This window comes from Pantherophis guttatus, chromosome 5 (assembly GCF_059756535.1).
Source record: "Pantherophis guttatus breed Tessera chromosome 5, ASM5975653v1, whole genome shotgun sequence".
In the NCBI taxonomy this organism is placed as follows: domain Eukaryota; kingdom Metazoa; phylum Chordata; class Lepidosauria; order Squamata; family Colubridae; genus Pantherophis; species Pantherophis guttatus.
Window position 1 is genome coordinate 46,921,578 of NC_142067.1, and position 144,179 is coordinate 47,065,756.

Sequence of the window (144,179 nt, forward strand, 5' to 3'; positions counted from 1 at the left end):
TAATGAGTGAGAGCATCTATTCAAGGTATGTGTGAAAGTAGGTCTGAAATGACATTATTTCTACTGGAAAATGTGCCCTAGCACAGAGTCATACTCAGTAATGACAAAACAATGATTACCCAATCTTAGGAACAAAAAATGCCTCTCTTTTGTTGGAAATTTATTTCTATTCCAAATCAGATATGGTTGTGCATTCAAACCAGGGATGCTAGAAGAAAAACCTAAGGCCATTATGGAGAGGAATGTGGAGCAAAACCAAGAACTGGGAGGGTTTTTGTCTTTTATTTTGCTCTAGTGGGAATAAGGTAACCTTAGATGTATATGAACATGTAATAGGTAGTTTTCTTAGTACTGATAATGGTGGAGCAGAGATTTGACAATTCTTTCCTGGTAATGGACAATTTGACCAATCTCTTAAAGAAATGAACAAATCATCAGATATTTTTTACTTATAATAGGAAGCCTTAGAGGAGGGGGTGGGTGGGTAGAGGGTAGTTTACAATCATTTAAAAATCTGCCATCTTTAACCTCCCAGAAAGAGCTTCAATAACAACAACAACAACAACAACAACAGGGGATGCATGTAATATGATACTCAGCTGTAATAATTGATTGAACTCAGCTAGAACTTGATAACTTGGATCAAAAGACAAAAAAAAACTAATGGCAATGCACCATGCTCTGCACCCAAAAAGTGATATTGATCTGTTGTACTTGCCTACATCTCAGGGTGGCATAGGACTCTTACAGATCAAACAAACTGTGGAAGAGGAAAAACATGGCCTAAATGACTACATAAAAAAACAAAAGAGTCTCTGCTGAAAGAGGTTAACAAGGGAAAATGCTTGAAAATAGCAAGATTGAAAGCAGAATATCGAAAGAAACAATTGGGCATCAAGTTTCTAACTGGAAAAAGAAGCCTATGCACAATCAATACCTGAAGGACATTGAAGGGAAGGTAGGTACAAAGCTAACATGGAGACGGCTGAAGATCAGGGGTGCTGAAGAAAGAAACTGAAGGCTTCATTTTGGCTGCCCAAGAACAAGCCCCGCAGACAATTCCATGAAAGCAAAAATTCAACATATCAGTAACACCACCACATGCTGCTTATGCAATGAGAAAGATGAAACAGTGGATCACCTTATCAATAGCTGCAGCAAAATCTCACAAACTGATTATCTACAATGTCATGATTGAGTTGCCAAAATCATACATTGGAAGCTTTGCCAGACACTTAGTTCCAAATGCAGCAAAAATTACTGGGGATACCAAATTGACAAAAGTTCTTGAAAATGAACAGGTCAAGATCTTGCAATACCAGGTGATGCATGAATTGAAGAGAAACAACTAGAAAAAAATAAAGAAATACCACGATCTGCAAATTGAAGTTGAACGATTGTGGAGGAAGTAATCAATGGTTGTACCAATAGTAATAGAAGCCCTTGGAGCACTACCAAAGGTATTGCCTAACATGGCTGGCTCAGGAATTCTGGGAATTGAAGTCCACAAATCATAAAAGGGCCATAATTGCCCACCCCTGGCCTAGATACATGGAAATTTTAAACTTATCAGACCGGAATATTATTACTTTGAAAAGCACCATCTTATATACTCAGATATTACCTTAACAGCTCTTAGGTTTTGGGTTAGAACTTGAACTGTTAAGTTTTTACCAGTCCCAGACAGTAAATTGAATTGAAGATTAAATCAACAACAACAACAACAACAACAACAACAACAACAACAACAACAATAATAATAATAATAATAATAATAATAATAATAATAATAATAATAAACCACTGCACTGAGACTGCTTAGTAACTGCCTCCTAGGGCTCTAGTGCATGACCTTCACAAAGGCAATAAAGACAAAGTATGTGGCTATCCAAGGGCAAACATTTGCTCTTGCATTGTTGGCATTTCCAAAGTGGGAGCCTTAGAATCATTAGGCTAAAAGCCAAATGCTTGAAACTGGAGGATAAAATGTCCTGACAAGCAATTCTAAGGAGTTCTGAAAACGAGAGGCTGAAACAAGATTTTTTTTAAAAAAAATAAAAATGAAAACTACAGAGAATTAATAAAGCAGAAAGAAAATCAGTTTATGAGCCAATGCACTAGTGCAGTGGAAATGGAAAATAAGCTGAAGGGGGTTGGCAGGAGCTGTATTTAATTGTGTAGCATTTGTGAAGCATGATGGGCTCCCAGAATAACCATAATTCTGAAGTTGCACTGTCTCAATTTAAGTTCTCACTGTACATTCATAAAAGGTGAACATACATGAAATTAGAGTTAAACTATAAACTAGTTAAAAGATAGATTTGTTAAATGCCTACCATGTCTTTCAATTGCTTATGGATCTAATTCACAACTCTCTTCAAACTACCTTGACTCTGATAGTATTTTGAATATCTGGTGGAGAAATTTATTCTTTTTCAATCAAACACTAAAAAGCAAGCTTTCTCTGCAACTCCTCTCTAGTACTAGATAGTTTTACCTCTGAAATAAACTTTTATTGAACCATCTTAGAATCTTTTCACTATACACAATGTGATTTTTTTTTCCTTCTCAAAGCACAAATACACTACATAAAATTAGTGGGGATGGCAAGTGCAAAGGGTCTGCTTACATTCACACTGCTAGTCCTTTGAGCAAAGCCAGGAGGACTAAATTTTGAAATGCATACCCTTTCCCTTGGGCAAACATGATCTAATACTTGATCTTTTAAAGAGCTGTATCCAAAACCTAAAACTGATAGCACTAAAACACATGGCATGGACACATATGCTTCCAATTCTATTAGTCAAGAAATACGGTTGTGTCCTCTACTTGCAGTTCCTGTTCTGTGCTTTCCAAGTACAGATAGAGCGTTCTGTTCTTTAGACAAATATTTTGTATGATACTTCAAAAAGCTACGCAGACATGCATCTAAACAAGAAATCCTTCTGTCCTCTGAAATAGCATAATTTGAATGAACTTTTAGTGAAGCTTTCCCCAAACTAGAATCTTTCAGATTTATTGTGACTACCGTTCCTGGAATTTCAGGCCAGCATATTGGCCAGGAGATATAGTTTCATCGTATTTGAATAGTACCAAGCTAAAGAATGTTGCATTTGCATAAAAGTCATCCTCGACTTACAACTGGTCGCTTAGAGACCATTAGAAGTTACAACCTACCTGAAACAGGGAGCTTATGACCCAGATCCAAAGTTCCGACAGTCAGTCCCTCCCACAGGGTCTTGTGACTGCATTTTGGGTACTCTGCAACACAGCCATGCTTATGGCTGTTTGCAGCATCCCACGGTCACATGACTGTGCTTTATATAGACTTTGCAGTTACATCTGTTTTTTGGCAAAACCATGTCCATAGAGAACCATTGGTTTGCTTCATGACTGTGGTGTTTGCTTAACAACTGTAGCATTCACTCAATGATTACCATGCTCATTTTACAACAATTGCTTTCACTTAATGACTACCACCAAAAAAAGTCATAAAAAGAGTTTGGTCATGTGACTGACCCATTTTATAACCATAACTTGATTATGACTATTATGGGCAGGTTCCCTTATGATTGTATGCTAGGGACTACCTATAGTATATTTTATAAGTAAATCAGATTGTGTTTGGTTGCCCAGATATTTAAACTGTATTTTACATTTTTATGAACCTATGAAGTCCTTCCTAAGGATCTGGGATATGAAGATTTTGTTAAACATGTTAAAGGTGTCCCAGCCATCTTAGAGTCTATTGCTGACAAAATGATTCTGTAATTCTTTCCACCGTGTTAATATTTTGTCAGGTTAAAGCAACCCAATCCACATGTGTAGAATTCAAGCTAACTCTTTGATTTCTTCCTATAATACACAAATCTGCCCAGACTGCTTGCTTTCCCTTGAGAAAAGATAGATAAGATTTCATGGAGTTTAGGGGGTCAATCCAGGATCTCTTGTGGCTGTGCAACAATTAAAAGGCTAATTCAACAATTGAGTCCTCTTCCTTGCCTGGCTGGGCATTTCCCAACACATTAAGTTTTTTTGCCAAGTTACAAAAGTTACATCTGCCAATCAAATACTATAACCTGATCCTAAGTTATTTACTACAAACAAGCAAACAACGATAAACGCATGACAATATGTGCATCACATATTATACAATTCTTTGCTATTACTGTTGTAGGAAAGCCTAAAATCCTTTCTGTATTTGGTTGCTGATCTGTTCTAAACTTTTGTATCTACTTTCCTTTCTGCAAATGTATACATTACATAAGAAACCTTGGATAGGATCATGCCTGTGCAACCTCTCTTGGCTCATCACTTCCAACATTCTGCAAGATTTATGGAGGAGTTGAGGAAGTTGAAAAGGGTCAAGAAACATCTAGAGCATCACTAGAGGAAGATGAGGGATGAATCTGACCAATCCTGAGCTAGAGCCACTACTAAGGCTAACCTCATGGCAGCAAGAGAGGCAAAATGTCAGTATTTCATTGATCTTCTTGCAACCACAGGAACTGCTTGGCAGCCCTGTTGGAGGTTACTCAATCCCTTTTGGGGATTAGTTTGGCATAGAGGTTAAGGTATCAGGCTAAACAGGGAGAGACTACTGTGTTTCCCCAAAAATAAGACATGTCTGGATAATAAGCCCAATCGGGCTTTTCAGTGCATGCGATAATATAAGCCATCCCTGCAAAATAAGCCCCCCCAACAATTACTTACACACATGTGCAGTTGGTCCCGCCATTTCCTCTGGATGCTTGCCGTACAACCAAAATGAGTTGAGGAGGTGAGGCTGGAGGGTGGGGAAGGCAGGGACATGCCCTCCCCTCCCTGTTCTTTGCGCCAGCCAAGCGGCCCAACACATCCCACCCCACCCCAAACTTCAAGAAGTTTGATTGAACTCGCAAGAAGGTTTTCTTTTACAGTGTGTTTCCCTGGACACAACAGCAAGGAAAGCAACGGAGCTGGAAAGGTAAGACGTGCATCCCGCTTCTCACCCACCCTACCTGCCACCCTCAAATTGCATCCCTAAAGGGGGCGGGTGGCTAAGCGAGGGGCAGGAGCCCTGTCATGCCTGGTGAGGGGGGTTAAGAGACAGCAAGAGAAACCATGTCTCGCTTCATGCATCTCGCTTCTCCCTTGCCCCACCTGCCACCCCTCTCGATAAAGAGACAGCAATAAGAGAGCAGCTATTGCCAATGGGGTGGGGTGGGATGTGTTGGGCTGCTCGGCCGGCATGAAGAACAGAGAGGGGAGGCGATGGCAGCGATGGGACATTCAGTCCTATGTTCACCTCCTCCTGCATCTCCAAAATAATAAGATCCCCCAATAATAAGGCCAAACCCTTATTTTGGGGGGGGGTTTTCAAAAGAAAATAAGACCCTGTCTTATTAAAGGGGAAACACGGTATGAGTTCTAATCTTGCCTTAGGCACATAGCCAGTTGGGTGACTTTGAGCCAGTCATTTTCTTTTAGCCTTAGGAAGGAGGCAGTGGCAAACCACTTCTGAAGAATTGTGACAAGAAAACTGCATGGACTATGTAGGCAGTTTCTGGGAATTGGATACAATTGAACGGAAATGTATAGTATATGCATATCTGTACATCTACACCTACACACACTACACACACCCATACAAATAAAATATGACGAACATTTTAGTTTAAAATTTGTCCAAATTTATTACTTATCAGTTCTAGTTATTAATAGTTTTTAAACCGTCTTTTAAGCTGCTATTTGGACAAATAAAATGAAAATGTAACTCAAGATAAAATTTAACTGTTATGTGAAATGGTTGTTTGAATTAAGAAGCTAGAATAAGTCTAAAGTTAACTTCTTACAGTATATGTTGTGTAGTTTAATATTATCACATTCAATCTTTTTTTTATGAAAAACACTTGATCAGTGCATAAATGTTTGGTAATATAGATTAGTTAAATGAACCAGAAACATCTACATTCAAAATTTGTTAAGAAATACATTACATTAAATCTTACCATATTCAAATTGTTTTATATACCTTTTTCTTCTCTGAACAGTTTTGAAATTGTTTTAAATACCTAATATTTCTTCCTAAAAATCTTATTTTTCTTTTAAGATAAGGAGGACATCTAGTGGTGAACTGCATATGCATTTTTGATATACAGGGAAGACTATAACTAAAAGATAATTGGATTGGTTTCATATGCAAGATATATTTATCTTTGCTAATTGTAGTTTTAATAGTTCCTTTAATTTTCAGTGAATATAGAGGCAGACATTTTAGATCTGAAAACCTAGTTTTGAACTTTATTTTCCATAATAAAATTCTATATACTTTTAAGAACTTTTTTCAAAATATGTATGACTTGACTTTTTAGTAAAAGATATGGAATATTCCATGTAATTGTTATATCCACTGTTTATACAATATTCCCTAGTGAATAAAAGGATCTCTAAACCCTTATTTTTTTCACCAGTGGTGGCCACATTATTGCTGAGTGTCCAGAAGATGTCAGCATTTACCTGCAAAATAGATATTTTACTATTTAATCATGCTATGCTATGCTAATGATGTTGTGGAGCAAAAGTTCCTTTTGCCAATCCATCCTAACCTGTTTCTTCCAAAAGATCTGAGACTGCAAGTCTGCAGATTTCTAGCTAATGTGCCTGAAATCCTAAAACATGTAAGTAATGCTAAGGGGAAGACTATGTACCAAAATCATTTTCTCAGCTATACTCTTGCACTTTAAAATGGCTCTTTATAGTATTTAATGGAAGACTTTAAAAAAAAAACCTACCACTCCTAAAAAATATTAGCCTTCATAGCATTGGTAACTGTAGTCAAAAGAGAAAATTTAGGGAGACCAGACAGGACAGGAAGATTCTTATGTGAAATGGTATAATCCCAATAAAGCAAGGTTAGGAAACCTATAGTTCTGAAAACATTCACAAAGTACAATCATTTTCTGAGCATCAAAATGAATAGTAACAAAATATGTTATCGTATATCCTTCTAAAGCTATTAAGGGTACCCAATAGTTTGTTTACCAGCTTGATATATCAAGCTTGATTTTCTTCATGTTAAAGCAGTGGTGAAATCCAATTTTTTTTTACTACCAGTTCTGTGGGCGTGGCTTGGTGGGCGTGGCAGGGGAAGGATACTGCAAAATCTCCATTCCCACCCCACTCCAGGGGAAAGATACTGCAAAATCTCCATTCCCTCCCCACTCCTAGGGGAAGGATATCACAAAATCTCCATTCCCACCCCAGGTGGTATTTGCCAGTTCTCCAAACTATTCAAAATTTCCACTACCGGTTCTCCAAACTGCTCAAAATTTCCGCCACCAGTTCTCCAGAACCTGCTGGATTTCACCCCTGTGTTAAAGTATATTTTTATCTTTTCACACCCCTTCTCATCCATCCATCTTCTCTTATCTCCCACAGCTGGATCTCAACATTTGTTTTAAAATGTATGCCTGTTCAGAATACACAGAGAAAAAAATTGTATTTACTGTGTATTTAAAAATAATCCAGCTTTAGAAGATGGTTTCAAACATAACATTATTGATATGTTAATAGATTTTCCCCCAACTACTTAGTTCTCTAAATAAGATATATAATATTTAAAATCTACCTGATTTTGCCACTGAATGTCATTTATTGAAAAATCCCTGGATTGCATATATAATGAACAGTTTACAAATGTAGAATTACAAAATAACACCAACTTTGTTTTGTAGTAAATATAGTGAATTGTACCAGTGTCTAGAAAGTCTAACTGCAAATGCTTCAGTTCAGAAAATTAGTTTACTAACTTGATAAGCAGAAACTCAAACATGTCTTTTGAACTGATTGTGAAATCGCATATTGCTTTCAATCTAAGAATAGTTGAGGTTGTAAATATACTGCTGAAACCCAATAACCATAATATGTCAACTCTCCAGAACAACTTTACCAAATAATCTGTCCCCTCTAAGCTTCGTAGACTAAGGAAAAAATTACTAACGATAAAGCAGAAAGAAAGAAGAAAGAAAAATACATGCAACAATGTAAATTAAACAATAAAACTTCAAAACACAATAATAATTTAAAGTAAAGAAAGATATAAAGAGAAAACATCTAGAAAATTATGAAGTAAACAGAACTCCAAAATTGTTTGAAAGTCTTTTTTCATAATCCTGTGCAAAAAACACAAACCAATTCTTTGCTGAAAAACAGGGGCTTATTTTCTTGTGCTGTATATAACAGTAAGAGAGTTAGCTTGTTGCAGTGCTTAAAGCATCAAGCTAGAAACCAGGACACTGCTGAGTTTAACAGCAGTTGTGCCTTAGGCATAAAGCCAACTCGGTGACATTGGGCCAGTCACATATTCTCAACCTTAGGAAGGAGGCAATGGAAAACCAATTCTGAAAAAGCTTGCCAAGAAAACTTCCTGGATTTGTTTACACAATTTCTAAGAATCAGACATAATTGAATAGAATATTTATGAAGGGAATTGCAGTCTTACAGAAAGAAGATAAAAATATTTCTTAATGTACACTTTTTAAATATTAAGGTTTTCTGGTTCTTGTAGACTTCTATTTGTTCTTTAGTGTATCTAGCATGATTTCCTAGCACTTATTCCTTTGATGGTAATCCTGTTTATTGCTCATTTCTGACGTTGTCCAATCTTAAGAAGGCACTGTTTAGATCTTTGTAATATAAGTTGGATAATATAATAATAAATCTAAACATTTTGCTGATCGTGCCACCTACCAATAATAGAACTGGAAATATATTATGTTGATATATTACAACATTCTAGGTTCTTGAGAAGAATTGGATGTGTATGGAGGCCAACAGCAGCTAAAGAACTGCAGCTGTGATTTCACATTATTCAGTATATAATAATAAGAAAATAACATTGAGTCTGGATGAAAATAATCACCACAAAATAGTCAAAGTGTCTGGTGCATGTAACCAGGAATGGGAGTTGAGGTCAAAGAATTAAAATTTATTACATGCAACCTATACACAAGAATCTGATCTATTAATGGTCAAACAAAATTGGCACTAAATAAAGGTCAACAGGGGAGGGGCTGGACTTGGATTTGTTGTGGGAGTGTAGGGAGTCCAAACTGATGATTCATTTGATTCCACCCTCAGGTTCAGCCTGTTCATCTCCTACACAAAGTAATATGAAGAAGTGACAGTGCTCTGGGACCTTAGAATTCAAACTAACAGTCACCCATCACATAACACCCCAGACTTAACAATTGTACATAAAAAACAAACCAAAAAAGGCCTGTTAGTAGAGTTGGCAGTACTTGGAAGCAACAGAATAGAGGAGGAAGAACTGAAGAAAATCACAAAATATAAAAACCTGCAAATAGAAGTAGAATGACTGGGGCAAAAGAAAGCAAAAATAGTATCAATAGAAATAGGTGCCTTGGATGCAATACCAAAACTTCTGGAACACCACTTGAACACCATTAACTATGACAAAACCCCTATCAGAAAAGTTAGCTTTACTTGGAACAACTTAAATTCTGTAACGATACTTTTAACACTATCAAACAACATCTGTCTATATCAGATCTTTGGGAAAGACTCACTAGGTCAGCGGTTCTCAACCTGGGGGTCGCGACCCCCTTTGGGTGTCGAACGGCCATTTCACAGGGGTCGCCAAAGCCCTCTCTCGCCCCCCCCCACGCCTTCACTCACCCTCACCCTCTGCCTCTGTTGGATCGCCGTTCGCCGTTCGCTTACCCCTCCCACTCCCGATCTATTGCTGAGTCCCAGCTGATGGCTAGAGGGAAACAAACCGTTTAAATTCTTGCGGCGGGGCTTCAAAGGGCCACCCTACAGCTGATCTGTGTTAAAAGAAAACAAATGAGAAGACCGGTGCCTGCAAAAATAGAAAAAAACAGCCCCTTTCAGCTTCAGCATAGGTTAATTACCATAAGTTTAACTAGGGAATTGTAATAATTGAGATGCTATTAATTGTATATTGTGTTGAAAGCAGAAATGGTTAAATTGTGGTTTGGAGGAATATATGGGAGAAATTATTTGGTTTATTATTATTGGTAAATATAATTAATTGATTTGTAAGAAATTGGATTGCATGGAAATAATTGGAATATTCATGTTCATATTGATTGATATATAAAAAAGATAGTTATATAACTAATTGATTTATATTAAAATGTTGAATTTGTATTAAACAACTGTATTACATAATTACATAATTAACCAATGTGAGGATGGATATAAAAATAGATGACAATGGGAAGGGGTGTAATATAGAATAGAAGGGAAAAATTTAATTTGATTAAGATTAGAGATGAGGCTGAAGGGTAATATTGGTTTTTTTTAAAAAAATAGATGAGGAATAAATATGGCAAAAAGGAAATATAGAAATTGTAAATTTAATTGAAATGACTAAACACTGTTTAAATTTGTGAACCGGCCAAATACTCTGTTCAAAGAAAATACATTGTATGTTTGTATGTGTGTTTCTAATTATTGTTATTTATTCATATTTGTTCTCTTTTATTCTTTAAAGTTTAACAATTCATTCTTTATCTTAATATCTTTATATTTGTTTGGGGTTGGCTTTCTTCCCTTTCATCTTTTTTATTGTACAGCAATCTTTCTCCTCAAACCTACCACCTCTCTCTTTTCTTTCCTTCTTACTTTCTCTTCCTCCCCCCCTTCTTCTCCTCCCTACTTCCTCTTCCTTTCTCCTTCTCCTCCTCTCGTTCTCCCTCTCTTACCCTCACTCCTAATCTAATTTCCCTTCCCTTCCTTCATCCGTCTCTATTGCTGTATCCTTTTATACATATGGACTACTCAGAGGGCTGAAAAAGTTATTTTTGACTGGTCCTCGCACTTTTGATCAGTCCTCGAACTTACGACTGTCCTCACATTTTACATTTTTGCCCTATCTTGTCACCATGGTGAAGAGAAGCAGTTGTGAAATGAGTGACACAGTTGTTAAGAATGCTACAATGGGCATGATGACCAGTCATAAGTGCGAAGACCGGTCAAAAGTGCGAGGACCTGTCAGAAATCACTTTTTTCAGCCCTCTGGGTAGTCCTTTTGTGCATATGGACTACTCAGAGGGCTGAAAAAGTTATTTTTGACTGGTCCTCGCACTTTTGACCAATCCTCGAATTTACGACTGTCCTCACATTTTACGTTTTTTGCCCTATCTTATCACCATGGTGAAGAGAAGCAGTTGTGAAATGAGTGACATGGTTGTTAAGAATGCTGCACGGGCATAAATGTGAGGATGGTCATAAGTGTGAGGACCAGTCAAAAGTGCGAGGATCTGTCAGAAATGACTTTTTTCAGCCCTCTGAGTAGTCCCTATACACATAGCCATGGCCACCCGATCACATGACCAACTAGCGATGCCCATCCAGTCACATGACCTCCAAGCCATGCCTACAAAATAAGCCATGCCCACAGAACCGATAGTAAAAAATTTTAGAACCCACCCCTGGTTGGGGGTCACCACAACATGAGGAACTGTATTAATGGGTCGCGGCATTAGGAAGGTTGAGAACCACTGCACTAGGTGGATAAAAATGCCACCTGGCTATTCAACCAACCCTAATAATTGCCATCATGGATATCCCTATGTCATGAGAGGGGATTTTGTGGTGCTCTTATGATATTGAGATGCTTGTGGTAGTGAATTCTACCAGAAGAGTTATTCATTTTGATATGTCTCAGCAGAAGAGCCATACTATCTATCAACCCATTCATTATGGTGAGGAAACAGAAAAAGAATTGCATACTAGATTGATTGTTGCCCAGTTCAAGAAGGACCCTGTCAGGTATTAGAGTTCCTAAGCATCTGCTGATATCTGCTGACTGGGCAGTGGGACTCAGGAGCTCTGACTGGGTAACCAGGGCCTAGCCCTGTAGAATAAATGAAAGTACAACAAACATAGACAAGACAAAAGTATACTGTGTTAAAAAAATCGCAACATTATGGCCTCGTATTAAAAATTGGATTAAATTGTATAGCATCTCAGTAGTTACTATATATTGCTAGATTATATCTGCCCTGAAGAAATAGAGACTTACTTCAAGTCAAACAAAAGGTTGAAGAAGAAAACCGTGTATTGACTGATTATGTAAAAGACAGCCAAAAACAAGCATTGTTGCAAGTTAAAAATTGGAACTTACTAAATGTATAAGAAACAAAAAGTGAGTATTGAAAAAATGTAATAAAACATGAACAGAATGCTGGCAAGAAAAAACATTCTATGGTCAAAAGATTGTGAGAAAAGTGGATTAAGATAAAACCTGATTTATAACTGGAACATTAAAAAGAGAAACTGAAGACTTGATTTTGACTGCTTAAGAGCAAGCTATGTGAATTAATGCAATCAAGACCAGATGTGAAAAAAAAATCAGATGATTCAAAATTTAGACTCTGCAAAGTAGCAGAAGAAACAGTAGTTCATAAGCCCAGTTCCTGCAAAAAGATCACAGAAATTGATTATAAACGATGACATAAATTCCATAAATTTGCTCAGCAAGATCTGTTTGGATATTTAAAAAACTAAATAACAACTTTTTATTTTGCAGAGCTTTCCTTCACAGCCTTTAAATTCTTTCTTGATTGTATATCCATATTCCATCTTAATGAATGTATATGTGCATGTATGTATGATTTTTGTGCTTTTAAAAGTTTATTATTTCTGAAGACCAGGATTGTATTGAAAAACCAGGGTTGGAATTTAAAAATAGAGGCTGATAATAGAAGAAAGCTATCAAAACTGACAAACACTGTGTTTAGACTGCAGAAAGTTTTGGAAATAGCAACATTCATTAAAAAACATTTTTTAAAATAGTTTAGTTTATGTGCAAAATATTAGCTCTTATGGGCATTATTAACCCTTATAGCCTTTAATCAAAATCCTGGGCCACCTTATTTTATATTCCAAAGCAAAATATATTACATTTCTGAAATTATAAATATATAGCCATTATAAAATAATTACGATTGAATAGCTGTGGAAATACATTTCAAATGTGTTAGCTTCTACTAAATAAATTATTTACTTCTAAAGGTACAGATTTACCTATGTACATGGAAGTAGTTTTGAGAAATAATATTGTTAGCATAGGCTCATGTGTAAACATAATCTAAATAATTCACATTATTGCTACATATATTTTGTAAATCAGAATGTATGACCATAATGCTTCAGTTCTTGGTGGGCAAATAGAGGGATATTTTTATATATACAAATGAATTTTAAAATGTGTAACTAGTCCCTAGAATTACAGAGCAATAACTTTCTGATAATTTCCTTTTACAAGTTTTCCCAGGATGTTGTTCCCTGCCATACATTTGGGGGGTGCTATGCTTGCTCGTTGTGCAAATAGCCAGGATTAACCTAGAAAATCCAAAAACCAATGGTTGCAGTACCCAATAAATTAAAATTGAAGACAAAAGAATTATGCATGTTTGTATAGATGTAGAGATAAAGGAAGAAAAGATTTTAAAAGGAATGAGAAAAAAGATCTATGAAAGCTGCATTCTGTTTGTTCATATTATATTTGTTTTATTTGGAAAAAATGTGGCTATGCAAACCATTTCTTAATGGGACATCCTAGATTCCAGTCAATGGAATACTCCATTTTGAAGCAAGGCCTTCATAAAAAACAAACAAACAAACAAAAAAAAAAACCACAGTGCTTTGCTTTAAAATCTGCATTTGGGAGCTAGTGACTTTTCTACAACTGAAATGTCTTTTGTATATTCATACAAGCCTCAAATGAAGTAGTGTTTGTTTTGCAGAGAAGCATCAAAGGGGCACTTCAACAAAGCAGCTTTAAGGATTTGCAGAAGCTTAATTATTATACCATAAGAAAATGCTAGTCTATTAGCACACATTATTGCTTCACCCCAGAGTAAAAAAAAAAAAAAAAATGCTAGTCTGAAGAGAGGGATAAATACTGAAGAAGAGGATTTCTGCAAGACACAGGCAAGTTCCTTAAATGATAAGGTGACCAGACGTCCCGCTTTTGGCGGGACAGTCCCGCTTTTGAGCAATTTGTCCCGCGTCCCGCGGCGTTTTAAAAAAGTCCCGATTTTTCATTCTGCTCCTGACTCCCGGCTGCCTCCTGAATCCCCGCTGATGGCTAGAGGGAAAAAAAAGTCTTTAAACTCTTGCCGCGGGGCTTCAAAGGGCCGACCTACAGCTGATCAGTGTTAAAAAAAAATGAATAGACCCATGTCTGCAAAAATAGAAAAAACAGCCCCTGTTAACAGCTTCCGCTAGGTTAATTAGCTGCAAAAAGCTGCAAAAAGTTCCTGGAGCAGATTTCCCCCCCCCCCCTAGCTATACTGAAAACAAAGGCGAAAGCGAAACTAAACCTGCAAGGTGACAAAATGAGGCAGAGAGAGATTTCTTTCTTTTTCTTTTTCTTTTTCCTCACCAAAAAAGGTAGGTACAAAACTGCAAAAAATGGGAAATTTTGGGCAAAAGAGGAGACTTCAAGATTTTAAAACACAAAAGAAAAAAAGCTCTATTTAACTAGGGAATTGTAATAATTGAGATACTATTAATAATTGTATATTGTGTTGAAAGCAGAAATGGTTAAGTTGTGGTTTGGAGGAATATATGGGGGAAATTATTTGGTTTATTATTATTGGTAAATATAATTAATTGATTTGTAAGAAATTGGATTGCATGGAAATAATTGGAATATTCATGTTCATATTGATTAATATACAAAAAAGATAGTTATATAACTAATTGATTTATATTAAAATGTTGAATTTGTATTAAACAACTGTATTACATAATTACATAATTAACCAATGTGAGGATGGATATAAAAATAGATGACAATGGGAACGGGTATAATATAGAATAGAAGGGAAAAATTGAATTTGATTAAGATTAGAGATGAGGATGAAGGGTAATATTGTTTTTTTTTAAAAAATAGATGAGGAATAAATATGGCAAAAAGGAAATATAGAAATTGTAAATTTAATTGAAATGACTAAACGCTGTTTAAATTTGTGAACCAGCCAAATATTCTGTTCAAAGAAAATACATTGTATGTTTGTATGTGTGTTTCTAATTATTGCCATTTATTCATATTTGTTCTCTTTTATTCTTTAAAGTTTAACAATTCATTCTTAATCTTAATATCTTTATATTTGCTTGGGGTTGGCTTTCTTCCCTTTCATCTTTTTTATTGTACAGCAATCTTTCTCCTCAAACCTACCACCACTCTCTTTTCTTTCCTTCTTACTTTCTCTTCCCCCCACCCTCTTTTTCTCCTCCCTACTTCCTCTTCCTTTCTCCTTCTCCTCCTCTCTTCGTCCCTCTCTTACCCTCACTCCTACTCTAATTTCCATTCCTTCATCCCTCTCTATTGCTGTATCCTTTAATGCATATGGACTACTCAGAGGGCTGAAAAAGTTATTTTTGACTGGTCCTCACACTTTTGACCAGTCCTCGAACTTACGACTGTCCTCACATTTTACATTTTTGCCCTATCTTGTCACCATGGTGAAGAGAAGCAGTTGTGAAATGAGTGACATGGTTGTTAAGAATGCTGCACGGGCATAAATGTGAGGATGGTCATAAGTGTGAGGACCAGTCAAAAGTGTGAGGACCTGTCAGAAATGACTTTTCAGCCCTCTGAGTAGTCCCTATACACATAGCCATGGCCACCCGGTCACATGACCAGCTAGCCACGCCCACCCAGTCACATGGCCTCCAAGCCACGCCCACACAATAAGTCACGCCCACAATGGTGTCCTTCTTACCAATGTTAAAATCTGTTCACCTTACCCTATACACATAGCCATGGCCACCCGGTCACATGACCAGCTAGCCACGTCCACCCAGTCACATGACCAGATATCCACGCCCACAAAATAAGCCACGCCCACAATGTCCCTCTTTACCAATGTTAAAATCTGGTCACCTTATTAAATGAGGGAAGTTGACTGTAGGTGCATTTTTAGATGGCCACTGGTTTTAAACTAGAAAGGAAAGGACAATCATGCAGTTTAAGAGTCAGGGCTTATATTGTCTAGTCATGTTCACCATTTTGAATTCAGCGACCACTGCTAAGTGTCCTGGTTGAGAGGGAGCTTGTGTGAATGAAAAATGAAGATAAACTTTATTCCATTTTCATTCTGTATGAAAATACAGAAATGTGACACAACTTTCCTGTGACCAAATGTGCACATTGCTAAATATGACAAACAAAAGTTGTGTTTGTTCATATGACTATGGGTTTACACTCACATACTTAGTGGGGATGGAGTCAGGCTTGAATTGTATTGGAATTTTTTTGTGTTGAGTATATATTTATAGACAATGGTTAATACAATTGATACCATTGAATATATATTTGCATGTGCCAGGAACAATTTTCCCACAGAAAATTCTACATTTAATTGCCTCAGCCATTTGTTAACAAAAATAATAGAAATTTGCTCATGTTATTGTAGGCTTAGTGTAGGAGATGACCAAGCTGAGTCTGAGGGAAAGACAAAGGTGTTATCAGTCATGAATCCCTTCACGCTCACAAAAGATCTAAGTCTAGCCCACCTAGAATTTCTTCTACTCTTATCTCCTGCTAATTTCTCTTGGTGTTAGTAGTTCAGATTCTCGTAGAGAGTTCAAGCTTACAATAAATCTTTATACTCATTGGAACTGTGATTTTCATTGGATATCTTGATTTTCTTGGCGTTTGACATATAGCTTTTCTTCTGGGTCAAGTAGCAAAAATATCCAGTGCAAAATAATCAACTGAACTCTCATTTGAAATCCAGGGGGAAAGATTAATTAAACTAAGACAGTGAATAGGCTTTTTTTTGCCCATACACCTTTCATGTCGATTTAACTTTTCTAAGGAATTAATATCAAACTTAAGAATGGAATTATTAATGAGTAGAATTTCATTCCAAAGATATGCTAAAATATGTACATTTTGAGTCTGTAAGATAGGGCTATGTACTGAATACACATGCATTTTATTTATTTGTTTATTTGTTTATATTTATATATCGCCCTTCTCCCGAAGGACTCAGGGCGGTGAACAGCCAACAGATAAAACACAAGAAATACAAAATTTAAAAATAGTATTAAAATCCAATTAAATTAATTTGACCCACAATTAAAACACCCCTATATTAAGACTGATAATAAACAATTTAAGAATTAAAACAATTTGAAAGACTTAGGCCAGCCCTAAAAGTATTAGTATTAGTATTAGGGAAAAGTATTTAGGGAACAGCGAAAGGTGCGAAGATCCGGGATCCGCCGTATCTCCGGGGGCAGCTCATTCCAGAGGGTAGGTGCCCCCACAGAGAAGGCTCTCCCCCTGGGGGCTGCCAGTCAACATTGTTTGACTGATGGCACCCTGCGGAGCCCCCTCTCTGTGGGAGCGTACTGGTCAGTGGGAGGCTATCGGTGGCAGAAGGCGGTCTCGTAAATACCCGGGTCATTTTAACATGATAAATAAAATTAACATGCTAAATAAAATTAAATAAGATGGTAGAATGTGCAAAGTAAGAGACAAGGCTCAACTATTATATTTATTTCCAAAAGACCTTCTGGATTTCTGATTGTATTTGGGGTAGGGGGAATGGTAGTGACATTAACTCAATTGTTTTGTTTGGAACTGTGTCCACTTAATCAGAAAAAGAAATAATCTTAAAATGAAGGAATAAAAGGGTATATGCAACATTCTCTGGGTTCTAATTATCATGGGTAGAAATATTGGAACAAAATATAGGAATTCATTCAGATTCTGGCTCTGCTGTTAATGAGAGACTGAACAAAGACCAGGAATGATGCAAAGCACCTAAGACTCAAGTGTTGCTCAAGTCACTGTTTAATATATATCTGCTGCCTGCAAAAAAGATTGAATATTGGTTTAATTAAGTTTTTATGTTTATATATCCTTGAGTGCCTTCTTTAATATTGAGTTTAGCGGTGTGTGAAAGAAAATAAATAAAGTATAACTATTGATTTGGATGCTGGTGATACACATTTATTTGCTTTTTTAAATCAACTGGTGTATTGTTGACAGAAACTGTCAAATTAGTAACAATAATTGTAGTTATAGTTTATTTTTGTCTCATTTTGATGTTCATTCATGCTTCATGCAACTGATCAATGCCAGCCACTTTTTCTAATCATCACACAAAATGTTATATAATATTTGGAAGTATTTAAAGAATTCCATAATGTAATAATAACAGATTGAACACAAAACTAGGAGTTGCTGACTAGTTGCTAATTAACAAATATCACTAATTAACAAATAGTGATACGAAGTCTAACTGTTGTGTACATATGTTGTGTTCAGCACTACAAGCTAAGAACAGAGGCTTTTTTGTTTTGACAGTTAGGTGTCTGTAAGTAACTAATCAATATTTCCCATTTGACATTTTTTTCTAACTGGTAGCTGTCACCATGCACTGCCATCCTATCTACTCTTGTATGTAGCATTGGGATGAAAAATACAATAAGGAACTGATACCAATGCTTATCAATTTCTAAGACCAAACACTCAGAGCATGTTAATTTTGATAAAACATGTAACATTTCAACAATACTGTAATGTATCCCACAGAAAGTTCCAGACAGGGTACATTATTCTAAACTCAAAATAAAACACTTCTAGTTTTATCATTTCAAGAACAAACATAGCAAACAACGCTTTGGCAAACTGAAGGGAAGAATATTAGCAATTTTCATTCTAGTAAATTAGGACTATCTACTCCTGACTGCAAAAACCTGGGCAACCATTACCTGATATCAAAGAGATGTAGCAATCCAAATTTGGTGGACATAAAAAAAAAATATTTTATAAATAACAAAATCTTTTATGGCAATTATTTTGTGTATCTTTCTTCAAACTTTAGTACTCCTAACAATTAGTACTGCTTTAATGCCATATTTGTACCATAAGGACAAGAAAGCCAGTTTGGTGCGGTGGTTAAGGCACCAAACTAACAATGGAGGAGACTGTAAGTTCTCAAATGGCAGCAGGCTGGATTTCACCCTGAAAAATTTTGCACCACACAGATCCTGTATTTAACCCAATATATTAAAGATGGATTCCAAATGGGCAATTTTACAGGAACTCTATTCATAGATCTTATGGATGCATATGATTCCATGTGCATCTGTAGAAGAATGAAGCAGAAAGTTTATGATATTACTAAATATTTTAAACTTACAAATATCATCAGGAATCTGCTTCAGAACCGTATGTTTTTTGTATAGTTTCACAGAAGGTAAAATAGATGGAGAAACAGCTTACCTCAGGGTACTATACTGGCTCCAACTCTTATTAATATTTACTCCAATGATTTGCCACTCCCTGAAGGTACTAACAACTATATGTACACTGATGATCGAACAATGGCTTTACAGGGAAAAACATTTGAGGAGGTTGAACAACGTTTAACTGAAGCCCTGGTGGAGCTCAATCGATACTATTGTGATAACCAGTTAATACCAAATTCCAGCAAAAATTCAGGTATGTGCCTTCCATCTTTGCAATAAGCAGGCTGCTTAGAAGCTGCATATTATATGAAAAGGGACATTATTGGAGCATTGCTACAACCCTATATATTTAGGAATCACTCTAGATAGGGCCCTAACATATAAGTAGCACTATACCAAGACACTAAACTGAAGATCAGTGGACAAAATAACATCCTCAGAAATTAATGAGCTCTACCTGGGATACCAAACCAAGGGTCCGTAAGACAACAGCTCTAATTCTTTCTACCCAGTAGGCAGATTGGGTAATCTGGTTTAAATAAGCACCCCCTCTATGGCCTACAACTAGCCCTTCGAGATTAACATCCAGGAAAAGCTTCCTTTGGTCAACAGAAGACTTTGAAGAATTTGAAAGCAGAGTGGAACTATGGAAAGCTACAAAGACCACCAGATGGAACCAGCAATGGAGCTGATGCCTGGGTCTGAAGTATGGAAATCACTGAATAGACTTGCATGGGTACAACAAGATCCAGAAACACTCTAAACAAATAGGCTACCCAGGCTTCTGCCTTTTGCAATTGTGACATGCAGACAACAACACATATATATACTTGTCCTGTGTGTCCTGATCAGTGTATACTTGAGGACTTCATGGCAGCACAACAGAATGCAATTAATGTTGCTAGTTTCTGGGCAAGAACTGTTTAACTTGTACATATTTTAATCTTGTGTTTTATATTTTAAATTTTATGTTGTACAGTATGCCTTATTTTAATTGTGATGCTTCTGATATGAATAAACAAACAAGGTTCACCATATGTTAATATACTTATAGTAACTGGGTATATTAAATAAACTGTGCTTTATGACAGTGTGAAAAGAAAGTCATTAACACAGCTGCCTGCAATTTCTGCTGGTTCAAATCTCTCCAAGGCTCAAGGTTGACTCAGCCTTCCATCCTTTCTAAGGTAGGTGAAATGAGGACCCAGTTTGTGGGGGCAATAAGCTGACTTTGTATAAAATATACAAAAGAATGAAGGCTATTGCTTAACGCATTGTAAGCCGCCCTGAGTCTCCGGAGAAGGGCGGCATATAAATCAAATTAAAAAAAAAAAAAAAACTACAAATGTCAATGAGAATGATATGGAAAAGATTATATATTTGTGGTGTCATTTAGCAAATAGGTTTTTGTTTTTTGTTTTTATAAATAAATAATATCCAAAAGTGTATCTGATTTTTTTCCACATAGTTTTACTACTAGAAATTATTACTTTACAAATTTCGGTTTGCCCTTCAAGGACCATTGCAACAAATTACAAATCTTATTTCTATTTAAGCAGTCTTACAACTACAGTCATAACATTATTTAATAAAGTCATTGCAATTAATACTTTGATGAAGAAATTCCTGACTTGGCATCTTGAGAGACTATGAACTAGTGTATTATTTAACATTATAGTTAGTGGAGCATGAAACAGAAGATCAAGAAAAAGACGTGTTACTGCATCTGACATATTATTTCGAATTAATTATCTTTAAAATGTCCTTAGTAGGAAATTCCAGTATAGTATGTGGAAGTACTATTCAAGTTACCATCACATTATGAACCTTCAATAAGTGATTTCAAATATCCTCTGGCAGATTTTAGATAGAAAGTCTAGTCTTTTTGAAGAGACAAAGGAACAGATAAAAGTATATGCCCAATTATTAAGAGTAGGTGCCTTTAAACAGTCAAAATTGCTTATGATTAAATATGCAAACTATTGTTTGACAAAAGTATCAATATTACAGGTGGCTTACAATATGTAAGCCACCTAATGAGAAAGAAGGACTCACTGGAGAGGAGCCTAATGCTGATAAAGATTGAGGGCAAAAGAAGGGAACGACAGAAAACGAGGTAGCTGGATGGAGTCACTGAAGCAGTAGGCGTGAGCTTAAATGGACTCCAGAAGATGGTAGAGCACAAAAAGGCATGGAGGAACGTTGTCCATGGGGTCGCAATGGGTCGGATACGACTTTGCAACTAACAAAAAAAAAAAAAAAAAAAAAAAGGCAAAGGAGATGCTTTGAAAATGAAACACAAGTAAAGAGCCTCATTTTTAATCATGAAGGTTGCGGTATCTTTTAAAAGGCTTGCATGCCTGATTCAAATGCTGTTCCTAATTGTGTCTCTACTTGCATGCATACATGGCTTTGTTTTGGTGGCAGATGTATTCTCTATGCATGCAAGCTGGGGTTATATTTTAAAGGAATCACATTACCTTGCAAAAGAAAGTTGTTTCATTATTTCAAAGAAAGATGATTTTTGTGGAAAAGGTTTTTAAGTTTAACACCTACAGGCTTAATTAAAATATCCATGCAGTTTTCTTGGCATCAATTTGAAAGTAGTTTGCTATTGCATTCTACCATATTTTTTTCCACTACTTCTCAGCCTGATCCACAGCCAGAGCTCTCCATGGTTTGTGAGTAATATGTATTGAAAATGACAGTTGTATTGTGGTGCTGTTGTATAGCCTCCTCTCCTTTTTACATGTGTTGGAATGTTGCATGTATATAGAAGTAAAATTTGCTCCCCAGTGTTGCAATACCTCTGGTATTGCAGAGGTATCCATCCATATACCAAGTAGGCTAACACTGCTTATATTATAAGCCAAATGCCATCATCTTCAACATATTGCTCTAATTAATAGCTTGAAGTATGAAAATATATGTTGCCAAGCTCTTATTCTGAATATCAGGGCTGTCAAACTCCCAGCCCATGGGCCGGATGCATCACATGCTGGTCATACCCATGCCCGGTTTAGCAAAGGGGGGGGAGTTCCGATATGTCATGTGATGCCATTGTGATGACGTAAGTTTGACATAGTCGTAGTTGCTGTTATTAATATTTTATTATATTAGTTTGGGGCTCCTGGAAACCCACAAAGTGATGCATAAGACACACAAAGAAAATTAAAGGAAAAAAAATCACCAACTGCTGGAAAAGCTGTCATTATTAATCACACACACAGAACCTTGAATAATGTTTGTATGCTTCATGAAGTTCAACATTCATCACATCCTACTTCACATCTTTCTCCTCCTTCCTCCTTCTCCCAAAGTTATTAATATATTGACCACTGCATGAAAGCAAAGTTTTAATAATTTAATTCTAGTGGACATCCATATATGTGCAGCTTAGATGCAGCCACTAGTAATTGTTATTGAACAGCTATTGTTCAAGAAAGGAGTTTTGGTCTGCGTGAAAGACATGTTAATTTCTAAGCACTCAGATATATCAGCTTCAACAGCAATGATTCAATAGCCCAGTAAATTGATATTCCTTTCAAACCTCAGCTAATAAAGCAACTACAGAAGCTGGGGTATTAATCTGTCTCACAGCCAATAACAACATTGCAGAACAAGAACATTGCCTGGCAACCAAACAGGAGGACATTTTGCCATAGCTGACTCGCCAAATGATCTGGATTTGTTGCTCATCATAAAGAATGTTCTCCATATTCCTACATCATGTACAAAGAAATCTTGTGCAAGATAAAAGGGAAAACAATGCTTCCACATCAAATCAGGTAAAGATGGCCTAGAACTGCCTCGCTGGTTGGCCAGCAAAAAATGGAAGTAACATTGTGTGGATATTTCCTTTAAAAATGATTAGTAAGCATCCTCATGCCGGACATGGGTACATGACTAAAAATCACAGCAAATTAATAGTCTTTACTAACTAATAAAGAAAACATGGAATTATATCTCTTCCCCCCCCCCAAAAAAAACCATCCCAGAATTTAGGAGCTGACAACTGACATTTTTAATGCTCTACAAATACCATGGCACCATAAAACAATAATAACTGTGCAGAGGACTTGTCTTCTCAAAATTGAGAGTTTGAAGTTGGCTATGGTGTTTCAGTTTAAAACTGATATTTTCTCTCTTACTATAAAATTAACAAGTAAAAAATACAATGCGCATGAATGAAGTGCCCTGCGGTGAGAGAATCACAAATCTGCTCAACTAAAATTAGCCCAGCAGGTTTGCTGTTGATTTGTCCCCTTCCATCCTGTTGCTGAGTACTGATTCCATAGATATTTGGCTATTGGTGAACCCTTGAGAAAATCACTCAGTTCATCTACTCAGTCTATTTCTCTTTATTTGGGAGGTGGGGAAATCTATCCCAAGAGACTAACACTTCTATGAAAGCTTTCACAATTGCTGCTATCTTTGATCACCTCGATTACTGCACATTGTAATCAGAACTCAGAATGTCAACTATCAGAATTTAGCCACCAGAAACCATACAGTAAACAATAAGAAATTCAGCTAAACCAATGGGTACTTTAATTGCGGCTTGACTCCTCAACTTCAACAGTCAGGAGAATTATTAGCGGATGGCAGAAATAACGGATCAAGAAATTGAATTAGAACCAGAAGTTTTCTTACTAGGCATGATAAAAAGGAATATTAGAAAAGACATAAAATACTTGACACTACACATAATTACGGCGGCCAGATTGGCTATAGCACAATTGTGGAAAACAGATCGTATGCCAACAGATCAGAAAGTAATACAAAAAATTTATACATGCGCAGAAATGGATAAATTAACTCTAGAATTAAAAGATAAGGAAGACTCAAAGTATTTTATAGTATGGAATAGATAGTATAAGTGGATAAACCAAAGGAAAAAAGGGTAAAGATAAGAATTAGAGGAAATGCAAAAAAAAAAAGCACCGTCAGATAGATAGAAAAGGTTTATATAAGTCACTGTTTGTAGATTTGTAAATATGTGTTTATATAATCATATGTACTTAGTTTGTTAGTGTAATTATGGATTGAAAATGTAAATTTTAAGAGAGAAAATTTGTATATTCTCTCTTTTCGTTTTTGTTTGTTAATATTTTTAAATTCAATAAAGTTTGTTTTTAAACTTAAGTGAGGCTAGCACCTCAGTTTAGCTTCATAGCTGAGGTATTGTAAGAGGTAACAATGGGGACAGCTATGGAGACAGCGCAGTTTATGCTGATGTAGTATCCTCTTGTCTCAACCATAAGGACACTGATGTGGTGGAGAAAAGAGGTTAATCTAAAGACCTTGAGAAATAAGCAGCATTATATACAAACCAGCAATCCTTATGGTAGGAAAGAAAGGTCAGTGCATAGAGGCTTCCTTTGTATTCCCCTGCCCCCCGAAACTTGGCATGTTTCACAATTTGGAAAGGAACTGTTACACTTGAGAACTTCATATGCTGCTGCCAAAACACTAACATTATAGCTATTTGTTCATGTCCTTGTTACAAGTAGTGATAGCTGAAGATTCAGAAAGCAAAATGAAATTCTACCTCACATGCTTGTGAACAGAATTGAATCAATATCAGATCCCAGCTGACAGAATTCCACAATTATTCTTTTTCTTTTGTACATTTCTACTGGCATTTTACATTTTTAAAGATGTGTGCAGATACTATATAATCATGTAGATGTGATTTTCATAAATCCTAAAAGAAAAAAAAATGTGCTTAAAGATTCTGAGAATGGTCATGCAACTACTGCATGGAAACCAGAGGGAAAACTCACAAACTAAATGTCAAGTCTCAAAGCACTTATTAAAATAATTTCTCTCATGGCAAGTGACTGATTTTGGGTCTTACTATCTTAAGTCTGTCAGTACACTACACATGTCTTCTAATTGGTGGGGCATGGATAAAAATACATTAGCTTGCAATCTAATCTCTTGTTTAGATATCCTATCTAGCAGAAAATAGGGTGAGCAGACTTGGAGTAAAATTGGGCTTTGGTTGCACTTGTGGCACATTAGTCAAAATAAATAGTCTTTACTATTAAAAAGGAATGGCTACATATTTAAGGTACAGTTAAGGCTGGAAACCTAGTCTAATTCTTCTTGTTCTAAAAAAGCATTAATGGTAGTCCTCTATTAACAATGGTATTTAGGACTGACATTTGTTGCTGAGTGATGTGGTTGTAAACTGCAACATAACATAAGTGCATTGTTTAGCAATACCAATCTTTGCATGCCCCATTGCCCTCGTTAAATGAGAACTGCCTCACAATTTCCTTTGGCTTCCAACAAGTCATGGGGAAGCCAGGAAGACATTGCAAGACCCAGGTGATTCATAAGCAAACTGGTAAGCAGGTAAGTGGCTGCTGCCAGGCCAAGTAGGATGTGTGAGTGGCCAGTGAGGCATAGTGTAAGGAGGCTAGGAATGGCTGTTGCGTGTGCATGAGGGGCTAGCACAGCATGACTATGACAGGACTTGGGATGGCTGCTGCAGGATGTATGAGAGTGCATGAGGGACCAGTGAGTCATGATGCCAGTACAGAGGGTAAGACCTTCCCTGCTGGCTTTCCCCTTGGCATCCCTTGTGGGAACCTGGTAAGGTGCAAACTGCAATCATGTGACCAATGGCTGGAATTTCAAGGACCAGTTGTAAATATCACTTGTCATTGTAACTTTGAACAATTGCTGAACAAGTGGTTTTTGGCAAAGAACTATGTATGAAAACCCAAGGGACAGCAGACCTCAATGTCTATGGGCCCATCTTGTGATGATTATGGCATGTAGACCTTGTCTGTGTCCGCCCCCCCAATTTCATTAATTTAATTACAGGACTTCTATAGCCATCTATCTCATATGACAACTCACAATAGTCTATTAAAAATAGTTAAAAACAAAGTACTATTGCTACTTACTACTGCTTATTTCTTTTCTGCTCATTACCTAGGGGTGCTAACTAGAAAAGGACAGACTGGTAGGCATGCCTGCTTTGTAAGTCTTGATCCATTTTTCAGGAGTACAACAGAACTTTTAGTGACCCTTTTAATAATTTCTCTCTTAGTAGTGTAGCATTACTGGCCAATCATGCCAAGCAGGACTTTTAGTCTTCACCCAGTTATGCTTCAATTTAGGATGACAAAATGATACTGATTTGGGTCCTTATGCCTAGATTTTGGAGGTGAAATAGATTGGATCCCATCCTCCAGTCAGTGCCTTTTATAGAGACAACACAACACTTTATACATGAGTTTCCAGAATACTGAAATACTGAGGTTGGCAAGTTTGTGGCTCAGCATGACACATCAAGCCAGCCAATTTGGGAAGTTCACGAATTAAAGTGTAGAGCAAAACTAGGCAAGTGCATTAATTCAGTAGATCATTGTTTCAGTTCATCGTAAGTATGAAGTTGAGTGACTTTTTTTTTTAACATCAAGGATTAGGCAAATTATGGCTGCATCTTCTGATTGCTCCTCAATGGCTGGCTATATCTGCTTGCACAGGATGGGTTTAATGTAAAATCCCTACAGAAAGCAAAACAAGTCTTTTGGAGGAACAGCATCACCTCCATTCAGTCACTCATCAGTCTCTTTCTCTGGCCAACTTTTTGTTAACACAAAATAACCCAGCCTTCTTTGAGTGCCTGAAGCACATGATCCTCTATTACGACGTTTATGTGATTAAAAGAAAGTTTGTTGTTCTCTGGAAATTCGGCTAAAGGGTTAACTATCATTTCCTTATTTTTTTTAAAAAAATGGGCACGCCCTTACAATAAAAGAACTTGAAGAGGGATGAGAGGAAAGAGCCGATAATCGGGCCGAGTAAAAAGATGAGGAAAAGGAAATTATCGCTGAATTTAGTATGGGGGGGGGGACAGGGTAATCTTGTACAAACTAATCGCAGAGGGATGTTATTTATCAAACAAATAAAATTTCCTAATATATCTGTTTAAAAGGAAACTGCTCATCACCTCCTTCGCTATCCATTCGCGCAGTGCTACTTTTACATAAAGTTTCAATTATTCATTATCCCAGTGGAGCTGTGTACAGGACCGCACTCTAAAACGTAATGAAGAGAAACAACGGCGAGATGGGAGGAGCCGAAACTCCCATTGCAGGGCCGGCCAGGTTTGGTTGAGGCCGCGACGCCGTGGGCGCGCCTTCCGCTCAGCAGGCGTAGGGCCGGCCCGAAAACGCACTGCTCTTCCCCAGGGTTGTTGCTGCTTGTTTGGGCGTCGCGTCACGTCACGGCTGCGTTGACTCAGCGGCGGCCTCCTATCCCTCCTCCTTTTCCTCCTGGGTCCGCTCAGGCCTGGCGCTCGCTCTAGTTCTCTCAGCCTTCCCTCGCCAGCGCCCCTTCTTCTTCGTCGTCGTCGTCACTCCCTTAGGCCGGCAGGGAGGGAAGCCGAAGCTGGGAAAGGGCCATGACCGTGGAGCAGAATGTGCTGCAGCAGAGCAACTCCCAGAAGGTGAGGGAAGAGGCGGCCGGGAAGGAGGAAAGCGACGGGGCGGAGAGACCCTCCTCCCCGTTTCGTTGAGGCCGCCGCCGCGGCCCCTTTAGCTGCGCGAGGGCCTCGCGTTCTGGAGCCTCCACCGAGGCGGGTCTGCGAACCCTCCCTTTTTTCCTTCTTCCTCCGTGACCTTTGCGTATGGCGGGGAAGTTGTTGTGGAATGGGGTTGTTCTTTCCCACCTGGTTAGCGAAGGGAAGGAACTCTGCTTTGGGAGTTCCCTTCAGTAGTGGTTACTTTTTCCCCCTTCCTTTCCTTCCTTACCCTTTGGGTGCTGTAAAGCTCTTCTTGTCCCTCATTTGTTTCGTTTCCCCACTCCCACCGTGCCTTGTCAGAAGCGCCCAAGGGGGTCTGCCAGTGCATTGACTCGTTAAGCATTTCTGTCCCACCTTTTTGTTCGCTATGTCATCTCCTGTCTCCAAAGTGACACTGTTTCTAAACAGAAGAATTGAGAAGTTCATCCACATTCTTCACTAGTTCTTGTATCCTGAGACATCCCTCCTGCAAAGTTTTGTAATACTTACAGACGCCTGGTAGACATTGACAGAGAGATGTATTTAAAGTTTGGGCTCTGAAAGGGACCAGTAATGTGTTATGTTGAGAGAAGATTGTATTAATGATACTTTTTCTGTTTGTTTCTTAACTGGAGGATCAAATGGTTAGATGAAAATGGGTTAGAATCAGGATTCTAATCAGGCATTTGCTAAAAGTGCAGAGTTTAAGATGAGGCTTGTTAAGTAGTAAAGAATGGCCTAATTAATAAAGGGAGAGCAAGTTTGATGTAATGGTTAAAGCACCAAGCTAGAAAGCAGGAGACAGTTCTAGTTCTGTCTTGGGCATGAAACTGGCTGGATGATCTTGGGCCAATCACTTTTTCTCAGCCCTAAGAAGAAGGCAATGGCAAACCACTTCTGAGAAATTGCCAAAAAAAAAAAAAAAAACCTGCAGGGAGTTGTCCAAACAATCTTCAAGAATCTGACATGATTGAATAAAAGAAAAAATATCAGTTGCATTTTGGTGGGTCCTGTTAGTGTGTTTATAAACAGGATCAAAGGTATTGGAAACAAAATTTTATCAAACACAATGGTCCATGTTCAAGAATAACTCTTTGTGATTGACAAGAATTTGTGGATGTAAATAAAAGTAAAGGCCTACCTTTGCAAGTTATTTTTCAGAGATGTAGGACAGTTTATATAGTTTGGTTTCTACTTAAACTTTCTTATAAAATCCTTGTGAAGTAGATCAGGTTTAAAAAGAGTGGCTCTCCCAAGCTAACTGCAGTTGAACGTAGATTTGAATCTAACTTTATTAAAACTTGGTAATTCTGTGCTTTACTGTTCTTAATATAATAGGAAATAATGCATTGTACTATGTATGTATGGTTAGAAAACTATCGGAATTTGGATTTGTTGCGCAGTGGTTAGAATGCAGCATTACAGGCTAATTCTGCTGACTGTCAGCAGTCTGATCCTGACCAGTTCAAAGTTGACTCAGCCTCTATCTTTCCAAGGTTGGTAAAATGAGGACCCAGATTGTTGGGGGCAATATGCTGACTCTGTAAACCACTTAGAGATGCAAAGCACTAAGGAACGGTATATAAATCCTATTTCTATAAGGACATGATCGTTTGGTAATACTATGAATCGCTATAAATTGGAACTTAGTTGAACCATTATATGTTATGGTGATCAATAAAATGGGTACTATTTAGAAGTAATGTGAAAAATATAGGGAAGTTCATGATCCAGCTTGCTTTATAAACTGTATTCCTGCACTATACATTATTCTACTAACAGTGCATTTCCCTTATATTTACTTCTGCTGTCACAATTCTTTATGCCCTTTATCCTTAATTTATCCTTAATTCTAAAAATTGCACATAAAAATGTTTACATTGAAAGAACACAAGTTTAGAAATATATTTTTCAAAAATTTAATAATTTGATCAAAATCTTTTATAGTGTTCATAATTATTCTAGATAAAATTTAATTATCCATTTTTGGCTCTTTTGCATCAATGATTATATCGCATAGGACCTGGTTATCAGTTACAGCTATCTAATATCTCACTGAAATGTACTGGTGCAGACTTCATTGTTTAGCTTTGAATGAAATTCTGTATCTGAAAGAAAGTTGAAAGGCAGCAGCAGAATTTTACAATCTCTTCCCTAAGCATGAGGAAAGGCTTAGATGTAAATCATCTTGAAAAAGGTGTGGTAGCTATGATCCCATTGGAGGATACAACTTGAATGGTATGCATTCCTCTCTGCCCCACCCTCCAATTTTTGCTTCCGAATATTATACAGGTAGTCCTCTACTTATGACCACAATTGAGCCCAAAATTTATGTTGTTAAGTGAGGTACTGTATTTGTTAAATGAGTTTTGCCCCACTTTACGACCTTTCTTGCCACAGTTGTTAAGTGAATCACTACAGTTGATAAGTTACCATATTTTTCGGAGTATAAGACACTCTGGACTATAAGACGCATCTACTTTTTTTGGTGAGGAAAACAAGAAAAAGAAATCTGCCTCTGCCTCCCAGCAATTTTGCCTTGTTGCAGCAAACAGCAAATAGCTTGCTTTACTTTCATTTTCGTTTTCAGCATAGCTTGATTAGCACAAGAAAAAAAAAATCTGCTCCCAGCAATTTACCTCCTTGCAAGCAAGCAGCAGAGATCTGAGCAAAACAGCTGAGAGTCTGGAGGCCGATCCAAGGGACAATCAATTTATGCTAATTAGGCAATGCTGAAGCTGAAACGAGCTATTTCTTCTTGCTACAAGAAAGTAAACTGCTACAAGGAGGTAAACTGCTGGGAGGCAGCGGCCAAAGGGCAGGGGCCAGTGGGTGGCCAGGGCTACATTCGGTGTATAAGAGACACCTAAATTTTCACCCTCTTTTAGGGGGGAAAAGGTGTGTCTTATACTCCAAAAAATACGGTAGTAATCCAATTGTTATGTGAATCTGACTTCCCCATTGACTTTGCTATTCAAAAGGTTGCAAAAGGTATTCCTACATGACCTTGAGACACAACAATGGTCATAAGTATGAACCAGTTGCCAAGCATCTGAATTTTGCTCACATGACCACGGGCATGCTACAAAGGTGTTGACTGTGAAAGATGGTCATAAGTCATTGTTTTCAGTGCTGTTGTAACTCACTAAATGAACTGTTGTAAATCAAGGACTACCTGTATAGCAGTGGGCAACTGCTGTATGTCCATATTTGGTGCTTCAAGTCATGGAGCTCTGCTTCTCCTTGCTAACAAATCTCTACCTTTACTCATACCCATAAGGCAGGTACTGGTCTTGCAGTGAGATTTACAGTAGTAAAACCAGGGAGAAGTTTTAATGTTTCTTCCCATGCGTGTTTAAATGACACACTGCAGTCCACACACAACAGAAGCTCGGTGTGATCTTGATATCACTTTTGATAATAGAGTAGATTAGCATATAGTTGGCAAAAAGTTTCCATAATTATATTGGGCCACAAAATTGAAAGTGCTTTTTCATACACACACAGAACAGGTAAAAGAATAGGAATAGCAGCTATCATCACTGTATCACAGCCAGGAGTCAACAGGTACCTAGGTATTGGGATAGTGCCTTGTTACAGGTACATATTGGTGGGACTGCAGAAATTAACACTGGATTCTTACCAGTGCCATCCCACTGTTTCTTTCCAAGTGGTGCAAATAGATCCATTAATGGCAGCTCAGACTTAAAACATTCAGAAGGCTTCAAAATCTTGATATGTTTAGAAAAGGTAGCCAGGGATTTCTTAGCATTCTAAATGTTTGATGATTGAGATGGCAGTTTGTTTTTCCTTGGAAAATCTATTTGGATTAGGGGCTTTTAGCTGGACATCTCCTCTCCCCCCAAACATTTGGAAACCTAAAGGAGACTCACATGAGTCATCCTGAAAATTGTCAGCAATCATTCATCTCTCCATTGAATGTGTGCAAGGTAGAACCATTTCTGTTGATTCCTTTGGACTACCTCATGAATTAACGGTAGACTCCCAGTGAGCCTTATTCTCTAAGCATTTGGCTCATATACCTTCAACCACAGCATCCACATATTTCCTTTTCCATTTCAGAAATTGCAGCCAGCACATTGGTGCTGGTATTGAGAGCTAGGATCATTGCAAGTGGCATTTCTCTCCTGTATGTTACTATTTTTTTTTTTTTGCAGATGCTTCTATGTCACAAGCTAGAAGCACTGTAGCATGAATTAAGAATTGTGTAGCCAAGCATATCACACTCCACACAAAAGAGAAGATGTGGAAGCCTAGTTGTTTTATCTTGTGCCAGGATGGATAAAAAGGGATGACTTTTTCTTAAAAAAATAAAAATATCGGATTATTTTTATTTAAATAGGATTTTTTTTTTAATTTTTATCAAATTTATTTTAATAAAATGCTTTTGGAGTAAAAATCTTATCTAAAGATAGTTTTCTATTTAAGATACATTAATAATTTAGTTTATTCAGCATGAAATGGAGCTCAATTATGTAGCATGAGGCTGTATATTCTGCAATATTGGGACTGTCAGTCAACAGCAGGTCAGAGGAAGAGCTGCTCTTTAAAAATTATGATTTAAATCAAGTTGATTTAAATCAAGTCTGTTTACTAGTGATTTAAATCATGATTTAAATCAACTTGATTTAAATCAAATCTACCTTGTCTTGTGTGTAATTCTCCTAGTAAATTAATTGCCATCCATTCACTATTGCATGTTGTTATGGTGGTGATCAGGGTGAATTTGATTTAAATCAAGTCGATTAAAGACAATGCACGGAGGCCAAAAACATGACACACGGAGGCCAAAAATGCGAAGCACGGAGGCGGCGATGTGCTGTGGCAATCCCTGCAGCCTGGAACAGTTTAAAACAGCGTTCAGAGGCTGAAAACGCAATGCACGGAGGCCGAAAATGGCCGAAGGGTGGGGGCCGGTGGGTGGGCGGGGCTACATTCGGTGTATAAGACCCACCCAAATTTTCATCCTCTTTTAGGGGGGGGGGAGTGTGTCTTATAAATAAAAAAAATCCAATTTAAATTTTTAAAAAATCTGATTTTTTATTTTTTAAAAAAACATCAATTTTTATCCATCCTGGTGGTGATGTATTGGCTTTTCTTAATGCCTACTTCACATTCCCCCATAGTTTCCCTTGGGGGAATGGGAATATGAATGCATGCATGTATCTATGTGTGTGTGTGTGTGTGTGTGTGTGTACATACATATATATGTGTGTGTATGTGTGTAGGTGTGTGTATTTGATTGTGCTTTTTTCCATGAAATATTCAGTAGCATATATTAGCAGTAGCTTATTAGTGCTATTGATACTAGCACTATCAACACCACACCTAGGAACAGAAAAACCCTTTGCCTACAAACTTTTATAAAGTCCAGAATTGGACTCCTGCTGGCTTCATTGCCAGGCTTATAAATTCAAACATTATCGTGGATGAGTTTACCATTTGATGGTCTCTAGTCAGTCTGGAAAGGAGGCAAGAAAACAATTCTAGTTGTAGGTATGCTAGTATATAGAGGAGCTGGATAGAGAGGTACTCGGGATCCACATCATATCCTGAAGTTCTTTACATTGATGGCTGACATTTTGGTTCTGTCATTGTAACAATTTGAACCTAGTATGATTTTTAAAAAAATTGTTGAGCAAAGCAGCATAACCATGGCAGCAGGCTGATGGTTGATGGCTATTTGAGATCCTTAATATCTTCTTATATCAGAGAGAGATGTTGAGATGTATTGAGGATGATATGAGGGTGGTTGTAGAGACAGAACCTGTGCACTGTGCTCCAGAAAAACTCTTTGTCTCAGCTGTTCGGGTACATTGTTGACAGAGGTTGGCTAAGGAGATAGGAATGATTGTCTATCTATGAGCATCATTGCCAATGTATAAGAAAGACATCAGCATCAGCCGCGGTGGTGCAGTGGATAAAATGCAATATTGCAGGCTACTTCTGACCTCTGGCTACCTGCAATTTGGCAGATCTCACCAGGCTCAAGGCTGACTCAGCCTTCAATCCTTCCGAGGTTGGTAAAATGAGGACCCAGATTGTTGGGGGCAATATGCTGACTCTGTAAACCGCTTAGAAAGGTCTGTAAAGCGGTATATAAGTCTAAATGCTATTGCTATGTCATGACATTAAGAGTCATAAAGTTGTTAGCTGTGCTATGTGTTCTTCTGATCCTTCTTGCTGCTGTTCATGACATGGACTATGTTGCCTAAATGGCAACAGTGGAAGAATTACTGCAAAGTGGTAATTATGGTGCTCAATAATGATAGCAGATTTTAACTATGTTCTTTTGGTAATAATGATCAAGAGATTCCACTATTTTCATACTACAGGGCTGCTGCTACTTCCTTGTATATAGCATTGCTAACTATAATGCTGAAGACATATGCACGAAGTCCTGCATGTGTGTTGTGATAGAGCATATGGAAGGAACTTTGAATAAGTTCATGGCAGAAGCAGAGAATGCCTCAGGCTTGGCTGTTCTAAACCCTGGAGCTACATGCCATTGTTTTTATCAATTCAGTGTTTTAGCTTTGTTATTTTCTCAGTCTCCCAGTAGTTCATCTAATCTCAGCAAGTGCTCCAGTTGTAAGAGGGGACTGATTAGTGATATCAGTAGTTGGTAATTTAGAAGCATCAACTACCTACTATACTGAATGTTGTACCCACAGCAAACTTGGGCACCTCATCTGATTTCTGGTCACTGGGATTTGCTTACAATGGCATTGGTCAGGCTCATTCAATAACTATTCCATCATCTGTGCATAACATGCACTGAGTGTAGAAGAGAGGATGATTGGAAAACTAGCACAATTATGTATTCTTAGGATGAGCAACATAGCATGTCCTTGGTTGATCTTCAGAAAGTCCTCAACCGTTTCAAGCTGAAACAACTGATGATTGCTGCTTCCTCACCTAAATGGAGATTTGTAATGTCCTTGCTGCCTCTGGTGATTTCATTAAGCAGTGTAGTAATGATCTGTAACTTGTTTGCTCAACACTCTCTGGCTATGCACGTATAGGAACAGTGAGTAAGGCAAAGGAAAAGAAAGTTCGTTCAGTTGTAGTTGTTAAGTAGAGCACCAGGGTGGGGGGAAGGACCAGGTCTCCTGAGCATGCTAGGCCAAGGAGAAGACCCAGACCTTTACCACACCCCAGAGGCTTGGGCTCTTTTCCAACCCTATTGGGGAGAATGATTGCAAGAATAATGGCATTCACTAGCAATTTCACCAGATTTGAGGTTTCTCCAGTACATGCTAAACTTCTAATTAATTCAGAAGGCTGTTTTTTTCTTCTGTCAACTTGTACCAGCACTATTACAAGAATATTTTCTTTCCCAGAATGGAGTTATTCTTTTAATGTTTTGTTGTTGTACCCAACTTGTTTCTAATGTTGAAATTTTCCCAATATAATTAAGAAACAGACATATTTCTCTTATTAACTTAGAATCAACTGATTCTGACTTTTGAACTTCTTAAAAATAAAAGAATGGTTTGATTAGAATTAAACTAGCAGTTTTTTATTTTTGTCCATCTTTGCTGTTGTATCATTAGATTTCCTTTATGACAAATTCTTTTTTTTTTTCCCGATTTTTATTATAACATATAGTGATACATTCAATACATTTTCGGTTCATTGGTGCAATTATATACATATATACATCTACATGCATTATTACTTGTCTTTTATTTGATATTGTTTCTTAAAGCTAAATTTAATTTCAAAACACTTAAAGATAATAGTGCTCGAATCTCTAAGACTAAATGTAATACTGTTCATATGGATTTTGTTGATTAATTAATATTTAATCTCTGTACTCTATTTCTTTCTTTCTTTCTTTTCCCCATCCATTCGTACCACATGTCCCACACGCTATAAAATTCCGAATCTTCTCTGTCATTAATTTCTGAAGTCAGTTTGTTCATTTCGGCGCACTCCAGTATTTTCCCAATAACATGTTCTTGAGGTGGTATTTGTTTTTCTTTCCAATTCTGGGCAAAGGAAATTCTAGCGGCTGTCAGAATATGTATAATTAAGTACTTTTTCTTTTTTGCATATTCAATTTTCAAAATTCCCAGGAGAAAGGCTTTTGGTTCGAAATCAAAATTTTCTTTTATTATTTCTCTAATCCACATCCATATCATCCTCCAGAATTTTTGTGCCTGATTACAAGTCCACCAGCAGTGGTAGAAAGTACCCTGCTGATGGTCACATTTCCAACATTTAGGGCTCGAATTGGGGTAGATCTTCGCTATCCTAGCTGGGGCCATATGCCATCTATAAAACAGCTTGTATTGGTTTTCCTTGTAAGCCGTCGCCTTTGTCATTTTAAGATTATTATTCCATATTGAATTCCATTCGTTCAGATTTATATTCTGTCTTTATGACAAATTCTTATGGATCTATTCTGCTTCAGCCCGAATATAGAAAATTATTATCCTCTTTTGCAAAATACACATTTAGACTACTTTTATTAAGAAAGGAGAATGGCAATTTGCATATTTTCAGTTGACTTTCACATTTCTTGACATGAAGCTGTTCTGATGGGGATCACTGAGGACAAATAGAAAAAGGCCATCATCATCTTCCCACTATCTGTATCAACAGATGACCCTTTTTAGATGTTATTTTTTTGTCTTACTGTACTTTTCATTAATATAACCTTCCGAAAGTTTATACTTTCTGTTGCTCTATGATTGTTACTATTGCTGATAGTAGCAGATAGCAGATAATTTTGTTTATGCTTTAACAGAATAAAGAGGACTTTGAGTTTGTATTTACAAGTAAAAACATTAAATTTGCAATGCTATGAATAATTTCTTGTGCATGAGAAATATTTTGTTCTTTTTTTAAAAAACGTTATTTCAAAAGGACAAAAGGAAGAAAAATATCTATTCAAATATTTGATAATCCCCTCCCCTTCTTTATTTTCTTAGCTTCTTGGTGTTGGCATCATATACTAGCATACAGGATGGATGATTTTTTTTTAAAAAAAATTGGATTTTTAAAATTTAAATTGGATTTTTTAATTTAAATTGGATTTTTTTTAATTTTTAACTTATTTTAATAAAATGGTTTTGGAATAAAATCTATCTAAAGATAGCTTTCTATTTAAGTTACATTATTTAGTTTATTCAGCGTGAAATGGAGCTTAGTTATGTAGATGAGGCTGTATATTCTTCAATATTGGGATTGTCGATGAGTCAACAGTGGGTCAGAGGAGGAGCTGTTCTGGGACAGAGATGACAGTGCTCTTTAAAAAATATGATTTAAATCAAGTTGATTTAAATCAAGATTTTTTACTAATGATTTAAATCAAGTCAAGTAAATTAAATCAAGTCAAATCCATCCTGCTAGAATATAATTTGTATTTTAATATCAGGATTTCTGGCTTAAAGTAACATAAATATAGCTATTATCTTGAAGAGCTACATTTGATAATATCAAAAGATTCATTTAGTCTTTTGTACCCACCAAGGTCCATAACATAGCAATTTTATGTAAAGTTTCCAGGGATCTTAGTGCACTTATAGAGCAGTGGTGCCAAAAAACGGGATTTTAGATTTGTTAGGCCCTGGGGCACTTTTGGAAATGCCAATTCCAAACATATCAGATGGTTTCTGCTTAACTCATAATAGAACTAGGTTACAATGGCATAAGATTAAAACACTTTTAAAGAGATCTTGCTGGGAAATCTGCCAGATATGGACAGCATCCATTTCAGAAATAAGTATGTGTTTTACAAAATACTATTAGGGTTAGGGCCATTGTTGAAAGTAGATTAACAGGTGTGTATAACTGAGGGCAAAATGTTTATTTCAACAGTTGCAAAGTAAGAAGGTACACAATTTTTAATGCCAGCTCCTGGTGTCTCTGAACTAAGATGGGACAGCCTAAATGAGTAAATTTGGGTGCAAATGAGAATATAGATAAGGTTTGTCAAAACTCTGGCAAATTGGTGGGATACAGTCATTCCTAGATACGAATTTCATATAAGTAGTCCTTGACTTAACAATCGCAGTGGGATCAGCATTTTGGTCACTAAACAAAGTAATAGTTAAGCAAATCATCCCGTAACTGGACCTGGTTTTGCAACCATTTTTAGCACAGTCATGAATTGAATCATCGTGGTCATTAAGCATATCATGTCATTAAATCATCATGTAGTTGTTAAGTGAATCTGGCTTTCCCAATTGACTTCGTCAGTTGGAAGCCGGCTGGGACATTGCAAATTTCAAACATAAAACCAGAAAACCCTTCAACCTTCATATATGCAAGCCTGTTGCCAAGTGCCGAAATTTAATCATGTGATGTGTCAGTCATAACTTTGTCATTTTTTCTGAGGCCAATATAACTTTGAATCAGTATTAAACAGATGGTGATAAATTGAGGTTGATATATACAAAAAAACAAGGATTTTTCAACAGAAATACTATAAAGCAGGGTGAACAATTAATTTTCTCAAGGGATCACATGAGAAACTGGGACTGTTGTGGAGGGCCAAACCAATTAGGCTATGAAGTTGAGTTGGCAAGCATGCAAATACATACTTATATTTTAAAAAGTAGTTGCCTTCAAAATAAAAGCAACGCAATTGTATTGCATTCATGGCATGCACTTATTTACATTTGATTTATAATTTCTGATTGACCTCAAGCAGAAGTTATAAGTACAAATATATTTAAATGTGTCTCTGCAAAGTTAGATTGTTCTTTCAGTAATGCAACCTGTGTAATTATCAAAACCATAAATCACGTTCATATTTTTGTTTTTTATGCAAAAAGTTAATAAGAGGCTTCCACTCACCAAGAAATATAATGTCCTTTCTATAATAAAATAAATTGATTATCAATTTATTAACTATCAATAGAGGATAGTTTAGATATATATTATAAACGTTTAAATAGAATACTTTGGCTCTCCCAGTTTTTGTAGTCCATCCTATACTCATGTATTGTCCAAAAAGCTCACAAGCTCCAAAAAGCTTGGACTCACACTGATTAGTCCAAGGTCAGCGTTCTATGTTGCCCCTCACGTGGATTTTCTCTGGTATCCAGTTTCTTACAGTTGTATATGAGAAAGTAAAAATGGGTGTATGAAGGCAATACTTCTTTCCCTCTCTGGATTTTCAGCAGATTGGTATTCAACCATAGCTGTTAAGTAGGGGGTAGATGGGTCACTTATGATTATGACAATGGAGACTGTTGTGTTTCTATCTTTGTTCTGAACTTGCTTCATGCAGTTCAGAATGAATGAATAATGTTAGTATCCACTGATTCTCTTTTGGCAACCTATGTGGGAAAGTTTGTTTGATGTTTCATATTACACAAGGAGCACACAGTTACAAAGTTAGAAAGTCTTGAGGGAGTCTGGAAAATGAAACTCTTTATGATACCTTTATGCTGGGTTGACATTTTATCTGGTTACTACCTATTTAAACGATCCATTTGGCTATGCTTAATATTTCATGTTTATAAATCAGTGTTGAGCTAATGTAAAAAAGAATTAGCCATAACAAAATGGATTTTTTAAATCAGTTCATAAAGTTAGATTTTAAATCAAGAAAATGAGAACCTGCAGCATGTGATAAATAGTGCATTACTTTATATCTATATAAATATAAATTTAATGGAAATAACTAAAGAATTAATAATTGTGAACAAGGCAGAGGATGTAGTTTATACAGTTAGATAAACAGAGCAGATGACAGAAAATTTCTGACAGTTGTTAAACAGATAACTCAATCATTAACTGAATCCACTTTACCCAATGGGCATTTTTTACAATTATATTTAGCAACCGCATGAAGCAAGTAAAAAAATTGCAGTCGTGTGGGATGCTACAAATGGCTGTACAGATGAGCCATTTGTCAAGTGCCCAAAATGTGACTATTGGTGAGGGTGCGGTCACCATAACTTCAAAATCAGTTTGTAAGTAGCTTTTGGGATGAGATGGGGGGAGGGGTGTTCATCGTAACTCTGAATGACTGCTAAGTCAAATACTACTTGTAATAGAATGAAGACTGGAATAAAATAATTCTTCTAAAGATTGTTAAGATTTCACATTGAAATATAGATTTTATATAAATCTTATGGATATGTAACTGAGTTTAATAAAGTAGTCCTCAGTTAATGATTACCCTGTTTAGAAGCCATTCAGACTTTTAAAGTGACATTGAAAAAGTAGGTTTTTGATTGATCCCTAAATTTCTGACAGCCTATAGTCACATGATCGCAATTTGGGCGGTTGGCAACCAGCATGCAACTGGCCTGCATTTACGATGGTTGCAGTGTCCTGCAAATCATGTATTATCATTAGCAACCTTCATAGCCCAGCTCCTGACAAATAGTCAATAGGGAATCTGCTGGTAAGTTGAAAGTCATGGTCAAACGTCATGCTGTTTAAATAACCACAAGTGATTCACTTAACGACAGTTGAGGATAGTCACATGATGCTGTTTAGTGTGGATTACCTGTATTAGGAAATAAATATTATATTTATACTTCAACCAGAATCTATAGAATATGGGTCTCAAATCACTCAAAGAAGGCAATTGTGTAATTTCCCTCTAGCTTTCTTGCAAGATACTTTTGAAAATCCCTTTGGAATTCTTTATAGATGTAACCAACAGAACTAGTTTCCTTCATTTTCCCTCGAAAAATCCCAATTTGCCATGAAATAAGTTAAAACTTATTTCAAATAGTGTTGTTGTACTTTATATGGTGAAGGTTGTCGAGAGTGTGGTGGCACGACAACTGCCCAGGCACCTGGATGAAGCTATCTATCTAGACCCGTGCCAGTCGGGCTTCAGGCAGGGGCACAGCACAGAAACGGCATTGGTCGCGTTGGTGGATGATCTCTGGAGGGCTCGGGACAGGGGTTGCTCCTCTGTCCTAGTCCTATTAGATCTCTCAGTGGCTTTTGATACCATCGACCATGGTATCATGCTGCAGCGGTTGAGAAGGTTAGGAATAGGGGGCACCGTTCTGCGATGGTTCTCCTCCTTCCTCTCCGACCGCTCGCAGTTCGTGTTGGCAGGGGGGCAGAGGTCGACCTCGAGGTGTCTCACATGGGGAGTGCCACAAGGGTCAGTCCTCTCGCCCCTTCTGTTCAACATTTATGTGAAGCCGCTGGGTGAGGTCATCCGTGGTTTTGGGGTGAAGTGTCATCTGTACGCTGATGATACTCAGCTGTACATCTCCACCCCAGATCACCCCAACGATGCCCTTGATGTGATGTCCCGCTGCCTGGAGGCCGTGCGGGTCTGGATGGGGAGGAACAGGCTCAGACTCAACCCGTCCAAGACTGAGTGGCTGTGGCTGCCGGCGCCCCGATATAGTCAGCAGGTGCCATCGCTGATTATTGGTGGTGAATCTTTGCCCCCCACAGAGAGGGCTCGCAATCTGGGTGTCCTCCTGGACGCACGGCTGTCTTTAGAAGAGCACATGATGGCCGTGGCCAGGGGGGCCTTTTATCAGGTTCGCCTGATCCGCCAGTTGCAGCCCTTTCTGGACCGGGACGCCTTGCGCATGATCACTCATGCCCTTGTCACCTCCCGGCTGGACTATTGTAATGCTCTCTATATGGGGCTCCCCTTGAGGCTCCAACTGGTCCAGAATGCGGCCGTGCGGGTGGTTATGGGCGCAACCCGTTGTGCCCGCGTGACACCCCTCCTGCGCAAGCTGCACTGGCTCCCAGTGGTCTTCCGGGTGCGATTCAAGGTGTTGGTTACCACCTTTAAAGTGCTCCATGGCGTAGGACCCGGGTACCCTCGAGACCGTCTTCTGCCACTGATAGCCTCCCACCGACCAGTCCGCTCCCACAGAGAGGGTCTCCTCAGGGTGCCATCAGCCAAGTTATGTCGGCTGGTGACACCCAGGGGGAGGGCCTTCTCTGTGGGAGCCCCAGCCCTGTGGAATGAACTGCCCCCGGAAATACATAAGATCTTCGACCTCCGGGTGTTTCGTTGCGCATTGAAGACCCTGTTGTTCTGCCAGGCCGGCCTATCAACATAATAATTTTAATTGGGGTATTTTAAATTTTTGGGGTTTTAATCCGGCCAAATTTATTTAATTATTTTAATTTTTAATCATTGTTGTGTCCTGTGCTTTTTAAATTGGCTGTACACCACTCTGAGTCCTTCGGGAGAAGGGCGGTATAGAAATAAAATTATTATTATTATTATTATTATTGTTATTGTTATTGTTATTGTTATTGTTATTGTTATTGTTATTATTGTATAAAGAAATATACTTTATTTCATACATCAGAAACTTTTTGTTTATTCATTCTATTTAACAGTTTAATGCAGATAGAAATTCAAATATAGGCATATGCTACCCTAACAAAAGTTGTATTTTTGGGGGGGGGGGAATGGCCTATAAATTTTAAACCAAACCAAACCAAAATGATTTTTTGGAACCAGTCTTTTTCTCAAGTTGTTCTGTGATATTTTATGGCTCCTTGGCAACTTCAGTTTATTTTTAGCTTGCTGATGATTTAGAAATTTGGAAAGGCAATTTTAAAATTTCAGCTTTGTTTTTTTGATTTTAAAAGTATATATAGCTACTACATATGGTGTGGAAGTGTGTATATCTATAGCAATAATCATAGTAGTTGTACTTTATCATGGGTATGTTGTCTGGAGATAATGGAATTTGTAACAGCTACTCTAAACTTAAGTTTCCTATACTCCATTTTGAAATTGTACACATTGATACTGTTGACTCATTTCTTTAAAGAGGAGGGAAAAAATCTAGTGTTTTCTACTAACTAGGTTTTTGTTTGTTCGTTTGTTTACTTTAATTTGTCTTTGTCTATGCTGATCAGCTCTTTAATTTTTCAGCACCAGCAGACGTTTCTGAATCAGCTGAGAGAAATCACAGGTATCAATGACACTCAAGTACTGCAGCAAGCCTTGAAGGTATAGTGATTTTGAAAGATAACTATATTTAGATCTCTATATTGAAATTTTTAAAGCATGTTTTAAGTAGCAGAACTTAATACAATACAATTCAATACAAGATTATAAGGTTGATTTGAATGGCCTGCAAATAGGCTGAAACTGTAGGTGAACTGGGGAAATTGTGACTGGTCCAGAATCATTATTGAACATTCAGAGCTGAGAATGGACTAAAAACAGGATATTAAGCAGCTTAACCTTAAACATTATATATTTGGGTTTAAATATAGATATATTGGTATTTGTAGTTATGATTTTTCTATATGCTTAACTGATCATTTATTCAAATTCATGTTGAAAACTGAAGTTACAAAACTGATTTCAAAACTCCTTGCAGATGTTTTATTTAGGAAATATGTATACAATGGGCAGCATCTAATTCAGCCCTTAAATAGTTTCATTTGCCACTGCAGAATACGACTATATTAAATCAGTGGATTTGGATTAAAGTTCAGCTTTTATTGCATTCTGTTTTAAAGTTGCTTATCATATTTCACATTATTAATTAATGTTATTTTTAAATTGATTAGGTTTCTAATAATAAAATTATATTCATTACAATATGTAAAATTTAAATATACCTGGACTTGATGTTCGAAGCTGATCATAAAATGGCATTCTAATAATTCTTTCTTATGCATTTAAAGGATAGCAATGGGAACCTAGAATTAGCAGTAGCCCTCCTAACTGCAAAGAATGCCAAGATTCCTCAGCAAGAAGAAACAACATACTATCAAACAGCACTTCCTGGTAATGACAGATATATAAGTGTAGGAAGCCAAGCTGATACAAGTAAGTGCTTTTTTCTCACCATATAACTACATAACTGAAAAAACTAGAAAAACCTGTCACCATCTCAGTTTCTACTGTATATTAATGAACTTTTTATATCTCCAGATTTCATATTTGATAATAGATATTTTGTTTTACTTAATAATGATTTTTTTTAAAAAAAATGCAAGAAATTCTTAGGTTAGACAAACAACTTTGTGATGGCAGTTGCTCTAAAGCTGATATCTCTTTCCCTCTTTCTCTCTCTCCCTCCCAATCTCCCTCCCCTCTCTGCCTCTCCCTCTCCTTCTCTTCTCCAGCGCGCTGCTTGGAGAATCCAAATGTTGGGTTATTCCTCAGCTTGATTGCCAGACTGGGTGAATGTTTCTTTAAGAAACGTCCTTGGCCACTCCTCCTTCGCTCAGCTGAGCTCCAGTTTATTCACTCAGTCGAGCAAGAAACTGGTCTTTTCCTTGGCTCTAGCATTTCAGGCTGAAGAATTTACGCTTATTTGGATTTTCCAAACAATTTCTAGTGTTTTTTCCTCAAATTTTCTTCGAGTGGTGTGGATATTGTTTTTTCAAGTGGAATCAGCTGTTCATCGGACGTCTTGTTAATTACTTGAACTGATGGTGGTGGGTGAGTCAGCCCTGGGCTTCCAGGTGGGCTCCCTCCGGTCACTTATTAATTGCAAGTTTCCTCGGAGGAATACCTTTTGAGGCATCTCCGAGTGATTGTGTTTGCCGCCGGTGGGTGCGTTGGTCTCCGGATCGCCGGCAGAACCTCCTCCGCCATCCGCACCGCTCCTACGGTCCTCTCGGCGGCCAGGAGTCCCTGCCTATTATTCAGGGCAAACTCCTACATTACAAGCTTCGCTGCGCCGATTGAGCGGTTATCACCAAGCGCACCTTTTCTTTTTGGCTCCCTCACTCTGCAAAGGTGCTGGGTGGCAAAATACGAGCCGCGCGCCATTTTGAGCATCATCGCCACCCGCCATTTTCTTTTAAACCAAAGGTTACTCGCAGCAGCAGGGAGCGCATTTGGACATCGCCGGTCATTTACTTACCTGGGATTGACATGTTGGTGAGGAGCCTTTGCGAAGCAGCTTGTTGGGGTGTTCTGACACCTATTTGGCCACTATTTCTCTTCATCGTTTGCTGTGTGCTATACTTGCCTTACTTGCCTTCAAAGACTCATCTGACTGACAGGCCCTATTGGTTTCCTGCCTCCTTTAGTCGTGACTGTCTCCTGAATTAAAAAAAAAAAATAACTAATTAAAAATATTAATCAATTAATTATTACTATTCAATTTCATCAACTTATCTCTGATTAACTTGTCCAGATGGCGGAGTCTGATCTGTCCTCCGACCTCGAACCATCCTATAGTCCACCTTAGGCCAAGAAACGCTCCAAGGCTCCTGCCAAGGCCTCCAAACATTGAGCTGTTCAGGCACGTTCTGCCAGTCCTCATCCTACCACGCGCACTGCAGCAGCTGACAAGGCTGAGGAGAAAAGATGCAAAGCCTTTGAGAAACAATATCTTCTTGCTCAGCAGAGGGCCCAGTCTTCTAACCGCCAGATGTCTCCTGACAAGCCTTCTCCAGCTCTCAGGACCCTCCTGCTGCCACCCATTGTCCAACTGAAGTTGAACTCTTCCGGGAGTCCGCTTTTCCACCTGCTTCCTCAGGACCCAGTGCTCATGCTACTCATCATCGGGGTTGTTCCGTTCTGGAGGCTACTTTCACCCCGACCGCCGCTGGTCTCCATCCTGCTGACGGCCTTCAACCAGCGCTCTCTCGAGATATCCAGGACCTAGTGTCTGAGACAATCTCTAGGATCTTGACTTCAGCTCCTCACCAGGGACTCCAGGATCTTTCCATGCCGGCTATGCATCCACCATTGTCTCAGGCGTATGGCGATCCGCGTCGTGGGTATTCATATCAAGCAGAATCTCTTCTTGCCGACGATTCCGTCTGGGATGAGGAGGAACCCGAAGAGATAGAGTTGTCTGGACCTTGCTCCTGAAAGACCTTTGTTCACGGGCCTCTTCTGCCCTTCTATGTTCAAATCCTTGCTCCACAAGGCTAAGCTTACCACAAATATGGGAGTGTCGAGCACACAGCCATCTCAACAGGCGGATCCTCATCCCCATGATGACTTGTTTCAGCTGCACAAGCCGAAGCAGGACTTTATTCCGTGTCCTGAACTGTTCACGGATGTGGTCCAAAAATCATGGTCCCAACCGGCTTACATCTCGGCCCCGAATGGATTAGATAAAAAGTTGTATTGTTCGGACCCTTCTTTACAAAATCTGATCCAGCTGCCTTCTGTAGATGCGCCGGTGGCTCAATTGACGTCTTCTTCTGTCATTTCTAATGATGTGCTTGACGGTCTCAGGACCGAGGACAGGAAGGCTGAACTGTCTTTCTGTAAGACACATCAGGCGGCAGTCTGAGCCATCAGGGCGGCAACATCTACATCCTTCTTCGCTTGCGCATCTCTTATTTGGTTGCGCCAACTGCAGGAGCGCTTACCACCTGACGACAGCAGGCTTCACCAGGACATTAATAAAATAGTGGCAGCCACTGAATATTCGGCAGACGCATCCTTGAAGTTTGCTTCAAGAGCCCTTGTTTCTACTGTCACTTCTCGGCGCCTCCTTTGGCTCCGTCATTGGAGGGCCGATCTCAAATCAAAGTGGAAGCTTGCATCTGCTCCCTACAAGGGTTCCTTTATCTTTGGAGAGGCTTTGAACACTATACTAGTGGAGGATAAGGATAAATGTAAAATTATGCCATCCTCCTTCAGACGACAGGATAGGAGATTTGCTCCTTATAACCAGAGACAGCCCTTTCGGACTGAGTCTGAACCCAACGGATCCTATTTTCCTAGGCAATACTCCCAGGGCGTCGGTCGGTCCGCTGACAGGCCTGCTTACCAGGATCGGGGCAGAGGTCAGCCCAACGCCAGGCGACAGTTCCGTGGTGCCACCAGCTGATCATTCAAAAGGGGCAACTGACTACCACGCAGATCTACCCATTGGTGGTTGTCTCCTCCACTTCTTGCCCCAGTGGGTTTCCTCCATGACAGACGCCTGGGTCCTCCAAATGGTGAGGTTCGACCTCACATTGGACTTCCTCTCCAGCCCTCCGAACCGCTTCATTCCCTGTCCAGTATCAGGCAATCTGGAGAAGAGAGGATTGATGGACGCAGAGGTTCAACATCTGCTCGACATCTGCGCTATTGAACCTGTACCGGTGGAACAATGGGGATCCGGGTTCTACTTGCGCCTTTTTCTCGTGCCAAAGTCTTCCGGGGGCTGGAGAGGGATCTTAGACTTAAAGGCCCTAAACAAATTCGTCAGGTATCACCACTTCAAAATGCAGTCGCTCAAGTCGATTCTGCAGGGCATCCGACGGGGGGATTTTATGATGTCAATCGACCTCAAGAAGGCTTATCTGCAGGTCCCGATTCGTCCTTCTCATCGACGCTTCCTTTGGTTTGCCTACTCAAACCGACACTTCCAATATTGGGCCATTCCATTTGGCCTCTCGTCTACCACTCGGACCTTTACGAAGCTGTTAGCAACAGTGGCTGCCTCTCTACGGCAGATCCCCATCAGAGTTATGTGCTATCTGGACGACATCATTCTGTCTGCCACACAGGATCAAGCTGTGGTCGACTTAAGGACAGTGTCTCGTCTCTTGCGACAGCACGGGTTTTCCCTGAACCTAGACAAGAGTCAACTCCTGCCCACCACTCGCATTCTCCACCTTGGAACTGTCATAGACTTGGTCAGCGGCCATGTGTTCCTATCTCCCGACAGGATGCGAAGCATAAGATCTTCGGTGACTCAGGTATTATCGCTCAGAGCCGTTCCCCTGATCACATTGTCCCAGTTGCTCGGCAAACTAATATCTTGCATTGCAATAGTCCCATGGGCCCGTCTCCACAGTTGACCTCTTCAGTGGTACCTTCTGCCTTATCAAAGGTCTCACCGGGCAAGCTCGAACACCAAGGTTGTCCTCCCGGCGCTGGTCCGCTTGTCTCTGAGGTGGTGGATCTTCCCGGCCATACGGAATGGCTGTTATTTCCAGGAACCCATCCGGATTACCATCACGACGGATGCGAACAAGTTCGGCTGGGGTGCGCACCTGCGGTCATCAGTCGCTCAGGGTCGCTGGTCCATGCAGGACTTACAACACGACATAAACTGGTTAGAGCTGCGGGCAGTCCACCTCGCCCTGTGCCATTTCCAATCCTCTGTGATGGGGTGTCATGTGCTGGTCCTTACGGACAATACAACAACGAAAGCTCACATGAACAGGGAAGGGCGGAATTCATTCTAAGCTCCTACTGGACGAGGCGACGAGGATGCTGAATTGGGTGGAGAAGCATGTTCTGTCACTGACGGCAGAGCACATATCTGCTGCAGACAACATCCAGGCGATCTGGCTCAGCCGGACCCAAATAGATCAGGCGGAGTGGCGCCTCCATCCGTCATTGTTCCGGGACCCATCAAGGAGGTTCGGTCTCCCAACTGTCGACCTCTTTGCTCACCCGCTGAATGCTCAGCTGCCCCGCTTCTTCTCTCGATTCCCCTGTCCCGGAGCAGAAGGTTGCGACGCACTTCGAAGTGTGTGGCCCCCAGGGCTCCTCTATGTTTCCCCCCCCGCCGCTCATCCCACGAGTGATTCGAAGATGGCAGAGAAGGCGGATCTCATCCTAGTCGCTCCCAATTGGCCGCGTCGTCCCTGGTACGCGGACCTCTTGAACCTGTCAGTGGAGTGCCCCTGGCACATCCTCAACGACAAGATATCTCTCAGCCAGGGGGTCATACTGCACCCAGAGTCGCAATGGTTGCAGTTGACCGTCTGGCGTTTGAGAGGATTCGTCTAAGGAAGGACAACATCCCGGCGAGTGTGATCCACACTATGCAATCCGCCAGACGCCCTTCCACAAATCGTATCTACGATGCCACCTGGCGCTCGTTTTGTTCCTGGTGTTCCAAGACTCATCGGGTCCCTACGACAGCGTCTACCTCTGATGTTCTTGTATTTTTGCAGGACAGTTTGGACAGGGGACTTGCTCCTAACACTCTGAGGCGTCAAGTGGCAGCCTTAAGCACTGTCTTGACTGTGGCCAACGATCGGCCTTTGACTCATCATCCCCGTATACGGACCTTCTTGAGAGAGGCATCCAATCTCCAGCCCGCTACTATCCACCGGTATCCAATATAGCACCTTGCATTGGTCCTTAACGCTCTAATGTCGCCTCTGTTTGAACATCTGGCGTCGATTTCCCTTCGGTTTCTGATACTCAAGGTCACCTTTCTTGTGGCGATTACCTCGGCAAGAAGGGTCTCTGAACTACCAGCGTTGTCAATGCGGGCCGACCTTTGCATCTTTCACCCTAACAAGGTAGTGCTTCGAACGGATCCCTCCTTTCTGCCCATGGTAAGCTCTCCGTACCACCGAGCCCAGGAACTGATTCTACCTGACTTTTGTCCAGACCCTAGCCATCATCTCGAACAACAATGGCATACCTTGGACGTTGGGAGGGCCCTACATCGGTATATTAAGCGGACATCATCCTTCCGTAGGTCTGAAGCCTTATTTCTGTCCTTCAATCCATCTACGTTGGGCAAGAAGGTCTCATCGTCCACAATTGGTCGTTGGATTAAGGCCTGCATCGCGATGGCGTATCACACCCAGAAGAAACCACTGCCGGGGAGAATCTTACCACATTCCACCCGAAGTGCAGCCACTTCAGCCGCTTGGGCTACCCAGGCATCCATCATAGACATCTGTAGGGCTGCAACGTGGACTTCTTTGACACCTTTTGTTAGACACTACAAAATAGACTCCTTTGCCTTGGCTGAGGCATCCTTTGGTCGGCGTGTGCTGCAGTCGGTTCTAGCTTTCCCCACCCGGGATAACGCAGCCGCCCTCCCGTCATCTGACTAGCTTGGGTATATCCCAACATTTGGATTCTCCAAGCAGCACGCTGGAGAATGGACGTTGTCTTACCTGAACGTCCCTTCTCGGCGCGCTGCTGGAGAATCCAATCCAACCCTTCGGCTGCGTTCTGTGGTGCCGGGTGGTTTGTTTCTCTTCTTTGTTTGTTTTGGCAGCACCGTCCTCTATTTGTCTTTGTGAATAAACTGGAGCTCAGCCGAGTGAAGGAGAAGTGGCCAAGGACGTTTCTTAAAGAAACATTCACCCAGTCTGGCAATCAAGCTGAGGAATAACCCAACATTTGGATTCTCCAGCAGCGCGCCGAGAAGGGACGTTCGGGTAAGACAACGTCCGTTTCATTGTAAGAAAAGAACGTTGTTTCTATTTCTGGGTTTATTTAAGATCCAGTTATTCTCACAGTTTCCCAGATTTTTGAGAGCATCCAAATTCTTTGGCCAGCATGATGCTGCTTAGAACTTTAAAATTTTTCATGATAAATTGATTAAACGTACTTGACCAGTATAATAGCTACGATGAAATTGCTTGATGAAAATTTATTTGATGACATGATAGGCTGAAATGCCCTATTCATAGTTGTTTATGTAATCTTCTTGTTCTTCTTGTGGTCTTCCTTCTATTTCACATTGCTTTATTATAAACATCCTAGCTAGAATTATTTATTGCTGTTTATTGATTGATTTAAAATTACACTATTTCAGTTTTAAAGTGAGAAAGATCAATGGCTTAATGTAGATGAGAGTTTTCATGAGTCAGCAAATTTATGCCAGTAAAGAGATAAAGTGATAGAAAGTACAATAGCTAATGAAATTTTAGTTGATTGTTCAAATGTAATGATTAACTCAAGTTACGCAAATGAATGATACTATAGTGCTGGGAATAAGTAAAATGTTGAGGGAATAAAATTAAATCCAGTGGAGACAAATCTAAACTAGTCGTTGATCATTGCTAATATAGTTGAGTTTTTATTCTATACATTTTTAATATTGAGGGACACAGGTTTGTTTTCCAGATGTAATTGATCTCACAGGGGATGACAAAGATGATCTACAGAGAGCTATTGCCCTCAGTTTAGAGGAATCGAACAGGACATTCAGGGAGACTGGGATTACAGATGAGGAACAGGCCATTAGTAGGTAAGTACATGTTGTACTGTATCTGGTTTGGAAAATTTACTTCCAGTACCTTCCACCTAGAAGGAAATGGTCGAGAGAGAGGGGGGGGAGGGGGGGACAGAGAGAGGGGGAGGGAGGGAGGGAGGGAGGGAGAGAGAGAGAGAGAGAGAGAGAGAGAGAGAGAGAGAGAGAGAGAGAGAGAGATATGGAAAATTGTTCTTCCAAACAACAATTCTTCAGAGTTCTTCAGAAAAATACAGTCTTAGATCAACAAATTTTGTACACTTTTTGTAATTTTTATGCATTAGTACAGTGAAATAGAAATTAATTATTAGGGAAAGTTTATAGTATAAAAGGATAATTTAATATTCTGAATGATTTCCCACTGTGATTTGTATATATAGTGATACTTAACAGTTTGTGAACGCTTTGAATTTTCAATATTTCTGCATAAATATGATCTAAAATGTTGTTTTCCATGGAAAATTTGTTCATTTATTTATTGACCAAGTTATTCAAAGATACATAAGTGATAATAGTTATGTAATAGAACACATTGTGGTTATAACAAGTATTTGTGCCATAATACTTGTTTTGAAATTGTTTTCGCTGAAGCATGACCGCACCTCCTAAAACTGCTCTTCTGAGAATTAGTTGTGACTTTGTCTCTTTCTAAAGTGAGCTGCTCAACGATGCTTTGCTATAGCTTTTAGAATAGAGTAGTCTTATCCATGACTTGACAGTAGGAAAAATGACACATTATTATATTTATTTATAATATTATACACATTTTATATTTACATTTATGTACTAAAATCACAATGGTCTAATATGGGTAATTATTGCATAACCTATTGCTTAAAATAATCTGTAATTTAGATTATGTAGTGTAAGAAAAAAAATCAGGAGTCTGATAGTACCTTTCTGACTAATAAATGTTATTAAAAGGCATAAGGATGATGAAGATTTGTGAAAATGTATATCCAAATTGTTAAGACTATTTCTTCTAATTATTTCATTTATTTTCTAAGAGTTTTAGAAGCCAGCATAGCAGAAAACAAAGCAAGTCTGAAAAGAACACATCCAGAAGTCTGGAGTGATTCTCCAAATCCATACGATAGAAAACGTCAAGATATTTCTCCAGTAGGATTAAAAAATGTTGGTAACACATGCTGGTTCAGTGCTGTTATACAGGTAATTATTAATTTTATTAAGCTTTTGGGTTTATTATAATAAAAAGACAGTTGCTTGAAATGCACAGAGAAATTAATGATATGGATAAATTATTATAAAAAGTCTCCGGCAAGTTATTTTCTGTATACCTATTTTTATTTTTTAAAACCCTGAAATACTGTGTCATTAAATCAAAATTATTTGATAAATGAGTCAGTACATTATGCATGTTATTGGATAAAGGATCAGACCAGAAACTATGTTAAGACTCTGCTTCAATAATCAATTTATAATTTATATGCATCATTGCCATGCTAAACTAAACAACTCTGATGCCAGAGCCAGTTGTTTTGGGCATGTATGAAAGCTTTTGGTGTTTGAGAATGAACAATGATATCACTGGTAATAATATCGTTGATATCTCCTATTTTTGAGCTCTAGGCTACTTGAATACTATAAATCAAGTGAAAATCTAAGAAATATACCTATTTTAGAGTAATATTATCATGGATTATAATTGTTGTAAGCCTTTTTTTTTAAAAAAAAAGGCTTAATATATAATACATATTTAATATGTAATTCATTGTAAAATAAGAAACATAACTTGCATAATTACAACTACAGATAGTCTTCGACTTACAACAGTGTTATAACTTACAACTTTGAACAGTGACTGTTCAAAGTTACAACAGCACTAAAAAAGCGATTTATGACTTTTTCACACTTACGACCAATGCAGTATCCCTGTGATCACATGATCAAAATTCAGACGCTTGGCAACTGATTCATATTTATGACGGTTGCAGTGTCCCGGGGCCACGTAATTACCTTTTGCAGCCTTCTGATAAGCAAAGTCAATGGGGAAGCCAGAATCACTTAATAATCTTGTTACTAACCGAACAACAAGTAGAAACTGAAGTTTTAAAATATACTAAGAACTAATATTTCACTTATACCTAATAGAAATTTTATAGCAGCTACTGTCCAGCACCATATGGTAAAAATCAATACTTTAAAAAGTATATTAATATTGTAATTTTGTGGTAATAATAAATATCTATAGGTTTGTTTCTTCCTTTTTATTTGCCTAGCTTAGTGGGCTAATGTTTCAGCTAACTATCTTAATTTACTTCATATGTGATAAATTTGGACATTACCTACTACAGTATTTATTTAGCCACAGATTGATAGGCTCCTTAGGTTGCATCAACTGTGTGACAATATTTCATGTTTTCATCAGGGGTCTCTTGAAATCTGATACGGGGTCATCAATGTGTAACATTGATAGGGGTCATCGATGTGTAACATTATCTTTATTAGTCAGTGACTTGCGATGTGGAAAAGTACTAAAATTAAAACCAAAACAAACATATTCTACAGATGCAGATTTCCCTTAATATATGTGGCTTCATGGAATATTAGTTGCATTGATATGTGCTTTTATAAATCATGTTCTTTGTTTTTCATCATTGTAATATGAGCCAAAGATTTATTTTTATTCAACACTATGTTCATGTGTGCCAGAAAACTAAAGTTACTTTCAACGTTCTGTTATACCGTGTGGCAGCACAAATCTGTGAATCTGTATACTCTTACAGATGACTTAATTCCATATGATTCTGTGTAAATTTTATAGATAAGTAAAGCTTACAACTTAGATATCTATATCTAATTTTGCCATATATTTATATGTAACCAGTACTTGTTTAAATATCTCCTTAAGATTTTTTTTCAAGGATTATATTAAAATCTGTGTTAAATTCTCCTCTTTGTATAGTTTCTAACTAGATTTTTATCCTTCATAATTATGCAAGCAACAATAATGACTCCACTTTTTTGATAATAGATAACGTTCAGTCTCAGCTTCTTGACTTTTTCCCCATTTTCATTCCTTTTTTTTTTACATTTAATGTAGGAAAATGTTGTAAAGAATATTTTTAAAAGGACCCAAACATGTTTTTGGTATACATTGATTGGCAGTTAAAAGTGCTAATGTGCATATAACGTTGTCATATGTCCTTTTTCAATACTTCCTCTGCCACTTTGGTTTTAATTTGTTAAGTATCCAGAGAATAGATTTTTTTTATTAAGCAAATGTATATGCAATCTTATTGAAAATATTACAGTGACAAAAATGGATTCCTAATTTGTTATGTCCAGGATCTTTTAACAGGCAAATGCTTATTTGATTGATATGAATAAAATAATTAAAAATTAATTTTCATGTATATGGATATCAGTTTATTTAGATTCCATATGTGTAGATATGTAAGGTTCTGTATGTATAAGTAGAGGTATAAATTAGCATAATAGATTTTGTTGCATAGTCCTCCTGAATCATTTATTTCTTTTCTTACCAAAGAAAGCAGGAAAAGCAGAACCATGGATAATTCATATTTTCTTGTTGCTTGTTTTTTCCCCTGAAATACAAGCTGTAACATTCATGTAGGCTCCAGTTAGCGCATAAAATGTTGGAAGCCACAGTCAGCATTACATTAGAACAGTAGAAGCAAAAAGTGTTATTTTATATTAAAAGTGGTTTTTAATACTTTTGTCACTCATTCTAGTGCATTTTTGCATGATCACAGTTTATTAGATCTTGCTCACATAAAAATACAGAATTGTTATCTATTTGTAAGTATGTCTCCCAACGTCCCCAGAAATAGAGTTTGCTTCCAAGTCACAATATGCCAATTAGTGAATTGCTAGTCATAATCATTTTTTGTTAGTTTAAATTTTTCATTTTTTACATAAAAAGTACCATATATGGATTACATCCTGTGAACCAGTTCTTTGCTTCTTAGTTCTTTTGTGAATTGCAGTATATCTAATACACTTTCTACGAAGTAATGCTAAATTTATATTTCCTTTTTGTTTCAGTCATTATTTAACCTATTGGAATTTCGAAGGCTAGTCTTGAATTACAATTTACCAGCAAATGCTCAAGATCTCCCCCGAAACCAAAAGGTATAATTATATAGGCTGCCTTTTACTGTACACTGCCCAGAAGTCAGTCTTCGAGACAGAAATGTGAACAATAAACACACAAACAAAAAAATTGTGGGAGTAGGTAGTTGCAATTTATTGGTAGATTTATTGCAGTATTGACAAGAAAAGTAGTCTCATTATATTTCAATTGTATTTAGGTATGTGTGTAGCAGTGGTGGGTTTCTACCGGTTCGCCCTGGTTCGGGCAAACTGGTAGTGGTGGCGGCGGGAGGCTCCGCCCACCCACCCAGACATCATGGACCCTCTGCGCATGTGCAGAAGGTTCTGCGCATGTGCAGAAGCGCCACGCGTGAGCGAAGTGAGCACACACACTCACAGTTCCGAACTGGAGCAAAGGTAAGTGGAGCCCACTACTGGTGTGTAGGCATATTTGTATATACATAAATATTTCAAACAAGTTATAGATGATAATATACTAGCTTACAAGTTTACAGAATAATTTTATAGCACTTTAAAGGCTAATGACATAACTGTATTTGGGACCAGAATATCTGTCACTAAGTGAAGTAGTTGTTAGGTGAAACATCCCATGACTGCACCACTTAGTTCCAGTAGTCCCAGTTTCAGTCATTAAGCGAAGACCTCTTCTCCTGACATGCCCCACTTGCCTCCATTTCAACTTCCCTGGTCTGCATATCTCTGCTCCATCTCTATGTCTTCTATTCCACCTCCACCTATCTCTGTCAGCCTCCAGCCCTTGCCATATCCATTTGACCTTCACCGTTTGCATCCTTCTGGTGCTAATGAGCTGCACCTGGCTGAGTGTCTGTTTTGAATTAACACGAATGAGATAAATAATTTGCTTCCATTTTTTTCAGAGATTTTTAATATGAAATTACTGCTGATAAAAAAGCTAAGATCATAGTAGATGTATAACTAGCAAGCTATTAAAATGATAGTCCAGGTATAATTAATAGAAACAAGTTTATTGTAAAGCAAGGGAGTACAACTTTGAATAGATCTGTGATGTGAAATTTATTAATTCGATATGTTGTTTTTGCTGACTTTAAACTTCTTTATAGACTTGTTGGCTGTTAGCTTTTGTGAATGACCTGGAATAGGGAGTAAACAAAACTTGTAAATCAATAATAGTTCCATCAACTCATCAAACTTGTTGATTTTTGGGGGGTGTAGGGAAGAAAAAGAAATAATGGTTTAGTCTAAAATAATATAACCGTATTGGAGTTTGTTAATATTGTGATGAGAACATATTTAGCCTTTTTAAGAGGATCGAGCAATTGATTTATAATTGAACTTCTTACAGATTTGTAAAAATACAAAATTCATTATTTATAACTATTTCAAATACAGGAACATAGAAATTTACCTTTTATGCGCGAATTAAGATACCTCTTTGCACTTCTTGTTGGCTCGAAAAGAAAATACGTTGACCCATCAAGAGCTGTTGAAATTCTTAAAGATGCATTTAAATCAAATGATTCTCAGCAGGTAATTTAAGAACTTTCTACCTTATTTTAAATAAAAATAGTTATGAAAACTTGGAGAAATGATACAAATAAAACATTACCAAAAAATACTTTTACCTGATGAAATTTTCAGACTGGCTAATTTGTTTAAAAAAATGAAGGATTTTTTAAAACTAATTAAACTAAAAACTAATGAAGGATCTAGCTAAGGTTGTCAATTTGTCGAGATATTAGTAGATTTATGAATATGTTCATTTTTTTTTGTGGAATCATTTTTTTCTTTTCTTTTAGATAAAACCACAGAGGTGGAAGAGTACATAGGCTACCATTCTATGTTCAGATAAAATATCCACAACCCCATCCAATAAATGGGAGATTATCTGCCTCAAATATTGAATAGTTTCAGTATTTTGACCTTTATTCTACTTCACTATCTATACGATAGCATTAATCAAATCTGTAGTTTTGCTAACTTTTCCTTCTATCATGTTCCCAAGTTATTAATAGTTGTATTAATATAGTAATGAATGTCCATGAGTATGAAAAGTACTAATCTAGGACTGAACTTTATGGCACCCAAATATGTTTCATATTTGATAAGGAATTATTGATAGGCATTTTCAGAGTGTAATTCAAGCCAGTTTTATTGTCATGCCAACCAGCTATGATTTAAAAAACTTTGTAATCAAAAAATTGTGTGGTACTTTATTACATGTAATAGTAATATATATTACTATTATAGCATTCCTACAATCTGTTAGAAACTTGCCGAGTTAAGTTAAGAGAGTTGTTTACTCTATGAATAATAGTTTATGATATAGTAATGCTTTGTTTTCATGGTGCTTACAGATCTATATCTTTACGATCTGTTCTTGAGCCTCTTGGGAGTCAGTATCTTTCCTTGAGCATAGAAAAAAATTGGTTTCCAGTAATTAGACACCCAAGATTTCTCAAAGATGACATATTTTCAACCATATCAAAAGCACTTTCTTTCAGTATTCTGGGATGCAGGTGTATATAAGCTTATTTTAAATCTATCTGAAAAGGTACTATTAGTTGCTTGTAAAATTGTTTTTGAACTTTAGCTTAGCATTCTTTGGAAACATCAGTTTTTTCATCCTTTAGGTTTTCCTAAAGTAGTCTGAGCTACTATGTATTCTTCTTTGATAAGTTACCTCATTCTGCCTCCTGATTTCTAAATGTTTCATATCTTGTTTTATATCTTCCCTTAATATTTTGCTCAATCACATTTAATTCTGCTACTGTGCTCCTCTTTCCCTTCCCTCTTCTTTGGAATTGTTTGTGCTTGTAATACCTTCTGTTTTAGGAACTTCCACCTATATTCCAGGCTGTTTCTTGTTAACTACACTTGCTATGTAATCTTAAACAAGTTAAACAATCAAATACAAGGTATTTGTGTTTCAGATATGTGTTTAACTAACTAGACTTTAGCTTCCTTTAAAATTATAACATTTTATGCTACTCTGTTTTTTGCAATGAACTTGCCTTTTCATTCCTCATATACATGAGGAATAGTTGACCACCTTATATCCTTACCAACTCTGTGAAAGAATTTATTTTTTGCTTTTTCTCAGACAACAATACATATTGTTGTCTGAGAAAAAGCATATAGTAGATAAGTCTCCTGTCACTCTTATTTCATTGTGGTTTTTTTTTTTTTTTTTTGCTTATGGAATTGTCTTAATTGGGTTAGTAAATTCATCAAGGCTTTCACTTTATGTATTCTTCCACTTTTAAAAATATTCACATGTAAATCCAAAATCATAGAGTTTTCTGTTTTGTAGGGTAGGTGGTTTGGATACAGGCAATTCTTTCCTTTTTCCTGTTTCTATCTTTTTAACAAGTTGTGATCTTCAGTTGATGTAGCCTATGGGAGTATGCCCACCATTTTTATGTTATGTTTTATGTTTTTATGTTAAACCATATTACATTTCTGTACTACTACTGTGTTTCCCCGAAAATAAGACAGGGTCTTATTTTTTTGGATCCCCCAAATAAGGGCTTGGCTTGTGGGACTGGATGTCCCGTTGCTGTCGTTGTCTCCCCTCCCCATTCTTTGCATTGGCTGCTGCCCTAATGTGTCCTGCCGCCGCTGCTGCCTTGTGGAGCAGGGCTCTGCAAGGCTTGTGCCGTTGCATGCACGAACTGCATCACCGCCACGAGCTTCATCATACTGGCACAGCTGGCATCCTGCCGCTCGCGGCTGTGCCAGTATGTCAAACCTTGCAGCTGTGCTGCAGTTCCTGCATGCAATGGCACAAGCCTTGCAGAGTCCTGCTTTATGAGGCTGCAGCAGCGGCACGACAAGTCTCACAAAGACTCATTTCTGGCAGGTGGGGCGGGGGAGAAGCAAGATGCGTGGAGTGAGACATGCTCCCCTTGCTGTTTCTTCCCCCCCCCCCACCGGGCATGTCAGGGCTCCTGCCACCCACCCCCACCCACCCCCTTTAGGATGCAATTTGAGAAGTGCCACCCCTCTCAATAAAGAGACGGTGGGGAAGGGAAGCAGCCAGGCTGCTGTTGCCATTGGGGTGGGATGGGACGTGTTGGGCCGCAAGACACGCGTCTTACCTTTCCAGCACCATCATGTTCCTCGCCGTTCTGTCCAGGGAGACACGTTGTAGAAAAAACTTTCTCGCGAGTTCAAGGAGTTTGGCTGAACTCGCGAGAAAGTTTTTTCTACAACGTGTCTCCCTGGACAGAATGGCGAGGAACGCGACGGTGCTGGAAAAGCAAGACGTGTGTCCCGCTTCTTGCCCACCCCACCTGCCACCCCCAAATTGTACCCTAAAAGGGGCGAGTGAGGATGGGTGGCTAAGCGAGGGGCAGGAGCCCTGTCATGCCCGGCGGGGGGAGTGGGGCACGTAGTTGGTGGTGGGGGGCTTATTTTGTGGGGATGTCTTATATTATCACATGTCCTGAAAAGCCCGATTGGCCTTATTTTCAGGACATGTCTTATTTTCAGGGAAACACAGTAGTTCATGACTATCTTGCTCATTTCCCAGACACTGGGCAATTAATATATATATACAACAAAGGCTAAGAATTTTGTAGACCAATATTTTTTCTGATTTAAGTAGGTTTGTCCTAATGGAGTAACATTGGATAGGGTATATCCAATTTGTCCTTATTGCAGGGGATGATCTCCAATGCTATAACAAGTTACAATTGAGATTTCCATCTTTCTGTAAAAGATCATTTCTCAATCCTTATGAGGCGAAAGATTTATATCAATTCTTCACATGGATTTCTTTAGATAACAGGCCATCTCATTTACACATCCTTTCTGAAAGTAGAAGTTATATTCATCGTTCATTTCTTGTCCTTTCGATGGACCTAAGTTATGTAGGAGAACTATAGCTGAGGCTGCAGGATTTTACTTCCTAGATATTTCAAGTTACTATGATGTGAGTATGGCATGTAATCATCTGTAGGAATGTCTTTGAGAGATAGGAAAAGGAGGAGCTGAAAACTAGGTAACAATCAGATAAGGAACAACTTGCAGAAGGAATGAGGCATAGCAAATATCTTAGAAGGGGCCCTTCCTACTTTCTTGGACTGTAAAAGTGTGAGAGAGGAAAGATGTACTTTCAGACTTGCAATTACTTGCAACTTGTTTGATGTTTCTTGTTCCAATTGCCTTGAGGGGCTGACATTAACAGTACCATTCGTTCTGCAGATAAGTTGCCTCTTATCTGCCCGATGCCTAATCTGCAGCATCTCCTCTTAATTGGGTTAGTAAATTCTATCAAGAAGCACATTTTCACAGACCATTATACAATATCATTTTTACCCAAATATATTTTCAGTTAATTTAATAATTCACAAGTTGATGGGCCTACACATAATCTGATCCTCAGACCAGTGAGGCACCAGCTGTCAACTCGCAAAGCATTCCTGACCTGCTCTCGAGTTGCAATAGGCAGGGGATGAGGAATCGAGCCTCACAGCTACATTGAGGAACTTGCATTTCAGTCAAAACAAAGCACATTCCAGATGGCAACATCAAGGTCATCTCCACGGCGATCCAAAGTGGCCGGAGGGAGTGACTTCTACAACCCACGAAATTGCTTCCTTGGGGAATGTGACTGATGACACACCTTGGGGGGAGGGGGAAACAGGGTCAGAGCCAAGGCGCGAATTAAGCGAGCTCAGAGTTGGCTTCACTTGGTCCGCGCTGACATGAAGCTCCTAATAAATAACTGGATTTCTTTTGAAGTTTGGCTTGAGGCTCATGATTTAATTAGGGCTATCCTAAGTATTCATTTAGGGCACAGTTACCTTTCCTGTTTTGCAAATTCTATTCTCTCCCCCTCTTCCTCTCTTGTATTTTTTCTTCTTAAAAGCTGTCTTCTTCCATGAGGTACAGAATATCTTGTTGCCTTGTTTCTGATTGTTGGTCTTGTCCACTGGGCTTGTTTGTCAACCTGATTTTCTTCCGTCTAGAAATTTGCTTCATCTTTCAGCTCCTGTTAGTTTAGTAAAATATAGTCACTTTAATGAGTTGGCCACTTAATGCTCCATTCATTGTAATTTTTCTTCAAGGACTATGCTTGCTACAAATATACGCTAAGCTATTTTGGTAAAGAAAAATAGCATGACAGTAGCCATTTGAAATTATGGTTCTCACTTCATCACCACAAATGAAATACTTTTATTTATACTTTATCAATCCAATTTCAGGCTAGAAAATATGTTAGGAACAGCCCAGTGAACTGCAATGTCAAATTCCTGTTAGTGCTCCATTGACAAAATTCTATCAGTTCTATTTGTTTATTATAGTGCCTTTTGCACTTCCAAGTATTGCACATACGTGATTTTTCCTATATTCCTCCTCTTTATATGTTTGTTTATTATTTCTCAACAGCAAGATGTGAGTGAATTCACACACAAGTTGCTGGATTGGCTGGAAGATGCCTTTCAAATCCAGGCTGAAGAGGAACAGTAAGTGACTCTTATAATAAAGATTAATTTATAATTGAGTGTATTCGTTCACTCAGTATTTAGCATCAGAAATCTTATGTAGCCCAACTCTTGTAATCCTGTTATGATCCTGAAATGCAATGCAACACAACACATATTTTTGAATAAGGATAGCTTAGATGAAAAATGTAATCTCTACAGTTCATGTAAAATAAACTGGTAGAAGAGTGAAGCAGGCAGATGTAAATTCATATTCTTGTCCTAGATTATCTGGATTGCTCTCCTAGTGAATACAGTTTGAAATTATTCATCATGCAGCTATTTCAAGATCAGTATAGAGTGGTTTGCTTCACTTTTATCAGATTTATTATTAATATTTTCTGTATGTAGGAAAATAATTCATCCTACTTGAATTGAAATATTTTAAAGGAATTAATATTTGAATATAGTTGAAAATCACTTCATGGATTCTGGTTGAAAATTTGGATACCAATTTCATGATGATAAAATTAACCTCAAAATAATTATAATTGACTACTATAAATTATGAATATAATATACTGGAGGGAGTTCCATTGATGCAAATATTCATGTGTAACCATTTGATTAAAATATATGGAATAACTTGCATTTAATTTTAACAAAGATAATTCTGTCTTTAGGAATGGAGAAAAGCCAAAGAACCCAATGGTAGAACTGTTTTATGGCCGATTTTTAGCAGCTGGATTTCTTGAAGGTATTATCTTGAGTATATTTGTAGTTCAATTATCCTACTAATATTTTAATACTAAATGTAGTACTATATACTACTTTTATAATAAAGCCCTAAAATAGCCTTAACATGGCTTTTTAAAAGGACTCCTCAATCCCCTATCTCACTCAAAGAAAATGTCCTTAACTTTTTTTATATACTGGGAAGAAACATTTTCCCAACTTGTACTTTCTTATTATGGTTCTGGGATTTTATTTTATTTTTTTGGAAGGGAGGATGGAACCTAGTATTTAGTTACAACTTTCACATATCATGTACAAAGGTTCACCTGTAGCAGATATTTAAAATTATATTTGATAGATCAGTTAGATCATGTTTAAAACTTTATAAAAAGGTAGTAGTGTTCACTGTATGTTTCCTGTTGAAATCTTATACCTCCCTCTTCTGATAAGGGAAGAAATTTGAAAATACAGAGATGTTTGGCCAATATCCACTTCAAGTTAATGGCTTCAAAGATCTTCATGAGTGCCTAGAAGCTGCCATGGTTGAGGGAGAAATTGAATCTTTACACTCGGAAAATTCTGGAAAATCTGGTCAGGAGGTAAGTGATATTATACATTTGGCAATACCGATAACCCTTTCCATGATGCACACCTAATTTAAAATATAGATAACACAAAATATTTTGGCAAGTCATTTATTTACCCAAACAAAGAAGAGCTTCATGCACTTTTATGTTTATTTGGATCTCAATCAATTCTGAAATTTCTGTTTTAAGAATGTAAATCTATGTCTGAAATGTGGAACAGGATTCTTTTATCTACTTTATCCTCAGTTGTTCCAATAACCTGATATAGGGGATCACTGAATCAAAATTTCACCAAAAAAAGTAAATAAGAACAGTATTTGAACCACAAGCATACTGTTGACATCAGAGAAAAACACTGAAACCATGATACAAAACTATTCATACAATTTATAATATAAAATCAAAAGATTAAATCAGGTGAAACAGTTATATGATTTTAATGATTAAATTCAAATAAATGCTAAACTAGTCAAAGCATAATCAGTGACAGATTAATTTATATGATACAATATTTCAAGTATTAAAAAGTTTATTTTTTCCATTCCAACGTGAACATACATAGGGAAATGTAACTGGGCAAGTCACCCAGCTGCTTTTATTCCTAAGGCAAGTCCTGGTATCTAACTTGATGTCTTTAATCACTACATCCAACTTGCACATATATATGCATACTTAAAAGTTATAAATATTTAAGCATAAAGGAAAATATCTTGATTCTAATAGTAGTTGCAAATTCCTACATGGCTTTCAAATTTAGAGAAAAGTGCAGAGAAAAGTTAAGAAAAGTAAAACATTGCTAAAGAGAAAAATTACGTTACTAGCTAAGAAAAATTAAAGAATAGAATGACCTGACATTTTGGGACAAAAGCTAAAGGCCTAACGTTATAAGTAATTCAGCAGCTTGGTCCCTGACATATAAAAAACCTCCCCATTTTTCTGAATCAGCATATTTTATATTCTAGCAATTCTGCTTCTTATGTCACTCCCAATTTTCCTTCTTTCTTCCTCCTAGCATGTGACCATGTGGAAGATCTGCTTTTTTTCAGTTCAACTGAGTGTTTATCCACAGGTCATGAAAGGAGTTGCTGGCTTGTTCCCCAGGCCTGACATTGTGTGTTGAGAGAGAACTACTGGCCCAAAGTCACTTGGCTGGCTTATGTCCCTAAGCAGGACTAGAACTCATAAACTCTGCTTTCTAGCCTAATGCCTTTATCATTAGAGCAACCTGGCTCTTATCATTCCCAATTTTATTGGTTGTTATATTGTTTGGATTCTCATTGTCTCTTCATTACATCACTTTTCTTCTAATTAAAACTGGTATTTGTGGATTGTTAAGCCAATTTTTTTCTGTTCTTAATGGGATTTGCTTAATGGGATTTACTGTCTCTTTATCGGTAACCAAATAATAAGTTAGTCTACTCAAAATGTTCTTGGTTCCAAAACAACGTCCATATGTTCATACAGAGTTTCAAACTCTTTTTAAGAGTGATCAGTTTTATTGTGGCATATATTAAGATTTAAAAAATAGAAAATAAAGCAGAAATAATTCATATTATTTACATATTTAACTTCCACACTATACTGTAAGTAGAAATATTACATTCATAAAGCAAGATATAATAGTATAAATTTACATATTAAAATTCATTTATGTATCAGTGTTCTGTTAAAATAAATCTTGTTTTTCCACATCCAATTGCTGCATAGCATTGAATCTCTATAGCTGTCTATGTATTTTGTCTCAAAATAATTATATAAATATTTGAAGTAGTTTCTCAGAGTGTGTAATATATTTGTAATCTATTAAACCATACCATGAATGTTGGTTGTATATAAGTCACAGTTGACTTAGAGAAAAGCCTAGTGAAAACTTTATATAATAATGTTCTATTCAGTCTGCAGCTCTTCGGAAAGTTTTCCATATCATTTAAGCAGTATTTAGTTCAAGCCATGGCTTCAAGCTATTTTATCTAGTTCAGGGTTGGCCTTGTTCAGGTTCTATTATCCATTAAACCTAATTCCTTTCATGCAGCATATTTAAACCTTTAAGTGTGCTATGGCTTCATTTGACCTATATCTGAATGCACCCTATTGTTCCATATTTGTTCTTAACTGCAGCAAAAAAAGAGAGACTTATAGTTATTAGGGTTTCTAAAATATTTTTTGTAACTTATTTAATGAAAAATGAAATATTTTTGCTTGAAATAGTGTTTCTTCGAGCAATCATGAAGTGGGCAAAATAATACTTTCAAGAACAAAATGGTACGAGATTATAACCATTCTCTGCTCCTTAGCCTTCCTAGAGCTTAAAAAAATTCAGCAGGATAATTGATGAAAAGTAGTTATATCCTCTTATTATGAGTATTCTGTCATTCAGGTTTATTAAGTGTTGATGGGCCACTACACAATGTTCGCTCAAAAAGATAGAGTGGATATAGACTTAAAGGATATATGTTAAAAGGCCAGATTTTTGAGATATAAAAAAATAAGACCAAGTTAGATGACTTAAGAATTTTTCCCACCTTTAACATATAAGCTGTACAATTCAATTGAAAAACAAACTGAAACTTTTAATGGGAAAAATAACTATAAAAAACATACAATAGCATGGTTACATAAGTGTGCACACCCTTAAACTAATACTTCGTTGAATCACCTTTTGATTTTCTTTTTTTTTTATTGCAAAAGTTTTACAATTACATTTTCACCCCATTTTTATCCCCCATCCCATCCCCCACTCCCCACCCTAACCCCCCCAACCCCCCTAACCCTCCCCCCCTGACTTCCACAAAATATAATCCCATCAAAATCCCCTTTTTATAAAACTTGAACCCCTCAAACCCCCTTAAAAATTTTTTATCTTCACAGTATTCATACATTTCTATTTTTATATAATACTTTCAATGAAAAGCTATTTGATACTTCCTAACTTGATATTTGTTCTGCACATAATCTATCCATTTTTTCCATTCCCATTCATAAGTCTCTTGTGAGCGATCTTTTAAATATGCTGAAATCTTCGCCATCTCCGCAAAACTGGCCATCTTCAAAGTCCATTCTTCAATAGTGGGGAAAGCTTCATTTTTCCAATATTTACCTATCAATAATCTCGCTGCTACCTTTTGATTTTCTAACAGCATTCAGTCTTTTGGTAGGAGTTTATCAGAATGGTACATTTTGCCTTGGGAATATTTGCCTGCAGTCCCTTGCAAAAGTACTCCAAATATGTCAGATTGCAAGAGGATCTCTTGTGATCAGCTCTTTTCAGGTCACCTCACAGATTTTCAATTGGATTCATGTCTGGGTTCTGCTGGGGCATTCCAAAACTTTAATCTACTTCTGTCTTGCCATCCTACCCCATATGCAGAATATGAGTGATTGTTGTCACATGTACAACAATCAAAAATTGCTCCTTTAATATTGCTGTAGGCCTGTTGACAGCCTCCTAGACCAGTGTTTTTATTTTTTTCATCAATTTTGGAGGGACATCCAGTTCTTAGTAATGTCACTGTTGTGCCATATTTTTTCTACTTGTTGATGACTGTCTTCAGTGTGTTCTATGGTATATCCAATGCCTGGAAAATTGTTTTGTATCCTCTTCCTGATTAATACCTTCCAACAATGAGATTCCTTTGATGCTTTGTAAACTCTTTGCAGATCATGGTTTTTGCTGTAAAAGGCTACTCAATAAATATCAGAAAAATCCTACTAGAGCACCTGAACTTTAAATGGACTTGATCACAGTCACTTGGCAAATGTGTACTAACCTCTCTTTTAACATCAATTTGAATATGGTTGGTGTCAGGTGCAAGAAATCAGGAGCCAAAGTGATTAAGATTAATATAGATTAATCTAATGCATACTAACAATTTAATGCATACTAACAATTTCTACAAGAATCTGAACCACTAATCGTCAAAGCAAACTGACTTTATATAAGTCAACAGAATTCAAGGTTGTTGGACTTAGATCTCTTGTGGGTGGTGAAGGAACTTGAGACCAATAATGTGCTTGGCATCTCCCTTGGAATCAGCTTGGTCATCTCCCCTTCAGTTGGTTAACTCTGAAAACAGCCACTTTCCTATTTGTAAGAGGGTGTGCATATTTAAGCAACCACATTATTATAAGTTTTTTAGTGTTATTTCCCCTCAAAAAGATTATAGTTTGTTTTTCAATTGAATTATACATCTTATATGTTATATTAAAGGTGGAAAAAATTCTAAAGTTATTTATCTTGGTCTTATTTTTTTACATTTCAAAAACTAGCATTTTAACAGAGCTTTCACTATATTAAAGAAGCAAGGAAGCCTTCAATACATTAATGTATTAGAAATTCAATATATTAATGGGAATAAATTAATTTGTCAAAATCTTGTTCAGAATAAATTTCAGTGTCCTTCAAATTGTTGACCTATATATTTACAGTGGTTCTTAAAATTTTGTGAACCCTTTTGAATTTTTAATAGTTCTTCATATTTATGCCCTGTGATCTGTTATTCAACTAAAACACTGTTTGTTTATTTATTAAGAAATATATATACACCTGTATAGCCTTAGGATCATTTTTCTAAGTATGATTTTACACATTTGTTTAATTGGTTCTCTTTGTCTAATTTTAGGAATTATATGGAAAACAGATCATGTTTATGCAGAGATATTAAAAATTATGTTCAACAATTACCACATGGCAGTTTATTTAAAAAGAAATTAGTGAGGTGCATATTTTATTTTTAGTTATGTAGATCAAGAATAGTAAAAAAAGGACACCAAATTTGAGAGCTGACGATAATATGTGTAAATACTGATATTCTAGGAATTCTTATAATTTATCATATCATTGATAAATTGAGAAATGCAAATTTTGAAGTTTTAAATGTACCCAATAAGTCAGAATGTTTTCTTGTTCTTCACTGTTTATGTAGATAGAGTGTCTTAGAGTGTCATCTTCAGGACAGGGTTGTTACTAGAGCCAGCAAAAAAAATCCAGATTGTTCAGGTAGGAATGCATTAATAAAATAATATTGGACTTAAGAAGACTCCCCACTCTTTACTGTAATATTTAACATTTGTATGAAAAATACATTCAGGTGTGTATGGTTGGTATTAAAAGTTTATCAAATATTTTTGTTTGGTAGATGATGGATTCATACTTTGCATGTGAATGACCATTATGTGCAATTTTGTAATATATGGAACATTATGTTAGAAACTTAAACCATAGATTTTTGTCTTAACAAATCGGCAGTCATACCTTGAGGAAAAATTTCATGTCTGAACAGATATGGATATGTTTCCTATCTGTAATATCCCAGACCAATATTTTGGATCTTTCAACTAGAATGAATAGAAATGTTCACTTCTAGGTTAAGCTTATTTTAGGGACTACCTTCTATTATGCATTAGCTACTTAAAGGAAATATGTGCATAAGTTTATTAGCAAGTTACTTTTTCAGTAGGAGTTAGTTTCTGAAATGTGTCTAAAAATATCTCCACAACTATTGGGCTTTCTTTGTAGTTAACATTTTTCCCATTTTTTTTGTCCTGGTCTTCTCTAAGGTTCTAGGACAACACCTTTACTAAAGAGTTTCTCAGTGCAATTACTCCATCCAAAATTCAGCCTAGTGAGTTGGAATAAAGAGAACAGATCTGTTCATTATCTAGAAAAACAGACACTACAAAATTGAAATTTGTATGCATCTGACACATTTTGATATAATGTTCCAAGGTCAGTAAATTAGATTAAATATATGTCTAAAAAAAGAAAAAAAGTATGGAGTGCTGTTTCCAATTTTAACGTGTTATTGTAGCACTTTAATCAATTTTTAACTTTGAACACGTCAGATTGCATAGTATCAATTCACAGAACTATCAATAGGGAATGAATAAACAAACATATTTGTCGATCATGATATAAAAATAGATTGCTGCAGAAATACCAGTTATTACCTTGGATAAGGTACAGTCTTTTTTAATAAAACCAATTTGATAAATAAGAATATTAATGTAGGTACTGATACCACACTGTTTGTATAGTCATTGTGATAATATTTAACATGAAAGTTTAGTAGATGGAAACATAAAAAACAGGTTTTAGTTTTAGAAAATTGTAGAAGGTAAACAATGTATGCGAACAGTTCAATCTTCAATATAATTGTAGTTTCAACATACTTTGTACTTCGTATGAATTTCCTGAATAACATTGTTCAAACATATATTTAATTGACTGCCATTTTTATTAAGATCTGGATCTTGTTAACAGTAGAAGCATTATTTGAAAGCATATATATCATTTTCCCCACTTTTAAAAAATCTGCCAGTACCATGGATAGCTTGAATATATTGTTTGAGGATCACAGTTGTAGTCCAGCACATCTAAGGGCACCAAGTTGGGTAAGACTCGATTGTATCAATCTATGTTGCAAAATATTTTTTTTTTAGAATATAGAAATATGTTCTAAGTTGACAGTTAATTTTTTAAAAAAATGATGTGATTAAAATACATTTTTTCTTCTGTTTTCTGCCAGCACTGGTTTACTGAGCTACCTCCGGTCTTGACCTTTGAACTCTCAAGATTTGAATTCAATCAAGCTTTGGGAAGGCCAGAAAAGATACACAACAAATTAGAGTTCCCTCCAGTTTTATACCTGGACAGGTACAACTCATTATAGAACTTGATAGCAGGGTAATATAATTTGGGATGTAATATTCAAAGAATAGTAATCAGTTCTTTTAGTTGCTACAATTTAATATAGTATTGTGACAAAATATATTTTCCATTTGTTTTTCATCTCCATTTATTCTTACGACAAAAATTAGAGGTTGAACATCTGGCATTTCTTTTCCATGTAGGGCTCTAATCTATATTGGATGATCCTAACAATTATTTTATTAGCATGTGAAATTAAGCATATTATGCAATAATTTGCATATTCTATTCAGTCTTCTTTTTTTGGTATTGGAATGTAGGTTGACCTCTTCCAATAGAGTATTATCTGTCCATTGGTATCCTTTAGCATATCTATTTGAGGTTGGAACTACTACTGAGTTCAGAGATCTTTATTTATTAAATTTGAAAGGCATTCCTTGTTTTTTCCTTGCGTGTTTTTCTCTTCAGTATCTATATTGATATTGCTGTATTGATGATGCTTGTCTTTTCTAACAGTTTTCTGAAATACATTCTGAATTCCTTTCCGAGATTTCTGTCTTGTTGACAATTTCTGCTGTTCTGATATTCATCTTGTTTTCTTCTCTTTCTTCATTCTTGGCATTGTTGTGTCACATTCATTCTTAATTACTTAAATTCATGCCATAATTCTTCTGGTTCTTAATCTGTGAGGTTCAGTACTTTGAAGTGATCCCAATGTTTTCTTTGACAATGGTGGATATATGTTCAAGATCCTATTGTGGAAATAGTCTGGCTTTCTTTTTCTTTAGCTTAGCTTGAAACTTTAGTAATTTCTGATCTGTTCCATAGCCAGCACCTGGCCATGTCCTTGATGCTGTAACTGAGCTCTTCAGTTGGATGTTTTAAGATAGTATTAACTGAAGAAATTATTGGAGTGGCAGAAATTGAGAACTTGTTCACCTGTTTCATTTCAGTTTCATAAATCATACAATCCAAGTACATTTATGTTTTTAAGAAGAGTCTAGACCAGTGATGGCTAACCTTTTTGCCATCGCGTGCCAGGAGAGTGGTGGGTGGGAGGGGGAGTGGGGGAGGTTCGCGGGTGCTGGTGCCCACACCCATAATTCTATGCGCCCTGCCCTGCGCATGCGTGTGCAACCCCCCCTCCCGCTCCTGGAACGTGATGGCCAAGTAAGCCCGTTTTTCTTTCTTACCTGGCTCCAGATCCTCTCTATGCATCTGGGAAGGGTGAAAAGAGCCTTTCCCACTCCCTCAGAGGCCTGAAAGGGCCCATTTCCCAACTCCCGGTGGGACAGGAAGTGACATTTTTTACTGTCCTCAGCCTCCAGACCCTCTCTAGGAGTCTCTGGAGGCTTGGGACAGCAAAAACCGTCACTTCCTGTCCCACCGGGAGTTGGGAAATGGGCCCTTTCAGGCCTTTGGAGGGCCTCCGAGGGAGTGGGAAAGGCTGTTTTTGCCCTCTGCAGATGCATAGAGAGATCTGGAGCCAGGTAAGAAAGAAAAACGGGCCTTTCCTCCCTCCCCAGCCCCTCCGGAAGCAGGAAACAGCCTGTTTCCCTACTCCTGGTGGGCCCAGAAGGCCCGAAAATCAGCTGGCCGGCGCAGCATGCGTGCCAGAGCTGAGCTGGCGTGCCCACTGATATGGCTATGTGTGCCACCTGTGGCACGCATGCCATAGTTTCACCATCATGGGTCTAGACAGTCACATACCTAAATTGATATAGGTTCTCCTGCTTGAGCAGGAAGCTGGACTAGAAGACCTCCAAGGTCCCTTCCAGCTTTATTCTATTCTATTCTATTCTATTCTATTCTATTCTATTCTATTCTATTCTATTCTATTCTATTCTATTCTATTCTATTCTATTCTATTCCATTCCATTCCATTCCATTCCATTCCATTCCATTCCATTCCATTCCATTCCATTCCATTCCATTCCCCTTTTAATATTTCCAACTTTGGCATTTCAGTCTTAAGACACAGGCAACATGTATTGCTTGCATTGTCTCCTGATTTCAAAGTCAACTTGGTCATAATATTCTCTGCTTCTTCTCCATCTGTGATTGGAGTATAAACTGGAATGATCATCACATTAAAGGGTTGTCCACAGAATCTAATTGGTATTTAATCATCGATTGTATTGTAACCAAGTACTGTTCCTGCTATACACTTCCTAACTATAAAAGCAACATATTCCTTTGTTTTTTTTTAAGTCCTTAGTAATAAATAGTGTGAAGTAGTCTTTCAAAGATTGAAATAGTCTTTGAAAGATTGAAACATCTGATCAGTCCATTTCATTTCACTGTTGCCTAAGACATCAATTTATAGTTGTTTCATTTCACCTTTCTGCTGCACTTTGCCATTTTCATGCTTCCATGTTTCTGCTTGCAGCTTTCAATTTTCTTTTCCTATATGGCAACATTCTGAAAGCTTTAAATCTATCTCTATAAACATGATTAGCTCTTCCTCAGTAGCATGTTGATTGCCATCTGATTTTAGGAGCTCCATTATCCAGCATTATATTGTTAATCATTCTGTACACAAATATATTGGAGATGAAATAAAAGCTTTGAATCTGGATAAAGGTGAAACAATACATAAACATGAATTTTTCTACTAGTTTGCCATTTCCTTGCCATACCTTTAAAAAGCTGATCAAAAGTAGTTGCCTTATGATTTAAGATATATTTCAAGTTTGAATGTGTAAGGGCCATCAATTGATATATGTATCTATAAAAAATATTTGATCAATTGAAAATATAATGTCATATTTGGAAAACAAAGAACAGATTTGAATTTCTTCAGCTATTTCAATTAAGCACAAAATTTCAGAATTAAACAATGTCACTAATGGTAAGCAGGTGTTGTGGCCCGCCAGCAGCCTGCACAGATCGTGGCTGATCCCAACGAAGAGGAGGCTGGTGTGGTGTCGTGCCAGCAGCCTGCACAGCCAGTGTTCGTCAGACAGTGAGAGGCTGAAGAGGATGTGGTGCCAAAGACAGAGACTCAACCAGGGCCTTCAGAACCTCCAGAGGTTCCTTCAAGTGGAGAGAGCGAAGTGGAGGAGCCTCTCCTCTATGCTAGAGCACGCAGGGCTGCCAAAAGGCAGGAGTGGCTACTCAGGAGGAGGAGGTCTACTCGAGAGTAGGGCTTGAGGATAATTGGCCACTCAGCCTATTTAAGTCGCACGCCGTTAGTAAGTTTCTTGCTAGAAACAACTCGTATTTATTATCAGTATTTTGGTTTATCATATCTTGTTTTCTGGGCTGGTTGCCAACCTTTGCCCGTCTTTTTTATTCTTGCTACTTAATAAATTTGATAAGGACCGTTGGTGTGTGTCAAAATCCTCGGAAATCTGGAGCTGGGCAGAACAGCAGAAGTACTAAGTGCCCACATTGCTAAACTGTGCTGCAGATGAATCATAATTGTTTTTATTCTAATAGGTATATGCACAAAAACAGAGAAACTACACGAATAAAACGAGATGAAATCAAGAGACTGAAAGAATACCTCACAGTATTGCAGCAGCGATTAGAAAGGTAACAGAACATCTCTAATAGAAGATAATAATAGAATTTAGTTTACTGACTTTTTAAAATTTATATTTGATATAATATAGGTAGCTTTCACTGCCCGAAGTTATTTGTGTGTATTGTCTCTCATAAGTTTAGGCTAATTTTAATTGATGCTTCTTGGCATTAAAATAATCCAGGAGGTATCAATTAAATAATCTTTTAATCTATTAAATGGCAGCTGCTTATCTCAAAGATTTTACTTGGCTGAAAGGCATCTATCTTGTTTGTGTTCTTTTGTAGACCTGTACTGTCCATTCTTAAAAATCACAGTTATGTATCCTCTTTATAAAAAGTGTTCCGGACACTTTTAATGACAAGATTTGATATGTTTTGGCAGATATTTAAGCTACGGTTCCGGTCCTAAACGATTCCCATTGGTAGATGTCCTACAGTATGCGTTGGAGTTTGCATCAAGTAAGCCAGTATGCACATCTCCTATTGAGGATCTTAGTACTAGTGCTGTTCCTAGTGGTCCTCTGTCAACACATGCAATACCAAGGTAAAACTGCCTCTGATGTGTTGAATATTTCTTCTTAAATTTCCTGAATCAATTAATTACATACTAAATGTTTAAGTAATATGAACATTTTCTTAACTATTTGTAAAAGTGATTTTGAAAACTTTTTTTTGGTATGTGCAGCCTTATGTAGTTAATAACACTAATGGATTTGAAATACATGATACTTTTAAAAGTGTCATAATATACCATATTTTTAAACTGCAACAAAAAAAATCACATTACAGAACATTTAATAAAATTGTTCACAATTAAATATAATAAAGATGTACTTAAGTTTCTTAATGTGTAAAACTTAATAACTTTTACAGTTGGGATCAAAAGGATTTCAAAAACTGGAATAGTAAATTTTGAGAAAAATGAAGGATGGGACTGGAATCCCAGGAGCATATTTTTATTTTTTTTTAAATAAAAATAATAGCAACTGTTCTTCGTGTTTTGGGTCTCACAGAAATATAAATATGAACAATTGACACAAATATTAAATATATTGGAGGTTTAATTCTGTTTGTCCATATAATATAGTCTAAAATAATTTTAATAATATTAAGTAATATTTGGAAAAATACATTGCTTCTGTTTACTTTCACTAAATTTTTCGTATTCTTAACAAATGTAGCACAACAGAACAACAGGGGCCTTCTACAGAAACACAGAGCGCAGCACCTACACAGCGATCAGTTATACACAAGCCATTTACACAATCACGGATTCCTCCAGACCTACCCATGCATCCAGCACCACGGCACATAACTGAAGAGGAGCTATCAGTACTCGAGGGCTGTTTACACCGTTGGAGAAAAGAGGTGGAAAATGATACTAGAGGTACAAATTTGGAGTTTGCCTTAAAATATATAGAAATATACTTTGAGAATGAAACAACATTTAGATGATCTAATAAAAAACAACAGTATTTGAATAAAAAGTAAATTTATATTGCATCTCCCAGAGTTCACTGGATAACTGGATGGTACTTTTATAAATTGGATGGGTGAGTGGGTGAGTGGATGATGGTTAAAGATACGTGATAAAATAATATTTCATACTAATTGATATTGAACAAGCCAATGTTATGATACAATTTATAGAAATTCAATTTTAGATAATTCTCAGTAATTATTTTAGAATATGACATTTTTTCTTCTGTTACTTTAGATTTGCAAGAAAGCATAGCTAGAATACAGAGAACAATTGAGTTAATGTACTCTGACAAATCAATGTTGCAAGTAAGTACTCTTTCTGTATAACACAACATTTATTAGTGGTACTTTTTGTACATGTTAAGAGTCTAAATACATATACATTTGCATTACTATCGACACAATGTAAAATGCCTGTGTTTTTGGAGATTAAGATATGAATCTTCAGCACAAACAAGACCTCGTCATGTACTTTCCGATTCCGTTTTTCAGGAGATAAAAATGATTCTCACAGTTTCAGTTTGTGTAGCAATCATGTAATTTATTTTAGTTTTCCCGTTCATAACTTGAATTTGAACTTGCGTGGATATAAAACAGTTATAAGCCGATATATAAAGAAAGCAGTAAATCTAGTTACCAATAAAAGTACAGAATGTATCATTCATTCTCCAAGAATCATATTGCTTATAGGCAGTCTGCTTATGCAGTTTCAAACTGGAACATAAACTAGATATTAATACCCTGTTTAAACATGACAGTGGTCAATACTTGTGAAATCCTTCAGGTATTGGTGAGTGAAATAAAATGCACATGGCATTTTTTAAATCAGATATAGTTAATACCTCATTCATGTGTTTTATATTGCCTGTTTCAGCCATTTACAATCAGTATATAAGTTCAAAGGGATATGCAGTGCTCTGAATGGTAGAAGCATAACAAAATTTACCTGGAAAATCTGCAGTAGAAACATCACTGTTATTGCCAGAATGTAGTTCCACAGCTTTGCATGAGCAGGAAAACAAAAACATTCTTGTATTTTTATTATGACAGAGTTGCTGATCCATCGTATCTTGATTTTATTTGATTTAGGTTCCTTATCGGTTACATGCGGTGTTAGTTCATGAAGGCCAGGCTAATGCAGGACATTATTGGGCATATATTTTTGACAGTTATCAACAGAGGTGGATGAAGTACAATGATATTTCTGTGACAAAATCTACTTGGGAAGAGCTTGAGCGTGACTCATTTGGTGGTTATAGGAATGCAAGTGCTTATTGTTTAATGTATATCAATGATAAAGAACCACTTTTTATACAAGGTAATATATAATATGTTGCTCCCTGTATGTGAATAATTTAATATATTACAGTATTCGTATTACTAAATCAATCACAATTTAATACTTAATATTGCTTGAGACCTAGAGAGGCAAGGAAACTATAGTTTAATCTGAACATGCCTATCTAAATTTTTTGTTGGGATTCAGTTTGGGTACTGTTGAATTGTAAATAAAGGCCTCTGTAAAAGAGAGTTTTCATTGAAAACAACCTTGTAAAGCAGGTATGTACATATATGATACATTGTGAGCTATAAGGGAAGACAAGAGAGAAGTGCCGTTTATTGCATTGTTTCCATTTTCTTCTATCCCTTTCCATACAGTTCTCTAAAGTAGAGTTACCCACATATACTTTAGAAACTACGCCGACTGATTTCTGTCCTAAAATTCTTGCTGAAAAATTATTCATCCAAAGCTTTTCAAAGCATTGATGGTGATGAATAAGAAGGGTGTTAGACCCTTCTCACAACAGTTGACTAACCCACCTGCAAAGCATTATATAGATGGAACAAAATAAAGAATAATAATAAATAATAACCAAGTTTTTTTTTTTAAAAAAAAAATCCTAAATAAAGCTTTAGTCTCCCATTAACTTATAAAGTCTGAACTGTCACCTATGGATGAAATTCATAAAGATTTGATACTCTAAATGGCATTATACCTTTATCTCTTACAGAAGAATTTAACAAGGACACTGGGCATATGGTTTTTGGATTGGATACATTACCTCCTGATTTAAGAGATTTTGTTAAAGAAGACAATAAACGTTTTGAAAAAGAGTTAGAAGAATGGGATGCACAGGTTTCTTTGAAAGCTCAACAAGAAAAAATATCCCCTATGGCTAGGGTGCTTATGTCGTCTACTGCCCAAGGTTAGTAAGGAAAGCAATTTTATAATGCTTTTTTCTTCTATCAAAGTTATAATTAAAAATATCACACTGCAGTAGCAAACATAACCTGCTGTGCCATGAATGCCCAAGAACAAAAGTGTTCCATCTATACTTGATATATATACTGCCTTATCTTTACCTGTGCCAAATAGCAGCTAATACTTCAAATAGAATGTGCCAGCATATTTCTTTTTGCTGTTAGCTAAATCAAGTCCCAAATAGATACCATGCTAACATATTTATAATAGACTTTGCCTTTTTGTCCCCCAAAAATCATGGAGAAGAACCAGAGTATTTGGAACAACCCTCAACAGCTGATTTCTCAAAACAGTTGAAAGAAGACTCTATACGAGCAATCACAAAAGCATTTACTGAACAAGAAGATAAGAATCCTGAAACTATTATGCACATGGTGAGATCCTTAATATATGCATTTTTTTAATTTTGGCTTGCATTAAAACAATCCCACTAGCTCTGTTTTAGTATACTGTATGTAACAGAGTTTGTTTTTCAGCCCCCTCAGACAGTTGTTTACTGACTAATTAAGTCACATTATGGCAAGCTTTGAATTTACGTATTTCTTGATTTCTTTTATCATGTTCTAAGGAAAAACTGTTTTCTTCGCAAAATTTTCTTGATGAGACTAGGTGCTGGTATCTTATTAACAAGTAAAATAACTGCCCCTTTTTGTCAAAGGACATTGAAAATTGGTTTGAATTATGCTTTTAACAAACGTTTTAAATCTCTTGACCTTGCACATAGGCAAAATAATTGGGAAAATTATGAGATTAATGTTTTATTACAAAGCCCTCTTATGTTGCATTACTTGGCTATGAATACTAAGTTGTTTCTACTGTTCAAGATCACAGGAAAATAACTAGAAAGTGATGATGATAAGTTACAACAAAAGTATATATTTCTATCTGTTACTGCATAGTGATAATTTATGTGAACTAATTTTCAAATGAAAAGGTCAGGCAAGTAGATATAGTTTAGAAATAACCATTTCTAGAAATAATAAAATCATGTCCTTGATGTTACATCCAGAAACAATTTTACAGTTGGTCAGCTGCAAAGTAACTGTGCTGACGGAAAAGAATCTTGCCATCATCATTATCTTAGAGTTATATCCAATAGTAAGTTCAGAGCCAGTAATTAATTAGGAGATGCTACTGTGCCAAGGTTAAAGAAGGAGGACTGCACAAAAGCATATGTGCCACTGACTCAGTTTCTTCACAAGAACACAGAGCCACATTGGTAATTTATTTTTCCCAAAGCACTGGTGATAGGCATTGAATTGGCACAAAGAGAAAGGTATTTTGATATAGCATATTAGTAAGGCCATACAAGTGTCTTGCATGACTGAAAAGAAATATTAAATTTATTTTCTCATAAGATGGAAAAAATGCTATAGAAAATCACCTCTGTAATTGGCTATTTTCCTGAAGTAGCCAAAATACCACAAAAAATGGAATTTGAGCATAACTTGCTTTTGGAACATATAGCCAACCAAAAGACTAAATGAGCTGACATGACCTTGCTGCAGATGCTGATGCACTTGAAGTCAAAGATATATGTCTAACTGTTGAAACAGAAAAATGTTACGTTCTTGGATTGATATTCTTACTAATATCAATGTATAGGTGCCAGTTGTTTTGAAATTTACATTTAAAATGATTTCACATTACTTCATTTTAAAACTAATCTTATGCGTCAAAGGAAGAAGTACTGGAGGAAGTTGTACTGAAGGGGAAGGTATTCAGGAAGTATAGATAAGGACAGATAAAAATTAATAAGGAAATATAGGTAACATGCTTTAACCAGATTCAGTATCATAACAAAAGTTATATGTACTTTCAAATAAGAAATTATAAACTACTGTATTTTTCGGAGTATAAGATGCACTTCCTTCCCCAAAAGAGGCTGAAAATTTGGGTGCAATTTTACTCTGAATGTAGCCCCGCCCACCCGCTGGGCCCCACCCTTCAGTTTCTGCGCATCCTCTTCCTTGCTGCAGAGATTGCCACCGACAATGGTTTAGCCATTTTGGGCACCGCGCGTCGCATTTTCAGCCTCCAAGCACTCCGTTTGAGAGCCCTTCTAGGCTGTAGGGATCGCCAAAGCACATTGCAGCTGATCACCACCCAAAAACAATGCATTGGAGGCTGAAAATGCGACGCGTGATATCAAAAATGGCTACCCGGAACAGCTCCTGCCTTCTCTTACCCCTTCCGCACTTCACCTGCTTTAGTCACTGGAGGTTTCTCCGACGATCAGATGTGCTTTTGAAGCTGTTTTTTAGATTCAACAAGGCACTTGTGAGTGAAGCGATGTTCCGCGCTTCGCCTGCTGTTCTCATTGCTGCTCTCTCTGACAATCAGCTGTACTGTTTCAGCTGTGTTGTATTTCAGCCCCAATCAGGCGCGTGTGCTCAAAACCAGCGAACTAATGTGCTGAAGCTGACCAGGCTAAGGATGCTAGCCAGATGAATACCTAGTAGGCAGAATTTTTTCCCCCTATTTTCCTCCCCAAAGACTAAGGTGCGTCTTATACTCTGGTGTGTTTTATACTTCGAAAAATACGGTTGTTAAATATAAATTAAAATAAGCATGGAGTTTTATTTTACTATATTAAATTTGTTTTTATTCTTACTGTTGATACAAAGTATGCTCAGGGGGTCTGGAAATTGAGCTGTTTACAAAATGAAGTAATAAATAGAATACAAATGAACAGAAACATAACAGAATAACAGTTGGAAGGGACCTTGGAGATCTTCATATATTAAAACATTTTCATGTTCATATGGATTACAATAAGCAGACCTGTTCGTTGTTACTAATGATATAGCATCATTTATTTAGGGTTACCTATTAATGATTAATGCTATACTCCATGTCACAAAGAATCGGACATGACTTAATGACTGAACAACAGCAATTAATGATTCTATTTCATAAACATTAAGAAACAGGGAGACAAAGCTATGTTGCTCAAGTCTGAATATGAAGTGTATGTTACTACATACATACAATATATTAATGATAAATGGGTATATTTGTGTTTATAAGCATATTCATTTTAAAGTATGCATTCTTAAATGAGTACTCTGAAAGGAAAAAAATTAAGCAATATCTCTGAAAGCAAAAATTAATAAAGTTAAAACTGTAACATATTCTGATCGGTTTCTTGTCATTTTGAAGAAGAAAACACAAAACTGGGATAAACCCACAACCAGCAAATTTAACCCATCTTGAAGATCCATGTGCATGAAATATGTCCATTACTACTTGGCTAAATCTTTTCCCCCGATTTTTTTTTTTGTGTGTCCTTTTGGATATTGTGACCTTTTAAAAATACTTTATACATTTATAACTCCCTGATAAAAACAAATAATTAAAAATTAAGGATACATATAAATATAGAGTAAGACTGATAACATCCTCACTGCAATTGCAGTTTATCTGATAATTTGATAAATCTATTATCAAATTGATTTTTGTTTTCATTTTTTTAATCTACAGAATTCTCATAATGACCCAATTGGAACAGCTCCAAATCAAAAAGTTGTAGAAGTGACGATTCCTGATATAGGGACTTACGTGGTTGAGTCAGAGGAAGGGGGATATGATGATGAGGTATCATCTTCAACTTGGTCACAAACTATTACATCTTTCATGTGCTGTACATAGGTGCCTGATAAGCCTTTGGCATGCTTGCACATGATAGAAGTTAACTAAGCTTTTGCTTTTTAACAAACTTAAATTCAGTTTGTTTATTGATTTTGACCAAACCAAAAACTGCTGCTGCTTTATTTCTAATGGCACATTTATTTGCATGATATAAAATTAAACTTAGATCATCCAAATATATAAATTTAGAATTTGCACATTGTGTTTGTGATATTATAAATCAGGTAAAAGGTGTGTCCTCACAACATTTAAATTTACAACCACAAATTCTTAAGCATTATTATTATCTAAACATTTCTCACCTTTATTTTTTTGATATATAATTAATATAAACAAAGAATTAAGGACATAACACATTCAAAGATAAAGCTTTAGTTATTAAAGCTAAAAAGTGCATAACCAGTTTTGATACAAAAATTTAAGACTTCAGCCTACGCTTTAAGAATCATACTCTGTTATTGTATACAAGAAGGGCCGGTGCCATGTCTTCCAAGTCATACACTAGTCACAATAGCATATGCCAAAAAATTGATATCTTCATCAAGTAATACGTTACCATACTCCAAAATTTTACCCACACTATTGGAGTTTCTGTATACACCAGCTTCAGCGACCATATAGTTTAAAATGAGTGTCCTTTTATCCATTTAAAATATTCTTAAATCATAAGCTTTTTAACCTTTTTGTTGGTAAGTCAAAATCCTTTAAGATAGTGGTATCAACATCATTCTTCTTGTTGATGTTGTTTTAAGATCATGGGGATTTTTTCTCCTCTACTTAATTCCCAAAACAAGATGACTCATCAAGTGTCTTTATTCTTTACTGGAATTTGCAATATCTTTCTCAAATTATAAACTAATTGTATACAGTACATCCAAAAGTATTTAAGAAAATGAGGCTTTTGGGGTTCAGGTGTTCATAAAGGGTACACAGCAGTTTTGATCATGGAAGTAATCAAGTTCATGGAGATGCTTACAGGGACATCTAACTTTCCATAGGTCCTCACCTTGAAGTTCACATATTACTAGTACCTTTAGGCCAGTTACTTTCATTTAGCTGAGCTTCCTTTTGAGGGTTGTCCATATGGCATTTCAAGGAAGATAGACTGGTAAACCACTTTGAACACCTGGAATAAAATGAGGAAAATGCAACAAATAATTTTTTTTTACAGAAATAGAACTTAAAACAGAAACCATGGTGTTTTGGATTGTGGAATGCTAAGTTAGTTTTCCCATTGGAAGTCTTGAAAGGGAAAATAAAAGGTTTACACATGATTTACACATCTGAAATACATGCCAACCAGCCACACATACCGAAGGGAGGAAAATGATTTATTATGCACACACACACAAACCCTCATTACATTCTGTATCTTACTTTATGAAGGTTGGAAAAAGTTTGAATATCTTGGACATTTAGTAATTCTTTACATATTATTTTTGAGAAATCTAGATTTAAATTCCAGTAGTAACAAAATCATTGTGCCTCACTGCTCCCTGATATGTAGTAAAATTTACTTCCCTTTAGAAGACCATTTGCATGTGCATGAAACGATAAATACATTTTTAAATGCTTGAGATTAGTTCAGACATAAATTTAGATCAGCTAATTAAAGTGATATAACCTACTATATTGAAACCACTGAAGCAAAATCTAAACATTTGCCACTGCAGTTTGTGCATGCAGTTGCTATATGACATGAGTGTGTGGAGGCACATACTGACTTGAATTTATATTTTTCATTGCTCAATATATACATATATGAATCTCCTATGACAGGTTATGCTGACCCCGAACATGCAAGGTATTATAATGGCTATAGGTAAAGCCACGCATATATATGACAGGTGTGGGCCAGAAGCAGGGTTCTTTCAGGTACAATCAATACTTTCAATTTTTCCTTTTCTGACTGTTTTTGTACTTTAATTTGTTCTTTGAATTTTTAGTTTGTTTACATTTAAATGTGTTTTGTTGAAATTTCATCATCCGTACTTGGTAGTATTTTTATAACTATTAATACAGTTTTTACTTTTCCTTGAGATTAGTAAAATTGGAAGCTTTAGTACAAATTTTAGTAAGCGGATACATGATACTGCTTAAGAATTAGTACCCTAATTCAGATATTAAGCACTAATAATAATTATTTAAGTAATAAGGCTTTGTTTTTAATATTATTATTTTAATACTATTTTTAATCTTTTAGAGTCATTAAGAAAGGTTGCAAATGCATTTCCTAAATGAGAAAAAAAGGCTTTGGTGGTTATCTAGTAACCCACACACAGAAAATTGATGAAATTACATATGATATTAGTGCATTTACTCAGTAGGAAAAACAATTATTATGGCTATAAAGTTAAGCCCTTTAAACATAACAAGCCACAGATTTGCTTTCTATTATAATTGCCTAAACCTGCTTTTTGCAATAATTTTACAGTAACTTCAAAATTCAACAGTTGAATTGGTGACTCACATTTCTTTTCTCAATTTTTTTATTAGGCACATAGACCTGTCAATAGATTAACAGACAGATATATCAGTCTTTATTGCTTGAATTAAATTGTACATTTGTCCTAGCACAAATAACAACTGATAGATTTTTTTTCTCCTCTTCTTTCTGCTGATAGCAAACATAAAAACACACATATGTAAAATGCAAAACATACAAACTGTTTTGATCTCAAAATACATGTGGGTTTAGATCATTCTGAAAGTTAAGTGTAAAATTTCTTCTAAATTTATCTTAAAGTGGAAAATCAATTCAACATTCCTGTAATGGTATAGAATTCATATTCTTGTTCTAATTATGCAACCTAAATAAAGAAATTTGTATTAGAGATAGCTAAATAAATTAATAAAAGGAAAGATTACTCATCCCTAAGAGTTATGACCTCAGAAAAGCTACATTTGTAAATAAAATGAAAATGAAAGCCGATTGGAGCCAGTGGAATATGGATCTATTTCCATAATGCAAGAAAACTTCTTTATTTGCTTGTTTCTACTCCATTATAGAAGATTCTGTGTAATATAAAGATGAATGGTATAGCTCTTAAGCATTTCACAGCTTTCCTCTCACACTTGCATTTTATATTATTACATACTTGTTTATTTTTTACTAAAATCTGGGTATATTTAACTCAAAATATAATAAATGGATATATTAAATCCTGCATAGTTCCAAAGCTGTTAACAGTCATTTCCTGGTTCAGTTTTAATGTGAAACCTAAATAATTAAGATATTCCTTGGTATTTGCATAGCAGCACAAAGGGATGGATAAAAGAATTATATGTATACTTATAAACTTGTTTTAGCCTACCATATAAATCCAAAATACACTTGCTTTTTAGTTAAAACATACCATAGCATGGAAATTATCACATTATTTTCATTATAAGTATATATGTTATGAAACTGAGCTACATTCCTAAACAAATAAGATTCCAGATGCATATTTCAAATTATATTGATTCAATGATATATTACGTTGTTTTTGTTTTATGTCTATGTGTCGTATTTTTAATTGTATTACCGTGTTTCTCCAAAAAGACGACCCACCTTGAAAAGAAGCCCTATCATGTTTTTGAGCGCATGTGATCAAATTAAGCCCTACCCACAAAATTAGCTCTAATTAAGACACCTGCCTCGCCTTCTTCTGCAGTTGCTTTGACCGCTTGCCGCCACTCGCACACATTGCCCTGGCCTCCTTTTCACCAGATCTGGAGCTCTGTTATCGGCTGCAGATGTGTTCCACCAGGCATCTGAAAGCAAAACAGGCCAGAGCGATGCATGCAAGTGGCGGCAAACAGCTGTAGAAGAAGTGGGCCAGCAGCAGGCTCCTGCTGGGTGGGGCTGTAGGTGCATCTGCCACGAGGTGAGTCAATAATTAGAACCCTCCAAAAAGAAGGCCTAGACATTTTTTCGAGGGTCAAAAGAAAATAAGACCTGGCCTTCTTTTTGGAGAAACACGATACTGTTGTATATGACTGTGTAGGAAACAATGATAGCACATTCTTATGAATCCTGTTTATTTTTCATTTCTTTAAAAACACTTCAGTTCTTTGCTTTGTGTATAAAGGATGTATGTAGTGTAACTTGTTTATTATATTCTAGCAGATGCATGTTTATTAAACACTGTTTGGATGCAGTCCAGTGCTAATGTAGAACTAACTTTGATTAAATGTTTCGACTATGCAGTGCAGTATAAAACATTGGTCTGATACTATGCTTTCTATTATTTTTTAAAATCCATTTTACTTAGAAATAAAAAAAGTTTACATTTAACTTCAATAGATTTTTGTTATACATTAACACAAAAACAACATTTGTAACCCAAATTTATTTCTAAAGAAATGTTAATTAGCAGCCTGTATTTTAAGGGTATTTTAATATGCCGAGAGCCCATATGTTTTAATACAATAAGATCTTTAGTTTTGAAAATGGACAATTCAATAACATCCAATTTCATTTTGTATTAAGGCAATAAAATTTGAATATGCAAGATTACTCAAACTGGCCCAAGAAGACACACCACCTGAGCGTGATTATCGTTTGCATCATGCAATTGTATACTTCATCCAGAATCAGGCCCCGAAGAAAATAATTGAGCGAACGTTGTTGGAGCAGTTTGCAGATCACAATTTAAGCTTTGATGAAAGGTAATTTTGTAAGCAGGCTTGCATCAAAAAATTTTAAACAAAGATTCTTAAGGAGTATAAAACTCCTACGTATCATTGGTGTAAATGGATCAGCTTTTTTAAAAAAAATATTTTGTAAAAATAGTTATTTTTTCTAATTCATAGTGATCCAGACTGTATTCAATTACCAAATTTGAATATAGTTAATGTTTTATTTATGCTAAATGTTAGTGAAATAAAGTCTATTATTAATACATTTTATTTGAATATTCCTTCCACACGCCAGGAAAATATATGAAACAGTCATATGGTATTCTTGGTTGAAAGAACTGTGTTTGATTTTCAGTAATATTGAAAAGTTTTAAGAAAAGCTGTAATGCCATACTGCAATTGTAGCCCCACCTTGTGACACTTCATTATGTTTAACTTAGTATAGATGTAGAAGTCAAGCTGACCCTTTCACACACCAAAATGCAATTTTCGATCTAAAGCCTTGCTCGCAATAGCAATAGCACTTAAACTTATATACCGCTTCATAGTGCTTTACAGAACTCTCTAAGTGGTTTACAGAGTCAGCATATTGCCCCCAACAATCTGGGTCCTCATTTTATTGACTTTGGAAAAATGGAAAGCTGAATCAACCTTGAGCTGGTTAGGATCGAATTCCTGGCAGTGGGCAAAGTCAGTCAGTCTGTAATACTTCATTCTAACCACGGCATCACCACTACAAGTAGGTTGATCTTATTGTAAAATAAATGTAGGGAGTAGCAGATATATCTGAAACCAAAGCTATCAATTCTTTGCCTGGAATGTTACTGTTAGGTTTGATGCTCTGAAGCATGACTAACATGATTTTCATTAATTTATTTTTTTTTACTTCCTAAGGTGCCGTAATGTGATGAAAGTGGCTCAAGCCAAACTTCAAATGATAAAGCCAGATGAAGTCAACATGGAAGATTATGAGGTTAGGCTTCTGCTTTGAAACTTGTTTTGTAAATTGTATTTTAACCTACAGAACAGTCAAAAGCTTCAATACAGCCACAATTATTTTATAACCAATTGTTGGACATTTTTATAAAACTAGTGGCTAGAACTACCTGGGCTTAATTTTAAACTTGCTTGCAGTCATATTTATGCGTAAAACAGGAATTAAAAAAGAGTGGTAAACATAAAAAAATTCAAGTCAGTAAAGTGACTTGTACTTTTGGTTTTTCTCATTGACGTGAATGGCTTAAGTAAGTAAAATTAGTGAATTTAATATTTATTTCTCTTTTTGTCATTTCTATGCAGTGGTGGCACCAAGAGTACAGAAATTTCAGAGATACAACAATATATCTCATGGTGGGATTGGAATTTTTTCAAAAAAGGAAGTAAGAAAATCCAAAAAATTATTAAATTAAAATTAATACAATAGATTTGAAACTATTATCTACTCCCAAGGAAAGTTTATTATATTGCAACTTAAATACTGTATTAAATTTAGAAACTTTATAAGATAGTACAAAATTTTCAGATTTTTCTCCACTGCAACTAATCTTAATGGTGAAGGATTCCTAATGTAGACAGTGTATCAGTTATTCTCTTTAAAGAAGGATGATGATATATAAATGAGTACTATACCAGAGCTTGCAAACTTTAATTTCTTCTATAAACAATGACCAATGAATCATTTTTCTTATTTTCCTTTTTTTTTTTCTAAGCTATAATTTTTTTAAAATTTATATTTTTTGTTTCTAACAAAACAGAAAATGGTTTGTGAAAGAAATAGTTTTAAATATTGGAACATATTTAACATACACTGGTTGTTTTCCAAGTACAATTTCAGGTGCTGGTACTAGGAAACAGAGAGAAAGAAAGATGATAGATGAAATTTTGTATGTTACCGTCAATGTCTGAAATTAGACATTTTATAGAATGCCTAGGAAATGCATAGAATGCCAAAAATGGGACTTTGGGGTCTCTCTCTCTCTCTCTCTCTCTCTCTCTCTCTCTCTCTCTCTCTCTCTCTCTCTCTCTCTCTCTCTCTCTCTCTCTCTCTCTCTCTCTCTCTCTCTCTCTCTCTCTCTCTCCCCCTCCCTCCCTCCCTCCCTCCCTCCCTCCCTCCCTCTCTCTCTCTCTCTCTCCCTCCCTCCCTCTCTCTCTCTCTCTCTCTCTTTCTTTCCCATAAAAAAGTCCTGTTCTTTATTTTAAATTTCTTCTCCCATTTTCATATACATGTTTTCAATAAAGGTGTCAAGCCGCTTATGGTTAGGATTAGGATTAGAAAAACTCAAATAGTGCAAGATCAGAAAATGTGATCTGGGTCATAGAATTGCCAAGAGTTGGACTTGACTGAATAGATAACACCTTCATCACTAACTCTTTTCATGACTCCTTCATCACCAACCCTAACTCTTTTCATGACTCTCTTTTCATACTTTGCCTGAATAGTTCTTATCATTCTGCATAATGCATAGGTACTGTATACAGTGCCTAGGAAAAGTATATAGAATATTAAAACAACGCAGACATTTCATACTTTACCTAAAAACATCACGTATTCTATAGATTCCCTAAGCATTCTCTACAAAGTCAGCTTTTCATACGATGGATGGATGGATGGATGGATGGATGGATGGATGGATGGATGGATGGATGGATTAGACAGACAGACAGACAGACAGACAGACAATCATACATAAACTGTATTTTTTCTTTACAATATAAAGATTTAAGCAATCTTATTGTTTTATTCCAATGTTTTGTATATGCCTAAATATTGATTATATGATGGTATACATAAAATGTATATACATATTATTAAAATGATCTTGATGGCATTTGAAAATATTTTTAATTTGTTTTCTAGTTTTAAGGAAGCTTTGTTATATCTTATATGTGCATATCACAAGAATAAAGAACTATCAGCAAATGGTTTGTATAGGGGGCATGATGAAGAACTGATATCCCATTACAGAAGAGAATGTTTGCTGGTAAGTAAAATTCACATTTGAGATTCCCATGATTCCAGTAGGGTATAATTTTTATTTTTTTAATAAAATCGTAATCAGTTCAAAAATCACTCTTAATAAAATGCCAATCTTGCTTATTAAGATGAGAGGATTGAGACGACTTTAAGTTTTTCAAATTTAGTTTGCTGTCATGTTGTTTGAACTGTATTGCATTCTTTGTTCGGTGGGGTTATTACTTATACTGAAGTTACCTCTATACCTTTTTGCATGGGGAGAAAAGTCTATTTGAAAAATTGGATCTCTCTGGAAGTAGTATAAATATTTACTGTTTTGTGGTTGTTTTTTACTGCATGAAGAAATTAAATGAGTGTGCTGCTGCACAGTTTGAATCTGGAGATGATCAACAGGTAAATAAGGGCCTGGAAATTATGAATGAGCTTATCGTCCCTTGTCTACCGTTATTGCTGGTGGATGAAACAGAGGAAAAGGATATTGTTGCTGTGGAAGATATGAGAAACAGGTGGTGTTCATACCTTGGACAAGAAATGGAGCGTAAGTTGCCTCTGGATATAACTTTTTAGATATATGATATATAGTAATTCTATAAATAATTAGAATAAATTGCATTTCCTGGATTTGCACGTATCACTTGAATACAAAGCAAAATATCTTGAATTTCTATTCAGGTAGGAGTGATTTGAATATATCCTTAAAGTTAATGCCTGGGAAATGGGGAGAGAAATTGGGTTGTCATCGTGAAAAAGTTAACATATTTTACTATTGATAGGCACAGTCAGTCAGGTTGATCAAAAAGCAAAATACATACTTATTAAATTTAATGTATTGTATTATTTACATTTGGTAAGGATACAAACTCTGTATGATAAAACCTAGACATACACCATGTTTTACTATTAAAATTTCTTGCTAAGTTGTCATGAGGTGATCCATTGAACGATCCATTAGATTTAGTGGATAGGGTGACACTGGAAAGTTTGTTCTTATTATTAATCTTGCTCTTTAGAATGCAATAATTCTTTTCATCTTAGAGATATGGATTTGCAGTCACAGGAAACAGTTTTATAACTATAACTAGAATCAATCATCACTGAGAGATCTTATATAAGATGTTTTACTTGCTCCTTTGATAATTGAGAAAAAAAGTTCCAAAACTATTTATAGATAACTACATTTTTTCTTTACAGCTAATTTACAAGAAAAATTGACGGATTTTCTGCCAAAATTGCTAGATTGTTCTACAGAAATTAAAGGCTTCAATGACTCACCAAAATTACCTTCTTATTCCACCAATGAACTGTGTGAGCGTTTTGCCCGAATCATGTTGTCACTCAGTCGAACTCCAGCTGATGGAAGATAAACACGGAAGACCTTCCTTAAGCACACTCTATAAACTGTTTTTTTTATTCTTAATCCTTGCCTTCCTGTCACAGGAGTTGCTTGTTGCTGCTATAGTTTTTAACTCTTTCATTTTAATAACTGTAAGAAAAGAAAGACGATTGTACAGAAGTTAGCCAGACTGCAGGCAATATTACTGAGAATCGCATGGTGCTCAGTTCCTAGTCAGCCAGAATTTGTGCAACATTACAAGTCTGATTTATTTTGGCAAACCTGCTTTTTTGCCACTTACCTGTTACAGTATTATTTTACTTTTAACTTAAGATCTTTTACTTCATGAACAGTTACCTGTTCGGTCTGGACTATTCTGTGACTCCATCAATTTTAAAGTGACCAGTGTAAAATACATGATACCTGGTAGCTTGTAAATTACATCAAAGAATAAAAAAGTTTTATTTATGGCTACTTTGGTTGCAAATGAATTATATTTTTTTAAATGAGAAATTTATATTTGTGAATTATAAACCTGCATTTTATATATGGTATATAGCATAATTGATATATTGATAATGATAAGTAGTGCAGGCAAGCATAAGATCCTTGGAAAAATTGTTAGTGTTTAAACTATATGTTGAATACTTAGCATACAGAAAGTTTCAGGCATTTGGACGCCAATGTCCTCAGCCTATCAAGTTGTAATTCTCTGGTGGTCATTGGCTTCCATTTCAGAACCAAGTGGTTGTCTAAATTAATAAGTGACCCTGGTATTGGTCCTACCTGCGTACCTAGTTTATCTGAATCACACAGACTTTACAGGACACATGTTCTCAGTTCTTTAAATTGGAAGAATAACCACTGCACAAATAACTTTAGGACTTTGATAGCAGACACTAGGCAGAATAAGGGCAATAGGAATTACATGTAGTCCTCGATTTACAACAGTTCATTTAGTGACTGTTCAAAATTACAGCAGCATTGAAAAAAATGACTTAGGACTGCTTTACACACTTAAGATGGTTGCATTATCCCCATGGTTACATGATCAAGATTCAAATGCTTGGCAACTGACTCATATTTATGATGGGGTCATGTGATCATTTTTTGTGACTTTCTGACAAGCAATGGGGAACCCAGATTCAATTAACTCTGTGACTTACAATTTCAGTGATTCACTTAACAATTGTGGCAATAAAGGTCGTAAAATGGGCCAAAACTCACTTAACAATTATCTCAACAACAGGAAATTTTGGTCTCAATTATGGATGTAAGTTGAGGACTACCTGTACTGCTGTTTTCCATAATGTAGTTTCTGTGTCCTCTGTATAAAATTATGTGAAGGTAAATTGCAATTTCCATTTAAGGGTTATTTACATTATTTCTCATCTATTGCTAGAAATACATGGCTGACATATTAGAAAAACACAAATTGATAGGGATTTTTAAGATGAATTTGCAAATATGAATAATATAGTTAAACACTTTTCTATTATCAGTCATAATTTAAAATGTTAAATTACACATACATAACTGCAATTGTTGCCAATTTTTCCTGTGCAAAGAAATGTTTATTTACATTAAATAACACTAACAGAAAAATCAGTGTATTGCTTTAATTTATAAGTGATTTATGTGGTCAAGAGGTAACATGTTTATATTTCCCTGTAAGTCTCAAGACACCTTTGCAAATAATTTCTGCAGTGATTAGGTTATTATCAAATACATGCAAATAAATAAATTGAAATGCTTCAGTAACCACCTAAACATTAATTTTTTTCAATGTTAAGTCATTAAGCAAGCAAAACTCAATATCGCTTTTTTATAAGAAGCAGTGCAGAAGTGTTTTGATAATATATATCTATCCAAGCCAACAACATGGTAACTTCAAATTTGAAACATCTGAATATATATGATAATGAATTCATTATTTTTGCTGGTAACTTGTTTAATTTCAATTTTATTTTTATGAGATATGATAATAAGAGGTATATTGTAACAATATATATTATATTGTTTCTTACATATGTAAAGACATATATATCTTTATAAATACAGTAAAACCTCTGGTCACGAATGCTTCCGACTACAACCAAATCAGGTTTCAACGAAAAGATTCACTTTTTTTTTCCCCGCAGCCAATTTCCCCTTCCACGCCATTTTTTTTTGTAAGTGCCAAATTTCCAAAATTAGGTTCGGATCATGACCAAATTGGTTTGTGATCAAAGTTATGGAACAAATTATGGTCGTGACCAGAGGTTCTACTGTAACTCCATTTCCAGGATTCTGGGTGATTATACAGAGGGAAATTCTATTAATTCAAAACCAGTAAAACATAATAGAAATTAAATAGGTCTGTTGAATAAGACACAGAATCATTCTATAATTGTTCTTTCATCTACTCCTTTCCTCTCCATAAGAATGCAAATCAAGAAATAACATTTTAAAGATAAATCAAGAAATTGACTTACTTAATTTTCATAAATTAAGTGATATGATATAGGTATATGATACCTATATCATGTCACTTAAGAGTAAGTTCTGGATCTGGAATCCTGTAGATCAGGGTGTCAAACTGGCAGCCCGCGGGTCAGATGCATTACACACAGACCATGCCCACCCCAACTCTGCAAAGGCAAAAACATTGTGATACCTCATATGATATCATGTGACGTGATTGAGTTTGACACCTGTGTTCTAGATCCTTTTTAGTATTTTGTAATTTACAATTTTGTATTATTGCTATACTAATTCAAGTCATCAGTAATAAATTCTTCATAGAAGAGAAAAATAGATTTTTTAAAAAAAGATAGGCACAATATTATCTCAATGTTAGACTTTTGGAATTACCAGTGCTTATTTATTAAATATTTGTTAAAAATTACATGATAGACAAACTGAACTAAAATACTTCCTTTACTATTCAGTTGTTCGCCAACCCTACCTGTTGCGATTTCTTAAATTTTAAAATAAAAAATCATGTTAATAGATAACAATACTGAAGCATTTTGGTGGTCTTTTGAAGTACATAATTCCTCCTATTTGCTTTTGTTTTACTAATGTTAGCTTAATGGATAATAGCCTAAATTGTTCTTTATTGGATTATTTTTAATTATCCATTATTTTCCATTTTAGTTCTGTAAGAGACCTATTTCTTTATATAGAACAAAATAATTCCTTGGTTTATTTAAAAAGGCCTTTACAGCCTTAGTTTTATCGATTTTCACTCAGGAGTGAACAGCCCTGGATAATACACAGAAGTTCTCATTTTAGCAACCATTTGAGATTATGACAGTATAAACAAAGTAGCTTTGCAAGCAATCATTAACATTTATTATTATCACAACATCCTGACACATGATTGTCATTTCTGTTCTTCACAATTGGCTTGCAGCAAGCAGAGTTATTAGCGAAGTGGAAGTAAAAGTTGTGTTCACATGATGTGTCACCTAATGATCACAACACTTTGCTTAACATCCGAAAGAGAAGTGAGGTTGTAAACTTGTTATGGTCACATGGTTTTCTATCTACTATCTGTGGTGCTTAGTGGTGGATTTCCCAATTGTGATCAGTAAGTAAGGACTATCTCTAATAGTATTTTATGCTGGAGGAATCTATTTAATCCCACTTTCAACTGATTATGGAAATACTTCCTAGCAATTTTAAAGTTGAATGTGTATGGTTTATTATCAGAGGGACCATTTTATGAGTAAATCATTATGACTTTTACATGAAAAAGCTACTTTATGTGGATTTAGGATAGTGAACTCTAGGAATGCATTCATTGTGACAGCAGATTTCTGGATTTTTAGTAGAGTCTTCCCACTATCCCTATATGGAAATAGTTTGGATAGAAACTAGCACTTTTCTAATTTCACCCTTCCTTTTAGAAATAATTGGAATTAATATATTCATATGGAAAGACATGTTTAGTCAATCCCACAACATTTTAAAATTTTTATAATACATAAAGGACAGTTATTAAAATTCTCAGTTGCAATTATGTAAGCATATGTAATTGTGTTAAATGTTCTCTTTTTTGAGATGAGTCTTTTTTGTCAAGCCATCTAATTCATAGAAGAAAAATTAACTGTTCCTTGACCCTCTTCTTTACAACCAAATGATATCAGGAGTTAAGATCAAAGCTTCAGTTACTGGCATCCTACTGTCTTGTACTACGTTTCAGAAAATGACGGGTTCTTAGTTTTGCTCTCAAAATTCATAGTTCTACCATTTCTAACCTTTCCCACCAGTAAAATATACTAGATATAATCTCTGAGAGTTTATTGGAGGGTAGACTGGGAAGAAGAGAGGAATTTTTTGACATGCAGGCACAGTTCTTCTCTATGGCAATATCCAATATATGCAATACATGGCCTTAGCAAAACTGTACATGCAAGTTCCACGCAGATGATTTCAAATGGAAGTTTTTACATTTGTAGTGTCACTCCTTCCCTTCCTCTCCCACACAGCTTCTTTCTCTGCTTTCATTTCTGGCTTCATTTCTATCAAGAAGATGGAAAAATAACTTTCCTGGATACATTTCATCACCATTGACAAACTGTCTTCACCAACCTCTAGTCTGAAAACTACAACCCTTTCCATCAGCTATTTTACTCAGCAGATCAGCTTGCTACTTCTGAATCTTAAACTACAAATTCTTCCTCAATACAGAACTATCAGTCCATGCTTCTTAGTCTAATGAGGAGAGCAACTAGTGATGACATAATAGCAGTCTTCCAATATTAACATATGAAAATGTATCAAAGAGATATCTAACATAGAACTAAGGAAAAATTTGCTGATTTAACAGGGTCTTTAGAAGTTTTGTGTGCTCCACTACACATTTTTAATAGATTGGACAGAATTTTTTCCTGAAAGGATTTCCTGCTTGGGGGAGGGGGGTTGGACTAGATAGAATATCTCCAAGATCCCTTTCAATTTTGTTACTCTGTATAAAAACTCCAAGAATACCCAACAGCCTCCTGCTCCATTAGTTAATTGTCCTGCCATTTTAAATGTTTTCAGCTACATCTGCTGCATTCAGCTGTTGTAATCAGGCATGGAACTTCTCAGTATCTATGACACCTAATCTTAATTTGGGTCCACAGGTTTTTTTAAAACAACCACACAGGTGTAGCTTCAAAATGCTTGGAAGACCATGTTTTCTAAAAGCTCCCTTTACACATTACTTCTCATGAGGAAATAGATTGACAACATCCCTAGTTGTGCCACTTAAAAAGCTTAAAACAGCAGCTTCTCATGAGTTGGATTGCTTTTCCTGTTCTTAATCAAGAGGAGATAGGGTTCCTCAGACCCGAATGTAGAAGTGCACAATCTATTTCTAACTATGAAAAAGGTTATTCCAACCTTATCTCAATGTTTTATCTATTTTGAGATTAGAAAACTATATACTGTATCAGCAAGTTTCAGTACACTCGATGGCTTCAAATGACCATTCCACAGAAAGGGGCAGATTCTCATTAGTTGAAGTGAAATCAGCTTCAGGGCAAAGAGTCTCCAGCCATTTTGAATGCAATAAAACAATGCAACAAATACTTAAAAATCCAGGATAGCCATTCTAATATTCAAAATCATAAAGTCTAATTGCCTTAATTGCTGACTTTAGTAAATCCCATGCATATTAAAAGTTGATTTGTCCCATAGTTGGACGATAGTTGTAGAAAACCTATAGAACTGTATTATACACACATGCACATACATACATAAACAAATACACGTATTGAGAGTGGACATCAGAATTTCATTTTTTAATGAATGCCAGCGTGTTCACAGAAGAAAGTAACAATAAAAGTTATCTTATTTAGACTACATATTATTTTTCTTGATTGTATATATTCTACGTTCTATATTATTTTCTATATTATCTTCCTCAGTTGTTCCCATATATGTTCTAAATATGTCTCATTCCAAAATCATATTGGCTGAAATACATTGTGCAACTCTTGGCCTATATTTAGTGGTGAGAATAAGGCTTCAAGTCTTTTCAGTGGAGAGAGAGTGACATCCAGTGGCCATATACATAATTTCTAACACTAGGAATTCAAGAAAATAGTTATAAGTATCTATTGTGTTTCACATCAACAAGTGAAACAACACAACACAACTAAAAATAAGTGAATTGCAGTGAACCTTGTTTTACTTATCAGCTAATTGTGATATCTTATGATACAGAAGTAACTTGGACATTTTCTTTAAACATTTCTCATTACCACATAAGGATTTGCATATCTTTTTATAATAGCCATCAATATGGAGAGAGAATATGTGAATAATTATCACTTACAGATATATCACATACAATATTGCAAATACATTGAAACAGATTTCAAATATAAACTTTTAAGTGCTTCACAAGATTTGAGATTGGGATGGGTATGAGGAAACTGACTAGATGTCTAGGGTTAGGATAAAATTAGCTTGATTTTATGCAATAAATGTCAGCGTTACAGAAAGTCCCCAACTCCAATTCAAACTCCGAGACAAGCATTTCTCAAAGTCCCTTTTATTAGAGTAGGTATACTGGCACATCTGGCAATACCCGAATCTGAGAGTTCCAGGTTTTCCCTCCGTAAATCAAAACCCCAAATCCAGTCCCTGCACCCATCAGTCTGTCACATGGCCCAAACATCATCTGTCCCAACTTGAGCCATCCCTGCAACCACTCCTCTAGATGCATAAACACTATGACCTTGACCGAAGGGAAGAATGCTATTATGTCTAACTACAATCACTCTTCTAAATCCCCCCTCCTACTTTCCCAAGCACAAGAAGTTGGCAGCAGGGAAGCATCTGGTGCTAATATGGCTTCTAAAGTTGACAGGTGTCCCCTCCCCCATTTGGAAAATAAAATGGACAAAACACAAAAAAAGAGAGTTAACACATTCATAAAACCACTTAACCCTCTCCCTCCCCCGGAGGACATGTTCCCTGATAAGTTCCCTGATAAGTCAGGGAACTTATCATGAAATTGTTTCACTAATCTATCAGCTTTTCAGATCCCAACTTTTGACCCACGTAGCTTCTGACAAAGGGTACCCTTTCCAGTGTACTAAATATTGTAACCGACCCCATTGCAATCTAGAGTCAAGAATCTTCTTGACTTCGTAATGGGTTTCACCTTTACTATCAAAGGAAGAGGGGAACAGCTGGTAAGAGTCTCAAGGTAGAGTCCATTTCTGGTTTTAAAAGGCTGCTGTGAAACACAGGATGTGTTTTCCCTAGGATTCGAGGGAGGTTAAGGTGGACTGATACAGGGTTAATCACTTTCACTATAGGGAAAGGACCAATGAATTTCAGTCCGAATTTCTTGCTAGGTAGCCTCAATCTTAGGTACTTAGTTGACAAATACACCTTATATTCTATTCAAAATTGCGGGTGGAGATACCTGTGTTTGTCTGCCTGGTTTTTACATTTCTCAGCTGCTTCTGCTAGAGTTTTCTTAGTATTCTTTCCAATCCTTTTGCAAGGAGGCCATCCATTCTGTTAGGGACATGGAAGTGGGTGGTCCTCTAGGCAATTCAGGCATAGGCACAAAATCCATGCCAGTAGTTATTCGAAAAAGAGTCAACCCTGTACTACTGTGTACTGCATTATTATAAGCCACTTCTGAGAATAATAACTCCAGCCAGTTTTCTTGTTGCTAATTTACATCTAATGTTTTGTTCCACCATGGTGTTCACTTTTTCAGCAGATCCATTAGTAGATTGATGGAATGCTAAGCTAATCCCTTGTGATGACCCAATGGACCTCAGGAATGCCTTCCAGAACTTAGCAGTAAATTGGACCCCTCGATCTGATATTATGCTCCAAGGGACCCCATGTAGCTAGTAGATGTGCTTCACAGATTTTTGGCAGAGGGTAGTCTGTTACAGGCAGTGAAGTGTGCTTGTTCGGAGAATAAATCAATGACAGTCCAAATCATGGTGTTTTCTCCGCTTTCTGGCAGTTCGATGATAAAGTCTATGGCAATCTCCTCCCATGTTTGTGTAGGTTCTGCCACTTGCTGGAGAAGACCAGGGGGCTTCCTCGGTTGGATTTCATGGTGGCACAGGTAGAGCAGCTTCTAACATAGTTCTATACGTCAATTTTCATCCTTGGACACCAGAACTGCCTTCTAACCAAATGGAGGGTTTTTAAGAAACCAAAGTGGCCCCCTAGTCGAGAGTTGTGACTACGTTTTAGCACTAGCAGTCTCATGCAGTAGGGCACATAAATCTTACTCCCTTTCCAAGCCAGTCCCTCCTGCAACGTTAAATCCGGTTGATTTTCTTTGTCTGATCTTCTGATAGCACAGCTTTTAACTCCACCATCAACTTGTCTTCAGGGAGGTTGGAATGGAGTCTGGTTTGTGCCCTAGTGCATGCTTGGGCAGCTGGCTGAGCTTTGGAGATCATGGCATGTACTACCTCTTCTCATCAGCATGTACTACCTCTTCTCATCAGCTGTCAAATTGGGGTTTCCTGGACAGATATTGGCCAGTAGGTTTCTCTCCCCCCACCCCGGGATGTATTTTAGCTTGAAGTTAAAGCATTTAAAATACTGAGCCCAGTGAACTTGCTTGGGGGAAAGCTTCTGAGGGGTCTTTAGCACCTCAAGGTTTTTATGATTAGTCCATACCTCGAAAGGCTCCCTAGTCCCCTCTAGGAAATGTCTCCAGGATAAGAGAACTATCACACCGCAAAAGCTTCCTTCTCCCAAATCGCCCACCTGCGTTCCGTGTCCATTAGCTTTTTGGACACATATGCACAAGGCATTAATTCGTTTTGAGCATTTCTTGCAGTAGGACAGCTGCGACGCTACGTCACTGGCATCAGCTTGGATTATGAAGGGCTGGTCTGGGTCAGCGTGTTGGAGGATCAGCTCCACTGTGAACCGCCATATTAATTGTTCAAAGGATTTTTGACAATCCATTGTCCAAGCTAGGGGCTGGCTAAGTTTTGGCTTGGTCAGAGATGGAGCGGTTTTTAGTAATTCCATCAAAGGGAGTGCAACCTTGGCAAAGGAAGGGATGAATTGTTTGTAAAAATTTGTAAACCCCAGGAAGCTTTGAAGTTGCTTACATGTTCATGGGGGTTGCCAGTTTAGCACAGCTTTAACTTTCCCAGGTCCATTTCGATTCCTTGATTAGATACTCGGTAACCCAGGTAGTCCAAGGACTCCTTATGGAACTCGCATTTTAACAGCTTTGCATAAAGTTTGGCTGCTAGGAGTTTTTTCAGTACCTGTCTGACTAGTTTGATGTGTTCTTCCATGTTCTCACTGAATATAAGAATGTCATCAAAGTAAACCAGGACTCCCTTATACAGGTGCTCATGCAGCACCTCATTGATCAGCTGCATGAACATTGCAGGGGCCCCTTGAAGCCCAAAAAGCATGACTCAGAATTGGAAGCTGCCTAGTGGGCAGTTAAATACTGTTTTCCATTCGTCCCCCTCGTTTATGCGGACTCGGTAGTAGGCTTCACTTAGATCTAGCTTGGTGAAGATTTTGTCTTTTGATAAGTGGTTCAGCAAGTCTTTCATTAGGGGTAGGGGTTAGGTGTTTTGTATGCAAACAGCATTGATATTTCAAAAACCAACACATAATCTCAACCCCTCATCTTTTTTCTCTTTAAACAAGACAGGGCTGCAACTTTAGATTTTGCAGTCTCAATGAATCCTCTGGCTAAGTTGGTATCAATGTACTTCCTCAACTCGGTCATTTCCGCAGGAGTCATGGAGTACATTCTTGGTTTTGGTAACTTGGCCCCAGGTTCTAATTCAATGGTGCAGTCATGGCTTGATGAAGGGGAAGGATATTACATTCCATTCAAACCCAATTCCAATTCTTGTGACAATTCTCTATTACAAATAGAATTATTGTCTGCCATTTATTGCTTTGATAATTATTTCAGAAGCTATATTTTGTTGCTTAAACAAGAATTTAGTTGAAGCTGATGTATTTAGAGCCCTGCTAGCTATCTGCTTGTACGTTTCCAGCCAGTTACTATATCTGAAAATAGACAGATGGTTCATTACAACTGCTTTGATTTCATGGTCTGTTCCATTAAAATTAATAATTGATAAATCCATGTGCTATTAATACCCATTTATGAAAGTGCATTAAAATTTATTTTAATATTTATTTAATGGGGTAGTGATATGTATATCATAAATTCTCACATTCCCACTGAATTAAGGCAGTAGTTTCCACTAGTGGAAATTACAATTCAACCTTAATAGTTTTAACTGGTGCACTTTTTCTAGCCCTCTCTGGTCCATTTACATCATGTCATTGTCATTAGAAGGTGTGCCTGAGAATTAGCAAAAATATATTATTTAACTCCTAAGGTATTTAATTCCTATTTACAAAGTGATGGTAAAGGGAAAATCAATGTACTATGTTTTCCCGAAAATAAGACCCAATCTTATTTTCTTTTGGACTCCAAAATAAACACTAGGGCTTATTTTCAGGGAATGTGGTTTCCCCCAATGTACTATGGGATGCCCACTACTTCTGCTTGGTCATGGTGGTGCAGGAGGCTGCATGGCAGGCCATTGCCATCACTGTGAGCTGGGGGAGGGGAAGCTTCTTCATGTGCACCACACTGGCTTACCTTAGGGCCCCTGCAGCCAGGCCATCCATGCCCTGACACTGTCTCCCATTGTGGCTGTGGCACCACAAACAACCGGACAGAATGGGCAGTTGGCCAGTTGCTCAGCCGCTTAAGTAGGGCTTAATTGGAGGGTAGGGCTTATATTGGGCACACATGCAAAAACATGGTAGGGCTTATTTTCAGGATAGGTCCTATTTTTGGGAAAATGTATATCATATGCAGGAGAAGGCAAAAAGCTTTAAAAGACTTCATGCTTTTAGCATTATCACATAGCTGTGATTTGCAGTGTCAATGTAAATGACTATAAAAGTGTTTGTATTATTTTGAGCTTCTATCTCGGGCTGTTGAAGCTTAATAGAGCAATAAAAAACACAAAAACAAAATATGAAAAAAATGAAGGAAATAATTCCCTCAGATAGAAGGCTCATTTGTTCGTTTATTATCTTAACATTATTTATTTATTTATTTATTATGTTGTATGAGGCCTTGGCTAACAATGGCAACATAAAATAAAATGATAACTCAAGCCCCAGGTACAAAAGATAAAATATAAAAAATAGAGGCTACAAATTTCATGCACCCTTTATTTATAACAAATTCCTATGCAAGAAAATTCCTAAAAAATAGACAGCTCCTGAAAACATCCTATTCCGAGGCTCTGCTAGCTGGCAATCTGGTAGGGATAGTTTTAGAAGGATTTACTTTAGATGTGCAGATGAAGACAGGAGAAGGCACTTCTTCAGTTTACCAGGTCCAAAACCTTAAAGATGAATCATGGGTGGAAGGCAATTGGCACCAGGGCCACTCATAGAGTAGTGATATCCTTCGGGCATAAAATAAAATGCCCATTACTGCCCATGCTGCATTCTGGACCAGCTGTAGCTTTCCAATGATTTTCAAGGGTGGCTCCATGTAAAGTGCATTGCAGTAATCAAATCTTAACGTGAGTAGGGCATGAGTGATTGAGACAGTTAATATTTATTAACCAATGATTCATCAGTACTAAGGCATGGGGGGAATACTGAGTTACTCCCAGCTCCTGCTTAAATCCATCCTCTAAAAAGTTATACTTATCAGACTTCCCCCTGAAAAATCTGCTAACTTCCTAGCCATATTTTTTATATGATAAGCAAAATGCTATCATGTTCATTTACCTTGTACAGACAGATTTTCAAACTAGATGTAGGAATTCACCTTTCTGTCCTAGTCAGATTGAAATTATCATTTTAGCTCAGTTTCTTAATACAGCTCAACTCCATTTGAAAATGTGTCTTAAGTCAAGTCCATTTTCTATATTTTCAGAAATGTCCTTCTAAGTCATCAGTGCCAGTAATGACAGGCATGTAGGTTTATTCAACAATTTAATCTGATTTGAGAAATATACTTTATTTGGAGATTTGACTGAATCAACTAAGATTCAAATCTCAAAATTCAAGATAATTATATCTTTACATGACTAGTGTCAAACTACTTTATTTAATAGGAGCACTTTCCTATTTACATATGGACCAGCCTTCCAGAAATTTTGTCCCCTACTTCATCTTCTATCAGTTTAGCCATCATGGTAAAAAGCAATGGACTGTGATGTTGTTCAAGTCTCTCAAGTCTATCACAGTATGAAAAATTGAAATAGGCAGGTATCTCACAGTTGATTGTTATATATTCTTAACCCAACTGAGAATATAAGCAAGTCAACACAACATGGTAAAACCAATAAAAACCATATATCACACTGAGTATGGTCATAAAAGTAGGATTTTCACTTTTGCATCCTTTCCTTGAATGGAGTAGAGAACTGGAAGAATGAAGAGCATTGGTTTAAATCTGGAGTAGCTTGGAGAGGGGGTGTTAAGGAGACCCTAAAAAAATACCATTATAACATGAATTTGTGCTGCTTAATTTAAACCTTACATAAGACACTTAGAAATAGTTTTGTAATATTGGAATGATATTTAATAGTATTTGTCTTGCAATCAGTGTATTTATTCTTCATATAAAACCTGGCCTTAGTATGAAGATTTTAGGACAACTTATAAATACAATGGTTGCTTTGGATAAATACTATGCTTTGAATTAATTTCTTAAGTTCCAAAAACAAGACTTCATTTTTTCCTTCAGTGCAAAATTCTGTTCATTGCTAATTGTTTTCAATTTCAGTTATTTGGATTATTTTTAAATATATTGAAAGAACTATAGTTGGAAATCATATCAAATATATTAGCTAAGAAAAATCTAACTTAAAAGAAGATTGTAATTTATGTTAATCTACTCTAATTCAAAAATATATTTATTATACACATTTCCCCATAGTTTAATGGAAATGTCCATTTTAATAACTGTTTGCAAATTTCACTGCCAATGTTTTATTGCTCTGTAATACATTTAAATATTGATTTTCTTTAGCAATGGGCACTTACGAAATTGAAGGTGAAGCGTCATGTCTTATTAAATATTGACAAATTAAGGGCCCTGTGCTTTTAACAATGTGTAGAATGTTAAAAAGAAATCTGTCATAAGAATGCAGTCTGAAATACTGATGACGAATGAAGTTACTCCATAAATCTGAATATTCAATTTTTTGACATGGTTTTATTTTTCTATCATTTTATAATGTGAAAGACGGGGAATTCAGTGAAAGAGAAAGTAAGATGCTTCTTTGTTCTATGTGTGAGTTTTGACCAGCTAAACAATACTTCTCATTGTATATAACTATCCAGAGGATTTTAGGTACAGTGTAGACTATTAAACTTATGTAGGGGTCTGGCAGATTGGTGTGAATCTTTGTGAGAAACAGCTTGTGCTTTCTGCCTGCTACAATTTATTTTATTTATCCATACTTCCTATTTCTTAGCTGTCCATCTCCCCAAGTGATCTTACATTTATGTCTTTGTAAATTAGAAAAGGTCATAAAGGTAAAGGTAAAGGTTCCCCTCACACATATGTGCTAGTCGTTCCCGACTCTAGGAGGCAGTGGTCATCTCTGTTTCAAAGCCGAAGAGCCAGCGCTGTCCGAAGATATCTCTGTGGTCATGTGGCCAGCATGCCAAAGGCGCACAGAAAGCTGTTACCTTCCCACCAAAGGTGGTCCCTATTTTTCTACTTGCATTTTTTACATGCTTTCGAACTTTTAGGTTGGCAGAAGCTGGGACAAGTAACAGGAGCTCACCCTGTTATGCGGCACTAGGGATTCGAACCTCTGAACTGCCGACCTTTCGATCGACAAGCTCAGCGTCTTAGCCACTGAGCTATCACATCCCCTTAGAAAGGGTCATAATGTAATGCTAAATAATGTTTGCATAGAAAAGGAATTAAAATTATTTTCAAATTATTTTTTAAAAAAACAGTACTACTTTCTGAATCTAATATTTCAAAGTTGTTTTGTTCTGTCTGTCTGTCTGTCTATCTGTCTGTCTGTCTGTCATCTTTATTTCTTCAATTTCTATGGTCATCCATCTCAGTCAATGACTCCGGGTGGTTTACAATTCAGAAGTATTAGTTTTATTTTAAAATACTCAAATATTAATGGAATAATATAATTATAAAATAATTCAACATTAGAAATACATCACAGGTTGAAGATAAAACTTTCTAAGTGAGTTTAAGGAAAGCTTTACCTATAACTAAAAAGGAAATAAAAATAGCGGGTAGTATAGTTCATAGAAAGATTTATCACTTTGTCTTAAAATACAACAAATGATCTCTTACCTATAAGCAAATCCTTAAAGCCTCGTCAGTCCTGATCAGCAATAGTCGATTAGCAAATAGCAGATATTACATATCTATTTCAACCTTGATTAAATAAACTTTTTTCTAGAAATTTTTCCAAGTTACTTTTTTGGGTTGTTAATTATTAAGACATAAACCAGTTTAATTTGGATATCCACTGTACTATTTTTTCCCCATATCTTTCTCATAGCCTGTCATTTTTAAACATACTTCCAAATGAATCTTTATTTTGTCAGGTAAAATTTGTTCCTCTTCTATAACATCTTTTAAATAAAATCTATCTATAGTGGAAGACAATCTTAAAATTAATTTTCAAGTACATTTGTTCACAAACATCCTTCAATGTATCCAATATTAAAATATTTTGTTCTATTTTAGTCAAATTTAAGTGTTCTTCTCCTTTAATTGTGACCTTTATTTCCTTTTGATTTTCTTTAGCATCAAATTCTCATGCTATCAAATTTTTTTCAAGGATTTAAAACAAAAGCATTTTCCCATGAGAACGTTTCTTATATATATTCTTATTTTTCTCCATAAATCCATATGGACCTTCAGTCTGTTTGTAACTTTCAAAAATCAACATCATTTTATTTATTTATCAAATTTAGACACTGCCAATCACTCTATCTCCTTGGATTATAATCACCCTTTTGCGGGTTTTTTTAAATTTAAGCCATTAAACTTTTTTCTTAATCCTAAAATAAAGATTAAAGGAAATTCCCCTATTGCTTTCAATCCAAAAATTACTAAAAGTTGAAAAGCAGTTAATAAGCAATTTCCACAGATGAACAAGAAATGCAAACTGTGTGTCCATATAGGCTACATCATGGCTATGAGCTTGATTGAATCCTTGACTCCCAGCTGTTCAACTCACATGTCAACCCAACAATCCTACAGTCTACTCATGAGAAGCAGCTGTCCTGAGAACCAATAGTCAATCTCATACTCTCTCCTTTTTACAGAGAGATTTCACTAACTAGAATTTGTTGTCTGGCTGCCAATCTCCACAGTAATGCCATCCCCACCCCTTCATAATTGGCTATGAATCCTCACCAGAAGTCAGGATATATGTTGGTATTTAAGAACCAGCAAACTCACAAGATCAAGCCATACTTCTCTTTCAATTATTTTTCATGTCAAACTTCAGTTTCAATTTGTTCTCTATTAACTGTAATAAGGTTAGACACTGGCTGAACAGAATGACTATGCCACTTCAGTCAAAATAAACAAATGGATGCATTACTGATTTTAAGGATATGGTTTGACAGTACATGATAGAACAATCTTGCCTAATCTAGGAAGTTTATGTCCATGAAAGTGGCTGGATCAGAACAAATTATTCAGTAACTTTTTCCCCACTGAATGGGCTCATTCATATTGAGTTAGCAAATCTAATTCAGCTTCATAAACATTGTAAACATTTACATGTGTGTACGTGTGTATAAAGTCTTAAACTTTTCCTCTGACTGGTAAATTAGTCTAGTTCACTTTCTTTTTTGCTTTTTTTAAAGAATAAAGAATCTTAAGACCCTATTCTTAACCTCCCAAAAAGAATTTGATGATCGATCTTAGCAAAACCTGCTGAGAAACTAAAAAAGCATAAACAAATCGATGTTTTTGAAATCTGTCTAGACATAAATTGTTGACCAAGATTGCTTAGACAGTCTCTGATCCAAAGTCTAGTCTGAATGTTGATGGGCTGGTTGTTTCCTGTTGTTTTGCTTCCATGCCTTAATACAATATGCTTGAGATTGAAGCAAAATGCTAGGTCTTTCAGTTTGAATGAGATTTAACTTCATTATTGGAGTCTGAAGTGATTAGTTAGAAACTGAAATTCAATTTAATCTAAAGGATGACTATTCTAATGCTTTACCTCACCTACAGCTTTTCAAGGCTTTTAACCTCTTGACAAGTCATCTGTCAAGGAGGAATGTTGAGTGCATTAATTTTTGACTTCCATTCTTCTCTTACAGCAGCTGAAATGACTCCAGTCAAACTGTGGTAGTTATTACAGATGAATTAGGTCAGCAGAGAACATAAGATACAGAACTGAAAGAGAGCATATATTTGTCCCATAAAGAAAAATAGACAGAGGTCCTCAGGTGGTTGTTTAATCCATGTGTTCCCAAGGTATGTATTCTTTCCAAGTGGATTTACCATACGTGCTCTTTGAAAGTCAGTTAAAAACTTATACCAAAAAGGGGATCAGCATGATTTGTAGCAATGCCTAAATGACAAGGAATTTTTTTCATATATATTATAAGTATATGCATTTCTAAAACTATTTTAAAATATGTTTTATCTAATTTCTTCATTGTATTAGCAAGAAATAATAGAAGCAATTCAAGTATTGCTAATAATATTCTTGTATTAGATCAGGTTTGTTTTTTAATATTGTTATACTTGTATTAGTCCTATATTCACTCTTTTTTGATCTGGTAATTATTATCACTTTTCCAATTTTTGTTTAAGGAGGGAGCACCAATGGCAGTGCATATTTTACAGAAAAGTAAAACAATGGGATTGTTCCCATACTGGTCCAGATGTTGGGAGTATAAATCAAATTAAAATGAATATATTTTTATCCAGTTTGAAACTCATCTTAGAAGAGACACAAAGCATGCCACCTCTATGATATAAGTTTAAACTGACAAACTATACTTAATATTTTAGTTTTATTTATTAAAATATTTCGGTCATAAATGGATTATTATTGTGGATATAGCTGAGTTTAAGTAAACACCTTAGGTTTTCTAATCTATTCATAGGTAGCAAAAATACAATTTCATTAATTTTTGGACAGTCTGCCAAAAAAGCAGTGGCAGATTTCCGGCATCTGGAAACCTAAGAGTATCATTTAACTATCATCCCTTAAAGGTCTAAAATGATAAATTGTTACATAGTATTTCAAAGGGGGCTTGTTAGAAATAAATAGTATCTCTCAACAGTAGTCATTGTTTCTATGCAATGGCATTTAATTTCCATTAAATTATTCTATATCATAACAGCATATTATTCACATTCACAGCTGCACAATGGCATCTGGAACTATTCAGTTGTTGCTGAATGGTACTCCTAGTAACCTTTATTATTGGTGATGCTTGTTGGTATAACTTGGAGTTGTAGTTTAGCAAGATTTGAAACAATGCGATGAGAATTCCAGTGAGTGTGCTTGTGATAACATATGTCATGACAATGATATGTTTTGTTTGAAAAGGCAAAATTGGAAAGGAATGACTGTTGTCAAAGAAAGAAAAGAGGCTTTAAAAGCTAGTATTAATATTGCCTGAACATTAAATATAATTTTCTGGATGATAAATGAGAAAAGAGTCTCTTATCAGTGCTTTTGACAATAGTTAAAATGTTAATAGAAGTGCTACATGTACCTCAAGAAGTTTCAAAATATTTACAAAGATGGACTATACCTGAACTACACTTTTTCCTTCAGATCAGTTTTAAGGTTTGTATATATTCCTAATTAATTTGTAAAAGACTTATGACTGTTTTCTGCACCTACAACCATTGTAGCATCCTGATGGTTACATGATCAAAATTCAGATGCTTGGCATTTGGTTCATATTTAGGATGCTTGCAGTATCCTGGAGTCATGTGACCAGCTTCTGTGACCTTCTGACAAGCAAAGTCAACAGAAAAGGTAGATTCACCTTAACAACTGTGTTACTAACTTAACAACTGCAGTGATTCACTGAAAATGGAGCAAAATTAATAGCTGTCTCACTTAGCCACAGAAATTTTGGACTCAATTGAGGTAGTAATTTGAGGACCATATGTACTGTTTTCTTTCCATACGTATACCCTGGAGGGAAAATGGATGTGCGTGAAACTTTTGTTAGATTATTATGGTTGGCCACACAGATAGTCAGATGTTTAGATCAGATTTGGCATTTTTAGCTGCCTATTGAAGCCTTCCCAAGGATATGGATAGGCAGTAGTTCTTGTTTGATGGTGTTAAATGTATTGTCACAGAATATAAGATGTTCAAGTAAAACTGCCTTTTACAATTGATTGCTGTAGTGTTCAAGTGGTGCACCAGATGTTTTGGGATTGTGCCCAAGGTATATACTACTATTGAACTTTCTATATTTGTGACAAGAAAACAACTTTTCTTCCAGTGGACCTGCAGCTACTGACCTGGTTGTTCAGTCAACAGTCCTAAATCCTGTACCCTTTGCCACCAGTTAATCCAGGAGCTCCAACATCTAGTGTGGACCTTGTTGATGAGTGATCTGGTATGGGTTTCTGTAAATTATGTCTCACCTATTATTAATTTATATAAATTTATTATAGATTTTATGTGACTTACACATACAAATACAAAACAGGAAAATAATTAAAAATATACAACTTTACAGGCAGTAGTGGGTTTCAAATCCCGTGGCTACCGGTCCGCTTGCACACACGTGCGAGCAACACTTCTGCGCATGCACAGAGGCATCCAGGCAGATTGGTAGAGCCTCCTACCACCACCGCTACCGGTTTGTCCAATCCGCGGTGAACAACCCATCACTATTTACAGGAAATGTGGACAAAAATAATAAAACATTAACAAGTTAAATCAAATCAGGGACCCAACAAACACATTGACCCCAGACATAAGACCAAAGATCTCAATTGCTTTTTGGAACCCTGGGAGAGAGAGCACTATCCATTTCTTGGTGGGGGGAGTACGCTGTTCCAGAGGAAAGGAACTATAACAGAGTACATTGTGATTACTACATTTGAAGTTGATATATGTGAATTAATTTTTTGTTTGAATGTGAATACAATGCTTTGAAAAGATTCCTTGCCAATGTGTGCATTTGATAAAGAAGTCAGGAACAATAGTTATTCTAAAGTAGCCATCTGGATGGTTTTTAGTCCTTTCCTTTCTGTACAGTATATGAGTTCTGCATGCTCATCAGCTATAGTCAGTGGTATGCTGGAGCTGGCTTTTAGGGGCTCGTGATTGTTAAATATTTAGCAAATGAGTTGGCTGAAAGCATAACTAAAAAAGTGGTTGCCTAGAGTATCAATCAGTTGTAAGTAGCAACAGGGTGGTGGCAATGGAACCAGCAGAAACAGTTATTTTTAATAACTGTTATTTATTTTTATTTATTTTTATTTTTTATTATTATTATTATTATTATTATTATTATTATTATTATTATTATTATTATTATTATTATTATTATTATTATTATTATTATTATTATTATTATTATTATTATTTAATATTTACCAACAGACCACTGGCTATAGACCATGTGTCTTCTGTGCCCTGAATCTTTTTTCTTTTTAGTACTCACCTTCTCTAGTTTTTTTTATCAAGTAGCACTGAACAATTTCAGGTGGCCTTTTCATGAACTCTGTGAAATTGTGACTTTTCTTTGAACTCTCTGCTTTCAGTTGCTATGACCTTGTTGCTCACTTATAATTTATGTGTCATTTATCATTCCAAGATTTACAAATATAGTTGAGGAGGGGGAAAAAGCTCTGAACTATCATTCATATTAAGTACTTTTTTTTTGTATTTGAGCTTCATGGCTTTCATATCATGTAACCAATAGGGAAAGATTAGTTAGAAAGCTCTAATTCTTCTAAGGGATTGCAATAATACTGTACTGTAAACATGAAAGGATGCTCTAGAGGCTTAAGATCATCAAAACTGTGAGATTATATTACAACATCTACAATTTGTCTCTGTCACTATCCATTTTGCAATAGTTTTTCTTCAAGCTTAGATGTGAAATATTGGTTATTCTATAAGCTATCAAGTTCCCAGTTGTATCAAACTTTTCACTGCAAAGCCTGTTACCGAGCATATGATAGAACCAAATATGTCATAAATGGGATGAATGTAGTACAAGAATGCTGAATGGAAATCTCATGCTCTTTCAACCATATACAGACACACTGCTTGAAAAATGGCACTGATAAATATATAAACAAATCAGAAGGCAAGAATGTTTGGTAAAGTTTTTATATCAACAAAGTGCAAGAATCATTTGTGAAGAAAAACCTACAGAAATAAAGACTATAGTCTTACAAGTACAAACTAGCTTCAAACCTAATATCTCTCAGGTTTGAATATCTGATCTAAAACTTTTCTGCAATATGAAAAAAGCTTAGTTTAGTAGTACAGTACAATTGTTGAGAACAGAAGTTCCTATATTCAAACCTAACATTTTAGTCTAAACAAATGACAAATTTGCTGCCAGTGACTTTGACAATATTGAGTAATTAACCAATAATCTAATACAGTATATGGAAATATCCTATTTTTTTTAGTAATGGAAGAGCAACTGAGACCAATATTTAGATGAGTGCATTCAGAATCTTTCTGTTGAAGATTGAAAATCTGTATTTTTGTTGATTTAAACTTCTTCTCTTGTTCGATGATATATGTTCCACCAAGAGTAAATTGTTTTTCTCACCAAGCAACTGTCTGTGAGACCTGAAAAAAGGATGTGTTCCACTTTTAACTTTGGATGAGGTTGCACTTCCCCATTCCAGAATGCTGTGCAATATGGAGATTTTTCATACTGTGCAACTCCTTCTCAATGCAAATGGAGGTTGTGGTCAGGAAGCCTTTGCACAATTTCATCTGGTGCACCAATTACACTCTTTCCTAGATTAAGAGGCCCTTCATATCCCTATTGAAATGCACTCTACATGGAGCTGCTCTTAAGACCGCTTAGAAACTTCAAATGATCTAGAATACAATAGCAGAGGTAGTGATGGGTATGCCTCCATTTACCCATGTGACACCTTTGCTTTGTGAGCTTCAATGATTACCAGTCTGCTTCTGGGTACAATTCAAGTTGTGTTCAATACACAAGGCCTAGTTATTTTCAACTACCTATTTCCTGTGCTATCACCAAGGAAGTATAGCTTGATAGGATTGGTCTTCTGGAATGAGGTTCCCCTGGAGTCCATGTGATTTCTTCCTAATGGCATTCCAGAAAGCCTTAAAGATCTAATTGTTCTTACAAACCTTGGGTTGGGGTAAAGGGCCCTCTGCTGGATTCTTTAGAGGTGTGGCTGTTTTAGCTAGACTTGCCATCAGTTCTTATTTCTATTACCATTTTTGTCACTTGAGGATCAGGTGGTGCCTCAATTGAATAATCTAAATTACATTAATAATTATCATCAATTAAGCAATATTGCTATCTCTAAGATCTGATTATATCTTGAGATCCTGGGGACAATTAATTCATTAAGTGGCTTCCTTATTATTAACTATAATAATAATAACTATAATATATTATTATTTGTTACTCTATTATTCTCTTTTCCTATTTTAGGTCTACTTTTAGACTTTCTAATTTTTAATAATTGTTATACAATAGTTTAAATAAACTATTTTATTTACTATTTTACACAATAAATTGTCTTAATTATGGCATTCATTTTGTCTAGCTTTTTGTCATTAATTACCTTGTGCCTTTGTGTTTCTAATTGTGATTTTGTAATTCAGTTGCTTCTAACTATCTTAGTTAACTCAGTAGAAAAGCACAATGTAAATATTTTCCCCAAATCTGTATAAATGAAAGCATTTTTTGCAAACATATTTAAGTCTTATGTGATCTCAGCAGTAGCATGATTCATTTAAAATAAAAGTAATAATTATGTAATATCCACCTTTTTTAAAAAAATAGCTATTTTAGTAATTGTTGATAGAATAAATCTATAATTTAACACATTTTTAATAAAACGGAGCTTTGAAGGTTTCGTTTCTTCCTTAAAAGGGTGTCTTTCTGCAAATCTACAAATTAGCCAGTAGAGGGTAGAATAGCATAGCAGCATAAATACAATTATGAAACAACTTGGGAAACCTGCAACTTTTTCCATTACAGCTGCATTAAAATCATCTGAGCCTTTAAACACAGCTAGACCGTTGTATACTTTCTTGTCCTTGTCAGGTTTTATCAGCTGCTTTCTAAAGTCCAATGACACAGCTGTCAGGTTTCTTAGCTGAACTGTGTGATGTCTGCAAGGAAGGGGGAAAAGATGACCTGAAGAAAATAGCAGTCATTGACTGGAATGTCTTTCTATGGTTGTATATGTTAAAGCTGCATATTTTGCATCTCTACTGATCAAAGAATCTGGAATATTATGTGAGTTATGAATGCTCACTTGCTAGAAGAAATACAGCCATTTTAGAAGAAAGCTTAATAGTAAAATGGGTTTCTGGCAGACTATAATGTAAGAAAAATAAGTTTAATGCAATCGAATGAAGCTGTAATGAAGTAAATGCATGCTAAATCTGTCCCTCAAATAAAGTCCACAGTCCAAGCATATACACTGGTTGACTTAAAATGGTTAAAATGGTTGAATTCAAGTGAATTCAAAAGGATTTACTCCAAAGTGTAAAACTAGAACTGCAGCTTTAAAAGCAAATGACTATGGTAGAATAATTAAATAAATATTTAAAGGATGATATATGGTGGTGTGATTAAATCAGGAAGAGTCAGGTTAATTCAAATCAAAAATCATGGAAACTTATGATTTCAGTGCAGTTATATGGTAATTTAATTTATAAAATGTATTAATTTTATAGAATTAATGTTGAGGTAGTAAATTGGCAAAGGGAATGCTAAGTATACTAGACTGAGTTTATGGAGAAAAAAAATGAGAAATATCAGAAAATATAATATTACATATCTGTTTAACCCATTCTTTTGAGTGTACTTTTTTGTATCCTTATACCTTCAGAAAGAGGAAGCCAAAAGGAGTAATCTCTTTCATATTGCCTGCCATGAAGCAATCAAATTTGAAAGCAAAACACACACTGTAATGATTTTTTACCCTAACCTAATGACAGTGGGGGGAATAAACTGATTAAGGAAATATGATGGCTGGTGATACAATTGTTTCCCATTGGAACATCTTAATGGGAGCTGAAGACCAAATCCTCTAAAGGACACTAGGCAGTAGGAACCTTCACATCACCATGCGCAAAAACTGAAAATTCTACTATAAGAAATTAAGTTAAGTTTAGTAGCACCACCATCTGAACTGCACTGCTTCAAGTACAGACCTCATTAAAGAAATAATTAAAGGACAGAAAAGGTAGAGTTCAGTCTTTTAAGTATTTGCTATTTGCAGGACTGGAAAGGAGACTGCAGCAAATTTCTATGGTGCCCATACCTCCAAATTACACATTATCATGGTACTTAACCCAGTTGTGTACCTAGCTTATTTGACATACTGAATGGGTCATTGTAAAAACTGCTTTCTCCATGACTGCTGTACCTCTATACCAAGTGTAAAATAGCTAATCAGCATGCTGACAGCAATACTTATTGCTGACTGGCAGCAATACTTATTGCTGACACTTATTGCTGACTGGATAGCTTCCTGGTCATTCCCAAGTTGCTATACAAGGCTATTCTCTGACCTGCACCCAGAGTAGACACCAGTTCACCCTTGCTACATCAATGCCTCTGTCTAAAGCTCCGGTGCAAATTCTTTCAAGGATTGCTTTGTTGCTAAGTACAGGCTATCCAAAATAAAAACTCTATCCTATTTAATCCTTTTTTATAGCCACCCATTTCAGTACTCTAGTTAGAATAGAAATAGGAATAGGAATAGGAATAGGAATAGGAATAGGATAGGATAGAATAGGATAGGATAGGATAGGATAGGATAGGACAGGACAGGACAGGACAGGACAGGACAGGACAGAATAGAATAGCAGAGTTGGAAGGGATCTTGGAGGTCTTCTAGTCCAACCCCCTGCTTAGGCAGGAAACCCTATATAACTTCAAATATTTATCCAATCTCTTCTTAAAAACTTCCAATGTTGGAGCATTCACAACTTTTGGAGACAAGTTGTTCCACCGATTAATTGTTCTGTCAGGAAATTTCTCCTTAATTCTAAGTTGCTTCTCTCCTTGATTAATTTCCACCCATTGCTTCTTGTCCTACCCTCAGGTGCTTTGGAGAATAGCTTGACACCCTCTTCTTTGTGGCAGCCCCTGAGATATTGCAACACTGCTATCATGTCTCCCTAGTCCTTCTTTTCATCAGACTAGACATACCCAGTTCCAGCAACCATTCTTTATATGTTTTAGCCTCCAGTCCCCTAATCATCTTTGTTGCTCTTCTCTGCACTATTTCTAGAGTCTCAACATCTTTTTTACATTGTGATGATCAAACCGGATGCAGTATTCCAAGTGTAGCCTTACTAAGGCATTGTAAAATAATATTAACACTTCACGTGATCTTGATTCTATCCCTCTGTTTATGCAGCCTAGAACTGTGTTGGCTTTTTTGGCAGCTGCAGCACACTACTGGTTCATATTTAAATAATTGTCCAATGGGACTCCAAGATCCCTCTCACAGTTACTACTATTGAGCAAGGTACCACATATACTGTATCTGTGCATTTTGTTTTTCTTGTATAAATGTAGAACCTTACTTTTCCCCCCATTGAATTTCATTTTGTTAGATACTGTCCAATGTTCAAGTCTGTCAAGATCCTTCTGTATCTTAAGCCTATCTTCTAGAATGTTGGCTATTCCTGCTAGCTTAATGTCATCTGCAAATTTGATGAGTTCCTCATCTATCCCCTCATCCAAATCATTGATGAAGATGTTGAAGAGTACTGGGCCTAAAACAGAACCTTGGGATACTCCACTGCATACTTCCCTCTGTGTAGATGCAGTTCCATTGAGGACTACATGTTGAGTGTGGTTGGTCAGCCAGTTACTAATCCATCTGGTGGTGATAATGTATAACCCACATTTTTCTATTTTATCAAGTAGTAGGTTATGGTCTACTTTATCAAATGCCTTACTGAAGTCCAAGTAAATATATTGACAGCATTCCTCTGGTTCATTAATTTTGTCACTTTGTCAAAGAATGCAATAAGATTTGTCTGGCGTGATCTGTTTTGACAAACCCATGTTGGCTTTTGGTTATTACTTTATTTGCTTCTAGGTGTTTGTTGATTCGTTGCTTGATTATCTTTTCCAGAATCTTCCTTGGTATTGAAGTCAGGCTGATAGGTCTGTAGTTTCCTGGATTTATTTTTTTTCCTTTTTTGAAGATGAGAACTACATCGGCTCTTTTCCAGTCCTCTGGCTGTTCCCCAGTGCTCCAGGATCTTTGTAAGATACAGTTCAGTGGTTCTGAGATATCGTCTGCCAGTTCCTTCAGAACCTTGGGGTGTAATCCATCTGGTCCTGGTAATTTGAATTTATCTAAGGTAGACAGATGCTCACTTACCATTTTCTTCCCTATTTCAACTTTTGTTCATGACTCTAGAAAACATTAAAGCAAATAATATATACAAAAAATAAAACAAGAAATAAATATTTAGAAACCAACAATGGGATTTTATTGGAAAATCTAGTTATTTAGACCATATTTGGATTATGCCAGAAATGTCCACCTTAAATATATTCTTCAGTTTTTGAAAAAGATATGTTACAGATTTTATTTCTGCAATGGATTCCATCAGGCAAAAAAGCAACTCGGGTCCCCTTTTGATCTAGTAGAAGATGTTTAAACTGAAGAAACTTATAGAAAGAGACCTATAGATGAATAAGACAAATAGCATGTGAATATGAATATTTTTGATACAAATCCAAAATATGTGATTAGATTACTTGAAAGACATAGATAGATAGATAGATAGATAGATAGATAGATAGATAGACAGACAGATGATAGATAGATAGATAAATATTTTAATTTTAACTTCTAGACAAATATTTTTGATACACAATTAAGTCTCAGTCAGCAATAGTTCAGAAAATAGGTTGAGGGAGTAGATAAGTTCACTTTGTGTTGTCTAGATCAGGGGTGTCAAACTCGCATCATCACGGCAGCATCACGTGACGTATTGGGACTTTCTCCCCCTTCACTAAACTTAGCGTGGGTGAGGCAAGCGCGTGACGCATCCAGCCCGTGGTCCATGAGTTTGACAGCCCTGGTCTAGATGAATCGATGTAGGTGAATCGATGTCTCTTACTCATTATCATATATGACTATTGGTTTGTTTTTTATTCTGTGCCTTCAAATCATTTTTTTACTCCTGGTATCTGCCTGGACTAGTCCCTGCTGTTTTCTTGGCAACGTTTTTCAGAAGTGGTTTACTTGATTCATGGTTACCAGCTGGTTTTGTGCCTAAGGTAGGAATAGTTTCTAGCCTGATGCTGTAACTGTCACACCAAATTGGCTCTCTATTGCACCCTTAGATTTAATCTCATCAAAATTATAAGTGTCTAGGCTAAAATTAGACAATTGGTCAGGGAAATCTAAGGTACGAATTTTGGTGACTTTAAACTGCACAATGCTTTTGGGGGCGAAATAAAAATAAAAACAAACTATGTGCCAAACACAGATTGTAACAACAACAACAACAACAACAACAACAACAACAACAACAACAACAACAACAACAACAACAACAACAACAACAATAATAATAATAATAATAATAATAATAATAATAATAATAATAATAATAATAATAATAATAATTTTATTTCTATACCACCCTTCTCTCGAAGGACTCAGGGCGATGTACAGCCTATTAAAAACACAAAACAAAACAACAATTTAAAATTTAAAATCATTAAATAATTAGGCTCCAATTAAAATCCTAGAATTTAAAATACCCCAATTTAAAATCGTTATGTTAATAGCCCGGCCTGGTGGAACAACAGGGTCTTTAGTGCGCAGCGAAACACCCGGAGGTCGAAGATCTTACGTATTTCCGGGGGCAGTTCATTCCACAGGGCTGGGGCTCCCACAGAGAAGGCCCTCCCCCTGGGTGTCACCAGCCAACATAACTTGGCCGATGGCACCCTGAGGAGACCCTCTCTGTGGGAGCGGACTGGTCGGTGGGAGGCTATTGGTGGCAGAAGTCGGTCTCGAAGGTACCCGGGTCCTATGCCATGGAGCGCTTTAAAGGTGGTGACCAACACCTTGAATCGCACCCGGAAGACCACTGGGAGCCAGTGCAGCTCGCGCAGGAGGGGTGTCATGTGGGCGCAACGAGTTGCACCCATAACCACCCGTGCGGCCGCATTCTGGACCAGTTGGAGCCTCCGAGTGCTCTTCAAGGGGAGCCCCATGTAGAGAGCATTACAATAGTCCAGCCAGGAGGTGACAAGGGCGTGAGTGACCGTGCGCAAGGCGTCCCGATCCAGAAAGGGCTGCAACTGGAGAATCAGGCGAACCTGATAAAAGGCCCCCCTGGCCACGGCCGTCATATGCTCTTCTAAAGACAGCCGTGCGTCCAGGAGGACACCCAGATTGCGAGCCCTCTCTGTGGGGGGCAAAGATTTACCCCCAATAGTCAGCGATGGCACCTGCTGACTATATCGGGGCGCCGGAAGCCACAGCCACTCGGTCTTGGAGGGGTTGAGTCTGAGCCTGTTCCTCCCCATCCAGGCCCGCACAGCCTCCAGGCAGCGGGACATCACATCAAGGGCATCATTGGGGTGGTCTGGGGTGGAGATGTACAGCTGAGTATCATCAGCGTACAGATGACACTTCACCCCAAAACCACGGATGATCTCACCCAGCAGCTTCACATAAATGTTGAACAGGAGGGGCAAGAGGACCGACCCTTGCGGCACTCCCCATGTGAGATGCCTCGAGGTCGACTTCTGTCCCCCTGCCAACAAAAACTGCGAGCGGTTGGAGAGGAAGGAGGAGAACCACCGCAGAATGGTGCCCCCTATTCCTAACCCCCTCAACCGCTGCAGCATGATACCATGGTCGATGGTATCAAAAGCCGCTGAGAGGTCTAATAGGACTAGGACAGAGGAGCAACCCCTGTCCCGAGCCCTCCAGAGATCATCCACCAACGCGACCAATGCCGTTTCTGTGCTGTACCCCTGCCTGAAGCCCGACTGGTACGGGTCCAGATAGATAGCTTCATCCAGGTGCTGGGGAAGTTGTCGTGCCACCACGCTCTCAACAACCTTCGCCACAAAACGGAGGTTGGAGACTGGACGATAGTTGGCTAATTCAGCCGGGTCCAGGGAAGGCTTCTTGAGGAGGGGCCTCACTACCGCCTCTTTCAAGGCGGCAGGAAAGGCACCCTCACTCAGAGAAGCACTTATAATCCCCTGGAGCCAGCCTCGTGTAACCTCCCGGGAGGCCAGCACCAACCAGGAGGGACACGGGTCCAATAAACACGTGGTGGCACTAATCTTACCCAGAACCCTGTCCACATCCTCGGGAGTCACAGGATCAAACTCCTCCCAGATAACATTCTCAAGACCTGCCCTCGTCTCCTCCCGTGGACTCATCCAGTCGGAGTCCAAGCCATCCTGAATCCGAGTGACTTTATCGTGCAGGAATTGCACAAAATCCTCAGCACGACCCTGCAAGGAATCTTCCGGCACTCCCCCCTGAAGAAGGGAGTGGGTCACCCTAAACAAGGCGGCTGGGTGGTTCTCTGCAGATGCGATAAGAGCGGAAAAATGGTTAGATTTTGCCGCTTTTATCGCCACTAGGTAGGTCTTGATATAAGACCTCACCTGTGTCCGGTCGGAATCGGATTGACTAGTCCTCCAAATGCTCTCTAGGCGTCTTTTCCGACACTTCATCTCTCTCAGCTCCTCAGAGAACCAAGGAGCCAATTGAGAACGGCATCGGGTCAGAGGCCGCAAAGGCACTACGTGATCCAAAGCTCCAGTGGCCGCCCTTTCCCAGGCAGCCACCAGCTCTTCAGTCGAGTCATGTGTTAGGGTCTCAGGGAATGGCCCAAGCTCCGTCAGGAACCTTTCGGGGTCCATCAGGCGCCTGGGACAGAACCATCTAGTTTGTTCCGTCTCCCTGCAGCGGGGAAAGGCGGTAGGAAAGTCTAGTTGGAGGAGCGAATGATCTGTCCATGACAAGGGTTTAATATCTAGGTCCCCTCTACCAAGATCATTCAACCACTGACCAGAGACAAAAATCAAGTCCAGAGTGTGTCCCCCTATGTGAGTTGGGCCTTGAACTAACTGGGTCAGGTCCATGGCCGTCATGGAAGCCATGAACTCCCGAGCCACCTCTGACGCCTCACCCACGGATGGAAGGTTGAAATCCCCCATGACGATAAGTCTGGGGGTATCAACCGCTACCCCGGCAATGACGTCGAGTAGCTCAGGCAGGGTCGCTGCCACATGGCAGGGAGCCAGGTACATAGTCAGCAAACCCATCTGCACCCCACGGCCCCACTTCACACAAAGGGACTCACATCCGGCTATCTGATGAACAGTGGTCTCCCTCGGACTAAGACTTTCCCTAATAATCACCGCCACTCCCCCACCCCTCCCCTGGGCTCTTGGCTGATGAAATGCATGGAAACCTGGTGGGCACATCTCAACGAGGGGGGGCCCCCCTCCTGGCCCAACCAGGTCTCCGTAATACCTGCCAGGTCTGCACCCCCCTCCAAAATAAGATCACAAATGAGGGGGGCTTTATTAACCACCGACCTGGCATTACACAACATCAGCCGCAGACCCTGGGCCTGAGACTCTACACAACCCAGGACACGAGTCACGCATTGGGGGCCGGAGTGCGCAATCGCTCGTAAACAGCGTATGCGCACCCCTGACACTTGATATGACCCCCTGCATCCGCCATACCTGCCCCTCCCACTCATTATTTCAATTTCACAGCCCTTCCTGTCGTCCCCCTGCTCCCCGGTTAAATTTCCTTTCACGACCCTCCTGCCGCAACTAATCGACCCATCATCTCGCTCAGTCGCTATCTGGACCCCCCCAGGTCCGCTTTTACAACCCCCTCCCTCCCGGGTCCCCTTAAAATTTTCTTTAAAAATTTAGCTAAAAAACCCCTCAACCCCCTCTTCGCTACATGCCATCTCTCGGGGTTCCAAAGCCAGTCATCAAGATAGGGCCTCGATAATGTGGAGGGCCAGGCCTGCGAGAGGGGGGAGTCTCGCAGCGCGAGAAGGTCGGCTTTTTGGAGCATCAACCGAACCAAAGATGGGAAAGAAAGGCCAGTCCGGGAGTCTATCATAGTCCAAAGGGATAACTGAGCATAAAGGTCACACAATGTCCATTTATAGAGCTGGACTCCACTGTCCTCTCACCACAGGGAGAAGGTCCAACGTTCTTTTTCTCCAAAGGAGGCTAATAGCCAACCATCCTCTCACGAAGGCCGGTCCCGTTACAAGAAGTTAACAGGAACAGTGTTCTATCCTCCCCGTTGGGATACAGAAAATCCCTCAGTTCTTTCAAATGGTGCTCAGTCTCTCCTGCCAGCGAGGGCGTGAGTGGAACATGGTGGGGGGGGTCCAAAGTGTCCAGAGTGTAGCAGTTCGTAAACCCCTCCCCCCATAAAAAGGGGGGGCGGGGGGCGGGGAGAGGGCGGGAAACAGTATCCCCAGAGGAGGATTACATCTCTTCCTCTGCCGATCTATAAGTCCAGGCCTCTTCACCTCAGCTTCTCCTCTTCACTCTCAGCAGACTACCATTGCAGCATTCTGCGGCAGACGCCATCACCGGCGCCAGTGTCACCCCCCCCACCCCAGCACCATAACAGATGCATCTGGGGGGGCAACCAGCGCTGCCAACTGGCCTCCACTGCCAGCACCGCCTTGGCTCTGCTGCTTTGAGTGTGGGGGGGAGGGGAGGAGGGGGGGCATCGCCCCACGGCCGTTCGCACTACCGCCGGAGCCGCCATCCCCCTCCAACCCCTCTTCTTTGATGGAAGATAAAGACCGCATCCAGATGACTCTCTGCGGCCACACCAAGCTGCTCCCACCATCGCTGCTACCGCTGTTACCGCTGCTGCCTCCGCCATCACTGCCATTGCCTTCTCGGTGCCCTCAGCTGTTTTTCGGCGCCCTCTACTGTTTTACAGTGCCCTCATCGCCGCCATAACCTTGCGGGGCTCCAGGCAGTTCCGCAGCGCCCAGGGTGGTTCCACAGCGTTGCCGCCGCTGCTGCTATCAATTTTGCGGCATTCCGCGGCGTCCTCGGCGTCCTCAGCACTCTCCAGGGCCTCTCCCAAACCACTAGCCCCTCGCTCCAACCACAATGTCACGGAGGGAGTAAAAATCCTCCCCAGGTTGGGCAGGGGCTCTCCTCGCTAGGGCTCGGGGTCGCAGATGGATTTAGCGACCCTACACCCCCCAAAAAGACCAAATAGCCCCCATCGTCAGACCGGGAGCTAAACCAACACCGCCATCTTCGAGCATGCGCAGAGAAAAAAAAAACAAGGCCCCAGGTTGTTTGCTTTGGCTATAATTGAACATGGTTTTATATAATAACTTAATAATATACTTGCATTTTTGTAATACAAATTCCAATTATGCATTTATATTAGTAAACTGCATTGCAAAATATGTTATGGTTCAAAATTCAAAGTTAGACACATTCACATTCAAATATGAGAAAAATTAATTTCTTCTTGATTCCTACTGTGTGACTACAGATTGTCCACCAGAAGAAATGCAGCTAATAAATCTTTGACAATATTTGTGCCTTATCTACCAAACTTTCAAAGTTGGGATTAAATAATATAATCTGAGTTGATTGATTTTTTTAATAGTTTATGTTCTACAGTATTAATTATTAAACTAATACATTATCAGATGTTTGTGTTAATTAAGAGTGACCATATTGTCAGTAATTTTAACTGTCATATTTCATATTTATAACCTGATAAATTTTATTATTATTATTGTTATCAGTGAAATAATGCAAATTATTAGAAAACAATTTCAGCAAGAAGAATATTTACAATATTTCTCACTCCTTTTTTATTTTTGGAAAATGAGCAAATAAATTACTTGTTTTTGGTAAATACTTTAATACTAGAATTAAATTATTAATCTGTATCATATACAAATGTTTATTATATCACTATTGTTTTTCTTCTATAATGTTAGCCTGATTTGGTATGAAGTTCCTGAAAACATTTTTCCAGAATATATTTTTATGAATATGAACGGTTTCATAAATTCCATATCCATTTAAAGCATTCATATAATGTATCTTAAAATTGTGTTGTACACTCAAGATTTTAAACATGAGTGACTATTCTTTATTTTGCAGTACTCCACTACCATCCCCCATGTCTCAAGTATTCAATGAAATTTATTTGTATAATTTACATGTTGCCTTTATGCAAGAAATCATTTAAAGTAATTTACTGAGCTAGAAATTAAAAATAAACAAAATCTGGTAAAACGAAGGCCAGATTTCTGAAGTTTCAATTGCTTTGAGAAGAAATAGGTACTTTAGAGTGGGTGTACCTAGCACTATTCTATAACCGCTTAAAGCAATAATGTCTATGACAGGGATGGCAGATTCTAAATTTGATAAATAAAATAAATTAATCTTTTGCTGAATTCAAAATGTATTATACATATTGTACTTATTTTAATAGAACTTTTGCATTCACCTAGCATTTTAATATCTCTGTGAATAGTATTTTCTCAGTTTATACTGTATGCCAAGCCAAAGGTTTGAGGTAATCAAAGGAAGAATATGTCTTAGTGCAAGTCAACCTTTCTATTAATTATCAGTGACTTTGTTCATTTAATGGGTCATAAACATTTTAGAATATTAGAATCAAATAAAGTAAGAACTTGATTAAATTCTACTCCTGGTTTGTTTGTTTGTTTGTTTGTTAACACAAGGTTGCTTATATACTTAATCCTCCTACCTCCTATTTTGTGCTACAATGAGAATTCTGCATAATATTGGAGAAATAATTCCCCAATATTCTCAGAAGTTTGCCACTTTCTAAACTGAAGAATGAGTGGCTAAGGAACTTTAGCTGGCTTTACCCATTGAAGGATGTGCCTTTGCAAAAGACATGGTTCAAGATTTCTGCAAGTGCCATTGCAGCTTTTGACTTTACCATATCTCGGCTAATTCAGGGTCTCTCTTATTGTACATCAGGCTTTCCCTCTTATTGATTATGGTGTCAGGATGGTCCATAAAATCCAGTGCTAGTGGGTCCAAATGAGTGAATACAGTCGGGGTGTCACTGCTATCAATGTAAGCAGGTATCAAAGAACCAGTAACCTTTTCTATGGAGGCAACATTGAGCATCATTTCAGGTTGTCAATTTATTATCTTTATCATCCAAAAATGGACCAAAACAACAAGATAAAAGCTCTTCCTATAGGTATAAATTTGTATGTATATATCATTCTTCCAATAGAAGGGAATATATGTAACTCAGAGTTAAACTGTGGAGTCCTTGGTGTCCTCTGACCTTGGTTATTTGTTGTCTAAAATGATGCCACTTAGTAGACTCTTTACTGATTCTTTTTGCAGTAATGGGAAGAAAAGTCAGAAGCACCGCCATGCTTTCCTACTATATAGCCTGAAATCAAGAATTAACAGCAATTGATTCCTTGAGAACTTAAGCTTATCACTTTTATGCAGCTTCCCTCCAGAATTCATTTTAAATAATTATAGAAAAATAATTATCGGCAAATGTGTTGAAGGGAATTTATCTATTTTTGGGGCATAGACCCCACTATAGAAGCATAATTGACTGGGCACAATGTGCCATGATTAATTGCTCATCAACTAATTCATTCTTGAATATTATATTCAGTATGTAAGCCAAGAATGGACAATACTAACCACTAATGCCTTATGTTTAGAAATGAATTATATTTGGGAATGAGAATTACATCTTTCCTAGAATATCCTTATTCCTAATTGAGGAGCATTTGTAGAATGCATATCCAAAGAACTTGGATTTTTATTCTTTTAAGAAGCTTACAAGAATGTGTTCTAGTGGTAATATATTTTGAAAACTATTTCCTAAAGCTTTTTTCTTTCTAGCAGATGCCTTGAATTTTCAGAGTCATTCCTTAGTCTTTTTTCTTGTTTGATAATTTGAAAAAGAGATAATCTACAGCAACTTGAAATAGATATCTCAGGTAATAATTTAATAAAACAAATAACAAGCAAGCAAAATATTACAGATAACTATATCAATTAGATAAAATCTAATATAAATGGATGTTACAATTGAAAAGTATGCATAGGATCTTTACCCAATTAATATTTGTTTCATCTAATTAGATGGCTTTTCCAAGAGAAAATAGAGGATTGTAGAATTGAGTAAATGCAGTGACAAGGATAGAATTTAGAATCAAGAAACAAAATTTCTCTAAAGATTTAGTTTTCTGTGGTGTTGCTCTTACATATTTTTTTCAGGCTCTGATGGACCTTCCTTCTCATTCCTGAATGACCAATTTTCAAGGCATGCTGGCATTTCTGATTGGTCAAGACCCCCATTCATTATGCTAATCATGGCTAATGGTTAACTAGTTTCTTTCAAACCATACAGAACCTAAGTCTGAATGATTCCAAAAGATTCCTAAATCTTCCTCTCTTAGATCCTCTTCTTTCCTACTTGATTTCTACTGATATGTCCATCATCTTTTTCCTCTACTAGTGGGTCTGATAAACAGTTTATATAAACTTTCTGGTTAAATTAGTTTATCCCTCAATACCTTCTTATTCACTGATGGAATAAAAAGTTATAAAATTAAGACCTGTATGCTTTTATGCATGCCTAAAGTTGAATAGCACCTCTGACCAATGTACTATGCATTACAACTATGAACGCTTCATGAGTTGCTAGTATGCTCTACCCTCTGTATTTTGTGAATGTTATCCTTTGGCATTCATTGCTCCTATCTAACACCCCAATCAACTTCTAAAAAGCCACACACAACAGGCACCATATAAATATCATACAGAGAATATCTCAAAGCACACACTCTGCTAGAGAGAAGTTCTCTGAAGATGGGCGCCAGCATGAGTCTGAAATCTTGGAAGACTAAACCTCTGTTTCCGGGAATCAACCCAGATTGGGTCCTGCAGCATTATCCTGGGACACATATATTTTCCTTCATTCTCTCTTATCTTAAATTGATTGTCCATTTCTCCTGAAAGGGCAATGTTCATGGCATGCAGATGTCACTGACCTATCTTTTATCCCAAAACAAAATACACCTAAAATCAATCAAAATTATGATTTTTTTAATTAATTACTTAACAAATTACTATATTTGCAAACCATCATTATCTTTTTGGTAGCTTGTTGACTGAAAATCTTAAAAACCCTAAGAACTCCAATCAGCTAGAACTACAATGTTCCAATTTTCTCCAATTTCTGCTTTCAACCATTGTTGTGATTTTTTAACATGTATGAAATCAGCACTGCTGCTTTATCTGCAGTCATATGGTGAGATAGCCTTTTTTTTTATTAAATTTATATACCGCCCTTTGAGATAGGTTTACAGAACAGTAGAGAGAGACTCAGTATACCGTATGTGACTGATTGCTCTATAGTACAGGTGTCAAACTCGATCATGTCACATGATGTATCATGACATAGTGCAATGTTTTTTGCCTTTGCAGAGCCAGGGTGGGCGTGGCCTGCGCATGATGCATCAGGCCTGCGGGCTGCCACTTTAACAGGCCTGCTGTATAGATTTACTGAAGTCATTAATAACAGAATGTTTCTTCCTAATCTCAGCTTTCTATTTTATCAGTAAAAGACCAACATATCACCTATTTCTTTTGAATGTTTTGAGTATAAGAAATTTCTGGGCTTGTCTACTAGGTACCACACCATAAAATTAGGAAAAGCACAATTCTCAGTGGGTTTAGATTTAATGACTTCTATTTATTTAAGATGTAGCTTTACCTTTTACTTAAGATGGGTGTGGATACTTTCTCAGCTTTCTTTGAATTCTTTTTTTGCACCAAGTATTCATCTCTGTGTTGTAGTATCATTTTATGATATGTGATGCCATGCATCTCATTTTCTGCTATTATTGCCTCCAATATGTTGGAGGAAAGGGCATTTATGAGAGATATAATTCTAATTCTAATTTTAAAGAGTGATTATGATTGAATATTAAGGGAGGAAGAAGTTGCTATTTCAGTTCTGCAGTCAATAATAGCTTAAATGCATTTTTATGTTCTATGCAAGTGCTCCATTTTATATGCTCCTCCCCCAATTTATAATTTTGCAATGACAATTAAAGGACAAAAAGAAAAGTTAGAAAAGAAACAGAAAATAGTTTTTAAAATATTTTTCACAAACATTATTAAAAGATTTATATAAATTTATATCTTGGAATATATTAAAACTATAATATATTCTGTGGATATAAAATGTAACTTTTTCTGCAGGTTTAGATAAATTGACATTTAAACTGGATTATCATGCAATAATTAAGAGCTAATTTTCTGTTTGTCCCGTTCTTTTAAGAAACTAGTTACTACTGAATGTTCTCTTATAGACTGCATTTTTCTGTTTTTGTTAAATAAAAAGTACTTGTACAACTCTTTGGAAGTCCTACTCCTTCCATTGAGACCTTACAGTTCAACTGTAAGGTGTTATAAACAAATATTTTTTCAAAATGATATAATTGATCTTGTCTGGTAATGCAACTTAAACTTTGATGCTACCAGTCTATTTCATTCTAATCTTGTAGAATTTTGAACTTCACTTTTGGTATTTTATTAGACCAAATAAAATTAGTTGTTTGTTTCTGTCTTTCTTCAATTCTCATTTAGGTTGTTTAGAAAAAAAGTAAAGCCTTGAAAAGATATCATGACTCACACCTGACCCATCACCAGACCTCTTACAAGACCATCACTTGACACACTCACACCTGAACCATCACAAGACTTACTGACCACACGAAGCTTCTATAAACAGAAGAACATTGACATTGACATCCCCTAAACTCTGCTGAAGATGTTACCTGGCCTGGTAATGAAATGTTTGGAAACCAGCCTACAAGACTGGTTCACCCTCAGATATCATGTTACTCAGTGGTGGGATTCAATTTTTTTAACAACCGGTTCTGTGGGAGTGGCTTAGTTGGGGTGTGTGGCTAGCTGGTCATGTGACCGGGTGGGCGTGGCTATCTGCATAGGGACTACAGAGGGCTGAAAAAAGTAATTTCTGACTGGTCCTCGCACTTTTGACCAGTCCTCGCACTTATGACCATCCTCACATTTATGCCCATTGTGGCATTCTTAACAACCGTGTCACTCATTTTACAACTGCTTCTCTTCATCATGGTGACAAGATAGGGCAAAAACGTAAAATGTGAGGACAGTCGTAAGTTCGAGGACTGGTCAAAAGTGTGAGGACCAGTCAAAAATAACTTTTTCAGCCCTCTGAGTAGTCCATGTACACAAAAGGACTATCCAGAGGGCTGAAAAAAGTGGTTTCTGACTGGTCCTCGCACTTTTGACCGGTCTTCGCACTTATGACTGGTCATCATTTATGCCCATTGTAGCATTCTTAACAACCTTGTCACTCATTTCACAACTGCTTCTCTTCACCATGGTGACAAGATAGGACAAAAACGTAAAATGTGAGGACAGTCGTAAGTTCGAGGACTGGTCAAAAGTGTGAGGACCAGTCAGAAATAATTTTTTCAGCCCTCTGAGTAGTCCATATGCATAAAAGGATACAGCAATAAAGAGGGATGAAGGAAGGGAAGGGAAATTAGAGTAGGAGTGAGGGTAAGAGAGGGAGGAAGAGAGGAGGAGAAGGAGAAAGGAAGAGGAAGTAGGGAGGAGAAGAAGAAGGGGAGGAAGAGAAAGTAAGAAGGAAAGAAAAGAGAGAGGTGGTAGGTTTGAGGAGAAAGATTGCTGTACAATAAAAAAGATGAAAGGGAAGAAAGCCAATCCCAAACAAATATAAAGATATTAAGATAAAGAATGAATTGTTAAACTTTAAAGAATAAAAGAGAACAAATATGAATAAATAACAATAATTAGAAACACACATACAAACATACAATGTATTTTCTTTGAACAGAGTATTCGGCCGGTTCACAAATTTAAACAGTGTTTAGTCATTTCAATTAAATTTACAATTTCTATATTTCCTTTTTGCCATATTTATTCCTCATCTATTTTTGTAAAAAAACCAATATTACCTTTCATCTTCATCTCTAATCTTAATCAAATTCAATTTTTCCCTTCTATTCTATATTATACCCCTTCCCATTGTCATCTATTTTTATATCCATCCTCACATTGGTTAATTATGTAATATTACAGTTGTTTAATATAAATTCAACATTTTAATATAAATCAATTAGTTATATAACTACCTTTTTTGTATATTAATCAATATGAACATGAATATTCCAATTATTTCCATGCAATCCAATTTCTTACAAATCAATTAATTATATTTACCAATAATAATAAACCAAATAATTTCCCCCATATATTCCTCCAAACCACAACTTAACCATATCTGCTTTCAACACAATATACAATTAATAGTATCTCAATTATTACAATTCCCTAGTTAAATAGAGCTTTTTTTCTTTTGTGTTTTAAAATCTTGAACTCTTTTCCCCTAAATTTCCCATTGTTTGCACCTACCTTTTTTGGTGAGGAAAAAGAAAAGAAATCTGCCTGCCTAATTTTGCAATGTTGCAGCAACAGCAAAGCAGTTTTAGTTTCGTTTTTCAGCATAGCTAGGGGAAAAAAAATCTGCACTCTTTGCAAGCAAGCAGCAGAGCCCTGAGCAAAACAGCTGAGAGCAAATCAGCTGAGAGTCGGGAGCCGATCTAAGCAAGGGCTAATTAGCCTATGCTGAAGCTCCGCGGGCCAATAAAATTACAAAAAAACACCGAACTGTTTGTTAAATTGCTGGCTCGCCCACCCCTCGCCCACCACTATTTATTGGCAATAAATAGTGGTGCGGAGGGGCGGGGCAAGGGGTGGGGCAAGCCAGCAATTTAACAAAGGGTTCAGCCGAACCCCCTAGAACCGGCAGAATCCCACCACTGATGTTACTACTGATATTGTTCTTAAGCAGGACAGTTTCAATTTGTTATTCCATAATGAAATACTTGCCATAGTAAATATGTACACATGCACAAAGACAAACACACACACACATGCAGACAAACAGACATTCATACATACAGACCCACATCATTTAGGTTTTGCTTTATCCATTTTTCTGATAATGGAATATATACAGTGGTATACTCCATTATCAGTTCTAAAACTCTGGGTGAATAATAGAAAATACAGCATCATTTGAATATACTGTAATTTTAAATTAGGCTCTTGATTTGATATTGTTAATGTATATCACTGGGGAAATCCAAAAGAGATTTTAGCAAACATCCTCATGGACTCTTCACCATTTTCTCTGACAATATAATTATTGGCAGAATGTTTTGAACACTATAATCTTTTTTTTTTTCCTTTCCAGCTCATATTTTCCTGCATTCCTTTTCCTTTATACAATCTGGCTTTGAAGTAGGTCAAATAAAGTCTCCTAATTCCCTGAAAATGACTTCTGATGAGAACTTGATATTTATGTGGCTTAAGAAATTTGCAATGATCATATCATATCTCTATAAGAACGGGCCAAATGAAGCCATTCTAAAGTTTAAAATGGATTTTTGCCTAGAACTTAATATTCTTGACACTCCTTTATAATTACACATTGTGCACTGTAAGGCCCACTCTTCCTTTATACCTCCCATGCAAAGAAGCAAATCACTCAAAAAGATAAATATGAATACTTAATACTTATTCATACATGCTACGATTTTGACAGCATTTACAAAATCCAAACGCATTATATAACATTCATTTTGGTGTGAACTGCTCTCAAATCTTTTTCTACTGATTATTTGTTCTCTCATTTTAGTGTAAAGTAACATTACTTTTTTTTTAATTTGATTTATATGCCGCCCTTCTCCAGAGACTCAGGGCAGCTTACAATGCGTTAAGCAATAGCCTTCATACTTTTGTATATTTATACAAAGTCAGCTTATTGCCCCCATAAACTGGGTCCTCAATTTACCTACCTTAGAAAGGATGGAAGGCTGCGTCAAACTTGAGCCTGGGAAGAATCGAACTTGCAGTAATTGCAGGCAGCTGAATGTTTAATAACAGGCTATTAGCCAGCTGTGCCACCAGGCCCTTATCCTACGGTAGGTTGTTGCATATCTGGCCAATTTAATATACACTGCTACTTATAGCAGTGCTGACGACACCCAGCTGTACATCTCCACCCCGGATCACCCCAACGATGCCCTTGAAGTGATGTCCTGGTGCCTGGAGGCCGTACGGATCTGGATGGGGAGGAACAGGCTCAGGCTCAACCCATCCAAGACCGAGTGGCTGTGGTTTCCGACGTCCCGATATAGTCAGTTGACGCCATCACTGACTATTGGGGGCGAATCATTGGCCCCCACGGAGAGGGCTCGCAACTTGGGCGTCCTCCTGGATTCACGGCTGTCTTTAGAAGAGCACTTGATGGCCGTGACCGGGAGGATTTTTCATCAGGTTCGCCTGATTCGCCAGTTATGTCCCTTTCTGGATCGGGACTCGTTACGCACGGTCACTCATGCCCTCGTCACCTCCCACCTGGACTATTGCAATGCTCTCTACATGGGGCTCCCCTTGAGGAGCACCCGGAGGCTCCAACTAGCGCAGAGTGCGGCTGCGCGGGTGGTAATGGGAGCGACATGGCGCTCCCATGTAACACCTCTCCTGCGCGAGCTGCACTGGCTCCCGGTGGTCTTCCGGGTGCGCTTCAAGGTTTTGGTTACCACTTTTAAAGCGCTCCATGGCTTAGGACCTGGTTATCTACAGGAATGCCTACTACCACCAATAGCCTCCCACCGGCCAGTACGCTCTCATAGAGAGGGACTCCTCTGGGTGCCATCAGCCAAACAGTGTCGACTGGCGGCCCCTAGGGGGAGAGCCTTCTCTGTGGGGGCACCTACCATCTGGAATGAGCTCCCCCCGGAGATACGAAGGATCACAGATCTGCGCACCTTCCGCCGCGCTGTGAAGACCTTTTTATTCCATCAGGCGGGCTTGGCCTAATCTCTTCCCTTTTTTAAATATGTAAATTTTAATCTGTTTTTAAATTATTGGGGTGTTTTAATCTGTCTGGGCCTAAATGATTTAATTTGATTTTATCTGGTTTTTAAATTTTTTGTATCTATATATTTTATTGTTTGGCTGTTCACCGCCCTGAGTCCTTCGGGAGTAGGGCGGTATACAAATCAAATAAACTAACTAACTAACTAACTATAACTCCAAAACCTGGACTCTGAAAAAGACGAAGAGAGTAATACTGGATACCTTTGAACTGTGATATTAGAGATGACTATTATGCATTCCATTGACTGCAAAAATAACAAACAAACAAGTCCTAGATTGAATCTCACCAAAAATATTACTTGAAGCCAGGATCATCAAACTGTTTTATTTTATTTTTACCTATACTTTATTGAGTCCTTGTCTATGCTCAATATATTAAACAATCCATAGATAGTATAAAATAGATCAACACTACAGTCAGAGGGATTAGTTATTCAAAAAATATTTGAGTGCGTGGAAATGGATAAACTCACATTAGAGCTAAAGGGAAAGGATGACTTAGAATACTATGCAGTAGGGGGGAAATGGTATGAATGGATAGATAATAGAAATAAGGAATGGAAATGTACATAAAGATATAGAATGTTTAGAAATAGAATGTATATAATGTACTGAATATTGGTTATAGTTGTATGAATAATGTCATAGATCTGTTAAATATGTAATAGAGATATGTAAATAGAAAAAATGCAATAAAATATTTAAAAAAATAGATCAACACTATTTCTGTAATTTATCACGTAAATTCAATTTTATTCAGTTTCCTGTTTTCCAGCTTAAAGTTAGTTTTGTCCTGTTTGTGGAGCAATTTGCACAGAAATATGTATGTGTGGTTTTGGTACACTTTTTCTTGAACTGCATCTTTTAATATATTCTTTCTAACATATTCATTTTACAGATTATTTATTATAATGTGTTTTTATAGCATCCCCCCCCAACTGTATACCTTTTATTTTTTAGGTGCAAATAGCATTACAAAATTTGAAAATGCTTTGATTTCTGTGTAGCTTTTGTAATAAAAATTAAGTTTAGATTAAAGTGTGAATTAAATGAGTTTCACTCCAACCTCTTTTGAAAACAATATGTTTAACGATAGTAGCAAAGAGAAAAAGGGAAATAGAAGAGTCAGAGGTAGCCTCCCAGCCTCCTGTCAAGTTATTGAAGATGCCATCTAAGTAGTTATTAAGTGAAAAATCATATGACAGCAACTGTGCTTTCTTTTTCCTTACTCCACCATCCTTTGGAAAGCTCATTCCAGCATTGGGATAGTTGGCTCTAAACTAACACAACTAATCAATTTCATACCTTCAGTTTTTGTTTGCCTCCTAACCACACTGGTGTTCATCCCAGTTGTGGAATAAATAGCAAGAAGATGATTAAGAGCCGTGGTGGTGCAGTGGTTAGAGTGCAGTACTGCAGGGCTAATTCACTGCTCACTCCAGGAGTTCGATTCTGAGCAGCTCAAACTTGGTAAAATGAGGGGCAGATTGTTGGGGCCAAATTGCTAACTCTGAAAACCATTTGGAGAGGGCTGTAAAGCACTGTGAAGTGGTATATAACTCTAAGTGCTATTGTTATTATTGTTTTAATTTACTTTCTTTGAAGATAAAGGGATTACAAGAGAATAAGACTAAATCAAAAAGAATACGGTGACTAGCAACACCAAGCATGCTACACAAACAGCTGGCGGATTCCCCATAAAGGGGCTGTTTACTCCTTTGTAATTCTTTCATTTCCAATCTGTCCACTTTGCCTAGGGGAAAAGAAAAGAAAAACTACAGGAAAAGCACAGGATAGCAGTGCAGTCAAGCACTGACTGCAAAAATGATCACATGACTGACATTGCGTCAAAAGTCCTAAATACGGACATTGATTTTAAAGTTATTTTTTCAGCACTGTTGTAACTTCAAATAATTGTTGAACAGGATCAGCAAGCAAGGTCTACCTCTATGCCCAGCTGTACAAATGGATGCAGTTGGATAATACTAGAAATTATTCTCCTTTAAAAAGTTAATCAGCTTAATTTTTATTACTTGCTAATTTAAAAAAACAACCTTTATTCCTGTCAAGGATTTTTACAAAGTATAACTGTTTTTTGTTTGTTATTTGGTCTTCTGACTGACATTTCATTTGTTTTAACAACATACTTACAGATATCTAAAACTCAAAGCAATTTATATAGCAATGCTTTTGTCAAATGTTCCCCATAATGACCACTCTATGAGATAAATTGGAATGAAAAATAGATCCAAAGTAATCTACTGAGACAACATCACTAAATGTATACAGATATCTTAATAGGGTAACTTCCGGTTGACTGATACCTGACTGTAAAGGTTTACAGTAGTCTGTAAAGTTTCAAATAAGTCAAACAGTATAACAAAGGAACATTCACTTACATTGATATTTTAACTATGTGCTACATATAAATTTGCCCTAAAATACCAGCTCTGGCTCCCTTATTTAAAGACAGATTTAAATTGCTTGACATCTAACATTTTGGCCAACTAGTGGTTGAATTATTTCTCTTGTTCATATCCAACTAAATTTAGCTTCAGCAACACTATGTCTTTAATGGAACAGGAGTAGTGCTGGTGTGCTCATCTCCTTACTAATTATTCATAAACTTTTTAAGATAGTTGATATTTAGAATTTGAAGTTAGTTTTTTGGCAGTTTGGATTTATAATTTACTGCAATATTTGATTATATGGTATTTATTACATTTAGGGCTTTGTCATACTTATGACTAGTTTTACATATACAGTAATAGAGAATGTGGTTATTGATTACAGATGCAGTGAAATGGTACAATTGCTTGCTCCTCAAAGAACAACATTTTATACATAGAATAGTAGAATAGAAATAATGTATTTGTGCCAAAGATCAACTAAAATGTGAGTGTCAAGGTAATGCCCATATTTTCTGCATAAATAAAATGTTAGTTAAATATTTATTAGAAACAATACCTTGGAAATATTAAACTTCATAATAATTTTTCTAGTTCCTAAAGAGATTATATTACCAAGGATATATATTCATTCAAGCATTTGTGCATCAGAGTTGACTAAATGTCAACTCTGGCATTCCCTCAAGGAGAGGGATTCCCTCAAGGAGAGGAAATGGAGTTTTATTTTTCTGCAGTAAACTAAAGTGTCTGAACCTTTATTGTTTCAGTAAATAAAAATGCAAAAAGTTAAGTCCAAAAGTTGCATGTGACTTGTCAGAACCATTTTTGCAATCCCAGGATTCTCCAAAGTTGGGGAAGTCAAATTGTCACCCCTTTTTGCAGTGGAGGTGTGTGGGGCATGGGGAAGTTTTTGAAGAACAAACTAAGTATCTTATTGTTTTTAAAGACTAAGCCACATATGTTAACTCAATCACCCCTATTTTAAAATGTATTTTTACATAAATTTAAAAACAGTTCAATGCCCACTGGATCTTTATAAAAGTTAAAACAATAAAATAAAAGAACAAAGAGAAACATCCAGAGAGGAAAGTGAACTATGACAAACAGAACCAAATTTTATGGGAGCTCACAATCATCCTACCCAAGTCTTGGGAGGATAATCAAGTTTTCAGTGCCTTCTGGAACAACTGTAAGGTGGGAGGCAACAAAGTTTCATACTCCATTGTGACTTTTCAATAATTTCTTTAAATTCAGTGTTCATTTAGTTGACCTATGTCTTCCATTTAGTTGGGTATTATTAAGGTCTCAGTATAGCAAATATAATACACTCTTATAGCCACATACTTTTGTAGGAATTAAGCTATGTCATGATGTAGTATGGTTCCCACTGGGTATTCTACTCAATATTAAGATACATGTTGCTGGGCTGCTCTGCTATTACCTTGGGGTAATGATAGTGTTTTTATTAAAGAAAGTAAAAAAGAAAAGACATGCTTGCTCTATCCTCACAAATCTTGTTATGATTTTTGGAAAGCCATAAAAATGGTTGTAATCACTTGGGGAACAACAAATTAGAATAGTATTTCCAAATTTTGCTACGCACATTGACTTAGCTTTCTTTTGTTTTATTCAGTCCTTGGATTAATATGCATCTTAGTTCTATATTTAATTGTTCATTGGACTGTAATTTGGACAACTATATATTGATATAGAATAATTGAAATAAACATGAATATTGTACCTTCTTTTTGTATCAATTATACAAAAATCAAGATTTCTGCTTGTGAGGCAAAATACACCAGATGGATTGTACATCTTGACAGAGAGTTGAAATGTAATTCAGGTTATATTCTAAATGCTTAAATTATCAAAAAATAGGCATTATTTCATGCTGTGAAATTAACTCAGGATACAATGACAGGATTTGACTGGAAAAAAACATTTAAAATGGTCTCTAAAATGAAGCAGAAAAGAAAATGTTAATCTGTTTTTCTGGAATGATGGGATTGGTTATGACAAAGGCATAGGGGAAAAGGATCTAAACATGTTCTTATTACTGGCAAGGGTGATTAATAGTAATGCCATTTCCTTCTGTGTTTACATCTGTAAACCATAACAATTTTGATATTTTAAACAAAAGCCAGATAATTTCTCCTTATGCTGTACTATTTTCTTTCTAGATCTGTATGTGTGGAAATGCTAACAATGTGAATGCTGGAGAATCTTGCCCTTTCTGTTCCATCAGTGATCGTAATGGCTATTCTCTTCATGAATATGTAAATCCCATGAATAAAACAAAAATTAGCATTACAACTTTTCTTCCCGCCCTTTCTCTTACTTGAACAAAAACAATTACATTGAACTAATGTATAAAAAGTGATGATTTAATCTTTTGGTTACACGAGTGGTTTCCCAGGCTGCTATTTTGGAGGCAGTTAATTATCAAGCACATGAGGTGTTTAATGTAACTTTGTTGCCGGTAGTAATATTTTCTTAAATCTGTAGATTTATTTCTAAGATCTAGTTGAGAACTGAAATGGGGTTTTCTTTCCATATATCTTTTTTTTGCTGATGTGAAACCTCATTGGCTTTCATTTGTTCTATGACCAAGAACAGCTCAAAATGGGGGAAGGGACAGGAAAGAAAAAGGAAGAAAGATTGGCAAAATATGTATTGATTGAAAAACCAAAAATGTATCTAAATGTTGTTAATCCAAACATGGAAATCAGAAAAGAAAAGGGGCTAAGGAATTGGGATGTGGGTAGAGCATTAGCAACTAATGAATTTTATTAATGAAATAATCAGGGAGATTTGTGCACATTTGTATGACGCAATGCCAATGTGCCGTTTTCTGATCAGTAGTCCCACTGCTCGTACCCAGTAATTAGACTGATATAATTGCATTAAAAACAATGGTAGTGGCGTTTTAGATTGAAATATTAAAGGGGGACCCAGATTCCCATGCACTGTAAGTGAACCTGAACTGCTATCAGGGTCTAGGAGGACAGAATGGCCAGTTGCACCTATTGTGCCACTGCTGTAGAAAGGAGCTTTCTGATTGGCCACTGTCTGTAGCATATAATACTCAGTGGTTATAAAAGACTTGTCTGGAGGAAAGCCTGTAGGTACTCTATTGTCTGGCAAAGTTAATATCACTGCATTCTTCTTTTCTTTCAGTCTCTGTCTCTGTCTCTCTCTCTCCGCCTCCTCCCTCAGACAGCTGAGATGTAAACGCTGTAGGGTTCCCCCTCCTTCTCCTGCCTTTCAGATTTATTTATTTATTTATTTATTTGCAGGGGTGGTTTGGATATCATTTCCTTCTTTTGGTGACATACTAAAACAGAATACTAATTGAGAATCCCCTGTCTTGAATAGAGGGAGAAAAAAAATACCCACATTGATGCAAATAGGAGAATGATGGCGATTTAACTCCCCCCCTTTTCTTTTTCTTTTTTTCCAAAGCAACAACAGTCATAATCAAAATGGTTGGGTGTCTGCCAAGAAATCAGTCACAGTTCTTAGAACAAAATGAAGAATTCTATAATCAAGGTAAACAAAGAGGCATCATGCCTGCTTGCTTTTTTGTATTTTCTATGCAAGCTCATGCTGCTCTCCTCTATTGTAGGTTGTCTCGTGTATTTTAGAAAGTTTGTGAGTGACATAATTTAAAAGTACACAAACCATTTCCAATTGGGACATTATTAATCATTCCGTGAAAGTAATTTGGTGAACAAACTGCTATTAAAAAAAATGTCTTTTCTGTATTATAGACGGATCTAACAACGTAGTCTGGGCTCCGTGCCAAAGGCTGGTATTTCACAGCAGCGACCGCCTTACAGATGAGCTGTGGGAAGCAGGAGGGAGAATCTCTTAGGGTGCCACTACTATGGAGACACAGCTGGGATGAACAAGATTTCCTTCGTACGACAAGAAGAGTGGGAGAAAAGTGTCTGGTTCAAGAGCTGCCCAAGCAGGCAGTCACCAGAAGAGCTAGCAGCCAATCCGGCCATGCTGCACTCTTCGAAACCAGCTCCACATCTCAGCCAATCAGTGACATCATTGGTGAGAAACTCATTTACATCATAGAGTAATGAACTTTATTTAATGTATCTTTTTTTCTCCTTTCCCCCTCCCTGAGATTAGGTCGCTCAATTAACTATTCTATCAGCATAATTTGAATCACTATGCAAAATGGTGGCTTCATTTTCCCAGATGCTCTGGGATCTTGTGAAAACTGTTGTCTCAGGAGGGAGGTGCTGATAACGTGGGTACTGTGTATTTATTTATTTTTTACACAGAGAGCGTTTCTTTCTTTTTAAAAAAAATGGCATTTCTTTGTATATAATGAAATGAGCATCTGATTTTAAAAATGCTTCTTCTTATGTGCAGTTTACTACCCTCCCACTCTGCTTCAGCTTCTTGCATTGTAATATTTTCAAGGCTTTGAAGGTAACGCAAGGTAACGCAAGTGCTGCTGCAGACGATCTCTGCATCTTCGTACAACCGCACTTAAACATTTCTTTGCTTTCAGACTTCTCTTGTAGCAACCCCCCCTTACATGCTGTGCTTTCTCTTAGCAGCATCTGTCACATCTGAACCAAGTTCAGTGCTGTGTTTCATTTTCTGCCACTTTTCAGCCAAGATGTCACTATATTAATGAATAGGACTGAGGCCATTTCTGAACAAATTTTATTCTCACTCCTCCTACTCCAACACAATGCACCTGATTAGCATCCTTTTTTGCTAGAATAACTGAATACAAGAGCGTGTGTGTGAAAAGAAGTTAGGAAGAGAGGTAGCTTGGGGCTATTTTGAGCAAGGGATAGATAGACTCTCTAGTTGGCTATGTGTTTAACACTTGCATATTAATATCCCAAATAATAGCTGTCTCCCTGGATGAGATTTTTTTTCCCTAGCAAATAGAAAAATATACTGAATACCTTATTTCTTCCCCTTCCTTTTTCATGCATAGTTTCTCGAACAATGCTTCTTTTAAAAAGGAAAATGCTTGAGAAACCAATGATGTGTCAAACATGTGGATTTAGTTCTTTGTGGCTGTAGTAATTTGTTGTGCAAAGGATTTAAAAACATCCCAGAATGATGTAGAATACAAAGATTTCAATTCAAAACAAGGCACGTTTTGTTCTACAATATCCAAACAGCTGTAACTGGATCAGATAGGAGAATAATTCCAGACTATTTTATTAAATTAGAGCTCATGGATTGCAATGCTTGGCAAGAAACACAGCTTTATTTTGAAATGAAAATGTGGCAGAAATCATTTGGATATGTAAAATGATTAATTTACAGCATAGTCCCTTTAAAAAAAAAAAGAAGATATGGAGGATTTAAATGCAAAAAATGATGGCTTTTTCAATGCATGATAGATTCCATCATGCCATCATCAGTATTCCATGTGCGCTTATCCTTATTCAGCCACTAGTTCCCCTCTGCAGATCCTGTAATTTGAATCATGCGTAATAATATATTATCCTACTGGGGGTCTTCTTTCAGTAGGAGAGTAGTTTTATACATTCAGCTATGAGAGAACTCTTGGCACTATGCCAGCCAGCTCTGAGCCATTATTCACAAAGGCAATCAAGATAGTGTTCCTTAAGGAATAACATCTGCACAATTGCTTGTGCCAGAAAACTGCAACCTCCTCCAAGTTATAAATTAGGCTTTCTGGGAACCTGAAAACTTGCAAATATAAAAAGGATAAGGGATTTTTCAAAAGTGAATTGGGTGTGTCACATGATGAAAACCAGGAAACAGAGTAGATGGTGGTGGTGAAGGGATTGAGAATAAAATTGAAGGCAATTCTTTGGTTTGCTCTTAACTCTTCATACTGAAGCTGTGTGCATGCCAAATATTTATATTTTTGAAGTGAAAACTCTTTCTGCAGAGAGACTTTACAGATAATATAACTGTGGTGTATTATCCATTGAGAGCTGTGATTAATTTCAAAACTTTGGAAGCACCAATGGCAACTCAATGTAGTCAATATATAGTTTCACAAAATACAGTAGGAAGCAAAATAAAACTCAACTGGATGTATAGAAATGTTGCTGACCTGCTTGCAACTTTTAAAGCATTTATATTTTATTGGAATTATTTGAATTAAAAAATACTTTCTGATCTACTCTCCTTTCAGCTGTGGTTCAAAAACATTTAATACTAAGAAAGTCATTACAGGGTGGTAAAATAAACTCCAAAGTTTTTGATATTTAATATAAAAGACATTAGATCCTAATTAAATGCATCATAGAAGGAAGACATACCTTTAAAAATACTGATACTGTTTTCAGTGTTTACATTTTCAAAATGTTTTGACTTTCTGCTTTCATCTAAAAAAATTATATTTTCAACAGGGAGATAAAATACTGATTGTAAATAATCAATATTCAATAAACATTATAGTTTTTTATTTAAATATTTAAAGCCAAGTACACATTCTTATCCACTTGTGCATTAAACTTATTTTAATATTGGAAGAATTGTTTCTGTCTCATACTACACTGTACAAATCAAATGCTTCCAATTTCATTTTTTTTCATACAAACGGAGATAAAAAGTGTGCAAGTATTTTTTTGAATGAACAAGGTGATATATATGCAATAAAATATTTTAAATTGTTTTAATATTTAATTGCTGTATATGATCAAATATGAACTTTTGCTCAAGAAGTTGGAACAAGTAATGAATTTTTGGCTTTAGACTTCAAACTTTGGATTCATCTCAGTTTGATTTCTGGCCTAGACTGGGACTGAAATTAACCTGGTGGCACAAAGATAACTTCGATGGGAGAAAAAAAGAGGAGTTCAGTTCTGTAATATTATCTGTATATAGGTAGCCCTTGACTTATAACCATAATTGAGCCTGGAATCGTAAGATATTGTGGGTGGTCAAAATCATTTTTTTCCCCAATGGGTATTTTTTACTTGATAGTGGAAATAAATGCCAGTTTACAAAAAAATCATCACAAATCATGGTCACATGACCACAGGATGCTTCAAATGGCCATAAATGTGAGCTGATAGCCAAGAGCCATGTTCTGTTGAGTTTGAACAGTCACTAAGTGACCAGTTGTAAATTGAGGATTACAGTGTTTCTCCGAAAATAAGACCCTGTTTTATATTTTTTTTGAACCCTGAAGTAAGTGCTTGGCCTTATTGCCATGTGGTCAAAAGCCCGATTGAGCTTATTATCAGGGGATGTATTATTTTGGGGGAAATGGGGTAGTAGTCCTAATTTTCTTCCAGGAGTAGAAATCAGAGCAGAAAAGAATAATAGAGTTGAAAGGGACCTTGAAGGTCTTCTGCTTCAACCCCTTTCTCAAGCAGAAAATCCTATACCAGTGATGCCATCGTGTGCCAAAAGCAGGGGCTGCAAGAGGGGGTCATGCACGTGCGTACCCACACCCATAATTCAATGCGCCTCCCCATGAATGCACACATGACCCCCCATGCTCCCCCCGCTTTTGGCACGTGATGGCACGGTGGGCCTGGTAAGTCCATTTTTTGCCTTCCTCATGCTCCAGAGCCTTTCTTGGAGCCTGGGGGGGGGGGCGAAAACAGCCTTTCCCACCCCCTGGAGGCCCTCCGGAGGCTGGAAATAGCCCATTTCCTGACTTCCGGTGGGCCCAGAAGGCCCAGAAATCAGCTGGCCAGTGCACATAAGTGCACTGAAGCTGAATTAGAGCAACGCTTGCGTGCCCACAGATATGGCTCCATGTGCCACCTGTGGCATGTGTGCTATAGGTTCGCCATCACGGTCCTATACTATTTCATACAAATGGTTGTCCAATGTCTTCTTAAAGAACTCAATGTTGCAGCACCTATAACTTCTGGAGGCAAGTTGTTCTGCTGATTAATTGTTCTAATGGTCAGGAAATTTTTTCTTAGTTCCAGGTTGATTCTCTCCTTGATTAGTTTCTATCCATTGCTTCTTGTCCTGCCTTCAGGTGCTTTGGAGAATACATTGACCTCTCTTTTCTTTGTGGCAACTCCTGAGATATTGGAACACTGCTATCATGTCACCCCCAGTACTTCTTTTCATTAAACTAGACATACCCAAATCAAAAGTAAATTATTAAAATAGGCAAGTCTAGACAGTGCTTTGCTTAACTATTTCACCATTCCAGCTTCCCTATCATTCCCTATTTTAGCACTTTTCTTTTCTTAGTTTGTCTTGTTTTCCTGTATATAGATTATAGAGAGATTTTCTCTTCAATTTGTTAAACCAAGGAACACAGTGAAAAATCTCTTTTGGTGTCTGGAATCAGTTGTGGAGTCACTGAAGATAAACAAATTGTAAATTAATCCATGCATATCCTGATTGGAGAAATTGCTAATCTGAATACAATGTTTACAAACTATGGCGATTAGAAAGTTCTGTCAGTTTATATTACTTAGGAAACAGTTATTATCTTTGCTTTGCTTTTAATCTGTGAAATTTCTGTAGATAGTTCAAGTTAAGATGCAATGGAATAACTCAGAGAACTAGATTTGCTAATTTGCAGTGGGCACATGCTAATTTAGATGATTTTTGATTATAATTGCTGTGGAAGAAAGGCTTTCTTTCTTTCCTGCAACTTAAATTAACCAAAACATAATACATTGGGATTTGGATAGAATAAAATAGAATATAATTCTTTATTGGTCAAGTGTGATTGGACACACAAGGAATTTGTCTTGGTGCATATGCTCTCCATATGCACCAAGCATATGCATTGCTCCATATAATCCTTAAACTATCAGAAGTCTGCCCCCCCATTAAGTATCTTTCCGTTATCTTTTTTATTGTAAACCACCAGAATCACTTAGATGAGATAGGTAATGTAGAAATGTGATAAATGTATGTATGTATATATGTCTGTCTGTCTGTCTGTCTGTCTGTCTGCCTGAATAAATAAATAAATAAATAAATAAATAAATAAATAAATAAATAAATAAATAAATAAATAAATAAATTCTATTCTATTTTGTTGGAAAATGAATTCCAGTCTCATACCTAGCCCATAGAATTAATGAAGTTATTTTGGAAGGCAATGCTTGACATCATTTAAGTCAGTCAGAATAGAGCTGGAAGGGACATTGGAGATCTTCTAATCCCTCCTGCGCAAGCAGGAGACCCTATAACATTTCAGACAAGTGACTGTTTCCCCTTAAAAACCTCCAGTGATGAAGCACCCACAATTTCTGAAGGCAAGCTCTTCCATTGGTTAATTATTCTCACTGTTAAGACATTTCTCCTTAATTCCAGGTTGCTTCTCTCCTTGATTAGTTTCCTCCATTGTTTCTTGTCTTGCTTTCTGGTGTGTTGGAAAATAAGCTGACCACCTCTTCTTAGTGGCAGCTCCTCAAATACTGGATTACTGCTATCATGTCATCACTAGTCCTTCTTTTCTCTAGACTAGCCATATCCAATGCAGCTGTTCTTCATATGATTTAGTCTCCAGGTCTTTAATTGTTTTAGTTGCTCTTCTTTTCACTTTTTCCAAAATTTCAACATCTTTTTTGTAATGCAGTGACCAAAATTGAATGTAATATCTCAGGTGTGGTCTTACAAAGGTTTTATAAAGTGGTACTAATACTTCATGTGATTTTGATTATATGCCTCTGTTTATGCAGCAAAGGATTGTATTTTTGGCTGCCGCTGCTAGATTTTACTACATTAAGAACTACCTGTTGAGTACAATTTGTCACCCAGTTACAAATGCATCTGGTGGTGATGCTGTCTATCCCACATTTTTCTAGCTTAACAAGAAGTAGGTTGTGATCTACTTTGTAGAACGCCTTACTGAAATCTAAGTATTCTATATCCACAGCATTTTTCTCCTCTACCAATTTAGTCATTTTGTCAAAGAATGAAATAAGATTGGTTTGGCATGATCTGTTTTTAACAAACCCATGCTGGCTTCTAGTTATAACTTTATTTGATTCTAGATGTTTGCAGATCTGTTTTTTGATGATCTTTTCTAGTATCTTTCCAGGTATTGATATTAGGCTGACTGCTCTGTAGTTTTCAGGATCTGTTTTTTTTCCCTTCCTTTTCTTGAAGATGTGAATCACATCAGTTCTTTTCCAATCCTCAAGTAGTTCCCGGGGTTCGAGGATTTTTTAAAGATATGGTACAATGGTTCTGAGATAACACCTGCCAGCTCCTTCAGAACTCTGGGATGTAATTCATCAGGTCCTGGTGATTTACATTTGTCAAGATCAGACAGATGTTCTTTTACTGTTTTCTTTGCTTATTTTAATTTTTGTTTCTAGTCTTTTACGGTTATGTTTTTGGTAGGTTGAACTATAGTTTTTTTCTGTGTATAGACTGATGCAAAGAATATGTTCGGCAGCTCTACTTTCTCTCTACTGCTTTTTACTTCCTTGCCATCTTGTATCTTTAGTGGACTGACTGTTTCCTTGACTTTTTTATTGTTATTTATATGTTGAAAGAAACTTTTTAAAAATTATCTTTGACTTTTATTGCAAGTCTTTGTTCATTCTGAGCCTTTGCTTTCCTGACTTCATCTTCACAGATTTGGGCTATTCCTGATATTCTGCCTTAGTTATGTGTCTCTCTTTCCAGTTTTTGTACTTTTCCTTTTTGTTTTTCAGTTTATCAGAGATCTTTGTGCAAACATGCTGGTTTCTTCTTGGATTTCTTGCTTTCCTTTTTCTGTGGTATTGTGCTGGACCGGGCTTTTATTATTTATTTCAGATACTAGAAACTCAGTTAAGAGATCAAATCTAAAAGCAGTTTGTAAATGAGAAAAACTTATACTTGTTACATTTCTACCATTGGATTACTATTAACAGAGACAGTTTTCACTACTACTGATTTTAAAAGTGTTCATGTTTAGTTGGTATTTTATTTTATGTTACAACTTCAAATTTCCGTTTATATTAAATATAAGTCAACTTTTTTCTTCTCCTTAATTTTTAGTTTCCATTCGGTGACCTGAAACCTTACAGGTAATTCTTCAAACCAGTACTTTTTCCTAGTCTGTATACTATTAGTTTACTAGTCCTATACTCACAGATTGTGGGAAGAATAATAATAACACAGAGATAAATCTCATTTCCATTCCTATTAAATCAAGTCAGACCATAGCCTTAGGGAATACTGAAATTTCTTTTATGGTTGAACTTATTGGCTTTGTTGAGATTGTGTCTTTTTAATGCTACCTTATGAAAAAACTAATGAAACTTAAGTTCTAGGGTCATTCACACTGTCTGTTGTGAATGAATTTCATATGCTTTAAATAACTGAAAGAAATTATGTTAAGTGTTTAAAAAATACGCTCTTGATAATAAATTATTCATATTAAGCATAAAATGTGTGTTTGTGTCCATCTGATGACAATGCCTTAAATTTGTAAATATAATGTTTACATTTTAATTTGCACATAAGACTAGATAAATGTTGGCAACAAAAATGCTTAAGCAGCAATCTGTTGCTGTTTTATAACATAATTTATTTTAATACAGAGGATCAGTTTAATGCTTCTTAATAAAATTCTTTTTAAAATATGTTT

The 144,179-nt window shown here is 36.8% G+C and overlaps 1 protein-coding gene across 12 annotated transcripts; it reads left to right on the top strand.

Moving 5' to 3' along the window:
* The first annotated feature begins 27,341 nt into the window (after positions 1-27,341).
* USP25 (ubiquitin specific peptidase 25) lies at positions 27,342-90,578 on the top strand. 12 transcript variants are annotated; one of them, XM_034423361.3, is made up of 26 exons: positions 27,342-27,718; positions 42,642-42,719; positions 43,406-43,550; positions 50,517-50,640; positions 51,651-51,813; positions 54,673-54,759; positions 56,113-56,250; positions 61,117-61,193; positions 61,835-61,908; positions 62,337-62,485; positions 68,998-69,125; positions 72,561-72,656; positions 73,030-73,191; positions 73,829-74,034; positions 74,365-74,435; positions 75,219-75,447; positions 76,142-76,336; positions 76,639-76,766; positions 79,876-79,989; positions 81,823-81,918; positions 84,518-84,696; positions 85,561-85,639; positions 85,966-86,045; positions 87,524-87,647; positions 87,983-88,178; positions 88,832-90,578. In XM_034423361.3, the coding sequence occupies exons 1-26, from the start codon at positions 27,674-27,676 to the stop codon at positions 89,002-89,004; spliced, it is 3,336 nt and encodes a 1,111-aa protein (XP_034279252.2). In that variant the 5' UTR covers positions 27,342-27,673; the 3' UTR covers positions 89,005-90,578. The 12 variants fall into 12 exon arrangements, with proteins under 12 accessions (XP_034279252.2, XP_034279419.2, XP_034279164.2 ...); XM_034423273.3 differs by having other exon boundaries at positions 27,352-27,718; positions 76,636-76,766; XM_087895037.1 differs by having other exon boundaries at positions 27,477-27,718; positions 50,504-50,640; positions 76,636-76,766.
* Positions 90,579-144,179: the final 53,601 nt, after the last annotated feature.

Excerpts from the sequence above, each read along its gene's own strand:
- USP25 (XM_034423273.3), top strand. The coding sequence starts at position 27,674 with ATGACCGTGGAGCAGAATGTGCTGCAGCAGAGCAACTCCCAGAAG. Across the intron at positions 50,641-51,650 it reads GAGGAACAGGCCATTAGTAG|AGTTTTAGAAGCCAGCATAG; the intron begins GTAAGTACATGT and ends TTATTTTCTAAG. Across the intron at positions 76,337-76,635 it reads TATGTCGTCTACTGCCCAAG|AAGAACCAGAGTATTTGGAA; the intron begins GTTAGTAAGGAA and ends AAAATCATGGAG.